The sequence below is a fragment of the Malania oleifera genome, chromosome 11 (genome assembly GCF_029873635.1).
Source record: "Malania oleifera isolate guangnan ecotype guangnan chromosome 11, ASM2987363v1, whole genome shotgun sequence".
NCBI lineage: Eukaryota > Viridiplantae > Streptophyta > Magnoliopsida > Santalales > Ximeniaceae > Malania > Malania oleifera.
Genome location: NC_080427.1, coordinates 64,788,260 through 64,932,438, shown reverse-complemented (window position 1 = coordinate 64,932,438; position 144,179 = coordinate 64,788,260). Strand labels below are relative to the sequence as shown.

General features: G+C 35.7%; 1 protein-coding gene across 3 annotated transcripts; it reads left to right on the top strand.

Annotated features, from left to right (window-relative positions):
* Positions 1 to 36,607: 36,607 nt before the first annotated feature.
* On the top strand, positions 36,608 to 98,994 carry LOC131168628 (cell division control protein 48 homolog B). Of its 3 annotated transcripts, none has more exons than XM_058128215.1 (13): positions 36,608 to 36,795; positions 44,750 to 44,894; positions 45,025 to 45,069; positions 45,347 to 45,402; positions 45,560 to 45,709; positions 63,481 to 63,582; positions 64,224 to 64,323; positions 64,487 to 64,771; positions 64,872 to 65,041; positions 66,960 to 67,088; positions 88,506 to 88,593; positions 88,718 to 88,795; positions 98,310 to 98,994. In XM_058128215.1, the coding sequence occupies exons 2-13, from the start codon at positions 44,775 to 44,777 to the stop codon at positions 98,805 to 98,807; spliced, it is 1,821 nt and encodes a 606-aa protein (XP_057984198.1). In that variant the 5' UTR covers positions 36,608 to 36,795; positions 44,750 to 44,774; the 3' UTR covers positions 98,808 to 98,994. The 3 variants fall into 3 exon arrangements, with proteins under 3 accessions (XP_057984198.1, XP_057984200.1, XP_057984199.1); XM_058128217.1 differs by lacking the exon at positions 98,310 to 98,994 and adding an exon at positions 91,900 to 92,194; XM_058128216.1 differs by lacking the exons at positions 36,608 to 36,795; positions 44,750 to 44,894; positions 45,025 to 45,069 and having other exon boundaries at positions 45,347 to 45,445.
* The last annotated feature ends 45,185 nt before the right edge of the window (positions 98,995 to 144,179 follow it).

The following is a 144,179-nucleotide window of genomic DNA, read 5'->3' as shown; positions in this document are numbered from 1 at the left end:
TATGATTTAATTTGAGGCTCAAATCATAAACTAGAATTACCTTAGGACTCATGCATCTCATGAACATCATTAGGGGACATTCATGGACTTAGAAATATTTTTAAAACCCCAGAAAATATTTTTATAAAAGAGCCAAGAAAGAGAGGAAAGTAGTTTTTCAAAGTATAAATAAAAAATTTAGGAAAAAGGTACTTCAGAAAACCGAACTCAGCGGTCAGTCTCCTGAAGTTGCCACTTCATAAGATTGAAGATAACCTTAGTCATCTGAAGAATTTCTTCAGAAGACCAAGATTAAGTTCAGTCACCTAAAGAATTTATGGTGAAACACAGAACCTAGTAGAAGCATCTCAAAAGACTGAGTTCAGACTTTAATCGTCTGAACCCGACACTTCAGTCATCTGAACCCCAAACTTCAGTCGTCTGACCCTGTGTCCAAGTTAATTTTTTGAAGCTTTAAGGAATTTTAGTCGTCTAGGCCTTTGACCTTGGTCATCTGAACTTGCGGGAAAACTTAAAATTTTAATTTTTAATAAGAGAACTCACGAGATATTTTTTGATCCAACGGTCAAGATTGATTCTAAGGGTAAGACACCTATATATTGAACATCTAAACCCTAGTACGCAAGCTGAGATCATTGAAAGAGAAGAGAACAAACCTTTGGCATTCTCTTAAGGAGATTGCACGTTTAGCTCAACTTGAACACACTGCTGAAACTTTAGATTGGGATTTCAAGTTCTTACATCGAATCTGAGCTAAGGCTGCCTCGTTTTTCAAAAGACAATCTAGCAATCATTGTGCACTCCTTTTTGGTATTGAGGTTTGGTATATAAATTTGCACATTCATGTTTATTCTCATAAGAGTTTTTCGTATATACTAATTTGCTTATTGATATATATATATATATTTCAAAGAACTTTTCATCTCTAAATCGGTTATTGTATATAAGCTGAATGATTGATCTTGAGTGTATTTATTTATATGTTATTTTAAATAAGATCACTACTCAAGAAAGGTTTTTGCCATAGGTTAACCAGTTTTGATTCAAGTGTGTGTTCAGTTTAAGATTTATTTTTTAGATATATTAAAACACTTGATTGAATATCCTTAGTGTTCAAAATTGTTTATTTTATTGAAGGATATCTTTTGGAAAACATTATATTCAGTTTGTGAGTTTTGGAAATCATATTTTATATATATATATATATATATATATATATATATGTATTGGCATATTACAAAGATCATTGTGTGATTGAATATTTGAAAGAAAGTTGTTGATTTTGATTGATCTATTATTCAAGAGAAAGTTTTTGAATAAGTTCACATTAGATATATTCATGCATTTCGCAAAGTGAACTAGAACCCAAATTTTCTCCAAAGCGTTTACAATATATCTTTATTTTTGGGAGATTTGATAAAAGGGTTAGTTAGTGAATCATATTTTTGCATATAACAATTATATCGTTACATTCATTTTGAGCTTCAAATTTCATCATATGATTATGTATTAGGAATTTGAATTGTACTCATTAGCTTTGTTGGAAGCAACTTTGAGTGGTTTATAGATTTTATTGTATTCACGGTTCGGGTTGTGAATAGGGTGTGAGAAGAGAGTTGTATCTCTTGTAACCAGCGGAGTAGGGGGAAGCTGTACCTCTTGTAAGTAGCGGATTGTAAGGAAAGCTCCATTCCAATTTAAGGAGTAGAGATTATAGTGGAATCCTTGAGTGGGGTGCTCAAGGCAAGGACGTTGGCCGGGTTGGCTAAACCTTGTAAAAACTGTGTTTGCATTCTCTCTTCCCTTATCTTTTTATTTTCCACATTGCATTTCAATATTTAGCTTGCTTATGTATGTTGAATAACTTCACACACACGTAAATGGGTAAAATGGAAGTCATTGATATAGTAATTTAAATCAGCTTCAAATCCCTGCCATTAATTAGTTAAATATACTAATAGAGATTAATTGGTTAATAAGGTTTAAAGAATTTTTAAAATACCCAATTCACCCCCCCCCCCCCCTCTTCTTGGGATTACACCTAAATCAACATAAGACTTCAAGAATAAAGACCCTAAAGATTCATTCATTGTAATTAATATTATGTTCAATTCGGGTATGTAATAGTAAAATAGGGAAGGTTTGTAATAATTATTGCATATCATGCGTGTAGTAAAATTAATAAGCTCAATGACCTTAGGTCCTTGCACCTACACATAAAATAGTCCCCAAGATCATATATAATATCAGGGGAATCAATTGAATTAAATAAGGACTTAAAGGACTAAATCACAAGGTTTTCAAGCGACCGAACTAGGCAAGTTAAATTGCCTCAGGCTACCAAACTGTTGAGAGGTCAAATAGTTGATCAGATTTCGAGCGACTGAATCGAAAAGGGCATCCCCGTCCTCGGTCAACCGAACGTCCATTCTTACTTTTTTCACCAACTCGGCAGCCCAAACTCTCACGTTCAAAACTGCCTTGGGCTGCCAAATGTTCAAGTTTGGTAAACCGAACTTGATATCAGGCCACCAAACCGCAGTCTTTTGGAAAATCACCTTGCCTCAGCAAATCGAACACTTATTCAGGCACCCGAACCTTGAAAGTCACTTTTCCTATTGTGTTTGTTTGAGCAACTGAATTAAGGGTCAGGTGCCCGAAACACTCGTGTTGTCCTAATTTTTACTATAGTTATTTTAACTTAAACAAGGTTAAAATTGTTAGACGTTTTTAAAACAAATTTAATAATTCCCTGTACATCCACAACAGTTATAATTTTAAACTTCTCTATATATAGGGATTCATTTGCTTAGATTAACACATTGATTAAGCGAAAAATCTTCTGAAATTTCCTAAGCCCAATCTTCTTATACAAGCCCTATAACCTCATATATTACCATTCCTTTGAGAAATCTAGTTTTGTGAGTGTTTTAGTCATTGTATGCTATTGCTAGAAACCCTCATTTGTTCATTGCATGTTGATTTTTAGATTGAGGGTTGAGCTTAATTTTTCCTCTAGATTTAATTTAATAAATCTTTTGAGTGGGGAAACTTAAGGCTTGTGGGTCTTTGCACTCACAATGCAAGACACCTTAGCTCATATTTTTGTGTGTGCAAAAATCATTTTACAAGCTTAGATTTGAATATCTCTTTATGCATTGATATTGAGAAAATATTTGTGAGATATTCATATTACTCCTAGTACAAATCTTTGAGACCCTAAAACTGTGATTAAGATTTTTGTCTAGACATAGTTTTGAAAATTAGCTTGTAGATACACTCTTGTGCTTAAATTTGAGATAATCTTTACTTTGCGTGTTGATTGCACATATACACCATTGAGATTATTATTCATACATTATTGGTGTGCTTAGATTATTATTGGTGCAAATCTGCTTGATTGAGAAGTATAATATTTGTACACAAATTGTATTGTGATTCTGTTGTGTTCCAGGTGCGGCCTGAGGGGGCGGTAATCCAACCCTTGAAGTGAGCCTTAGTGTAATCCTTGTGCTTGTGAGCAAAGGCGGGGACGTAGGCAGTTTGCCAAACCTTGATAACATATATGGTGTTATCTCTCCTTACAGCTTTATTGTGCATGCTTAATTAGATTATTTGTGCAGTTTAATTTCCGTTGAATATACATTGATTTATTTTATCTGCACTTAATTGACCTTACGTTTGTATAATACTGCTGCTGGCTGATTGACCTAGGGGATTAATTTTTAAAATACCAATTCACCTCCCCCCTATTGGAATTACAGTAAAGCTAACAGTATCACACTTAATATCTCCGGACATGTCCATGTGTAGGGAATACATTCATGGGTTGTAATACTGCGTTGTGTTTGTTAGCAAGACCATAAAGTACTTTTACAAAAATGAAAACCCTAATTAATATCTTGGCCTCGACGGTGGTCAGCTTGTCTCCTTTATGCTAATTTTCCATTTAAATTTTCTTTTCAATTAATTAATAGAAAAGACAAAGCTATATCAAAGGCATAATATTTCAAAGTTTAACAAGCAAAACTACACTTAACATGTTATTTATTAGGTTCATGAGGGTTACTTTGGGACAATGAATACTTCCTAAGTTGTACATGCACTTCGATACCAGCTTGTATTTGGCCCCTCTTCTTGATACAAATTAAAGCTTAAATATTAATATTATGCACATGGTGGCCAACACGCACATATTTGGGTTTATTAGGGCATATGGGCTAACTCAATGCATAGGATAAAAATTATAGGGAAAAATACACTTACACTCCCTCAATTGTACTATCTACTACAATGATCCCCTTAATATCTTATGTGACACTTACACCCATCAGATTGAATTCATGGCTGAAAAAAACAGTTAACAAATAATGTTAAATCTAACTTTGTAATTTACATGCTGCATAAATAGTTCATAATTTTTTTTAGAGAAAAATTACCCTTATTAGTCTAAAGAATAATAGAAATGATAAATTTTCCCAGGATCTAAGGAAAAAATAAGACAAAATTACTTTATGCTCAAATGAAACAAAAATCTAAAAACATAGAAAAAAAATTAATTTAATTGTAAAGAAATTTTTTTGAGGAATTAAACAATTAATTAAATGGTTATACATTAATAAAATAATATATGCTATATATTGCAATCTTTACCTCTTCACATAATGCATATCTTATAAAAATTATAGCTTACCTTCCAAAAAACTAATTATTAGAATAAATAATTTAAACATAATAGAATAAATATATATATATAACTATTTTTTTCACTATTAAATAAAAATATATAATAAATTAATAATAAATTTTTATTTAATGTGTTATTCATTGCTAATTTGGTTGATGTAAATTTATTTTTTTTAAATAAAAGTTAACGTGAACATTGAGAAGTGCAAATATATTAATATACCTAGATTAGTAATGGATAAAATAAAAAATTAATAACACATGATCTATCAAATTCATCCTTTCTATCCTATAACAAATTTTGCACAACATAGCGAAAAATATATATCAATAGGATACCATTTGAAAATTCAAAAATTTTAAATATATATATATACAATTCATTTTGTTCCTATTAAATAAAAATATATAATAAATTAATAATAAATTTTTATTTAATGTTTTATTCATTGTTTATATTAAAAAAATTATTTATAGTATTTGTAGCAAATTTTCATTCCTAAAGGATTTGACAAAATATATATATATATATATATATATATATATATATATAATAATCATTAGTTTCTTTTTATGTAATGTTTTTTTTGTCAGTCCATGAATCTCAATGCTTAGAGAAATATTTTATAGAAGGCACATAATTTTTTATCATTATTTTTAAACTATATATCATGAAAAACATAAATTTTACCACAAAATGGATGATTAAATTGTACAAAAATTACATTTAAACCATGAAATGTGGTGAGAATTCTACTTATGAGTTTGACCCATATTGGAATAATTTAGTGGACAATTAGTTCTTGTATACATGGTTGTGCTTAGGATCCAATAGGCTTAAGCTTTTGGATCAAGTTGGTGCTCATCCATGTGTATTAAGTCTACTGTGAGCTCCTTTAGCACCAACAAAATGGAGTGATCAAACAAAATGTTGATAGATTGCAATTCAGCATTTGCCCCCTCAAATGGATAATTCATATGAAATCTAAGTTCTTGCCAACAAAACTACAACTCGGTTGTAGGAAAATGAAAAGAACTTGCAAGGAGATAAAGGGAGGCGAAACAATAGTTGGGGTGCTTGTTATGGATATAACATTCATTAATCATAATTGTCTGCCAAAACAAACACATTGATTTTTTTTATTTTGCACTGAATAAAAATGACAAAAGGCCATCGATTTTGTCCGAAACCAAAACCTCAAATGCAAAAATGAAAGACAAATAAATAAATTAAGCAAGCAAGCTCCTCTTTATTAACTTCTATCAATATTTATGACTTATTATTATCAAAATATAATCCCATGTACGATCCACGGATTTATGGATTAGGCATAGTAGCCATGATTGTCGCTACCGGTGGCCCCCCGCCGCGACATCGATCGATGGGTAAGCAAGGACGTTCATGTGTATCGATCGCACTATAAGGGGTTGTGGGATTAGGAATGCAACTAGGTGGAAGCGGTGGGGGCCCCTTGCAAGGGTCCAAGTTAATCATCCGCCCACCTACACCATGACTTTGCACCACCAAGGCCATCATCATCGCCACTGCCACTAAACATGCCGCCCACCATGCCTTCATCATCATCTTCATTTTCATCTTCTTCCTCTTCTCCTTTTTTTTCTCTTGATTTACTATGTTATTGGATCCTTCAGTCTAATATCTATATATAGCTTTAAACTTTTTATAGTAGGGCCACACCACTCAAAATTTGGTATTCACATTATATTAATATATAGGCTCACAAAATATTATGGGTCCCACATCATTGGCCCACACTAACTCGTATCACTCATTTGTATAGATCCAAGTGCTAGTATGACATTCTAGAGTTTCTGATTCCAAATTCTACGTGAAGCAACTATTACTTGTAACTATTTTTCAACAAATTATATAGGAAACATGTATGCTTCTCCAAATGTCTACGTGTTTGTTTCTTTAACATAAACAACGTGCAGGGGCAGATTTCCTATATAATTTCTTATATTTTTCTTTGATTAAATCATAACTTGGATATTGAATCATCATCAATTAATGATTATGGGTCTAAATCAAACTTCCCATTACTTGATATTTAGGATCTGTTTGAATCAAGAATTTTGTTTTGGAAAGAGAAAAGGAAAGGAAAATAAGGAGAAAACTCATTTTCCATTGTGTTTTCCTTGTATATTAATTAAAGGCTAAAGTTATGTATTTTAATATGGCCAAAAATTAAGAAAAATAAAATATTAATGATGTATAAAGTTGAAATTTTTCACGGATTTCATATATTGTTTTATTTTATTTTCTTTCTCACTTGATAACCAAATATAAAAATGCGGATTCCTCAATATTTTCCTTTTTCCCATAATATTTTCCGTGTTCCAAATGAGGTCCTAAGGATTTAATTGAATCGCTATCCTACGAATTTTTTCAATTATTAAGTGCATTAAAATAAATATATAATAACAAAATAAAATATAAGATATATTAAAATATTTTTTTAAAAAATAAATAGTTAAATTAATGCAGATGCATGAATTCATATTCATTACTAAGTATAGTAATTTCATGTAACATTTATTTACAAAAGAAGCCAAAAGAACCAACATAAATATTATTATTTTTAATTAATGATATTAAATACCAAGGATTTATTTCAATGGTAGTCCAGCAAATTTTCTCAACTAAGTGGACGTAAATAAATATATATAAATAATAATATAAGTAATTTTTAAAAAGTTTTCAAAACAATTGGTTAAATTTAAGGCAAAAGCATGCATTGGCATTTAGAGCTAATTGTAATTATTTTGTGAAACATTTAAGAAGCCAAAAGAACCAACATAAATAATAGCATTTAATACTACGAATTTAATTCAATGGTTGCCCCGTAGCTTTCTTAATTACGTAAGAGTAAATAAATGTATAAATAATAAAATAAATTAACTTTAAAATAATTATAGAATTAATTATAAAATCTAACAACACATCTTAAGTATTCCGAATATGAAAAACCTGAAGGGACTTGCCGAATAGCCCTAAGATTTGGCTGTAGTGCATAGGAAGAACAAAAAAAAAAATCTGATAATGTAAATGATTAGGATTATACCTATGAGATCTGTCTGGTTTGATCCAGAATCTGCAAGTACGAAAATGAGCTCTTGAAGACGACCAAGAATATTCTACTATATTCCTTGAACATGCTTTACTCCTGAGAGAGTGGGCTTGTAAGCGGCTGCTAGGCTTTTCTTATCTCACGAAAATTATCTGCCTCTGTGAAGGTTCGCTCGTGTCACCCTAGCTGCTAAATGGAGCCCATGAATATAGTGTAACGACCCGATTTTACATGCCATTCTTTTTATATATTACAAAATAAGATACTTCGATACCCCTAATAATGATTGCTATAACATCTCAGGCCCCAAGTGGGCACTAAGAAAATTCCTATTCATGGAATAACATACCTATGCAGCGGAAAACATAAAGTCATACATCTATATATACAATACCAAAATCTTGTATTCCCAAAATACATACATAGAACGTGTACATCCCCAAAAATCTTCTAGTTGTTCTCCTAGAGGCCGCTCGAAATACATCCCTCTAAAAAAAAAAAAAAACTCACCCTACAGATAGGGCAGTACTGCAATCCCCTCTACCTGCGAGCCTGATCTACTCACCTATCTGTTTCACTTGAAAAATAATAGATTATTAGGATGAGACAACTCTCGGTAAGAGGAAATATGTTATTACTATTGTATGCCGGATGAGTTTACATAATTGTAAAATCTAATTTAAAAGTACTGTAAACAACTGAGTCTGAGCAAATACGTATAAATAGTACACAGTATAGTCACACCTATGTTGCCTAACGTAAAATGTTTTTCTGAATATTCTATTAATAATACTTCTAATATTTATAGGTATGTCTACGATTTCTATAAATATGGACATATTTAATAACGGAGAAAACTTCCTTGGATGGATAACTGAAAGCTATGATTTAACCTTTTGTGACAGGGTTGTGCGGCCCACAGGCGAGACTTTCTCTAGTTAGCCGACCAGGATAAGTCGACTAAACTCCGATAGTCAGATTGACCACCTCAACCTCTAACTGACAAGGAGCCTGTCCATAACCAAGGCACGATCGACTGCTAAAAATTCACATACTATAGAAGATATGTGGTTGCACCTTGAACCTGAAATAGCTATGGTATCGTACTTTGAAAACTGAACTAGTCCATTAGGGTTTGCTACTATATTACACTAATATATAATTATCTTGTTGTTTTATCATGATTCCAATATAACCATAACACTAAAAATCTGATCTAAAAATACTGAAATATCTAACTAAAATAACTAAAATATCTCACTAAATAAATTGAGATATATGTCTGAATAAACTGAAATATCTGACTGTTATGGTTTTGAAATTTGAGAAAATCATGGTATTTTACAAATACTGTAAATCATCTGTTTGTAAAATATCTATCTTGTGAAATATTTATCTGCAAAATATCTGACGAAAAATACATTGTAATTCATAATTCTGTAAAATTTGGAAAAACATATTCTTGAGCAAAAATAATGTAAATCATGATAAAGACTGTTATAAATTCTAAATTGTTCTAAGATTAACTCATGCCACACAACTAAATAAATAGAAGCCTCTATACTGAAATCTGTATTTTCTGATAATGAAGATAATCTATACTCCATAAATACTTACCCCAAAATACATACATACATATATATATATATATATATGTATATATATATATATGTATATATATATATATATATATATATATTATAGATAAAATTTCTAAGATTCCTAGCATAGCATATTTCCCTTACCTAACTGACTGGGAGGCTTGCCTCCAACTCTACCTATTCACAATTTCTTAAACTTTAATATACCTGGGTTCCTGGAAAAATACCTGCTGGGGACCTCAACACATGCCTGTAGGGTCCCAAAAATACCCTACCCCTGAAAATATAACACTCCTAATTTTATTCCACAAAACAAAAGTATATACCCTTACAACACAAAATCTGAGCTCAAATAAAACTGGTAACACTGGAAATACCCAAAATCCCCTTACCCTGATTTTGGGATGGTTCCCAAGCATCCCAAATCGAATTTCAGCTCCTGTTAGGTTGTAGAGAATCTTCCCAGGATCACCGCAGTAGCTTGTGACGTCAAACTAGGAAAAGATGGAGCCGGATTTGTAGCGAGAAGTGAGAGAAACCGAGTTAGAGAGAGAAAGACGAGTGATAAAATGAATTCCTTGCTGAAATCGGTTTTGAGGCTATATATAGAGTGTTGTCCACGTGACCTCGTCAATGAGCCACAACACCTCATTGACGAGTCCAAGATGGGAGTTCGTCAACGAACACTTATCTCTCGTCAACGAATTTTAGGCCTTGGAAATACCCCTCTTGGTATCTCTTCATCAACGAGACACGGGTCCCCGTCGACGTCACCAAGAAGCCACTCGTTGACAGCTCTCTACATTCGTCGACAAGACCCTATTGAACCCCCTTGAAAAAATTCTCTTCTCTCTCTTTTCTTAATTATTTAATTCCTATAATAATCCAAGTTACTACATTCTCCCCTCCTTATAAAATTTCGTCCTTGAAATTTGCTATCTGTATTGATCTCCATCCACTGAGGAAAATGGGCTACTTATTTTATTAATTACCCTCACTTATGGCAAAGGAATACTGTGGTTACATAAGAATTTCTGGGAGACTACAAATATACCCATAAAAGAAAACTCTACCAAAACCAAAACACTACCTATCCTATGATTTAAAATACAATTATACATTCATCACTCTGTATTGCATAAATCAAAATTAACTTTATTTTAATAATACTGGCTAATATTGTACTCCATTAAATATGTGTGGGTATTTCTATCTGATTTCCTCCTCAAGCTCCCATGAAGTTTCCTCTATTCATGATTCCTCCTCAGGACTTTTACTAACTGAATTTTCTTGGTACGCAATTCCTGTTCCTTTCCGTCTAAGATTTGTATTGGTGTCTCCTCATACGCCAGTGAATCTTTAAGCTATATCTCTGCATAACTGATCATGTGAGATGGATCTAGAATGTATTTCTTCAGTACGAAAATATGAAATGCATCGTGTATTCTAGATAGAGCTAGTTGTAAAGCCAGCCTGTAGGCAGCTGGCCCCACTCTCTCAAGTATCTCGAATGGGCCAATGTACCTAGAGCTCAGCTTACCTTTCTTCTCAAACCTCATAACTCCTCTTAGTGGAGCTACCCTCAAGAAAACCCAATCTCCCACATCAAACTCTAACTCTCGGCAGCGAGTATCTGCGTAACTTTTTCTTCTGACTATGAGTTGTGCTGATTCTTTCTTTAATTAGTCAGACTTTATCGTACTCCTACTATACCGATTCCGCTCCCAAAACTCGCCTCTCACCTACTTCATCCTAGTATAGTGGAGAATGACACCTCCTACCATAGATTGCTTCGAAAGGTGCCATGCCGATGTTGGCCTGATAGCTGTTATTATACGCGAACTCAACCAGCGGCATATACTGGGTCTAGCTACCCCCAAAATCTAGCACACAAGCTCGCATCATATCCTCAAGTATCTGAATCGTCCTCTCTGTCTGCCCATCAATCTGAGGATAAAAAGTTGTGTTGAATGCTAACTGTGACCCCATAGCCTCTTGAAAACTCTTCCAAAATCATAACATAAATTGGGGGTCACGGTCTGAGACTATGGATACCGGCACACCATGGGAGCGAACTATCTCTTGAATATACAACTCTGCTAGCGTGTCCATAGAATAGTTGACTTTGATAGGAATGAAGTGTGTGGTCTTCGTTAGTCGATCTATGAAAACCCAAATAGTGCTTTGTCCCTGTCCTACTGGTGTAGCCTTGTTACAAAATAAATAGAGATGTTATCCCATTTCCACTCAGGGATATAGAGTGGTTGCAACTATCCCATGGATCTCTGGTGCTTAGCCTTTATCTACTGGTACGTCAAGCACTACTTTACGAATTCAGCAATCTCTTTCTTCATGCCTCTCCACCAAAAAGGATTTCTGTAGATCCCGATATATTTTAGTACTACCTGGATGCACTGTGTATAGGGATCTATGAGCCTCCTCCAAAATAACTCTTCTGATATGAGTATCTGCAGGAACACATAATCTGTTACGAAATCGTAGGGTTCCGTCATCTGATATATTGAACTCTTCTTCCTACCCATCTTGCACTTTATCTATCAATTCTGTTAGTCCTAGATCAGTTCTCTGAGCAACTTTAATCCTTTCTTGCAATGTAGGCTGTAACACTAGGTTAGTAGTAATTTCTTGGTGATCACCCTCTATCTGTTATACGCCTAAACTCTCCAAATCCATCTGGATAGGGCACTGAATCTCTGCTACTGACACCGCTGCTCCTACTGTTTTCCTACTCAATGCATTAGTCACCACATTTGTTTTCCCTATATGGTAGCTGATAGTACAATCATAATCCTTAATAAGCTACAATCATCTTCTATGCCGCATATTCAAATCTTTTTGGGTGAAAAAATACTTTAAGTTTTTATAATCAGTGAAAATATTGCATTTCCCAGCATAAAGATAGTGCCTCCAAATCTTCAGAGCATATACTACTGCAGCTAATTCCAAATTATGCATAGAATAGTTTTTCTCATCTTCTTTAAGTTGTCTAGAAGCATATGCAATAACTCTGCCGTGCTGCATCAACACGCACCCAAGTCCCTTCTGGGACGCATCACTGTATATAACGAATCCATCCTCTCCTGATGGAATAACTAACATTGGGGCGATGACCAATCATTGCTTTAACTCCTGAAAGCTCTGCTCGCAGTCATCGATCCAATTAAAACTCACATTTTTCCTCATGAGCCATGTTAACGGACCCGAAAATCTAGAAAAACCATCCACAAAGTGCCGATAGTAGCTTGCCAAACCCAGAAAACTCCTGACCTCCTTGACATTTCCTAGCCTCACCCAACTCACCATTGCCTCTATCTTACTCGAGTCAACGTATATGTTGTCCCCATAAATCACATGCCCGAGGAAAGTAACTTGTCTCAACCAAAATTCACATTTCTTGAATTTGGCATATAATTTCCTTTCTCTTAACACCTGTAACACCAGCCTCAGATGATCCTCGCACTCCTCAAAACTCTTCGAGTAGACTAGTATATCATCAATGAATACCACAACAAACTGGTCCAGATACTAATGAAACACCCGATTCATTAAATCCATAAATACTGTCAATGCATTAATCAATCCGAATGGCATTACCAGAAACTCATAGTGCCCGTATCTGGTTTGGAAGGCCGTTTTTGATATGTCCTCTGCCTTCACTTTCACCTGGTGATAACCTGGCCGAAGGTCAATTATGAAGTAGACCTAGGTCCCCTAGAGCTGATCAAATAAATCATCGATTCTGGGTAGAGGATATCTATTCTTGAATGTCAATTTGTTTATTTCTCTATAATTTATGCACATTCTCATGGTCCCATCTTTCTTATTTCACGAATAGGACTGGTGCTCCCCAAGGCGACACATTGGGTCTGATAAATCCTTTATCCAGCAATTCCGGCAATTGATCCTTCAATTCCTTCAATTCGGCTGGAACCATTCAGTACAGTACTTTAGATATTGGTGCCGACCCTGATAGTAGATCCATGGTATAATCAATCTCTCGATCTGGTGGTAAGCCAGGTAATTCTTCTAGAAAAACATCTGGAAATTCTCTAACCATTGGAATATTAGCTTATTTTAGTTCATCCTTTGGCAACTCTTTTATGTAAGCAACATATCCCTGGCAACCACCCTGAAGTAACCTCCTCACCGGAATAGTTGACACCAACTATGGTGAGGCGCGCACATGTGTACCCTCAAATCTGTATTCTTGCTCACTTAGGGGTTTGAAAATTACTTGTTTCTGATGGCAATCTATGCTGGCGTGATTAGTTGTCAGCCAATCTATACCCAATATTACATTAAACCCCTACATATCTACTATCACGAGATCGGCTGGTAGCACTTTCCCCCGAATGGCCACTGGAAAATTCCTAAGTTCCTTTCTATACCTCACAGTAGATCCAGTCGACGTAGTTACAAAAAACTCAACATCTAACAACTGTGCTTCCACCATAGCTACTTTAACATACCTCGACGATACAAAGGAATGAGTGGCACCTATGTCAAACAAAACAACAACTTTATACGAAAAAGCAGTAAAGATACCTGTAACAATGTATCTAGTAGCCTCATCGTCTCCCGATGTTAAAGCATACACCCTCGCTGGTGCTATGTTCCTCTGCTGACCCCCACGGAGTGCCTGATATCCACCCCGATATGGTCTAGGAGTTGGTGCATTGACCAAAAGTCCTAGACATGCTTGTGCTATATGACTGGGTCTCCCACAATGGTATCAGATGTCTTTCCCTCCTTGGCACTCTCCCAAATGCTTCTTCCCACAACCCTAACACACAGAGTAAGTTTGCACACCTTGAAAACCACTACGCCTCATCATCTATCCCTGACCTCCTCCATATCGGTCTCCTCTCCATGGGCCCCGGCTGGAACCCTCCTAGAAACCCTGAGGTGTAGGCCTCTTTCTCTGACTCTGAGCGGCGGTGCTACTCTGCATGCCACTCTCGGTTACTGCTGCTCTGTCCACAACCTCCGCAAATTTCTGAGCCCAAAAATCGATAACCTGCTTAAAAAAATTCTGCCTTAGACCTTCCTCAAACTTCCTTGCCTTCTTCTCCTCATCTGGTGCCAAGTGTGGGGCAAACCGAGACAACTCTATGAAACGGGCTGCATATTGCTATATTGTCAACTATTCCTAAGTCAGGTGTAGAAATTTTACTGCCTTTGCTCCTGTGACGGTGGTAGGGAAGTACCGGTTGAAAAACAACTTCAGAAATTGGCTCCACGTCACCGCTACCAGATCAGACCTCTATTCCTCAATCAACCTTGTTGATCACCACTAGCGTTTTGCCTCCCTAGTTAGCTTAAATGTTGCAAACAATACCTTTTACTTGTCACTACATGGAAGAACCGTCATTATATCCTCAATATCTTGAATCCAGTTCTTAGCCACTAAAGGGTCTGCTCCTCTAGAAAATGACGTAGGTCTCATCTGCGTAAATTGCCCGATCGTGCAACTACACTTCCCCAAGCGTCTGACCATCTCAGTCATCACCTTCTAGGTGACGCTGTGCAATACCGCATCAAAATTTCTACCCCCCATACTGGAAGGTCCTGCTCCATCACCCCCAGCATCCGTACCACTGCTCCCTAGGTCTATCCTAAAAATACAATTAACATAATTTAAGGACCCTATCTCCTATACAAATCTAATTTATTTCATTTAACAGAAATCTCATCTTCACAATTAACTACCCTCCTTGATCTTAATCCAAAATTCAATCATGTAACCTAGACACACGACTCCACAATAGTTTACTATGACTTTCCTAAAATCGTCACCCCACGAAAGACATAGAAACCACCACGGAAATCCTATACCCAGACCACAGAACAAAACCTCAAATCCTTTTCCTATATCCTGGTATTGTTTCCACTACACTCTAGAGTCTACAGAACCTAGCAACCTAGGCTCTAATACCAAACTATAACGACCCGATTTTACATGCCATTTTTTTTTTATATTACAAAATAAGATACTCTGATACCCCTGATAATAAATGTTATAACATCTCAAGCCTCGGGTGGGCACTGAGGAAATTCCAGTTCATGGAATAACATACCTATGCAGCGGAAAACATAAAGTCATACATCCATATATACAATACCAGAATCCAGTATTCCCAAAATACATACATATAACATGAACATCCCCAAAAACCTTATAGTTGTTCTCCTAGAGACCACTCGAAACATATCCCTCTAAAAAAAACTCACCCTAAAGATAGGGCAGTACTGCATTCCCCTCTACCTTCGAGCCTGATCTGCTCGCCTATTTGATTCACCTGAAAAATAATAGATTACTAGGATGTGACAACTCTCAATAAGAGGAAATATGCTATTACTAGTGTGTGGCAGTTGAGTTTACATAATTGTAAAATCTCATTTAAAATGTTCAAAAGGGTGAGTTAACATTGAGAGTGGAAAAGGAAGAGGTTATGTTCAACATCTACCAAGACATGAGATTCCCAAAAGATCCAAGCACTTGCTTTCGGGTAGATGTCATTCAGCAAGGTGTAGAAAAAGCCTTTCAAGAAGATGTACCAGCTGATCACCTAGAACGACCCTTGCAGCAGATTACAACACAGAAGCGTGTGGGGAAGCTAGAACCTATTGTAGAAAATATGGATTCTATAATCTCTAAAGAAAAGATACAACAACCTATGTTGATTAAGGTGTAATTCCAAGAGGGGGGGTGAATTGGGTATTTTAAAAATTCTTTGAAACCTGTTTACCAATCAATCCCTATTTCTAAGTTTAACTAATTAATGATAGGAACTTATGTCTGAATTAAAGTTATTTTATCAATGAATTCCTTTTTACTCAATTAAGTGCGTATAAAGTTATTCAACATACACAAGCAAGAAGGAAATTAAATGTGATGCTGAAAATAAATAGTGAAGGGAAGAGAGAAGGCAAACACAGTTTTACGAGGTTCAGCCTACTTGGCCTACGTCCTCGCCTTGAGCAACCACTCAAGGATTCACTAAAACCCTGCTCCTTAAAGTGGGACGGAGCTTCCCTTACAATCCGCTGCTTACAAGAGGCACAATTTCCTCCTACTCCGCTGCTTACAAGAGATACAGTTCTCTCCTCTCACACCGGTTCACACACCGAACCGTGTATACAATAGAATATGGAAAATACACTAAAAAACAATGCTTCTAACAAAAGCTGGTGAGTACAATTCAAATTCCTAAAACATTGACATATGATATAACTTGAAGTTCGTGAATGAATGAAAACAATAAAATCATTTTATGTATGATATGCCTCAACACACAAATCCCTTTTTAACCAAAACTTTCAAGTAAAGATAAATTCAAACTGTTTTGGAATAAACTAATGTTCTTGGTTCACTTTGCAAAATTGCACACTTATATAATTGAAGTGAACTAGTTAGCAAAAACTTTGTCTTGAATATACACTCAATCAAAATCACAAAATTTTATTTCATGTACTCAATCACAAAACTGAGTATAATAATTTGCAGAAAATATCCCTCAATTAAAATTATAGTTCTACGTACCAAGGATATTAAATCAAGCTCTAATGTATCTAAAGATAGATCCTTTTAGAAACCACACACTTGAATCAAACCTTTCAATCAATCACACACCATGAGTCAAATAATGATCTTGTTTAAAATAGCTTTGTAAATATATAGATACTTTCAAGATCACCCTTTTAATCAAAACTAGGTTTTTCAATAATAAGCTCTTTGAGAAAATATATGTATATTTATATTCTCTTGAATCAAAATTTAATCTACCAAGTTAGATAAACTTTCTTAAGTAATGATCTCTTAGAAAATTAATTTTTGTACGAATAGGCACACTCAAGATCAATACTTTTCAATACTGGTCAAGGACAAGCAATGAATGAGATGTAAAGTTCACAAGACTAATAACTTGAAAGATCAAACCTTAATACTAAATTGAAGTACAGTAGAGTAAACAAGTTCCCTTTGAAAAACTGATTTGATTTGCCCAAGCTTGAAGATTTGAGATTGATGTATATGCAATCGAATAGCACTAAGAGTAGGTAATCAACAATCTTGCAACAAGGTATGTTCTTCTTTTTCTTGTGTGTCTAACTTCTGTTCTAGGGTTTAGATATTCATAATATATAGTATATTACCCTTAGGATTGATCTCAGCCGTTGGATCAATAAGATACCTCGCGTGTCTTTTTAATAAAGAACTGATTTTTAGGCTTTCCCACGAGTTCAGGCAACTGAACTCGACTTCAGACTCTTGAAGTGGCAACTTCAGGAGCTTGAGGTTCCAAGGTCAGGCGACCGAGGTACCTCTACCAGGTTCTGTCTTTCCCATTTAATTTTTCAGGCTACCAAACTTAATCTTCAGGCTACCGAAGAAATTATTCAGGCGCCTGAGGATAACTTCAGGCAACCAAAGTCCTCTTTTTCACACATATTCATTTCCAGTTTAAAATTCTACTTTGATTCTTTGCTTGGGTCTTTTATAAACCAAGTTTTCCATGATTTTAAAAACATTTCTAAGCCCATGTATGTACTCTAACGATCTACATGAAATGCATGAATCCTAAAATCATTCTAAGTTGTATTAAGCCTCAAGAAAAATCATACGAAAATGTAAGTACATGAATTCTAAATACCCATTCCCAAAACATTCTTGACCTTTGCCACTTGCATCTTGATTCACATACTCTTTGAGTTCCATGGTGCTTTCTAAAATGTATAATCTTTACTTTATGAAGTCCATGACTCATTATCTTTCCGTGCATGCTCAGTGTAAGTCATGTTCACAAACTCAATGCACAGATCAAATATCAAGTGATTTGTCATTATCAAAAACCGCATTGGACTCATAGAGTCAAAAAACCTATATCTCTAGAGTTGAAACCATTCCTTGAGCATCTTCGCTATGCGTTCTCAGATGATGCGTATGAAAATGCAAAAATCTACAAAGAGCAGACAAAGAAGTGGCATGAAAAACAAATTCTTAGGCGTGAGTTTGCTCCAAGATAACAAGTTCTACTCTTCAACTCACAATTAAAACTATTCCCAGGTAAGTTAAGGTCAAGATGGACAGGTCCTTATACAATTGACAAAGTTTTCCTTTTTGGAGCAATAGACTTGAAGGACAAGACAGGGAATATATTCAGAGCGAATGGTCAGAGATTGAAGCACTATTATGGAAAAAAAATGGAGAGGAACTGTGCATTTATTCCTCTTGGAGATCCTGGTTGATGAAGATTGAAACGTCTGGCTGGAGACGTTAAAACAAGCGCTTATGGGAGGCAACCCAAAGAGTTTTTCTTTTGTTTATTTCTTTTATCTTTATTACTTTATTTATTTATTTATCTATGCACTTTTGAATAAATTAAATTTTTTATGCAAGTTTATTTGGCATGAGTACAGAGCTGAAAATTTAATTCCTCAACGGATTCACCAATAAGTCGGGGAAGTTTCTTTCTTTTCTTCAATCTTTCTCATTTTTGAATAACATTGAAAAAAAAATGTGTGAATATGGATGGTTAGGCTATGCGTGACACTACTTATGCCCCTCATATACTTGCATATAACCTAGGAGTACACACTTGGGTCATTTATGTGTAGTTTCTATTTATATGGCTAAACTTGGAATTGTAAATCATTGAAAGTTGATTGGTAGTTCAATTGTGTTAATCTAGCTATATAAACTCTTGTATCTACATGGTATCTCATGAGGCTAAAAAAAATACACGTTCACGTGACTTGTAGCACTGAGAGTTCCTTGTGAATACTGAGAGAGCGCCCGTGGCGACTTTGACACCTGGCGAGTAGGTGAGAAGATGTTAGGGTGAAGGACCTGACACATCATAAATAAGCTGGATCCTTTTCAAACTAGTCCACTCTATACATTTAGCGTTTGTTCCTTGTAGTATGTGATATGTTTGATCATGACACTATTCCTCACATACGATGAGTGAACCCATCCTTTTTGAGTGTTTTTTAGGGTATACCAGTTAGGTCGAGTCAAAGCAACAATTCTTTAGGTGTCCACGGATATCCTAGGTGTAATGAGTCACACACATTACACATGCTTCAAGATTTTACCTATTTATACTCAAATTTATATGACTATATTAACTTTGAATTGTGCTCGCTGGTTAATTTTACTTGTGTTTACTGTTCCTAATGGTGATATAATGATGAGACTTGCATGAATGACTTACTTCGAAGTTGCATGCATTGTGTATGAATGAGCTTGTGTGTAATTTGTGATATTCTTGTATGTGAAATGGTATGTTTGTGTTGCATGTGCGTTCATTCATTGAAATTTGTGGGTACCACCCTGAATTGCATTCACGTTATTTGCTAGGGACTAGCAAAACTTTAGTTGGGGGGCGTGATTACGCGCTTTAATTGCATAATTAGGTGCTTTAATTCATGCATTATGAATTATATTTTTTATTAAAATGCCTAATTACTCTCAATACTCTAACATTGTGTTCTATTTATAAAATTTGGGTTTTATTGAGTAATGTATGAAATTTTGGTATTTTTTATTGTAGGGCAACTATTGGAAGCTAAAAACCGATGGTACTTTGTAATCTGTGCGTAACTCTCTCATTCGACCTTCGATTCAAATGATTCAAGATGCCATAAAAATATGAGAAACAATTCTACAATTTTCATATTTCACATTTTTCAAAACACTGGCTGCATCAAGGTCGAAATTAGACGTGAAGTTACCATACGCTATTTTATGGACTATTTCGACAATTCTACGTAATCTAGGTGTAACTATTTCGACAATTCTACGTAATCTAGGTGTAACTTTCACGTCTAAACTCCAATCAAGACGATTCAAACTTATGGGGAAAGTTGAGAAAGAGTTCTACAACTTTAGTTTTTTGCATTTTGAGAGTTACGGGTTGTAGGAGGGTTGAAATTAGTCTTGAAGGTAGAGGGCAAACCGTGTGCCTTTGAAAAAATAAAAGAAAAGAAAATAAATAAATAAAATATAAAAAAAGTGTGATGTGACCTGGTTATGCAGCCGGGTCATCTTGTGTTGACCTTATAGGTCGCACCCGATTTTGGTAATAACAAATACTGACATTTGATTATTGTCAAGTGCTTGTGCAGGTTCAAATAAATATCCCAAGGAAGGACACTTGAAGAAACAAGAAGACTTGCAAAGACTTGTAATTTATAATTGTAATTCATATTGGTCTGTAATAATTTATATGGGCCTATAATAGTAACCTAGGCTGTGATTGTTGCCTATCACCTGCACATCATGTATACAGGATGTAGTGTAAGCTCAATTAGACCATAGCAAGACCCTAGGCTCCAACACTCATACACTTAGCATTAAATATATGAGTGTGTTATAATTGTGCTCAATAATTGAACAAATCTAAATAAGTTAAGAGGTCTCGGGCGACTGAACCTTTGGAGTACAAAACTCCTTGGGCGCTCGAACTTTGAAAGTCAAAATGTTGACCAGCCCTCAGGTGACCGAACTTTTAATGTACACATCTTCCCTTGGTGGCCGAACCTCTCGAAAGGGACTGTTCACCAACTCGGGCGACCGATGGTTTTAGTTCAAATATACCCTCGGGCTACCGAACACCTCTGTTCAGGCCACGGAACATTGGACTGGGCACCCGAAGTTACGTAGCTTGGCTACTGATTTTGATTCGGTCTGCCAAACCTCTGTCCGGGCAACCAAACTTAATTGAAAAAATTTTTAAACTGTGTCTGATAGGGTGACCGAACCCACCCGAACCTTGCCTGGTTAAACTTAGTTTAACCATGGTAAAACATGGTTATTTCAGGCTAATTGGATTTTAATCTTTTGAGACATTTTGAATATTGCCCATTATATCCTGAATGGTTATAATTTTTCACCTGCCTATATATATGGTTTCATTTGCATGAATAGATTGAGATTAGCCAAAAAGTGATTAAGCCAAAAATTCTCTCTACTGAAAAATCACCCTTTACCCAAATACTTTCAAGCTTACATCCACTTGATAAAATCTAAGTTTGTAAGAGCTTCTCTTGTGTTTATGTGATTATTGTTCCTTGCTAATACTCCCATTTGTGTGTATGCTTGAGATTATTTCTTTGGGAGCTTAGCTTAGGTTTATCACACGGATTTCTTTATTATAAATCTAGTGTGGGATTAAACTAAGAAGCTTAGGATATTTTGCATTCCATTGCAAGTGTCCAATAGCTTTGTTTTGGTGTGCAAAGAATATTTCAAACAAGCAAGAAATTTTTCAAACTAGTACTGGGCTTATTTAATTGAGGAAAACCATTTTGGAATTAGTTTGATTATCTGTTTAGTATACTTGGAATATTGATGTGCTACTGAAATATCCTGTTTAGATTCCAAGACTTTGCTTGTGTTGAATACGATTTACTGTGTAGAGGATTGATTAAACAAATCTTGCATCACTGAGCTTACACTATATTCATGCTATTAATGTGTATGTGATTGTGTGAATTTGGGTACAAATTTGCTTTATGTGAAAGCACTGCTTCTGTACCATTTGATTGTAAAATCTGAGTGTTTCTAGGCGTGGCCTGAGGGGGCGGTAATCCATCCCGGTAAGGATTGTTGTAAAGGTTGAGGTCAGCCCTATGCTAATTGACCTGGTTTGTATAGGTGCCACTCCACCCGTTTAAGTGAGCAAGTGATAGTGGTAATCCTTGTGCTTGTTAGCTAAGGCGGGGACGTAGGCAATTGGCCGAATCTCGATAACATCTCTGTGTGTCAACTTTACTTTACTGCTTTCTGGTGCATGTGTGTTTGATTAAGTTGGTTTATTGACTTTCTTGTATACATTTACATTCTTGCACTAGATTGACCCTAGGGTTGTGAATATACTGGTATTAGGAGATTAACCTAGGGCTTAAACTTTAAAAATACTAATTCACCCCCCCTTGGGATCACGGTAAAGCTAACAATTGGTATTAAAGCCACGTTGCATAGACTAGTTTTTATTTTGCAAAAAGATCACATATGGCTTATAGCTCCGTGACCCCTTTTCCTGAGGGACCATCTTCCACACGGCCTTCTATTTCCAGTGGTGTTAATTACACCTTCTGGAAACAAAGAATGCACATCTACCTTTAGAATACTGATTGGAAGGTGTAGGGGATTGTCTCTAAGGGAAACTATGTCCCTATGAAAATTGAGGGTGCAGCTAGGGTTTCTAAGACTGAGGAGGAGTATCATGATGATGATATGAAAATTGTTAGTCTTAATGCCACTGCCATGAATATTTTATACTGTAGTCTTGATATGAATGAATTTAACAGAATTATGGCACGTTCTACTGCAAAAGAAATATAGGATGAGTTAGAGGTCACATATGAGGGTACCAGGGATGTGAAGGGCAGTAGGATAGATATGTTGACCATTGAGTATGAGGCATTTAGGATGAATGTAGGTGATCCATTCAGAGCATGTACACCAGATTCACACACATCATAAACTCACTGCATGCATTAGGAAAGACCTATCCCATATATGAGATATGAAATTAGGAATAGCTTCCCAAGAGGTGGGGGGGGGTGAATTGGACTTTTAAAAATTTTCTTTTAATTCCTTTTTAGGATACCTTACACTTGTTTTATTCTTTTAACCAATTTGTGACTTGTTTGTTTAATTTGTTAAGCACTCAAGAACTTAGTTTCTTTATTTAATCCTTAACCATACAAACATCCAATCATTCAACCAAACAAATCAACTATAATTAGAAAGCAAACAACCAAGCCAATACATAGCACTAATGTAATATAAAAACTCAAGATGGTTGTTTGTTGATATTAGCCAAATTTGAACCAAGCCCTGTACTGAATGAAAATTTATGCTTGCTGATGTAAAGCTCTGTATAGATTTTCTTCTTCAATATGTTTTTCAACAACACATTCACACTCTTCTCAATATTCAGAACTCAACTAAACTCTCAGTTAATTTATCCTTGGGCTATTAACTAAGTAACGTACTCTCGTATGGTTTCCCTAAGATATGATATAACCAACGTACTCCCTTTCGGTTTTCGCAACCCAAATCAAAATTAAACTTTAAGTTTACTTGATTTCTATATTACGTAGTATATATGATTATCAAATAAACCATCCACGCAATTTAAATATGTTAAAAATAAAGAGTAAGGGAAAGAGAGAGTGAGACAAAGATTTTTACGAGGTTTGGCTTATACCGAGCCTACGTCCTCGCCTTTGGCAAACCACCAAAGGTTCACTAGTTCAGCTCCATTGACAGGTAGAACAATACCAATTACAACACTCCTTGGTTAAGGCTAGAGCCCGGCTTCTCCAAACGATATCCCCTCGTTCGGTCACTCCTTAACTAGGCTAGAGCCCGCCTCTTTAAGCAATATCCCCTTGCTTAGCCAACGATCCAAACAACCCTTGGAATCGTCAATCTTCAAGAATAAAGATATAGAAGAGTCTGCGTATAAGAAAACACTCTCACAGCAGAGTAGGTTAGTACAACATTCAGCACAATTATACTTCAAAGTAAGTCAAATATAAAAGAATTTGAAGCTCAATACTCAATATAAATCACCAAGTATTTTCCAAAACTTGAAAGATTCTGACTTTGAAAGCTTTGCTTCGGAGTTTGAATTTGTAGTAATTCAGTAGTTGAACACAAGAGAGTTTGAGAGCCTTTGAAAACTTTGATTGCTTGAAAATTGCTTAGGTGTCTCAAACTTTTGAAGATTGGGGCTATTTATAGATGTTTTGAAGCAATTCCTTACCCCAAAGTTTCCTTAAAATAGTTTCCAAGTTTTTTAAAATAATAGTGTCTAAAAACTTTGTTTAAAAAATCTTCCCGTTAAGAGTTTTTGAGCTAACGTTCGAGTGGCAATCGCCTGCCATGACTTGGCAGTCGCCTGTCATAGAACAAACTCACAACACAGAACACTGTCAGTCGCCTGCCAGAACCAAGGTAGTCGCCTGGCATAACCACTCAGCTGCATGGCATGTTCAGGCAGTCGCCTGTCTTACTACTATCTCTTTGAAAAATCATTCACTTAATTTTGGCAGTCACCTGCCACAATAAGACAGTCGCCTGGCCTTTTTGTTTTTCAAAAACTTTTCTTTTTCAAAACCCTTTCTTTTCATTGATTATAAAAGCATTCTTTAGAGTTTTCTTAAAATATATTTCTGAATTTCTTGACAGCTTCAAATTAATTTATACTTAAAATTAACTTGAAGTACTTACATTCAGAACATCCTTAAAAATTTAATCCTTTGATCCTCAATCTTGTTCTTCCATCATCCTTGAGCTTCTGATCATCTTTCTTTCTTGATCTTTACATGTTGTTCACTTGAGCTTTCATTCTTGAAGCTTTTTCTTCAATATCAATGTTCTTATGATCTTCAGGCTTTAAACTTTAAATTCATGCTTCAAGTTTAATATAATCATCCTTATCTGAGGTACAAGCTCTCATGAACTCTTTAACCTTGCATTCTTCATTTATTCCTAAAAATACATCACTTAACATAGTATGTGGCCGCCGGTGGCCCCCCGCCGCGACATCGTTCGATGGTAAGCAAGGACGTATATATGGATCGATCATGCTATAAGGGGTTGTGGGATTAGGAATGCAACTAGGTGGAAGCGGTGGGAGCCCCTTGCAAGGGTCCAAGTTAATCATCCACCCACCTACACCATGACTTTGCACCACCAAGGCCATCATCATCGCCGCTACCACTAAACATGCCGCCCACCATGCCTTCATCATCATCTTCATTTTCATCTTCTTCCTCTTTTTTTTTTTTTTTTCTTGATCTACTATGTTATTGGATCCTTCAGTCTATTATCTATATATAACTTTAAAATTTTTAATATAGGCTCACAAAATATTATGGGTCCCACATCATTGGCCCACACTAACTTGTATCACTCATTTGTATAGATCCAAGTGCTAGTATGACATTCTAGAGTTTTCGGTTCCAAATTCTACATGAAGCAACAATTACTTGTAACTATTTTTCAAGAAATTATATAGGAAACAAGTATGCTTCTCCACATGTCTATGTGTTTGTTTCTTTGGGCGTGAAACATTTGGTGTTGGTTTCCATGTTTTTTAGCAATGAGTGTATGAAAAGAAGGATTCACTTGCCACATGTTTCACATATAAAAGCAAGAACATAAACAACGTGCAGGGGGAGATTTCCTTTATAATTTCTCATATTTCTCGTTGATAAAATCATAACTTGGATATTGAATCATAATCAAGTAATGATTATGGGTTTAAATCAAACTTTCCATTACTTGATATTTAGGGTATGTTTGAATCAAGAATTTTGTTTTGGAAAGAGAAAAGGAAAGGAAAAAAAGGAGAAACTCATTTTCAATTGTTTTTTCCTTGTATATTAATTAAATGCTAAAGTTATTTCTTTTATAATGGCCAAAAATTAAGAAAAATAAAATATTAATGATGTATAAAGTTGAAATTTTTCATGGATTTCATATATTGTTTTATTTTATTTTCTTTCTCACTTGATAACCAAATATAAAAATGCAGATTCCTCAATATTTTCCTTTTTCCCATAATATTTTCTGTGTTCCAAATGAGGCCCTGAGGATTTAATTGAATCGCTATCCTATGAATTTTTTCAATTATTAAGTGCAAATAAATAAATATATAAATAAAAATAAAATATAAGATATATTCAAATATTTTTTAAAAAATAAATAGTTAAATTAATGTATAGTAATTTCATGTAACATTAATTTACAAAAGAAGCCAAAAGAACCAACATAAATATTATTATTTTTAACTAATAATATTAAATACCAAGGATTTAATTCAATGGTAGTCCGGCAAATTTTCTCAACTAAGTGGAGGTAAATCAATATATATAAATAATAATATATAAGTAATTTAAAAATAGTTTTCAAAACAATTGGTTAAATTTAAGGCAAAAGCATGCATTGGCATTTAAAGCTAATTATAATTAAGAAGTCAAAAGAACCAACATAAATATTTATTATTTATAAATAATAACATTTAATACTAAGAATTTAATTCAATGGTTGCCCTACAGCTTTCTTACTTACGTATGAGTAAATAAATGTATAAATAATAAAATAAATTAATTTTAAAATATTTTTTAAAACACTTATTGAATTAACTATAAAATCTAACAACACATCTTAAGTATTTTGAATATGACATTCCTAAAGGGACTTGCGGAATAGCCCTAAGATTCGGCGGTAGATAACAAAAAAAAAAAAATCTAATCATGCAAACCCTGATTACGTGATTAGGATTATACATACAAGATCTGTTTGGTTTGATCCAAAATATGCACATTCAAATTTTCCAATGGGTGTAATTGACACCACAAAATACAGGAGTACTGGAAGGTGATTGTCACTTGCCGAATGGGGATACACTAATGTGAGCCATCCCGATTTTTAGCAAAAATGTTTAAGTCAATGTTACGAGACTCTGATACCAATTGTTGGAATTTGTGTATTCCCAAGAGAGGGTGAATTGGGTATTTAAAATTTCTCTCTAGGTTTGACTAGCATTTGCAGTATTACACAACCTAGAGTCTGTCTATGTAATCTCAAATGTGCAGATAAGTATAATATGCGAAAATTTAAATCATGTGCATCATTCACACAACAACATACACGTGCAAGAATATAAATAGTAGAAATATAAGTAGACACACGATATGTTATCGAGGTTCGGCCAACTGTGCCTGTGACCCCGCCTCTAGCTCGCAAGCCTGAGAATTCCACTAATGCTCACTCAATGGGTGAAGCGGCATCAGTTACAATCAGGTCAATTAGCGGGGCTGTTGACCTGATAGGTCACACCCAGTTTTGATTATGACAAATACTCTTAGTACTGATGGTTGTACTAAGACTTGCATGCAAGTTCACTGTGCACGTGTGTTTGGACTAAAAGACATACTATGATGGCGTGCGGTGTTTGTGCTGATGAATGAAGAATTTTGTGTTGTATTTGTATTTATTATTCAGTTTCTTCATTCTGGAATGCAATTTTATTATGGATTGTACACTCATATGGCTTGTAATAATTTGCATAATGCATGATAGGTAGATATGCTCAAATCGACCTTAGTTGGACTTTAGGTACCTACACAGACCATAGAAAGACCTTAGGGAACACCCTTCGGTTGACCGACACCGAATTTTTTCAGTGTGCTCAAAAAGACCTAAAATGACCTTAAGACACTCACTCATACACTTATATGTGTTAGTCATTTGAATGGGGTGATTGTTGGCTGAAACAAGACTGAAATACACAAAATGTGCACACTCGGTCGACTGAACTTACCTATAAAAGAATTTCTGGTCGACCGAACCGATGCTGGGTCAACAAGTTGACCATAGCCCGGTCGACCGAACTCTTATAGTTCATTTGACCTCGGTCAACTGAACTCCCCAGGAATCAACGTTTTGACCACCTAGTTGATCGAGCCTAAAATACATACCAACTACCTGGTCGACCGACCAGTTTAGTTCATTCTAGCCCTAGTCGACCGAACCTCGCAAAATAGGAAAAATCGCCTCAAACATACTTGTCTGGTCAACCAAACCTGCAGTTCATTTATGGCTCGGTCGACCGAGCCTCAAGAACTTCGATCGATCGAACCTGCCCTAGTCGACCGGTGCTCTCGGGTTACCCCTTATTTTTTACCTTAGTTAACTTTTTTAAATGAGGTTAATTTAATTAAATAATATTAAAACTTTTCTAATTATTCCACCTGTATCCCTACGATTATATTTTTGGAGAAGTCTATAAATATCCCCTCATTTGGAATAATTAGCAAGAGATTAGAAAGATTATTAAGGCCAATATTCTCTCAAATCCAAAAATCATTTTATAGCCAATACTACTTCTAAACACTCATATAGTCCTCATTCTTGATCTCTTTAAGCATTGTGAGTATCTCTAAGGCTATTGCGCTCACTCTCTTTAACTAGAACTCTCATTTGTATTATTGCTTGATTTATTTTCTTTGAGAGTTTAGCATTAAAGTTCTTCCACTGATTTTATTTGATAAATCTAGTGTGGAAAGACTTTGAGGGTTGTGGTTCTTGCATTGTCATTGCAAGATACCTAAACCTAGATTTTGGTGTTAAAAATACTTTTCAAAAAGCTATTCTTTCAAACAACTTCATTGTACATTACATATTGAAATATTCTATTGAATTTGTTTGATTTAACTTGCTTAACATATTTGAAATCCTGATCTAATTTTGAGTTATTCACATAGTGTGTTTCAAATCTTGCTTGGATATACACTCTAAATTTGGACTAAAAATCTATACGTGATTGAGTGTTTAACATACATTAGAGCACTGAGCATATTTACATATCATTCATGCTTGCAATATTGATTGAGCTGTATTGGCTGCTTGTCTAGAAGTGAATTTCTGTGTACACATTTTATTCACATTAGTTGTATTCCAGGCGCGCGCCTGAAGAGGGAGACTAGCCCTATGGAATAGTTCCAGATTGGCTTAAACCCGGTTAGAAAAGTTAGGTGCGCCATCCTGTTAAGGCGTGTTGGTTGAGGTCAACCCCTTGAATTGACCTGGTTTGTATAGGTGCCGCTCCACCCATTTAAGTGAGCATTATAATGGTAATCCTTGTGCTGGTGTGGCCAAGGTGGGGACGTAGGCAATTTGGCCGAACCTCATAACATATTGCGTGTACTGTTTACTTTCCGCACTTTACATTTACTACACGTGTATGTTTGTTTGATGATTGCGTAGACTGTCCCTAGGTCGAATTACATAGTTGATAAAACTAATTAACCTAGGCGATAAATTTTAAATACCCAATTCACCCCCACTCATGGGGTTGCACCAAAGCTAACAGGGGCTGACCTCAACCTACAACCACACCTTACCAGGATGGTGCACCTAACTTTCCTAATAGGATCTAAGTCAATCCGGGACTATTCAATAGGGTTAGTCTCCCTCTTCAGGCCCACACTTGGAATACAACGAATATAAAATTTACATACACGAAAATGCTTCTTACACAAGCATATTTGTACCACTAAGCATAAACACTAATCAATGCACAACAAACATGTAAGAACTATAAGCTCGGTGCTCTACGTGTGTAATCAATACTCAGTCTAATGATTATTCTCAAGCAAGCACTAGAGTGTTTAAACAGACTATTCTTTGAAAAGCAAGTATACCAAATCTCAATGTCAAATTAGTGTTTCAAAGATGCTAGCAATAATATTTAGACAAACTCAAAAATATTTTCTTCAATGTAGCAAGCACAAGAGTTGTTTGAAAATGAGCTTATAAAATATTTTTGCACACAAAATATAAGCCTAAGGAATCTTACAATATCAATGCAAAGACCCTCAAGCTACTGAGTTTTCCCACACAAGATTTATTTGTTAAAATCAGTGGGAACAACTCTAGCCTATTTCTCAAGATAAAAATCAAATAATAGAAACTTCAAATGAGAGTTGTTGGCTTTTTAGAATGGAGGACAAGCAATCCAGAAACTCTCACAATACTTGGATAATCAAGGAATACGTGTATGAGAGTGAATGAGAGTAGTATGAGCCAAATAGGTTTTGGAAATTTTGAGAGAATTTTGGCTTAATGATTTTGCTAATCCATTACTAATTTTTGCAAATGAGAGAGTATATATAGACACCCCTGAATTTTTGACCGTTTGGGACCTGTTTGTCATTTTTGGAAATTTATAAATGAGGTTAATTAAAAAATAACAGCATTTTAATCTCGATAATTTTCGTCAACCTGAGAGCACCGGTCGACCATACTTAAGGTTCGATTGACCGAGTGTTTGGGTTCGGTCGACCGAAAGTATTTTGAACTAGAAAAATGGTCGACCGTACTTGAGGGGTTCAAAGGTGATTTTCCAAATTCGCGCGGTTCGGTCGAATGGATTATTTTGAACTAGGAGGTTCGGTCGACCAGGCGGTTGGGGCTTCTCCCGAGGATGTTTGATCGACCAGAGCATTGAAGTTCATTTTTTGGTCGGTATTGTTGACTCCAAGGAGGTTCGATCGACCAAGGCGTTGGAGTACATTCCTGGTTGGTTGACTAAAGGGTCAAATTGTTGACCTGGTGGGGTTCGATCGACTGAAGATCTCAGTGTAACTGAGTTCGGTTGATCGAATATGCCAATTTGGGCATTTTTGGTCCTTTTCTCTTTAAAATGTTGTCCCTAGTCATATGATTATTAACTTAGTTTTAATAGGGAACACTTTTATGCATTGCATGTGGGACCTAAGGTCAGTTTAGGTCTTTTTGAGGTCTACCGAAAAAATTTGGCGTCGGTCGACCCCTAAGGTCTTTCTATAGTCTTGAGCTTATAGTCCTACATGCATGATATGTAGATTATTACAAATCTTTTTTTAATTAAGATTATAGACCCAAACAGAAATTACAACAAATAAATATGTTGGGGTCTTCATTTTCTTCAAGTTACAGCATGCTATCAATGTGATCCAATTTAGTATGATCTTACACACAAACTTGAATGTCATCAAATACCAGAGTATTTGTCATTATCAAAATAGGGAATGACCCATAGGGTCAACAATATGCATGCATACCTACACTAACTCATGTAGATACCCTAGCATGCATACATTCATGCATGAACACACACATATGTATATAAATTGCATAAATATAGATGCATTCTCACACAAGCATGCAAACACATACACGCACACATGTATGCATTTATACATTCACCCATGCACGAACACCTACATTTACCCATGCCTACATTATCCCATGCATTTATACATGCAAACCTACATTATCCCCTACATGCCTACATATCCTTGCAAAGCTACCTTATCCCATGCATACATGCATACATGCATGAAAACCTACATTATATGTAAATGCATATATACATTTACCCATGCATGTTATATTATCCCATGCATACACATCCATGCACAACTACCTTATCCTGTGCATACATGCATTAAAACCAACATTATCCTATGCATGCATACATACATTTACCCCTCCATGCCTATATTATCCTTTACATGTATACACATCCATGCAAAGCTATCTTATCCCATGTATATGCATTAATCCATATATTCATCAATTCTTTCATCCTTGCACACATGTCTATGCATACTCATGCTTATGCATTAATCCATGCATTCATGCATTTATGCTTCCACATATGCATGCATTCATGCAAACTCACTCATCAAGCATTCCACATATACACAAGCATGCATCACCTATGCATATACATCCATGCAGTAATGCAAGCATGAACACACGCATACACCCTCACAGTTACACACACTTACACACACATTGACATGTAGAGGAGAGAGAGGGAGCCACACACACACACACACACACACACATAGAGAGAGAGAGAGAGAGAGAGAGAGAGGTACTTCTAGGCTTGAGCTAAGAGGAGAGAAGGAAAGAGGGATAATGAGAGAGAAAAAGGGTGCAAAGAAAGAGGAGGGTGTAGAGAGAGAAAGAGGGAGGTGACTAAGATAGAGACAAGGGGGGAGAGAGAGAGTCTAGCCCCTGAGAGCCCCCCACATGCCTTCTGTAGCCCAGGGGTTTTATAGCCCTAAAATAACAAATAAATAAATAAAAAGATGGGAGGAGTTGGGCAAAATCTTGGGATATGCTCAGATTAGGTGGGACTTTTAGGTTTTGAGGGGCTCCAAGTGGACAGGAAGGTGAGGGAGAAGATTTGGAGGTGTCTAGTGGTGTCAAGAAGTTAGAGGAGGAGGAGGAGATGGGGAGGGGGAGAAGGCCGGTAATAGTGGTGGTCTCCTATGTCTAAGACCCGTCAAATTTTCAGGGAAGAAGACCAAGGGAACCCAAAAATGCGTCATTTTTCCCCTTGTTATATTTACTTTTTAAATTTAGAAAATCCTAAAATAGCATCGTTGCACTTAAGTGGTAGGCATGTGCATGCATGCACTAGTGTGTAGTTTCCATGCGCAAGCGCATGCACCTACGTGTCGACCTTTTTAATTAATTTATTTTTTAATTTTAAAAATGAATCAAAATGACACTGTTTTGGGGCAAACGCATGCGTGATTATTATGTTTGTGTGTGGTCCTCCATGCGTTAGCCTAATTTTTTTTAATTTTTGATTATTATTTTAATATCGAATTTTCAAATATTTCAATATTTATTTATTAATTAATAATATAATATTATACTTTTAAAAAAATATTTCATTAAAATAAAGAAATTGATAAGTGGAGCCCACCAAAATAGTCGGAAATTTTAGAATTATCCAAAAATGCCAAAAAATTACAAAAAACCAAGGGTTTTGCCCGCTTTTCGTGCATAACATAATCATTGTCAGATCTCTCCCTATCATTTTGAACTATCTAAGATCACCTAGTGTAGTCAAAATTGATCAAAAGAGAGATGGAAAGCTTGAAATGACAAGGGCTTCATCTCGATTTTGTGCATGAGGTTAATTAAAATCACTGTTAGACTCCTTTTTAACATTTTGGATTGCCCCAAATCAACCAGTTCTATCAAAATTGACAAAAAAAAAAAAAAACTCAAAATGACTAGGGGATTTTGCCTTGATTTCATGCACAAAGTGAAAATTATTGTCAAACCTCTTCTTCCAATTTTGAACTGCCTGAGACCACCTAACATAGTCTAAATTGGTAGGAAAAAAAGCAAAAAACCTAGAATGACAAGGTTTTGCCTTGATTTTGTGCACAAGATCAAAATCATTGTTTGGCCTATTTTTACCATTTTGGATTGTATAGGATCTCTTGGTGTAACCAGAATTGTTGGAAAGAGCAAAAAACCTAAAATGATAGAGTTTTATCTTGATTTTTGTGCACAAGGTCAAAATCACTATTATACCTCTTCTTACCATTTTAGATTGTCTTGATCATTCGACTCTGTCAAAATTTGTAGAAAGAGAGCAAAAAAGCCTAGACTGACAGAGTTTTATCTCAATTTTTGTGCAACACCTTACCATTTTAAACTATCCCAAATCACTTGGTATAGTGAAATGATTAACAAAGGCCAAAGAGAAATAATTAGAACTTATTAGTCTCCATTTCGATCATTCGGTGAAATGACCGTCTATATGGGAGATAAGGTCCCATTGTCTAACACCTTTCTTGCCTTTAGAGAAACTTTCAACATAGCCATTTATCAATAATGAAAACTGACTAGTGATACACTCTTTAATCCCATTAGAAAAATTAGTAAAGACTCCAATACATTTCAATAATTGAATTACAAATCCCCAACCAATTAAATATTCAAAATTATTTATCAAAAATATTTCTTTGTTTAAAAATCATAAAATACAAAACATCGACATGAGATACTATTATACACCATGTAAAGATAGAGACATGAAAAATCTTGAAGAATATAATATATGGTAAGGCACAAATTCTCTAATAAAAATTATGAGAAATATTAAATTTTGATATTTATATAAAATTATAGATAAAAAATTAGTACGTAGATTTTTTTTATTTTATGAAAATCTCAATATATGATTTCTTTCCATGAAAATATTAATAAATTCATTGCAATTTTTGAATTGTGATTTCCACCTAAAATCTTAACTATTATTATTTTTTGTTTGCTTAACGATCAATTAATGTGTTTTTTTTTAATTTTAAAAATTAAAATTTATTATTTTGAGGGTGTACTTTTAGGCTTACAATTTTATTTTAAATTTAAAAATTATATTATTATTTATTTATATGATATTAGACACTTTACAATACTTTTAAAAAAATCAGACAAATTTTACCTATTTTATTTATTACATATCATTTAACATTTATAATACCATCGCATTTATTTTTATTTTTGAGTGAAATTGATTTTTTAGGTTCTAATCTTGAACTATCCAAAATAGAATTTTTAAATATAGATTTGTCTAATGTTATTGAATTTAATTTTTAAAAATTACTTGTCTTGATTTTAAAAGATAATAATATTTTGATTTACAAAATTATTTATACTCTTTGTACTTTTATATATAATATATGTATACACTATTTTTTTTTGTTAAATAGATTTTCTTTTTAAGGTTCAAAATTTAACATATCCCAAATAGATTTTATACATGTAATTTTCTTTAATTGTGATTGAATTTATTTCTCTTATGGATAAAATATAGGGATATTTTTGTACAAAATGATTTACTTTATTCCTATTTTTATTAATTTATTATCAATATAATTATAATGTAGATATATGTGTAGATATCAATATATAATGTTAGTTTATTTTATTTTTTAACTAAATGAAATTTTTTCTTCAAATTCAAGTATTAGCTTTTAGACATTCTACATATAGTTTTATTTAATTTTGATTGAAGTTACTTTCTATTTATGTATATATATGTATATTTATTATAAAATTTTACTTTTTTTTTAAGGATATTTGAACTTACTTTCAAAAAGTAAGAATATTTTTGTTAATAAAATGATTTACATTTACCACACTTCTATACATAGTATAAAAATTATTTTTATTTTTAGAATGGTTAATATTATAGAAATTTGTTTTTAAAAAATAAGGATACTATTGTCGACAAATTGATTTATAATTATATGTTTTAGGAGTTTTTAATAATTTTATTTTAAACATAAATATATTTTTGTCAATAAAATGATTTATACTATTCATATTTTTATATTGTATGAATTGTAGAAATTTACTTATTTTAGAAATGTTGGTTTATAAATCTTTATTTTAAAAAATAAGGATACTTTTGTGCATAAATTGATTTACAATTAAAATTTTTAAAAGACTTTCTTTTGAAAGATAAGAATACTTCTGTTCATAAAATGATTTACATTATTCGTACTTATATATATATATATATATTATAATGTATATAGTATAAAATTATTTCATAATATTTATATTTAAAGAAAATATTTTAACTACTTTTTTTTATGTTTATTTATTTATTATTTTTGCTATAATAAAAAAATTATTTTGATTTTTAAAAAATGTATCTTACTCTTAACAAGTAGTTTTACCCTTGATGGTTTAATGTTAAAGCTAAAAAAATACGTTTATTCAGGAGTTCGTTGTCAAATACTATAGTATTTAGATTCAAAAACTAGTTCAATTATATTTAAAACTCAATTTAAAATTTAACATTAAGCATTAAATGTTAATTTCATCAAACATAAAAATTCAAAACTAGCAATATAAATAAAACACTTTTGTACATAAAATGATTTGCAGTATTCCTACTTATACTTATACTTATATATATATATATATATATATATTGTAGAGTATAGAGTATAAAATTATTATATAACATTTATATTTAAAGAAAATACTTAACTACTTTTTTTTATGATTATTTATTTATTATTTTTTCTATAACAAAAAAATATTTTGATTTCTAAAAATGTGTGTTATTCTTAACAAATAGTTTTGACCTTGATAGTTTAATGTTAAGAGTAAAAAATATATGTTTATTAAGATGTTAGTTGTATTATAATAGTGTTTAGATTCAAAAACTATCTCAATTATATTTAAAATTCAATTTACAAATTCAACATTAAACACTTAATGTCAAATTTCCTCAAGCATCCTTAAATTATGATCTTTAAATTATTTTAAAGGTGGTTGAAAGCGAACAACACAAATAAGTGCAAACATAAATAAAATAATTATACTGTAATTTTTAATTTTTTAAAAATAATGAAAATAGAACATACAGATTTAAAACTAACAATATAACCGTTTATGTCTTTTCATTTAAAGTAGAGGAATGAAAAAAGGGGGAAAAAAAAGAACTTGAAAATATACCTCCGCCTAGGCCTGATAAAATGGATAAGAATCCGTTAATCCGACTCGTTTTAATCGACATATAATCAACTGCTTGCTAAATGAGTCGAACATGATTTTCCATTTTCATATTTGCCTCCTTAGCGGGTTGGGTCGGATTTATCCGGTAGATATCTCCCAACCCGCTTAAAAGCCTATTACTATTTAACCCATAAAAGCCCAACAGCCCACAGCCCAAGTACCTAGAGCCTAGTGCGGCAGTACCCAAACGGCCCACACGCCACACAGACAGCCCACACGGCTACAGTCCGTCAGTCCCACTCCCAGGCTAGCCCAATCCCAATTCCCAATTCCCAAATTTCAAATCTCAGTTTAGGCTATTAGGTTTCATTGTTTCAAACTTTTAACTGCCACTCAGGCCTCAGCCACGATTTCAGCTGCGCGCCACCTCCCAGGATCCAGACTGAGACTCCCACTCCCAGCATCCCACGAGCCACGACGACGAAGATTCCCACTGCCGTCGCCGACTGCCACCCACGAGCCACGATTCCCTTGCCCAGTTGAGTACCTAGTTCGTTTGAGTTTTGTTGTATTTAAAATATTTAAAATTTTGTGCTGGTCTTTGTTCTTGTTGCTGCGCCCTGCAGCATCCTTTGTAATTTTGAAATTATAATGATTGTTGGTTCTTATTCTGGTTGCTGATTGATGCATTTGATTGTGTTGATTCTTTTCCTTCCCTCTTGTTTTCCTTTTGGCTGTTTGGGTTGTTTCTTTGGCATATTTGGATGCTACTGTGGACTGGTATATGTTGTCAATTCATGGCATATACATGCTCTTTGCAATGCTTAGTCATTGGCATGCTATGCTTAGTTGTTGTTAAAGAAGGCTATGTGTTTAGTTGGAGTTCGTGAATATTTTCTGTGCTTTACTGTTTGGAGAGTTGCTGTTTGGTTGTCATAAATATTGGTTGTTTACTGTCAGTTTCTGGTTGGTTACTGTAACGTTCTTTTGAGGTACTGAGTGTAGTGTTTCGCTAATTTTTTTTAATTTTCTGCTGCTGTTAAGTGTGTGTTCGTGTGTGACAATAAGTTTAGCAAGTGAGTCTGGGTTAACTAGCTCTAAAAGTGTTGTGATGACCTCTGTAGAGTGTAATCTGTTTCATAAGAATTATATTAAATTAAATAAAGGGAATTTTATAATCGCAAGTTGTCATATACAACTTAAATTATTATGACACAAAATAAATTATTAATAAAATTATATTTGAGAATGGCGGATTATCCACCACGAATTATCCGACTCGAAACCTCCTAATCCGGCCACTTAAACGAGTTGAATATGGATTATGATTTCTTCACCCAATAATCTGCCTTATCTGTCATGGATTATCCGACCTGATTCGCTTTGCTAGGTCTACCTCCGCCATCATACCCCACCCCACCCAAAAAAAAAACAACAAAAGCCCCCAACCTCCATCTGCTCATCACTTCCCTTGCACCGCCCCAGCTGCTAAGCCTGCCACTGCTGCTGCGGCCTCTCGGGTGCTGCTTACTTCAGTAATTCCTCTCTCTCTCTCTCTCTCTCTCTCTCGTATGCCTGGGTAGCCATGGCTGCCGTGGGGCGATACTGCCACTGCAGGCGTCCATGGTGCCGCCTCTCCTCATCTGCTTTACCTCAAGTCTGCAAATATGTGTATGCACACACATATGTATATATAAACATATATAGATAATATATACGCATATATTGTGTGTATATATACACACACACAAACATACATATATCTATTTTTCCTTATCCTATTTTCAAATTCCTGGGAACCAAACAAACGCACTTCAGGCTGTCGTCTCCTCCCTATCCTTTCTTTTTCACTTCACAGCGCACACAGCCAACACTGATTTTTTTTTTTTTTTGGATACCAAAAGAAGAAATCTCATTGATAAATGGAGACTTTACAAAAAAGAGAAAAAGGCTTCACCTGTCAAAATTATGGATAAATCCAGAAAATGATAAACTAACAAGACAAAAAAAACTGGAAAAAAAATAATATTCAGAGGAGAAGATTGCTTCATTCTCTCTGAACCTCTGAAAAACTAACTCACTTAAAGCAATGGAAACCAACACACCATAAAGATGCCAGATAATGAACCTTCTCCCACACCAGCTGCCAATTCAATTTTTTCTCTGAAAATACCCATGCATTATGCTCCAATCTATCAAAAGAAATGGACAAAAATTCCTCCACCAGGTGACATTGTGTCGGTTTCTTGGGTTTTTGAAAAGCACTGCATTTCCAAAGTGCAACCCTCTCCTTCCTCCTACTGAACCCCTCAAAAGAAATAGACAAAAATTCCTCCACTGTCTCACCCAACACTGATTTTTGAAAAAAATTCGGCACTTGAAGGAGAAACACTCACACACTACCACAACAATTTTCTAAAGCATTCAATCATATTTGTTTCTTTTTTTTAAAATGCTGATTTTCTGAAAGCATAGCATGAATATTGGGTTTTCAAAACACACACATTCACTAATTCTCTTAAATGCTCACGCTTCTTGGAAACACACAACAATAGTTTTTGAGGCACCAGGACTAATTTCATAAGGCCTTCAATAGTCATTCACATAGCACTCTGATCTTTAAACACATTTCTTTAAGCAGATAACACCCAGTGTGACGATTTTATGAACAAACACAGCGGACATTCTGATTTTTGCATATTTTGAATCTTATACAAACTCAACAAATTCCATATTTTCAGTGTATAGAAAAGGAAACAAATGTATGCATGAGACTAATCATTGAAGATGCACAATGCAAAGTATAAGAGCATTCATAAAATAGTGCATAATATGACCCTCTAGCATGCATTAACCACAATAAATAAACACTCACACATATGGTAGTAGATATTTACCTACACTTATCCCTTCAAAAGAACAGAGTTTTTGCGACGAAGAAGAGTATACGGAGATTTTGAGAGCATGGAGAATAGGAGAGACTAAAGAGCATATGTGTGTGTCTCGGGAATTGTGTGAGAAGCCTCCTTTGCCCTAATCCAAAGATTATAGGGCACAAAAAGGGCTTTTGTCTTGGGCCATGCCCATTGGTTGGGCAATGGGGAGAGATAAATGTCTCTTAGAGAACAAGGTAAGAAAGAAAAAGAAAAAATGTGCATTTTAGATCAATAGGGAGGAAGCAAGACAAAATTGTATTGAACCATAGGATTGTAAGAGGCACATGGCGAGAATGAGGGGAGTTTAAGGTTAAGGTTATGGGGAAAATATGATTAAGGGCGTGGAAATGGATTAGTGTGGGTGGACATGTCATTGGGGAATGTGCATGTTTTTTGTAGTTTCATATGGCAATTTGTGAGGTTTCTAGACAATGCGGTGGGATTAGACGTTAACATAGTTACTAGAAAATGCTAACATTCTAGTGAACCACGAATTGGCACAAACGTTCTAAAACGTGGTACATTTTTGTTCTGAAACGTTAAATCTAATGATCCAAAGTTTTAATTTATATTTCACATAACTTTTTATTAGTTAAAAATGAGGAATCATCGCATTTTAATTCTATTTCTATAATTATTAATCTATTCCATAGGAAAAAATCTTCTTTAGATTTAAGAACACCTCAATGTCTTCTCCAAAATATACAAGTGCCGTTACACTTTTTTTTTTTACCAATATATCTATTTAAATATGCCCCTAAGATTCCACATTTTAGAGTATATGCCGTATTGTGACCCCGTTCTGGTTCCATGAACTGGAACCTTCAACGTTCTAGGAAACATTGGGAATTAGGTGATGGGAAGGGGTTGGGTATGGAATTAAAAGTCAACATAGGAGATTAAGGTTCAATTGGGCCCTAATCCTAAAATTGAGATCCAATTGCACCTTATTTTTGAAGAATTAAGGCTGAATTGGGCTTCAATTAGAGGTTTGACATGCAATTGGCCCAATTATTTAGGCCTCAATTCAAGAATTAAGACATAATTGAGCTTCAAGCAAAAAGTTGGAATGCATTTGGGCTCCAATTTGGATTTTGAAGCTCAATTGGGCCTCAATTTGAGAGTTTAAATACAATTGGGTTCCAATTTGAGATCTTGAAGCTCAGTTAGGCCTTAATCAAGGAGTTGGAAGGTTCAAAGGGTGCAGTTGGGTTGGATTTGCAGATTAAGGCCTAATTGGGCCTCATTTTGGAGGTTGATGAGTTATGAAGGTGTCTTGTAGGGGCTTAAAGGGAGATGCAGTTCAATTTTGTAGGATTGGATTAAATTGGGCTCGATCTTGTGAATTGAGGCCCAAATTAGGACATAGAGGCCTAATTAGGCCTTCATTTGGAGATTTGGCCTCAAATGGGCCTCAAATGTGGGATTCAGTTGATTTTTGGAAATGGAAACCAAGCTGAGTCTCTATTGGGAGTGAGGTGAGTGTTTGGGCTAGGTTCATGGGATAGAGGCCCAATTGGGTCTCCTTGGGGTTTAGGCGAGATTTAGTTTTGGAAGTTGATGGGTTACATTTGACGAAGTGGATGTTCAATGGGCTCAGTGTAAAGGCTTCAAGGGAGCTGAGGTTCAATCTTGGAGGGTTGGGCTTCAATCAGGCTTGGTCTTGTGAATTAATGCCCAAATTAGGACATAGAGGTCCAATTAGGCCTCCATTTGGAGATTTGGGCTCAAGTAGGCCTCAAATGCAGGATTGGGCTGGTTTTTTGGAAATGAAAGTTGCATTGGGTCTCCATTTGGAGTAAGTGTTTGGGTTAGGCTCATTGGATAAAGGTCCAATTGGGCCTCCATTGGGGTTTAGGTGGAATTTGGGCCTCTGTGTATGTTTCAAGAGGTTTTGATGACTTGTGAAATTGACTTTGTGTTTATGTGCTTGCATAGGAGTTTTGGGGGGGGGGGGGGGTGTAATCAGTTTGAATCGTTTGGTTTTGATCAAAATCGATAATCGAATCAAATTTATCGGTTTTAAAATTCTCAAACCAAAATCAATGGTTTAGTTTAACTGAAAACTGACTCCCTCCTGTTCAGTTTTTCTTTTTTTTCTCAGTTTTTATTAACTACTATACAAATTTTAAAAATTCTTGGCCAAATTGAAACAAGGCCAGCTTAATAAAGAAATGGTTATGCTAATGGACAGTGGGCTTTAGAACTTGAAATGGCCCACCTTAATTTTAGATTAGCCCAACCTGCTTTTGTTGGAAGCTGTGAGAGCATAACCAGGGTGTTGTATGGGATGAATTTCTGAAGGAGGGAAAGGCCTTGCCTTTTTCCTCCCGGTCAATGTGGGACAATTTGTTCCCAACACCTAGGGCAGCATAAATCAACAGGCTTTCAGAGTTCAGGCCCTTTACTCCTCTGTTGTCCTGCATCGAAAAGAAGGAATTTGGGGGGATTTCTGTTTTTCTATTAGAATCATCCCTTCTGTATTCTTATCCTTACAAGTGCTGTAAATCCAAAATAACAATCAAAGCTTGAATTTAGAAAATCAATAATGTAAAATACTAGAAAATGTATATATCATAAAAAACAAGTATTTTCCTATTAGGTTGTTTTTCCTTATGGTTCTAAATCCAAAACCAATAATCAGTTTTTTATAAAATTAAGAACTGAAACTGAGACTCGAAATCGGAACACAGGACCGAAATATCAAATGATTTGCGTTTGGTCTGGTTTTTGATTTTTTCAATAAATCTTGTACACCCTAATATGGTTTGATGAAGATTTTGTTATTTGTATTTAAGTTTGTTCTTCTTCTTTTTGTTTTTATGACCTTGATTGCCAATTTTTGTTTTGGTTTGGGCATAGAGAAGTGATGTTTTTAAAAAAAAAGGCAGTTCGGTTCACAAGCTCTTGTGTATGCAGGGTTTGGGGAAGGGGTGGACCATGATGGGTCTATAGTATGCAGCCTTATCTTGCAATTTTTGCAGGAGGTTGTTTCCACATGTAAAAAAGAGAAAAACACTGTAAAATTTTTATTTTAAATTTTTTTTGGTGAGATGGGAGGAAAGAGGGATTGAGTGCAAGGCTATGGAAGAGAGAATAATCAAACTTGAGAGCAAGTGCCCTTTTTTTTTTTTTTTGTGCTTTTTGACGACTTGAGAGAAAGGACCCATATAAGGTTGTCCCGTTGACCGATACAAAAGATTTTAGATGGCTCATTCTGCAATTCATAAGGGAAAACTCTAACTTGAACCCTCTAAGATAAGTATTTCCTAAACCAAGAGACTTCACAACCTTTTAAACTCAATATTTGAGGTTCTTGAGAACTCTAAAAATCAAACCATGTCTTGAAAACACCTAGTTTTTCTATATGATGCCTAGACAAAAAAGGGTGTCTACTGTCTACACATATGATTCATTTTCTAGGTGTACTCCCTCTCTTTCTCTCTCTCTCTCTGCGCACATCCTGTGAACAGAGCAAACACAACCCCCTCCCCTTGCACTGCTTGTCTTCCCCTTGATGAACTTCTAGCCTTTTAAATGACCAAGTTGCCAGTTACATAATCTTAACTGGCCTATGACCAACCATACCCTTCTTGTGTCTCTGGAGGTATGCTACCTATGTTTGCACAAAGTAGAGAAGTTTGCTCTGTTCCTTTGTGCATCTCTGTATGGTAAGTTTACTAATAAATTATATCATGAAATTCCAACAGAAGATGTTTCTTATACAATCAATCAATGTAGACAAGCCAAATCTTGAAAAGGAAGGGAAGCAATTGTTTTGAAGGCCCTGTTCCTTCGGCTGAGAAGCCTGAAGCTTCAAGTGTGTAATAAGATGGGGAGAGAGGGGCTCTTTATCTTTTAATCATGAACAATTATGACTCCCTGCCAAAAGAAGATGCTTAATCTGGTACTTTTATCATATACACATTGAAATTGCTTTTGATGTAATGACATATATTGATAGTGGGTTATGAAAAGTGCCATATTTACAACCATTACAATTTTGGAAATCATGATTATAACTTCATAATTGTACTTGATGAAAATTTCATGATAATGCACTATATGTTCGTTGAAATTTCTCAACCAAAATTTCTCACTCGCCTTTGGTTTCAGCGAATAGTTTCTTTCAGTATTTACTCTGGTGGATCTACAGTGAGACTGGGTTACTTCTAGTTTTGTTCTGTTTTTTCCGTTGTGCAGGGAGGATATCCCTGGTTTCCTTCTATTATTTTTTTCTTATTGTGATCTTTTCCTCTATTTAAAAAATTTCATTGTTGACCAAAAAAAAAAAAAATTATAGTAGGACAAGTTTTGCTTCTTTTTTTATAGCTAGTACTAGAAAGCCATGTTAAACCTTTTGATTTATGTTTTTGTTTATGTCTTATGTGTTCATTCATTGTTTCGTTGTTTTATTGATTGTTTTAATCTTGAAGTTTTTGGTGTGATATTTTTCAAATGTGTTGTCAATAGACTGTGTATCGATAAAACAAATACTATTAACACTACAAGTAACAATAAATACGGAAACCATAAGTATATTTGCTACCCAATATTCTTTTAGAAAAAAAAAAAGTAAACCAATGTCTCTAACCTAGGATTACCCTCTGACAAGCCATGAAAGCAATAAGGACCATGCAATCAACATGAAAATACAGAAGTGTACCGCACTTACCCCAAAAAAGGGAAAATGAAAGAAAATGAGCAATTTCCATGGAACATAGCACCTGTAATGTTGCAGGATAATGATATAGATGAATTTGTCTCAGTAATTTATGTATTTCTATAATGTTTTAGCTTTTAGTATTCATATGGCTAGTAGGCTAGTAGCTCTTGGCCACTTGGTATGTGGTATGGTGTCTCCGTCTGTCATTTGGTAATGCATCTTATTCTAATTAATTCATCCTGTTGTGATAGCTTCTAAACTTTATGTTTTAACACAGGTTTTAGATCTTTATTCAAGCATATTAAATTTTCAACAATCTTTCGCTAAGCTGAATTTCTTAATTCTTTTTTGTTTGTCTCAAGATCAATCAATAACTAATTTATGTTGTACACTGGTTTTGACTTGAATCTGTGGCTACGAAGTATTGTACCATAAAATAACTAAATTTGTCTCCACCTGAAAGTAATTTTCATCTTTACCTTTTACAAACTGAAAATTGAATAATATTTTCAATTTGGACCCTCCATCAATGCTAGTTGATAATGCGAATTTGATGACCTTGTTTTCCTTGTAACTTAATCTTCTATTCAATCTCAAGGAATCTTTGTGGGCTTGTGCCTATGGTTTTTCTTTCCCATTTTGGCAACTCCTATTACATTTTAAAGATAAAATAAAATGGCTCAAAATGGTGAATCCTTGACATCATGGTGTAGTAAATTGAACATTATGCATGCAAAATTGATTTTGTTGGAGTGAGAAATTGGTCACATCAATGATTTTTCATTGGTCAAAAGCAAAACCCTTCTCTCTCTCTCTCTCTCTCTCTCTCTCTATACTTCTTAGTAATGGATACACATTCTCAAAGTTTCAATGTGTCTCCTGGAAAGTAGTAGTTTGAACAACTGCAACGGTAGCATGAGCCAGTGGAGAGCAGAGGAGGCCATTGCTGGCAATGCAGAAGCACTTGAGGCTCTTAGAGAACTGACCACATTTCCACACTTATATTCTCGTGAAGCTCGAAAGCTCGGTCTCAAGGTAAGACCCTGTTTGATGTTTTGTTTTGTTTATTGATTTTTTTTTTCTAATTTCTTTTGATCTGTCATCCTTTTGATTATCACAGTAGTTTTGGCTATGATTTATGCTATAACATTTTTTATTGTTTCAGTGGCCTCGAAGCTTGTTGCTATATGGTCCACCAGGCACTGGGAAGGTTTGTATATGCTACATATAGAAATTTTTTTTTTTTGTTTGAATTTTATACTTTGTGTTGATATTATTCAACTGTGGCTAAATTGTTTCTTTCTACCTATTCAATTCTTTGGATTATACAAGTTTTTTAATATTTTATTTGACATGGATAAGTTTGTGAACCTGAATTCTCAGTGTGCATGAAGAGAAAAATTCTCTCGAACTAGTCTTGCTATAGTTCTAAACAAAGCCTTTTGTGTGTATTAATCGACTTTTCCTCCTTTTTCTTGCAATGCTAGACAAGCTTGGTACGTGCTGTTGTTCGAGAATGTGGTGCACATTTAACTGTTTATGGGTATCATATTTATTCCTACAAATTTTTGTTGCATTGATATGTTGTAAGCTCTTCTTGGATGGATTATCTTCTTTTGGTTATATTTTATTAATTCAGTAGTCCTATTGTATCATGTTTTAATTCTTTCCTATTTTTGGTGCCTGGGAATGTACTGCAGTTCTCATTTGGTTCATAAAGCACATGCTGGAGAAAGTGAGAGACTTCTGCGGGAGGCTTTTTCTGAAGCGTTGTCCCATGCAAAGTTGGGCAAGCCATCTGTTATCTTTATAGATGAAATAGATGCACTTTGTCCTCATCGTGCTCCAGGGTATGCAACAATTGATATTATCTGAGATAAATTTGTTTAAATTTATGTCACAACTTAATTTATTGATTCATAATTTTTGTTGCTATTAGAGTGCAGTTAATAATGCAGACAATTATGTTCTATGTATAGAAACTTAGATATTATATCTTTTTGGTTACAAACTAAAATGTGTGAATAGATTCATGATATATAGCTAAATAGTAAAAATGGTTCCATTGATATGCATTTATTGTCGTGTGAATGTAGGAAGATTTGAACCGTGTGCTTGATGAGCTCCCTCCTTGAACATGTCCATGCCTTGTGCTTGCCAGTTGGTAGTTGTACCAATGCTATGATAGCCATTAAGGTGCCATTTGTTTGCACTAGTCTATGAAGTTATGTTCATTCTTAATGGGTTCAATAATAAGTGGACTGGTGGTGCCTCTTAGGTCCTGTTTGGTAAAGCTAAAAAGTACTGTCAAGAAATTGCTTTGGGGAAGTTGTGTTGTGGGAAGAAAGAAGAAGGTTTGAGATTTATTTTATTTTAATTAACAATTTTATTTATTCGGAAATATTAGGTTTTGTTTTATAATGCTTTAAAATAAAGACGAAGATTACTCCTTGTCTTCCTTGAATTGTTTCTTGTAAACCCTAATTTCAATTCCTGATTTGACTTCCGGTTTGCCTTCAAACTGCACCATTGTTTGAGTCCTCTCAGTGTAAAATCTGTTCATTGGAAAATTGGATGAGTCATGAGTACGGGAGATCTTCTCAACATTCAACCTACAAAACTCAACTTACCCTATCGCGATTAAATCTGGAAGAATCTGGTGAAGAAATTATGAAGTATGCTGGTATTGCTGATAAAGACTTAATATATGCTCCTAAAGAAGATTTTAAAGAGTTCTCTTTGTTTACAATAACAACAAAAAGCCTTAAGTCCCACTAAATGGGGTCAGCTATATGAATCCTTCTTTGCCAATTTATACAATCAAGGACATTCTCCTCGTCTAATTTAGAGCTATGAAATCCTTTCTCACTAACTCATTCCGAGTTATTTTAAGTCTATCTCTACCCCTTCTACTACCAATAATAGTAACTAACTCATTCCTCCTAATTGGTGCATTACTTGGCCTGCTTTCAAATGACCAAACCATCTAAGCTGCCCCTCTCTTATCTTCTACTGATGTTATGCCTAACTTATTCTGAATATGTTCATTCCTTTATTTATCCGTTAATGTTATACCACTCATCCACCTTTGATTCGCTTTCAACAACTTTTACTTTTTGGATATGTTGTTTCTTAGTTGCTCAACATTCTGATCCATATAAAATAGGTGGTCTTATGGCCGTCCCATAGAACTTTTCTTTAAATTTTAAGTGTACTCTATGATCACACAGCATGTTTGAAGCAGTCCTCCATTTGATCCAACCTGCTTTAACTCTCTGTATAACATCCTAAAAAAATTGTTTGATTGGAACACAGCTCTTGATTCAAATTTGCAATATTTCAAACCAAATTGTATGAATTGTGGGGTTGTCGTTGATCCTCGGAGGATAATTTCAAATTGGGTTTGGACAAATGGAAAGATATTTTAGTTGGAAATTTCCTTGTTAAATCTTCTCCTTGTTTCTAATTTTGATCAATTATTGACAAAATTTGGAAGAAGACTGCAGATGTGGACATTTTCTCTTTGGCTGTTGGAGGATATATCTTCAAATTTGAAGAGCAGGATGGTAAATCATGGGTGCTAGAAAATGAATTGTGTTTCATAGGTCATAAACCTTTATTCATTAACCCTGCAGAAGAAGGTGAGAAATTTCAGCTTAGTAAGATCCCAATTTGGGTGAAATTTTTTGTTATTTCTTCTGTTGACTGGACATCTTTGGGGCTGAGCTATATTGCAAGTGCAGTCAGTGTTCCTCTTTTCTTTGATTCTCAAACAAAACAAATGGAGAATCTATCTTATGCCAGAATTTGAGTAGAGATAGAGTTTAATGATTTCTTGCTAGATTTTGCAGTGATTAGATCTCCTTCTGGAGATCTTATTAAAATAGACATTGAATATGCCTGGTAACTGGAAAAATGTCATAGCTGCTTAAGCTTTGGCCACTCCTCCAAGAACTGTAAGACAAAGAATATTTGGGTCAAGAAGGGCAGTGTTAAGGGATTGTTTGGAACCACTTATTCAGAAGTGCTTTTTAAAAAAAATTGCTGAATTTAATAAGTGCTGATAATAAGTACTGAACTGGAAAAGTGTTAAAAGTTATAAGTGTTGTTTGATTATTTAAAATAAGTAGTATTTGGATACTTACTTTTATTATCGGGTACTATATGACTACTTTTAAGCATATTTTAAATTAAAAATAGTAATATTTTTTAATTAACAGTTTCATTGATAATTACTTAATTATTTATAATTAAAATTTAAATATTTTCTATAAAAAATAATATAAGATTATTATTTTTAATTAATAATAATCTTATTATTAATGTATATTTATAACATATTACTACTATATTAAAATATGATAAAAATGATATCATTTATTAAATTGGAAAATTTAATATATTTAATGTTAATTTAAATTAATATATAGTTCTTGTTTAGTCCAAAATTGAATTATAATAACTAGTATGTCTTAGCTAAAATAATATAATATTATTTATTAATTAACAATAATCTTGTTATTAGTATATATTATAACTTATAATTATCACATTAATTTATGTTAAAAGAGTATTAATAAAAAAATTATATTTTTAATTTTATTGAATATTAATTTAAATTTATAGATGGTTCTTTCTATTAATTCCAAAATTTAATTATATTTTATAATGATTAATCGATTATAATGCATAATAAAATCATATATGATTCATTTTTAAGTAACAATTTAATTAATAATTATGTTAGCCGTTATTTTAATTAATATTAAAAAACAATTAACAATTTAATTAATAATTATGTTAACTGTTATTTTTAATTAATATCTAAATATTTTTATTAAGCAAAAATTATATAATATTTTTTTTGATTAAAAATAATCTTTTTCTTAATTTATATTTTTAACATATGATCATCATATTAATTTATGCTAAAATAATAATATTTTAAAATTTAATATTAATTTAAATTAATGGCTGGCTTATCTTCTTCATTTCATAATTGAATTATGTTTCATTAGTAATTAGTATATTATAATACATATTAAAATAAAATATGATTATCTTCTAATGTATTTTTTGAATTATACAATAACTACTAAATTTTCTTATATCTACAAAATTGACCCCACCTATGAACAGTGTCACTTATAAGTGGCCAAAAAGTTATCTTATATTGCTTCTCAAAAAGTGGTTCTAGAAAAACACTTTTTGCAATAAGTTTTGTAGTATAAGTGAGAAATGCTATAAGCACTCTTTTTCAAGTACTCCCGAATGGGGGCTAATTCTTCGGAGGCCCCTAAGAGGAATGCTAACAAAGAGTTGTTAGCAAATGCTGAGATATTAGTTTTGAAGAAACTGAAGATGCTGGGAAGGAAGTAGTAGTGCTGGGAAAGATTGTTAGCGAAAGAAAGGATGTTAGATAAAGAAACCAAAGAAGCTGGGAAGAAAATAGAGGTAAACCGCTTCTAAAGTTAGTACTGTTCGTGTTTCTATAAATGACTTGTCTTTCCCACTTCAGAGATCCATTTGGAAGGCTAAAAACCCCTCTAAGATTAAGGCTTGTATTTGTTGTTCTTAATATAGTTACACTAACAGTCTGTTGCAGATTAGGAGGCCTTTCAAGTCTTTATCTTCAGATTTGTGTTCTTTGTTTTCAAAATTCAGGATCTGCTTCTGACCTATTTCCTCATTCCTCCTTTTCTTGGAGGGTGTGGATTAGTCTTTTTGGCTTACTTGGAGAAAATTGGGTACGTTAGGAGTCGGTGGAGGATTTGTTGGGTATCTATGTTACAAGTTCAGGAAGCAGTAAAGATGCTTCAGCGCAATGGAGCTGTGCAATTTTTGCATTTTTTCTGGAGGATTTTGTTGGAAAGGAATGCTCTGATTTTATGGGGAAGAGGATGTCTCTGATTATGCTTTGGGATAGAATTCAGTATTTGGCTTCCTTGTGGACTTTCGTAGCTGGTTCAAAAGGGATTTTCATTTTCTGACCTGCAGCATGATTGGTTGCCTTATCTGTTTTGATTTATTTATTTTTTTCCTTTTTTTTGGCGGTGAATCTTTTAAGGAGGATTTCTTATGATCCTTCTTGTACTCCTTTTTCTTAATAAAATTTTCTTTTTCTATAAAAAAGGGCTAGCATTAACTTGGCACATCCAGGCCCAAAGTATTTGTTGCCATGGTTTTAAATCACGGTAGCGGGTAGCGTAACATAAAGGTAACGGGTGTGATAGGAAGCGGGTGTAGCGGATGTTACATAATGGGTGTAACGGCTATGAATTTTTTTCAAGCACGCACAACCTTGTGCATATTAGCATACTTGCTTGTTTTAAGTTTTTAACTCTTAGAAAGAGTTTGTGTATTTTGGATCCTTTAGTTCAACTAAGTTATTTGGTGAAGGCAAGAAGTTTACATTTGTTTTAAACTACCATTGATAGAAAAATTACGTGTGTGTGCGTATTTATACTTCTCATTTTTCTTATGTGTGATAAATTATTATATGTGCTAAATTAATTAATAAAACAAAATACACTCCATTAATCTATTAGACACATAAGACATACGAATAATACAAATATAAAATAGTTAGAAAAGAAAGAAGGTTGAAGTTGAAAAATATAGAACATAAATATCAAATTATGAATATTATCAAAATAAAATATTTTTCTAACAAGTTAGTATTTTCAAATTGTTAATTAATGAATCTCTTGTGAGTATTTTAAAAAATAGTAAATTTTGCATCATTATCATCCTTATTATTATCTTTTCCCCCTTTTTCCATATAGTATATTGAGAATGATTTATGAAAGAGGGGGAAAAAGTGAGAAGTAAAAAATAAAATATTTTTTTTTGGCATAATAGACCTATAGTGATTATGTAACAGCCATAGCGGCCTTTACGTAAAGGTCGTGGTCCGTAATAGTCGCTATGACCATGATTTTTCTTCCTACCGATTTTGCAGTGTGTAACAGTATTAATAACCAAAAAAACCATTACGGTAATGGTTGCGGCTGTTATTTAAAACCATGTTTGTTGTCCATTATGTATAATAATGATCAGGCCCAAAATATGAGTAAACCACTAAATTAGGTGAAAAAAAAAAGCAACTGAATCAAAACTTGTTGATAAATTAAAGATTAAATCCCTTTAGTAGGGTGGTTACTCCAGCTTTGCACACAAATGGCACATTAAATCTTCTAAAGGAGGTCCTAATTGGAGGAGTCGACTACATATTCTTCACAAGCAAGGATAATTGATTCGTGGGTTTTGGTAGGTGTGGTTGGGAAAAGATAGGTGTGGCTGGGTAAATCTAAATATGAGAATTGAGCTAATGTTTTAGCTTAATTAGGGGGGTGAGAAAATGTGGTCATGATGAGAGACTGGCCAATGAGCTTCCTTCGATATCTATTGATGGGAGTAGGGATATGAAGGCTTAGGGAGTTTATGGGGATAATGTTAAGGTCATTGGAGTTACGGGGGATGAGTGATCATGAGGAAAATAGCTGTTGTGAGCACATATATTTGTCTGGGCTAACTTCTTTCCCAATCGCCTATCTCAAGGAACTTCTCCGCATTTTGTCCATAGGACAAGTTTACCAAAAAACACTGTATTGTGGGCCCCATGCACGTCATGGGGCCTAACCTGGTGAGCTGTGTCCATATTCATCCCCTGTAAACATGCACTAAATCAAAGGCAGAGCTAGAGGAAAGGAAAATTGAGTTTGAAACCATATCTTGCATATGGAGAAATATATTTAGTCAAATTTCATGGAAGAAATAACTCACCCATAAAGGATTATCATGCATATTTGCTTCAGAGGAGAAGGCCATGTAAGGCTGTCAGTCTTGATATCATGTGTCAGGAAAGCAATGAAATGAATTCCCATCTCTTTGTGCATTACAAGGTGGCATCAGAGCTTTGGAATGCCCTTTCTTGGTGGGGGAAGAGTGGGTGGCTCTGGGAAAGGTGGGAGTTTCTATTGGTTAATTAATGGGTTTTGGAAGGAGTAGAAATGGCAGGGCTTCTTGAAGCGTGACTGTTTTCACCATCCTTTGGCCTTTGGGATTGGGAGGAATGCTAGGATTTTTCAAGGTCAATCAATCAACCTGCTCACGACCAAGGACTTAAATTTCAGTCGAAATGTTGAAGATTTGAATTTCGAGGGGTCTTGAAACGGAATTGAGATAAAGATTTGATTTTGCAGAAATTCGACCAAAATTTTGAAAGTTCGATAAATTTTGATCGAAAATTTCGGCTGTTCTCCCGAATTTTTCTGGAAATCATGGGATAAATAAAAGAAAATTGGTGGGGGAAATTTTAGTGCTGCTCTCTGCCTTTGTTTTGTTTTTCCCACTTGATTTGTTGGCTCTTTTTGTGCAACCCGTGAGTGTATAATGGAGACTGGAGAGATTTGATTCAAATCTCAGTTCACTACTTCATTTACTAGATGAGTCATGACAAAGAAAAAAGAGATCTTGCTGAGATGCTCTGCAGATGCAAGCCAGCTATTCCACAAATTCATCAAGACACTGAAGACCCTACTGGCTATCAATGAAAATATCTACACAATAATGCGAACAAAAGGAAATTTTTTTCTATAAATTAGCTTGCAGCTTGCATTAGGGTACCTCAATGCCCTTGACAAAAGGCTTCTTCTTCTTTCATCTTCCACCTTCAAACCTTTAAAAAAAACCCCTGGATTTCAGCTGGCTCCTGCCTCCACCTTCTAACTCTGAAAAGCCCTAGCCTTCGGCTCCCCTCTAGCCCTTCGACCCTCTCCCTCTAGCCTTCGGCTTCACCCTCCACCTCCATCTCCTGAGTCGCAGCCAGCAGCAGCATCTCCTCCCATCGCTGCAATCTCGCTCTCGCAGAGCTGTGAACACGATCAAGTCGAGACTCGAGTCCACAAGTAGCAGCACAAAAAAGAAAGGCAAAGCTGGTTGCCGGGTTTTAACTTTTAAGTTTTAAGTTACTTATATTATTTTTATTTACTTTAAAATCTCCCTCCCCAATATATTTACGAGATTGCCCCTCCTCGGATACATTTTCCCTATTAACCTCTTCCATTTACCCCCTTAATCCTAGATTGCTAGTAAATAGTAAACAGTAAGTTTAGTAACTAAATAAAATTAAAGTAATTTGCTATTTATTAGCTTGTTGTAGTATAAATTATTTCATTTATTTGAATAATTTAATTTCCAAAATTTATTACTAAATAGTAATTTTATAAAAATTATCATTAATTTTGTAATTTTAATTTAATAATTTAGTATTTCTCTTAGTTATTAATTTATTTTGATTTAGCATCTAAATAATTTTCTTTTAAAATTGTAGAGTAACATCTACATAATTTTATTATAAAATGTTAGAGTAATTTAACACCTAATTATTATAGCCTAGTAATTAAATAAATTAATGTAGTTTACTACTTATTAGCTTATTATAGTTTAAATTATTTCATTTATTTGACTAATTTAATTTCCATAATTTATTAGTAATTTAGTAAATAATCATTGAATTTCGTAAATTTAATTTAATATTTTAATGCTTCTCTTAGTTATTAATTTTATATTGATAAAAAATCTTAAATAATTTCCTTTTAAAATTGTTGACTAATTTAATATTTAATCATTGATTCATTGTAACCTTGTAGGAAAGTAAAATTATCTGCAAAAATGTCTAAAGGAAGAAAGCAAGATCTAGCATGGGAACATGGGTACCTATTGCCCAACGTAAAGAATGGATTTATTTGCAAATACTGCGGAACACGAATGAAGAGTGGTGGTGCAACAAGATTAAAAAAGCACGTAGCAAATTATGACCCATGACATAATATAAAATTCTGCGACAAAGTACCTCCAAAAGGTAAGTAGGAAACAAAAATTGTTTTAGAAAGAAAAACAACAGTTAAGGCAAAGAAAATAGAAAAAATGGAGGAAATAAAAAATGAATTGCGTGAGAACTTGATGCAACCACAAGAAATTGATGAAGAGGACGATGCTGATGATATTGCATAGCTGTCTGACATTTCTCCCTATGAATGGTGTACATGCCGTCAAGCATTCTATGCTTCAAAATAAACGGAATGGGAAAATACAAATCAATTAGGTTTGCAGGTAGCCAACAATGAGACATTTCTGGGGCTGGTAGCAATGGAGGGCGACCTCCAATGACGCAATCTCAAAATGTGAGAGCTAGAAACAGAGCCATATATTTCAAGGCCTTCTCAATATTATAAGTCAGATGCAACAAAACAAAAAAGCTTGAAAAATTTATTCAAAGGAGGTAAAATAAAAGAAGAAATGAATAGGTTGATTTCCAAGTTTTTTATATATGATGATGTTCCACTTGAGAAGGCAAAATCACTTCATTTTAAAAACATGGTGTGGGGTTGCCAAGTTGCTAGAATGGGAGTCGATCCACTGACACCCTATGAAATTAGAACAAAATATCTTGATTTAGAGGTAAAAGAAATGGAAGACTGTGTAGAAGAAGTGAAGAAAAAGTAGGCCACGTATGGCTGCACTGTAATGTGTGATGGATGGATAGGCTCTACAAAATTATCCATCATAAATTTCATGGTTTACTCGACAGGGAGCACAATTTTTCTAAAGTCAGTAGATGCTTCTGACAAAATAAAAGACCATGAATACATGTATTCCTTATTAAAACATGTGCAAGAGGTAGGAAAGCAATATGTTGTCTAGGTGATGGATGATAATGGCAGCACCTACAAGAAAGCGGGTCTAAAATTAATGAAAATATTCAACTTGTGTTGGACTCCTTGTGCTGCCCATTGTATTGATCTCATTTTTGAGGAGATCATAAATAGAGAGGCAATATGCACATTGATCTTGCAGGGGAGACAAATCAATTTTATATATAACCATGGATGGTTGCTTGCTAAAATGAGGGAGCACTGTGAAGGGGTTATTGTGCGTCTAGGAGCCACATGAGTTGCTACAAACTACATCCTCTTAGTCAAACAAAATTGGGTAGAGAAATTGAAAGCACAGTTTTTAACCATCAATTTTGGGATAGAGTGGCAAGAGTTTGTAACATTTATGACAATAAATCGAGTATTGTGTATAGTCGATAGTGAAGTGTGGTCAACATTAGGAGTTTTGTTTGAAGCAATAAGGGTGATGAAAGTGGTAGGCGCAAGAAGTGCAAGATGGGTTCTCAAAGTAATCAATGACCGGTGGGAGAGAACCCTTGAACATCCTCTTCATGCAGCAGGTATAAAATATTTATAAATTTCAAAAAATTCATATATCAAATTACTCATTACATATTTATATTTTACTTTAATTTATTGACAACTTATTTATTAAATCCAAAATGCAAATACAAAGAAGGTGTTGGGAAAGATCCTTATTTGCTTAAAGCAGTTCATAAAGTTTTTGACACCTTTGAGCATCATTCCTATGGCCTGGATCAAATTGGAAATGGGGTATATTTTTAAAATAAAAATTAAATAAACTAAGTCTTAATCCATGCTTAATTATTTAATAACAATTTTTTTTTTTTTAGATTTTTCTATTTAGAGATGCAAAAAGAAGCTTCGGAGAAGCAGCTGCTAAAGTAGCTAGGATAACCATAGCACCTGGTAAGTATTTATATATAAATGTACAATACAAAGTTACAAAATTCAAGTACAATCTATTAAGTACTAACTTATGTTCTTAAAATATCTTGCACAGTTGATTGGTGGATGATGTATGGATCAAGTGCTCCAATCCTATGGATGCTAGCATTGTGCATTTTGTCACAAATTGTATCTTCATCAGCTTGTGAATGAAATTGGAGCATATTTGCACTCATTCTCACAAATTAAAGAAATAGACTAGCCTACTCCATTCTTCAACAACTTCTTTTTTCTTATTATAGCATGAAGTTTCGAATAAGAGATATGGAGGCCGAAATTGACAAAGTTGCTGAACAAGATCCCTTGGACCTTCTTGACATATCAGTTGAATTGGGTGACAAGGATGAGTATCCACTTTTCCAGTGGATTTGACCATCCCATCTTGATGAACGGGACGAAAGTCCCCACTTACAAATGGCCAAGCATGCATGAGTTGACTTTGACATTGATGTTAATCAGGTAATGATAGAAGAAGTAATATCTAGCAGTGATGATTCACTAATGAATCTTGGATCTAGATATGAAACTTCATCCATTGTGCCCTTGGGTGGTGGTGATGATAATTACGATGACGATGCTGGTGGTGAAGGATCTAACCCCGGCTGTAGTAGTGGGCAAGGTGATGATGGTGGGGACTATGGAGGAAATGGGGGATGGCAAGATTATAGACCAGAAGTAGAATATACACATCCTCCCCAACTAGAAGTTGAGGGTCCACAAAGAGAAACACGTCTAGTTGATAGGCGGTACAGTCATAAAAAGGGAAAAGGGAAGATGCATCAAATAGAAGAGGAGACATTTTCCCTTAGTTAAGAATCTATGAGTATAAGAAAAAAGTATGACTCTAATAGTTATAGTGGTTATGAATCTACACTAACAATTCCGCACAATTTACATATGGCCAACCATTCCTGTATGCATATGAGTAGGCACAACAATATGGAACTTGGCAATCACATGCCTATGGGTATGGAAAAACAAGCCAAGAATATGAGTATGACCAGTATGCAAATGCAGAACAATCCTATAGACATACGCAACAAGTAGATATTGCAAGAAGATATCCTAATACAGGAAGATCTTCTGGCCGAGTAGAAATTGCCATGAATTAGATGACTATGGAGGATTATGAACAACACATGTACACCCATACTCAATATTTTGGAAATTATATGACATGGGGTGATTATTGTAAACAATATATGTCATCTCGAAATCCTAGTGATAGAGATAAGAGAGATGACTTTGAGCCACCAAGAAACTTCATGTTGTATTAGATCATTAAATGTATGATATTTATTGAAAATGTAGTTGTTTAAAATGATAATTTGTTGTCTTAAATCATCAAAGGAATAATAAACTTTATAATCATTTGAATGTTCTTTACTTCATAGCTCGTTTCGCGATATGCAGTTTAATATCCTACACGCTAAAAACTTGTCATATATACATTTTTTTAATGTATTTTGATACTATATTAAGCTTAATCATCTATTTTAATATTTCCTAAAGTTTTATTGTAAATTTCCATATTTAACTATAAATTTTCATAATTTCTTTAAATCGAAATCCAAATTTCCATCGAAATTTCTGTAAATTGAGACCATCGAATTCGAAATTTAAGTCCTCGCTCATGACTTTTATTGGATAGAGTAACTTTCCTCGTTTCCTTATGGGTGCACTTTTTTGGATTTTTTTTTTGGCGATTATCACTGTCCGACCTCATAAAAGACTGGAGGACAGTGCTTTTGAAATAATTGATTGTATTGTGTGTGTGTGTGTGTGTGTTTTTTTTTTGTTGTTGCTGTTTTATAACTTCTCTGCTTATCTAGTGCTTATTGGGTAACAAAAGGTGGTGGGGGGGGGGGGGGGTGGGGAGCTATTAGATATTTTCTAAAGGAGATTCTGGAGACCATTTATGGAAGATTACTTGAGTGACTTGTGCCTTACTTTGTTGCCACTGCTGCCTCTGCACCATTGGTGCCACATCCTGTTGCTGCACCCATGCTAGACCCTCTCTGGTTTAGATGCTGTGGTTGAGCTCTCTCTCCATTTCTCTCATTTTTGCAGGATAAGGGAGTCTGTTACTATGTGTATGTGAATGTCTGTGCAGGATAGCTGGTGAGATGGCAGGAAGAAGATGAATAGTGTTTTTTTCCCTCATCCGTGATTTCTTTTTTCCTTTTTTATTATTTAATGTTTATTTTATTTCATTGTGATATTTATTTTCTTATGCTCATAGTGTTAGTATAAATAAAAAAAATTTTAAGTCTGCCCAAATAAATATAAGCAAAAATCAAAAGAGACAATGGTTAAAACTTAAAAGTATGGGACAAGAATAATAAATTTTCTCCAGTCATGGTTAATGAGAGAAGAGTTAAGTCTCAAATCAGATTACCGCTATCATTACTGATATTAAACAAGTTTTCTGGGAAGCTTTCCCTAGTAAAACTGTTGATATGGAGGAGATCCAAGCTGCTATTTTCTCTTTTAGTAATGACAAAGCTCCAGGTCCTGATGGTTAAGTGCAAACTTTTACAAGAGCTGCTGGCACATTGTGGGAAATGATGTGATTAATGCTGTTCTTTCTTTTTTTGAAGATTCAAAATTATTGAAACAGGTAAACACTGCACTAATAACGTTAGTTCCTAAGGTTAAAAAATCCATCTCACCCAAAAGATTATAGGTCTATTGCCTGCTGCAATCTAGTCTACAAGTTTACCACAAAAATAATAGGCAATGGGCTAAATCATTGTCTAAATTCCTTCACCAATCCAAATCAGACTGCCTATCTAAAAGGCAGACATTCAGGAATATGCTACTGGCCCAGGAATTGCTTCATGATTATCATAAAGGTGGAAATCCTCCCATATTATGCTGATTCTGCCTAAAGGTGATGCAGATTCTGCTGTTAGTATGAGAAATTCTCTCTCAATTCTCTACAATCTGATTGGTTTGAAGTGTAGCTCCGATAAATCAGAGACATGTGGTGCTGGTATATCTGAAGAGAATATGGCCACCATCATGCTAATATTAAAAAGAACACCTCCCTGTCAAGTACTTGGGCTTACCTTTAAGCTGTGTTTGGGGGCATAGATTTCGGACGTTGGATTTGGATTTGAGTGGATTTAGATAATTTTCAATACAATTTTATATTACATTTTACTCAAATCCAATACAAATCCAAATCCAAATCCAAAGGCTACCCAAACATAGGGTTAGTCACTAAATGACTATCAAGGCCAATTGTGAAATATTAGTGGAGTCTCAGCTAGGCTATATTCTTGGTCTTGTAGATTCTTACCCGATGCTGGTAGACTCCAGCTCATAAACTCTGTTTTGGAAAGTGTTTATGGTTATTAGATAATTCTGTTAATTTCCTCTCTAAGGCAATTATTGTTGATGTGGAAAGGAAGTTTAAAATTTTTCTTTGGAGAGAGGAGGAGTGGAATTGTCATGATCAAAGGTTGGGAATAAAATCTCCTGAGAAATTGAGAACAGTTTCAGTGATGAAAATGATATGGCATATTTACAGCGCAAAAGCATTTTTATGGGTGATATGGATACATACTTATAAACTGAAAGGTAGAAGTGTTTGGGATACTAAGGCTACAGCTTGAAGTCTTGGACTAGGAAACAAGTTTTGAAAGCTAGGCCTTTAATATGTTATATATCCACATAGAAATGGCAGGTGTTCATCTTTACTTTTTGATAACTGGCCCTCTTTCAGCCCTCCCATTCAGCATTATGGTGAACATTTACCAGTTGAACTTGGTATGTCAATTAAAGCCACTGTCAACTCTATAGTATCTCAGAATTCATGGAAATGGCTGAGAAGACCTTCAGTAAATGTTGCAGATCTCACGTTGAACACCGACTTTATACCAGTCTTGAGAATTGAGGACAAAATTTGTTGGACTCTCACATCTAATGGGAATTTTATTTCTGCATCTGCTTGGGAAATCATAAGGAAAAGAGCAAACACAGTAAGATGGTCTAAAGCTGTGTCGTTTAGATACCATGTGCTCGGCTTCTCATTTGTCATCTGGTTGGCAGTTCTTAACAGGCTTAACACTCTTGATAGAGTTGCAAAATGGGGTGGAACTAATAATTCAAATTGCAGGGCTTGTGCAGCTGGTATTGAAACAAGCACCGTATTTTTTTCAGATGTCAATGCTTTGGAAAAAATTATCTAGCTGTTATTTCTGAATTTAATATCAGTGGGGCTTTACAAATGCTGGGAGGAGAATCTTAATTGGATTTCATCCTTGGGTTCCTCTTGTTTTGATGATCTTTGTAGACTAGTCCGGGATACCTCCATGTACTACAGTTAGAAAGCAAGGAACTTACTCATTTTTGAAGGTGAAGACATTAACTCAGACAGAGTTGCTGCCCAGATAATCTCTGACATCTGGAAGAGATGCGCAGATTTAAAGGATTTTAATTTCTCAGCCTCTGATTTTTGCTTTCATGGGATCTGTTGTCTTGTTTTTTCTTGACTTGAATTGTTTTTGCTATTTCGCCTCTCTCAATATAATGGTGCTTAATTCTTTCTGAAAAAACCAAAAAATAGGCAAATAAAAAGTAAGAAATCAGATTTTAAAAAAAAAAAACAGAAAACAGTTTTCTTTGTGCGAGGAAAAGGGTTTTTTTTGCATCTTATTATTGCTATTATAGTTATTATTATGGGAAAGCAAAAAATACTTTAGTTTCATTTTCACTTGTAATTACTATTGTTGTTTTTCATTCATTATTACTGTTATATAAAAATAAAAAACAATACAAAGTCTTTGTCATTATTGTCAAAATTAAAAAAAAAAAAGGAGAAAAAAAGAAAAAAGTGTTTTTTATGTTATATTATTATTATTATTATTATTATTATTATTATTTCATTTACATTTATTTTCATTATTAAAAAGCTCAAAATAATCTAAAAATGAATTCAGTTAGTTCATTTTATTTTCTTTCCTATCACTAGGCTACTTTCGTTATTTTTATTTTTTTACATATATCCTAATTAATAAAAATAAAAAAATATTGCAAAAAGGTTAAAAAGTAAAAGGAGTTGATGATGGGTTAATTTTCTTGCAATTTGGGTTTTTAAATTAATTTAATTTTTTGTATTATTTTGTAACCAAAAGGCACAAAAAGTTGACAAAAAATATGAAAAATTCTAAAAAAATAAAAAATATTGATTTCTGGAAATTATAGGAATCTTACATTTCTGTGATTATGTAATATTTATTCATCTTGCATGTTTAAGTATTCTAAAAATTTAGAATTTGAAAAAATTGGAAAAAAAATATTACTTTTTGTGCTTAAACATTGCTTTTTGAAAGACTTTGACTTTTTTTTTTTTGGTTACTTAGAATCATTGAATGATAGGAAGTTGGTTGAGTTATCTTCCTTGCTAGTCTTGTCAAATAGCCGTCGATTTTCTTTGGAGGAGGACTGTAGGTCTTGGTGTTTGGATCCCTTTGAGGTTTATTTTGTAAATATTTTTATGAATTTCTGACTAGATCTAATTCTTATTTTCTTCTCTATAAATCCATATGGAAGGCCAAAGTTCCTCCAAAATCAAGGCTTTTATATGGTTGGCTGCGCTTGATAGAATTAGTACAAATAACTTGTTCAGATCAGGAGACCTTTGAAGCCTCTCTCTCCAAATGTTTGTGTTTGTTTTAACTCTTCAGAGTCTGCATGACATATTTTTATACGTTGTGATTATGCTTGGAGTGTATGGAACAAGTTATTTGGTTGTTAGGCGAATATTGTGTGAGTTTCAAAGACAGTTTTGTAGGAAAAAGAAAAGGCAGCGCTCTGGAAATGTGCTTTCTTTGCACTATTTTGGGGGCGTGGATGGAGCATAATGCATGTATTTTTTCAGGGAAGAAGTCATCCTATTTGCTGGTTTGGGAGAAGATACATTATTTGACTTCTCTTTGGTGTGTTGGTCAAGGGAATTTTAAGGGGATCTTTTAGATTCAACGCGACTGGCGTTATTTGTTGGATTATTAGATTGCTGATTTTATTTGTTCTTATTAGTTTTTGGCTCTCTCTCTCTCTCTCTCTCTCTCTCTCTCTCTCTCTCTCTCTCTCTCTCTCTCTCTCTTTTGGATTTTTCCAGCCTTTGGTGAGGAGATTGTCTTGGCTGTACATTCTTAATCTTTGAATAAAATTATTCTTTTGCTATAAAAAATGTGCTTTGTGGTACTGTATGGAGGTGATGGGGGCACTAGTATCTTCCCCACGTTTAACTCTACTTTTGTGCCTGATCTAGTTTCACATGGCAAGATATTCTAGTTATGTGATCTAGTTATGACTTTAGGATTTTCTATATGGTAGTTAATTTGGGGACCTAACCAAACCTAGGCTACATAAGATGTTAGTGTTGGCTCCGTTGAATTTAAAGGGATAAAGCCTTAATTGTACACATATTTATCTTGCTAACCATTGAGTGTTGGATCTTCATATTCACACAAGATGACTCTTGTGATAGGGTTAGGGGCAATAAAGTTTATTCCTGGTTCGCAAGGGTGTAGTTCGATGTTAACAGTCAAAAGAGGGATTCAGATGATAAGTATGAGGAGAAAATGCATTGTGGAGGTATGTTAGAGGATGAGAGTGATGTCGCCACTTACTTTGCTTGAGATGACGGTTAGTTGTTGGATGAGTTTCGGGAATAGTGCTGTATGTGTCCGAGCCATGTGATTTACTTAGGGACCTGCCATAGATTTGACAATAGAAACAGAAAATTAACCATGTATAGAAACATGTTGTCATACCCTAGAAAAAAGCATCGTTGAGCCACAAGAGTCCTTGCTTTGCAAGGGTAGAAGGATGGTCATCACAGTGTACGCAGCCTTATCCTTGCTTTTTCTGCAAAGAGGCTGTTTCCTTGGACTTGAACCAATGACTAACTGGTCACAAAGGGGCAACCTTACCTTTGATCCAAGGCCCATCCTCACATGTTGTCATAACCTGGAAACGGAAAATAGAAGACATAAATGATATTAAATAGGAACAACTCCAAAATTATTTTCAAATGGGAAGAAAAGGGCATAGATATTTAAATTAAAACAAGTCCAAATTTCCACAAATCATCTGAAATTTTCCATGAATCATTAACTTTATAATGCTCTTAAATTTCCATGAAATTGTTGAAATTTCTATCAAAATTTCACAAATCACCTGAAAATTTATTGAGATCTCGAATTTCCAGTGAAATCTGTCAAAATTTTAACTATCAGATTCAAAACCCTAATTGAAATTTCTCTTATCAAAATTTTCTTATTTTATTGAAACTAAATAGTATTACATGAAGGATATGAATGATAGCTTTCACACATTTGAAATTCCATGAAAAATTACGCTTAGATTTTAGCTACAGCATTTATTTGACAGTTCATCTAAATTTTCTGTATTTGTATGATAAATAATATTCAACTAATTTATGATTTTTGTTTATATTAATTGAGTATGTTTAATATGATTCATATTTGCAGATTGCATCTTTTATACTGTCATTTATATATAATATTTTAGTTTTAAATCTAGGATTATTATGTTTGTTTACAAATTCTAGAATTTCATAAAAGAACTCCATGCTTTACTAATAATTTCCATCATTTTTTAAAATTACATTGAAATTGAAATGTTCATAGAAATATCCATATTTTTCATCCTCAAAATTGTAGTCAAAATCGACATTTAAGATCTTGGTGTATTTTTACAAGAAAACTGGGGGTGCAGTGTTTTCAGAAACTCTTGGGGCCGCCGGGGGTTGGGGGGGGGGGGGGGGCGCGGTGGTAATGGAATTTTACAATTTTATAATATGTGAGGTTTCTATATCATCTCCTAGGAATTTTCCATAGCATGAATCAGTCCAAATTGCAGGAAAAAGAACAAGGGAAGTGTACTATACCTTGCTTATGCTTTCTACTGATATGCATAATATTTTGCCTCAAATGCAGAAAGGAGCAAGCTGTACGAGCAACCTCTCAGCTCTGTGTGCTGATGGATGCAAATTCATCATCATGTGGGCCTCAAGTTGTTGTGGTTGCATCAACTAACAGGTTATTTCTATGCTTATAATTTTTTAATCTTCGGCTTTGTCTCTTTGGATGTTTGATCAATGTTTTATGTTTTTTTTTTTTTTTAATTTTCTAATTTTTTTTTTACCTCCTGAAGATTTTTGTATAAGTATATAACTGGGAAATTTTTATGGGCTGTTAGGACTCTGCATCTATTTCCAAGATCAAGTACATTTCTAGCTCAATTGCTGCAGTAATACTTTTAATGATGGTCCAACAGAGCTTCTAGTTTTGTAGGTTCCATCACTAAGGATTATCTATCCCTTGCATAGTTACTTTCTGATTAGATCTAATATTATTCCTTTAGCTGTTTTTTTTTTTTTTAATAATAATATTAGCTGCATGCATGCTCTGCAGCTTTTGGTTGTTATGAACATTTTTTTTTGAAAGTCATGGGCAGGTTTTTGAAGTTATGGGTAGGAACATCTGCAAAAAAATAAGGAGAATATGTACTTGCACACTTAGTTGTAAATTTATCAATTTTGTAATCAACCCATCAGTCAAAAATGTTGTTTCAACAATGAATAGGACTTTTTTGGAACAATATTGGAAAAGAAATGGCTGAATGAAAACTGCATTTTCTTCCTTATATTAATAGTAGAAATATGTTTGCATTTGTGTAGAGTTGATGCAATTGACCCTGCATTAAGAAGGCCAGGGCGTTTTGATTCTGAAATTGAAGTCACCACACCTACAGAGGAGGAACGCTATCAAATCCTCAAGGTAATCTCTTTAAACTTGACATTTTTTTCAGCCACTTTAGCCAATTAACGAGTCAAACTATTGCTCAACTATAAAAATAGAAATTGGAGCAGGGAAAGTGGTTATGTGTGATTAAAACCATCATGCATTATTTTTTTAATACGAACTTTTCAATATTGTGCAGCTGTATTCAAAAAAACTTCCATTGAATCCCAATGTTGATTTGCGATCCATAGCTGCATCCTGCAATGGATATGTTGGATGTGATTTGGAAGCTTTATGCCGTGAGGCTGCTATATCTGCAAAGAGAAGGTCTAAAATTGCAAATGGAGATGCTAATGATTTTATCTTAACAATGGATGACTGGAAGCTGTCAAAATCTGTGAGTGGTCCCAGCATAACAAGAGGCATTACAGTGGAAATTCCTAGGGTGTCGTGGGAAGATATTGGAGGATTAAAAGATTTGAAGGTCAGCAATCTTTGTGCTTTGGTCTCATGCTGTGACTTTTAATGACTTGTAGCCATGCTTTGAGTCATTGCTGATAAAAAAACATTTCTGATACTGGCAGAGAAAGCTTCAACAAGTGGTTGAGTGGCCAATCAAGCATTCTGATGCTTTTGCAAGGCTAGGGATATCACCTGTGCGGGGGATTCTTCTGCATGGACCTCCAGGATGCTCAAAAACCAGCCTTGCTAAAGCTGCAGCTCATGCGGCCAAAGCTTCTTTTTTTTCGTTGAGGTTTGAAAATCTTCTCTGCTCAATTGTTGACATGTGTACTTACAGAAATTTGAGTTTTATTATAGCATGTTGTTATCCACTTCATTCTTCAGCTTTAAATCAACCACCATACGGGCATTTGATTCTAAAAGCTGTCCAATGTTGAATGATTCAGAGTAATTCTCTGAGGTGGGTGGCATTCTGGATTTTGGATTCAGATGGTAGTAGAAAGAATGTGCAACTAGAGTAAAGGGATCATAGAATTAGGCTGCATTGACTAGTCCATTTTGCTTTGTGGGTTGATAAGATCCATCAATTAGTGGGCCATTCCTGGGTGCAGCTGCTGTGCTGGTGGTATGGTCTGGCTGTGGCTATCTTGAACCATTTAATCTTTAAACACTGATTTCTCTGGTGGTTGATATAGTATTATTATCATCACAATTGTTAAAGCTTGATATACATTGTTAGCCCACAACCTAATAGTTTAAGCTTTAGGTAAAGTGGTAATCTAACAACAATCATTGTGGTGCCTGGAAGGGTTGTCAGTCAAGGAAAATACTCTGTGTTCATCCAACTTGATGATTGATCTTTGACACTTATAAATTGGTAGCTTGAGTGTGTTTGGTAAATGTATTTGCTCTGGTCAACATTTTTTAGAATCTGTTCTTGGACCTGTAAGCCCATGCTCACTTATATCAAATGATCAGTAACTAGGCGATTTGCTGTTGAGTCTCCTCTGTTGCCATATCTGGCTGCTTCTTGCCTCTCCTCTCCTTTATTACCTTTCCTACTACTGTTACTGCAAAACAATTTCTGGTTATTGAATAACATAAGTTCCTATAGATGAATTTTTTACTTTCTAATGAATTATGTGTAGGTTTCTTATCAATTTTTATTATTTACTTTATGATGGAACTGGACTGGTCTTCCAAGCCCTTTTAGTTTCCCCTAATGATTTGTGTGTTGATAACCATCAATTGTGAACTTCTTCTTCGTTCTGGCCTATGTCTATGAGCAGAGGCTGGTTAGTATTCCAATTGGCACCTATCACAATCAATTTAGAGTTGGATATAATATATCCACTAAGCTATAAGCATAACTGTAAACTGCTAATAAATCTTGTAGGCTATTAAGATAATGGTTGTTTTACGTTGATGAGTTTATGATCATATTTCCGAGGAGAAAGTGACTAGTGGCCAGGATATGTTGTGGTTGTTATTTGTTAAAGCCTCCTAGACCTAGATTCTATTTCAATATTGGTCATATGTTGGATGACTAAAGGATTCACCAAGTTGTCTCTTAGTCATGGTTGGGTGCTGTGACTGCATTTTACCATGCCCTTTAAATGCTTGCTGGACATGTTCCAGTGCAAGTATTGATAGGTAACATGTCATTGTATATCTGAAATGGAATTCCCATGCTCGTCTTCAGTTGGAATTTTAACATTCTTGTTGATGTTCTTGTTGACTATTTAGAAAGGATGGAGGATCATAACAAGTTAATTATCCTTTGTTTGTGCAAATAATTTAGAGTTCTATCCTTGTGATTGATTTTTCTTACAGTGCTTAGACAGAAATAGATGCTAATTAAATACTAATTCAATTAAGTCTTAAACTTGACCCCTTCGGGATTAGTTATATGAATTGTTTGTTTCTGTCTTTGCCATACTTCCACATAAATGCTAATCAAATCTCAATTCAATTAAGTCTTAAGCCTGGCCCTTTCGCTATTATCTATGTGGATTGTTTTGATTCTATTCAATTAATGTTTGGCATTTTCTTTCATCAATCATTGATGACATGCTTGTTAATTGTTTCTATTTTTAAAAATGAAATTGAGAAAGATTTTCTTTTTGGCAGAAGTTTCTGTTTTGTCTGTATGAAGTCTGATTATAACACAATTGAGTTGCATGTCTGGGAGTTCTTAACCTATCTTACAGTGGTGCAGAAGTATATTCGATGTATGTTGGAGAGGGCGAAGCTTTGTTGCGTAATACATTTCAGAGAGCTCGCCTTGCTGCGCCAAGCATAATATTTTTTGATGAGGCTGATAATATAGCTGCCAAACGGTCAGTATACCACATTTTTTTTTGTTTTCAAAATAGAATCCTTGGGGTATTATCAATAGACTCGATGCATTCTAAACATGACCTGTTTTTGTTTGCTCCTAGCTTTGCTGATCTTAGTTGATTTCCCCCTCCCCTTTTACTTGCATACTTTTCATTATTTGTTTCTTTTTCTGAGCTTGATATCAAATTTTTTATATGTCTATTCTTTCTCATATTTTTACAGCATAGGTTAGCTTTCATATTTGTATTCTCTATCTTCCAATATTTCTCCTTCTATTTGCTTCTGTATCTCTCTTTTATTGATCTCCTGGCTGTCCTACATTTCTACATCCATTTTATATCCAAGCAAACACTGAACGACCACATAGAAGTTATGCATTTCCATAGAATCATCCTGCGTCTGCCTTTCATCATTTCCCACAGCAACCTTTTTTTTCTTGAGCCACCAGAAACATGAACATCAGATTGAATTGCAGATCTGTTATTGTTCAGCATCCTCTCCAGAACTGCAACCCCAACTATGAAAATAGGGGAAAAGAACCAGTGTTGGGGTTGTAGCAACATGGTCATCGCCAGAAATTAACCACTGCTGTATCCCTAGGAAGCACCCAAAATATGTCAGAATCTATGCTTACTACCATCTCTCTGCCATGACAGCAGTTACCTAATTCTCCTTTTTAACAATTAATCAGATCAAGTTAAAATAAAAGAACTTTGCCAGCCTCTTTGCATTGCAGTAGCTGTTGGACCAATTGTTTGTTCGTAGTGAATCATATCATTGCTCCCACCCAAGGTTTTGTTGCAGAGGTGAAAGATGGTTGTAGTCTTATTTGTGAAGAAATTGAACGAATGAGCCTTAGATCTTAATATCTAGTAGTATTCAAAATATTGTGAGAAGACAAGTCGTCATGGTTTTAAATAACGGCCGTTACGTAGCGTAACGGCCGTTACGTAATGGAAATTGAAGGCTCCAAAACTGATACGGGCTGATATTGCGGAGCAGAAAAAATTCACAGCCATAACAGCCATTATGTCTCCGTAACAGCCGTTACCCAACATTGCACTTCGTAATGGTCCATTACGGACCGTTACATGGCCAGCAGCTTGCCAGTATTCCTTAATCCCTAAAGCAGGCTTTCCACTGCTTTCCCCCTCTCCCTTTCCCCCTCACCCAACCACCCATTTGCCATTCAATCTAACATTCAAAGAGGAAAGTAAAAATCTTACCTTGAACTTTTGTTGGACGAAGCTGAATAAGAAGGCTTCACTTCTTCGAAGCCTGAGAGTGAGATCAGATCTACTCATCTACGCCCTCAAGTAGTCGCATTCGCAGCCTTGCCGGAGTTGCAGGCTTGCAACAGCTTGGCGAGTCACCGGTGACAGCCCTGCAGCAGCTCTGCCGCCTCTGCGAGTCGTCAATAGCCCTTCAGCAGCTCCCTCCGCCAGTCGTTGCCACTCGCCACCAGCCAGCGCTTCGATTTCGGCTTCGGAGCTTGGAGTCATAGGCCGTTCGTGCTTCGACTCCTTCGAGGATCCTCTCTCGGTCTCAGACTCTCTGCACTCTCAAGACTCGACTTCTCCTCCACTCTCCAACGTATGAGATAAGTTTTAGAGTCAATCAGTCAACACCCACTGCCACTTAAACTTTTCATTATACTTTCTTTTTTAAAAAATATATTTTGTTGTAATTGTAACTTGTATTATGCATGTTAAATTGAATTGAAAAAAGTAAGTTAATAGAGTAAAAAATTAGAAATCAATAATAATCATATGTAAAATAAAATTTTCTTAATTTATGAATATTTTAATTGTCTTATTTTTTTTTGAAAAGTAATTATGAAAATCTAGTTCCATTACATATTTCTTTTTTCTTAATATTTTTTAAGTTTTAAAACATCATTTTGACCTTACATTTAAAATTAGGTAAAATAAATCTTTACATGATCTATTTTTTGTTTTTAGTTATCAAATAAAGGAAAAATTGATAATTTAATAAACAAAATTTTAACTTAATAGTTAATAAAATAATAATTCTGATTTTTACTACTGGAGTTTCTAGAAAAATTTTATTTTAATCCTTATATTGAGAAAATGCTTAAAAAGTTAAATAGTCAATTTGTATTGTATAAATCTCTATTAGTGATGTATATGAAAGTAGAGCAAAAGTAATTTTCACCTTTAACATTACAATGTTAATTTCTTATAGTTATAAATGGAAATTAAATCAAGTTATAAAAAATAATGAAAATATCTTTTTAAAGATGAAGGAATATATATTTTTTTGTAATTATTTACACACTTTAAAGATATGTATTTATTGGAATCCTTTCAATAAGAGAACACATCCCTTAAATATATGCATAAACACTCTTATTTTACTAATAAATAAAATATCTAATATTTATAATTTTGTTTATTTAAATATTTTAAATAAACATTACTTATTTTTTAATCAAATATTATACTTTATTTTTACGTATAATGTATTTAAAATTAGAAGGACTATTTAGTACTTACTATTTAATATTTACTAAATTACTAATTATATTATACCTGTCATTTTTTTTTTTTTTATAAAGGTTGTAACTTTGTTTTTTCTCTATGTTTTGTGTAGAGATCATCAAATCAAGTCTATCTAGATGTCACGTGAGAGAGGAAATGAGAACTTACCTAGTGAGGATATTGGATGACATTTTGGTACTGCGGTGGATGGTAATAGACTTGTTATTATGTGTAAGTTATGAGGGAAGATAATTAAAGGAGGCATTACACGTTTGAAATAACACTTGGCACATAAAAAGGGTCAAGTAGTTGGATGCTCAAATGTGACCACACAAGTAAGAGAACAAATGATGAAACATCTACAACAACATGCTAAGAAGAAAAGAGATAAACAAAAAAGGCAAGATGAAGTAGAAACCCAAATTAGAGGAGATTTTGAGAATTTGAGCGATGAAGAAGACTTGGAAGAAGAAAGTATGAGATTTGCTCGAGTAGAAAGCATACGATCACAGCAACAATGGGAAGAGAGACAAAGATTTCGAGTAAGAACAACTGAAGGGGTAATATTTATGAAGAGGGAGGTGGCTCCGGCAGTGGCTAGCAGTTGTTTCAGTAGAGTAGGAGCTCGATCTTATAATGGTTGAGAAGCTGGTGGTAGTGGATGACAATGGATCAATCCCGATGCCCCTGAAGCTAGACAAAAGGCAATGGATCCTATTTTGGAAAAAAGGAAGAGTGCAAAACAACCAAAAATCAACACTAAGTTATTGAAAGGTTTAAGAAGTAAATTAGGAAAAGAACTTGAAAAATTCCTAATTTATAATCGGATTCCAGCGAATGTAGCTGACTCTCCATTTATGCAGCCTATGCTTGATGTTGCTACAAAGGTTGGAAAGCTGGTGAATGGTCCATCACCATATGAGGTATATGAAATTTATTTGGAGCAAGAGTATCAAGAAATGAAAAATTATATAACTTCTTTTGCTGGAATTTGGAAGGAAAGAGGTGTAACCATGGTTCGAAATAGCGGTCGCGGATAACGTTGCGTAACGGTTGCGGGTGTCGCGGGTCGAGGGAGACGCGGGTGTTACATAACGAGAAGTGGGCGTAACGGTTGTGAATTTTTTTCACGCAGCACAACCATGCCAAAATCGAAAAATAAGCATGAAATCCATTAATACATGATTTTTAATGAATTTTTAAGGCTTTCATTCAACCTACAAATGCTTTTTAATGGGCATTATGATTTTTATATTAATTTTAATGCGCTGTTTACAAAAAAAAAACATATTTTTTTTATAGTTTACATTACTTTAATGAGTGAAAAGATGTAGAAATGTAATTAAAATGAAGAATCAATTAATTAAACACATAAAGTTACTAAAAATGAGTCAATAGACTCAATACTCAATATATACATTACACATACATGAATTTAAAAAGTGATTGACATCAAATATCAATAAATAGTTGAAAATACATGAATACAATATTACAAATTTATTACACATGTCACCACCAAAAAGAATGACGTGGAGGTTCTTTATAATTTACATTTGTATCTTGAGATTGGGATTGGAAATTATCTCCCCATCCTTGTGGAAATACAAAGCTAAATAAACCCAAGTTTGTGTCATTTCGTTGTTGCTCTTGAAAATGTACTGGTGGTGCAAATCCAACTGATATAGGGGATGCATAATCTCCTCTTTGACCATATTTTGAATAATGTCCATAAGTTGGGGTTAGGGCTGGCTTTGGGTAGTGTGTAGAAGAAGACTCACTAGATCTTGAGATTCCTGATCCACTAGGATAAAAATGTGAGTCACGAGATGCATAATGTGGATATGCTGGATGAGATCCATATGATTGTGATGATGAACCATCTAAACCAAAGTCACCAAAACTACAAACCACACCATATGAATTTTCAACAGTATCACTAGGGTCACCACGAGCATTCCTTCTCCTGGGTTGTGAAGATTGGTTCCCTGGAGGAATACCAAAGTCATAATTTTTAGGTATGTCATGTAGTCCATAAGGATTAGAAGGATGTATATCCCTTACAAATGATGTCCCTGTGTCATATCCATAATTATATTCTACACCGCCGCCTCTACCACCACCACTACCACCCCCCCAACCCTAGCTCCAGCACCACTATTACCATCATCATCACGTGGTGGGCTCAAAATTGTCATCACTTTGTGTACGTTCAGGGCTTGGACTTGAATCATCATGCACGTTTATTGGTGGTTGATCACCTCCTTCTGTAGTACCACCAACTTTTTCATTTAAGCAATTTGAATTGTCCTGACCCTCGAGTAGTGTTGTCTCTCTCTCCTCTAACCATTGACTTAAATGATCATCTTCTTCGAAAATGTAGTCCAAATTGATAGGATTGAAACCCTCTTCAATTTCTCGTTGACTTCTTCTAATTGTACGTCTTAACTTTAACCTCATGTTGTAATGTACAAAAACAAGTTTTTGTAGTCTCATGTACTTTAATCTATTTATTGTTTTCGTATGAATGAGGCTAAAGGTGCTCCAATTACGCTCACAGTTCGAAGTTGATGTGGTCTGGTTAAGAACTCTGATTGCTATTCTTTGGAGCTCAAGAGCACACAAGCCATAATGAATCCACCATTCGGCTGCATGAATACTTAAAAAGAGTTTTATGTCAGTATAGCATATATTTCAAAAGTCAAATTTGAACATAAAGAGAGAAAATAGAGCCATTCATCAATTATTTAGCTATATAGCCTATATTTACTAGGATTTGTTTGTTTCACTGCCCTTTGAGCCAACGGGGTTCCAAAAGTTTCCTGCCTATCTCGATATAGCAACAACTAAAAAAGGATGATTGTGAAATATAATTAATTAATTAGATGCATTAATAATTATTTTTGAAAGTAGTACAGAATAGTAGAACAATTCATTATTTAATTTAATGGAACCAATACTTACTTGATTAATAGCCCGAATTTGAGTATCAATATCGGGTACCAACTTGGTTATCACTTTTTTAACCCCATCCGTGACTTCTCTAGCAACTTCAGGAGAGGGTGGGGCACCATAAAGAAATTGTGGGTTCAAAAATATCCTACAATTAAATCTAGAAACATATTAATCAATAGTTTTGTAATGCAACTATGCATAATTTAAAAGTTAAAATAATAAGAAATTGTATTTGATTTACACTTACTAGCAGCGTGCAAATCTTGGTGCAACTGAAAACTCCACTAGTTGTCAATAATTTTCCAATAGTCTTTGTAAAATCGGCAATCTTTTTGAATGGCCAACTTTGCCTTATCAATTGCCTCGTATATGAAGCCCATGGTTGGTTTTTCATCACCATCAACCAATTGAAGAACTTTCATTAAGGGTTCTTGCACTTTAATTAAATCAGAGGCCTTTTGCCAAAACTCTTTGCCTAAGATAATTTTCTTTGAATCATATGCTGGGTTTGATTTTGCCATCCCAAACCTTGAGTTTTCCCAAGCATTAGATGTAAACATTTCCCTTAATGCTTGTTTTTGCCTGACAATAGTCTCCAAAGCAATGAAGTTTGTGGCAAATCGAGTGATGGTAGGACGAAGTAACTCTTTATTATTTGTGAATTTCTTCATGAAATTCACTGTCCATGTGTGGTTGTAAATAAATGAGGTTATTCTTTTTGCATCTTCTAAGACCTTCTTCACGTTACTTTTCTTACCAATATCTTTAAGAATAAGGTCTATGCAATGAGCTGCACATGCTGTCCAATAGAGATTGAGCCTCTTCTGCATTAATAATTTTCCTCCTGCCTTTATTGCAGCTTCATTATCAGTCACTACTTGGACACCATTCTCCTTTCCAATTTCTTCAACCACCTCGTCCATTAATCTGAAATGAAATTATAGATTCAATAATTACTACTATTTAATTAAAAACATGCAAGTCCATAATACTATTTGAATATTCAATTAAAAAATTACCTGAAATAATATTCAGCTGTTCTGCTTCGCACATCAAAGGCATCAACTGATTTATGAAAGACGGTGCCTCTATCGCAATAAACTAAAAAGTTTATAATATGTTTTCTAGTTGGTCCTAACCAACCATCACACATAAGGGTTATACCTCTCTCCTTCCAAATTCCAATAAAAGAAGCTATATAATTTTTCATTTCTTGATACTGTTGCTCCAAATAAATTTCAGATATCTCATAGGGTGATGGACCCTTCACCCCCTTTCCAACCTTTGCAGCAATATCAAGCATAGGTTGCATAAATGGAGAGTCAGCTACATTTGCTGGAATCCGATTATAAATTAGGAATTTTCCAACTGCTTTTCCTAATTTACTTCTTAAACCTTTCAGTAACTTAGTGTTGATTTTTGGTTGTTTCGCACTCTTGCTTCTTTCAAAAATATGATTCATTGCCTTTAGTTTAGCTTTAGGAGCATCAGGATTGATCCATTGTCGTCCACTACCTCCAGCTTCTTGACCACTATAAGATCGAGCTCTTACTCTATTGAAACCACTGGTAGCACCACTGCCAGAGCCACCTCCCTCTTCATAAATATTACTCCCTCCAGTTGTTCTTGCTCGAAATCTTTGTTTCTCTTCCCATTGTTGCTGCGATCGTATGCTTTTTGTTCAAGCAAATCTCATACTTTCTTCTTTCAAGTCTTCTTCATCGCTCAAATTCTCAAAATCTCCTCTAATTTGGGTTTTTGCTTCTTCTTGCCTTTTTTGTTTATATCTTTTCTTCTCAACATACTGTTGTAGATGTTTCATCATTTGTTCTCTTACTTGTGTGGTCACATTTGAGCATCTAGCTACTTGACATGTCTATTACCGTCCACCGCAGTACCAAAATGCCATCCAATATCCTCACTAGGTAAGTTCTCGTTTCCTCTATCACGTGACATATTGATAGACTTAATTTGATGATCTCTACACAAAACATAGAGAAAATGCAAAGTTATAACCTTCCTACAAAAATGACAAGAATAATATAATTAGTAATTTAGTAAATATTAAATAATAAGTACTAAATAGTCCTTCTAATTTTACATATTTATTACGTAAAAATAAAATATAATATTTGATTAAAAATAATAAGTAATGTTTATTATTTTTATATTTAAATAAACAAAATTATAAAATATTAGATATTTTATTACAAAAAAATATATTCCTTTATCTTTAAACAGATATTTTTATTATTTTTTATAACTTGATTTTATTTTCATTTATAACTATAAGAAATTAACATTATAATTTTAAATGTGAAAAAGACTTTTGCTATAGAGATCCATACCGTACAAATTGATTATTTAACTTTTAAACATTTTCTCAGTATATGGATTAAAATAAAATTTTTCTACAAATTCCAATAGTAATTAGTAAAAATCAGAATTATTAATGTATTAACTATTAGGTTAAAATTTTTTTTATTAAGTTATCAATTTTTACTTTATTTGATAACTAAAAACAAAAAATAGATCATGTAAAGATTTATTTTACCTAATTTTAAATTTAAGGTCAAAATGATGTTTTAAAACTTAAATATTAATAAACAGGAAATATGTGATGGAACTAGATTTTCATAATTACCTTTCAAAAAATTAAGACAATTAAAATATTTATAAATTAAGACAATTTTATCTTACATAATTATTATTGATTTCTAATTTTTTACTCTATTAAATTACCCTTTTTTTTAATTCAATTTAACAAACATAATTTACAACAAAATAGAATTTAAAAAAGAAAAAGCATAATGAAAAGTTTAAGACTTAGTGCTGTGGGTTTTGAGTATTGAGTGAATTTTTAAAGCTTATCTCATACGCTGGGGAGTCTGAGTGAGACCAAGAGAGGGGAGGGGACTCGGAGGAGCCTCGAAGGAGTGAAGGCTGCGAAGCATGAATGGTCGATGAGCGATGACTCCAAGCTTCGAAGCCGAAATTGAAGGGTTGGCTGGTGGCGAGTGCGACGACTGGTGGAGGGAGCTGCCGACGGGCTATCGGGGACTTGCAGAGGTGGCGGAGCTACTGCAGACTTGTCGCCGGTGACTTGCTAAGCTGCTGCAACTGCAAGTTTGCAATTCCTAAGTCCTAGAAGGCTGCGAAGATGAGTAGATCTGCTCACTCTCAAGCTTCGAAGAAGTGAAACCTTCTTATTGCTTCGGCCAACAAAATTTCAAGGTAAGTTTTTTACGTTCCAGTTTGCTCTTTGAATGTTAGACTTAGATTGGATGGCAGATGGGTGATTGGGAGAGGGGGAAAGCAGCGCTGCAGCAGAAAGCCTTTAGGGATTCAGATTTCTGCAAGTTGTCGGCCATGTAACAGTCCGTAACGGACTGTTACAAAGTGTAACGTTGGGGTAACGGCCGCTACGGGCCATTACATATTCGTAACGGCCGTTACGACTATGAATTTTTTCCGAACCGCATTATCGGCCCGTATCAGTTTTGGAGCCTTCGATTTCTGTTACGTATAGGCTGTTACGCTACGTAACGGCCGTTATTTAAAACCATAGGTGTAACCCTTATCTGTGATGGTTGGTCAGGACCAACTAGAAAACATATTATAAACTTTTTAGTTTATTACGATAGAGGCACCGTGTTTTATAAATCAGTTGATGCCTTTGATGTGCCAAGCAGAACAGTTGGATATTATTTTAGGTAATTTTCTAATTTTAATTGTATATGCAAATAGTATTATGAACTTGTATGTTTTTAATTAAATAGTAGTAATTATTGAATCGATACTTTTATTTCAAATTAATGGACGAGGTGGTTGAAGAAATTGGAGAGGAAAATGTTGTCCAAGTAGTGACTGATAATGAAGCTGCAATGAAGGCAGAAAGAAAATTATTAATGAAGAAGAGGCCCAATCACTATTGGATAGCATGTGCAGTTTATTGCATAGACCTTATTCTTGAACATATTGGTAAGAAAAGTTACGTAAAGAATGTCTTAGAAGCTACAAGAACAATAACCTCCTTTATTTACAATCACACATGAACAGTGAATTTCATGATGAAATTCACAAATAATAGAGAGTTACTTCGCCCTGCCATCACTCGATTTGTCACCAACTTCATTGTTTTGGAGACTATTTTTAAGCATAAACAAGCATTAAGGGAAATGTTTACATCTAATGCTTGGAAAAACTCAAGGTTTGGGATGGCAAAATCAGGCCCAGCTTATGATTCGAAGAAGATTATCTTAGGCAAAGAGTTTTGGCAAAAGGCCTCCGATATAATTAAAGTGCAGGAACCCTTAGTGAAAGTTCTTAAATTGGTTGATGGTGATGAAAAACCAACCGTGGGTTTCATGTACAAGACAATTGATAGGGTGAAGTTGGCCATTCAAAAAGATTGTCGGTTTTACAAAGACTTGGAAAATTATTGACAACCGGTGGAGTTTTTGATTGCACCAAGATTTGCACGCTGCTGATAAGTGTAAATCAAGTACAATTTCTTATTATTTTAACTTTTAAATTATGCATAGTTGCATTAAAAAACTATTGATTAATATGTTTCTAAATTTAATTGTAGGATATTTTTTAAACCCACAATTTCTTTATGGTGCCACACCCTCTCCTGAAGATGTTAGAGAAGTCACGGATGGGATTAAAAAAGTGATAACCAAGTTGGTACCCGATATAGATACTCAAATTCGGGCTATTAATCAAGTAAGTATTGGTTTTATTAAATTGAATAATGAATTGTTTAAGTATTCTGTAATACTTTTTAGAATAATTATTAATACATCTAATTAATTAATTATATTTCACAATCATCATTTTTTAGTTGTTGCTATATCGAGATAGGCAGGAGACGTTTGGAACCCCGTTGGCTCAAAGGGTAGTGAAACAAATAAATCCTAGTAAATATAGGCTATATAGCTAAATAATGGATGAATGACTCTATTTTCTCTCTTTATGTTCAAATTTGACTTTTGAAATGTACGTTATAGTGACATAAAACTCTCTTTAATTATTCATGCAGCCGAATGGTGGATTCATTGTGGCTTGTGTGCTCCTGAGCTCCAAAGAATAGCAATCAGAGTTTTTTGCCATACCACATTAGCTTCGAACTATGAGCATAATTGGAGTACCTTTAGCCTCTTCCATATGAAAACAATAAATAGATTAAAGTACATGAGACTACAAGAACTTGTTTTCGTACATTACAACATGAGGTTAAAGTTAAGACGTACAATGAGAAGAAGCCAACGGGAAATTGAAGATGGTTTCAATCCTATATCAATTTGGATTACATTTTCGAAGAAGATGATCCTTTGAGTCAATGGTTAGAAGAGAGAGAGAGAGACCACTACTCGACGGTCAGGACAATTCAAATCGATTAAATGAAGAAGTTGGTGGTATTGCAGAAAGAGGTGATCAACCACCAATAAACGTGCATGATGATTCAAGCTCAAGCCCTGAACATACACAAAGTGATGACAAATCTTGGTTTGAGTCCACCAAGTGATGATGATGGTAATAGTGGTACTGGAGTTGGGGTTTGGGGGGGGGGGGGTTGGTAGTGGTGGTGGCTGCGGTGGCGGCATAGAATATAATTATGGATATGACACAGGGACATCATTTGTAAGAGATATATATCCTTCTAAACGTTTTGGACTACATGATATACCTAAAAATTATGACTTGGGTATTCCTCCAGGGAACCAATCTTCACAACCCAAGAGAAGGAGTGCTCGTGGTGACCCTAGTGATTCTCCTGAAGATTCATATAGTGTGGTTCGTAGTTTTGATGACTTTGGATTAGATGGTTCATTATCACAATCATATGGATCTCATCCAGCATATCCACATTATGCATCTCGTGACTCACATTTTTATCCTAGTGGATCAGGAATCTCAAGATCTAGTGAGTCTTCTTCTACACACTACTCAGAGCTAGCCCTAGCCCCAACTTATGGACATTATTTAGGATATGGTCAAAGAGGAGATTATGCACCCCCTATATCAGTTGGATTTTCACCACCAGTACATTTTCAAGAGCAACATCGAAATGACACAAACTTGGGTTTATATAGCTTTGTATTTCCACAAGGATGGGGAGATAATTTCCAATCCCACTATCAAGATACAGATGCAAATTTTGAAGATTCTTTTTGGTGGTGACATGTGTTATATTATAAATTTGTAATATTGTATTCATGTATTTTCAACTATTTATTGATATTTGATGTCAATCACTTTTTAAATTCATGAATGTGTAATGTATATATTGAGTATTGAGTCTATTGACTCATTTTTAGTAACTTCATGTGTTTAATTAATTGATTCTTCATTTTAATTACATTTCTACATCTTTTCACTCATTAAAGTAATGTAAACTATAAAAAAATATGTTTTTTTTTGTAAACAACACACTAAAATTAATATAAAAATCATAATGCTGATTAAAAGGCATTTGTAGGTTGAATGAAAGCCTTAAAAATTCATTAAAAATCATATATTAATGGATTTCATTCTTATTTTTCGATTTTGACATGGATGTGCATGCGTGAAAAAAATTCACGATCGTTACGTCCGCTTCCCGCTACGTAACACCCTCGTCTCCCGCGTCTCGCGATGCCCGCAACCATTACACGACGTTACCCACGACCGCGATTTTGAACCATGCAAGATGACGTAAAAATTGTGAGAAATTAAAGAGTTAACTTGAACTAGACTTGTGCTACCTTCATCCTTCCAGTGAGAGATTGATAGTCTCTCAAGAAATTGAAGAAAGATTGCGGCAAACTGGATGAGTCTCATGAGATTTTTTCTGCTTGTCTTCACAAACATGGTTGTGATATTTTTACCATACCATTTGAGAAATTGGATACAGTGCAAATTTCATAATTCTGAGAAGATATTGGTTCTGCCTGAGACAAATTTAATGTTCAGTTGATAGTTTGATGTTTTCTTGTGAGAAATTGAAGGATTTTAGCAAGACATGCATGATCAGCTGTGACTAGTGAGGTATTGGATTAATTCCAAGAACTTTAGAGTTTTCAAAAATTGAAGTATAGAATGCACAGAGTCTGCTTGAGAACCCCATGGTGAGTCTACATGCACTTAGGTATGGATTTGGACTCCTATGAAATTGATTTAATGAATCGTATCTAATTATTACATGAGTGAATTTGTGTGGATCCATATATTTGTGCTCTTTATATCTGCTTTTCTGTTGAAGAAGAGGAGCCATTTTAATAGATATGGTACCTAACTAGTTGACATTTCCTGAAAATAATTTAAACAGATCCTGGCTGCTGATTTTGTTTTGTTTTATCTTTTTGGATAAAATAGCCGACCCATCCTAGTGGGACTAAGGCTTGGTTTTGTTGTTGTTATTTTTTTGGATGAAAATTGAAAAAATATTATTGAGGAATGGTCAAATGTACAAAAGGACGATAAGGTTTGCTCTTAAGCAAAAAAAAAGTGCAAAAAATACATACAAAAGATACACACTAGCAAAACCACCTATTCATGTTGAAACAAAGGCCATGATGACACAGATAAGATGATAATGGAAAGAGATGTAATGAAAAAAGCAAGTATTTCACTCCAACCACCCTAGAAAACAAAAAATGTGGCGCTTGGTTTGTAGGATATAAGATGCCCTCTAGCACTTGATTGTTTCCAAAATATCTTTAAATTGAATAAGAGATGCTTCGACCAAAAAAAAAAAAGAACGAGAAATGATTGTGCATAGTATTTTAGCACAAAATTAAACAAGTAAAATAAATCCTAAGAAATCAGTTAACTCATTAAAAGCACAATAAAAAACAACAATTAAATAAGAAGATGAGAGAGAAGTAGTTGTAGAGAGGGGGGAGGCGCAAGTGTGAGATTGGAAATGAAATAGCTTATAAACATTTGATGTTATTTTTGGAATAAAGTAGGTTATTTTTGGTTTACCAAGGATTGTTTTTAGATGTGGTTCTAATTGCTAATGAAGTGGTGGAGGATGTGAAGAGGAGGGGAAAGAGGGGTGTTTTATTTAAATTAGATTTTGAAAAAGGTTATGACATAGTGAGTTGGGATTTCTTGGATCATGTGATGGCTAGGAAGGGGTTTGGAGAAGTGTGGAGGAGATGGAATAAGGGGTGTTTATCCTTGATGTCAATGTTTGTCATTGTGAATGGTCAGTGGAGGGAGTGGTTTAATGTTTTGAGGGAGGTGCAACAATGGGATCCTTTATCCCCATTTCTTTTCACTCTAGTTGTTGATGTGTTTAGTCATATGTTGAAGGCATGCTTAAAGCATTGATGTGATTCAGGGCCTTTAAAAGTGGGTAGGGAACTGGTTATGGTTTCCCATATTCAATTTGCTGATGATACCCTTACCTTTTTTGAGGACAATCTTATGGAATTTTGGAATCTTTTAAACAGTCTTGGCATTTTTTAGAAAATTTTAGGTTAAAGATCAACATGTCTAAAAGTGCGGTTAAGTGTTTGAACAGTAGAATGGGTGACATTGGGGTTTTCGCTAATTTAGCTAATTATGCTACTCTTGAGTGATCGTTTACTTATTTGGGTCTTCCTTTAGGTGCTAATCCCAATTCTTTTACTTTTTGGATTCAGTGGTGAAGAGATTGGGGGAACATACTAGAAAATTGGAAGAGAGCATATTTATCTTTAAGGGGTCACATCCCTTTTATTAGTGCTATTTTTTTTTGTTGTCTAATATCCCCATTTATTTTCTTTCTCTTTTTCGGATTCTAGTGGGGATGGTTGATGCCATGGAGAGGAATAGAGGATTATGAGAAACTTCTTGTGGTTGAGTATTGAGGAATAGAGGAGTGATAATCTTGGTAGGTGGGAGAAGGTTAGAATACCAAGTCTGAAGGGGGTTTGGGCTAGTTTGGGCCTTTGGAACTTGGTTGCCAAAAACATCTCTCTAGTTGGAGAGTGGTTGTGGAGGTTCCCTTTGGAGGTTGGATCCTTATGGCACATGATTATTAAAAGTAACAATGGGTTGTGTCTGAATGGTGTGATACTAAAAGGAGTGGTAATGTTTCTCATGCAACCCCTTGGAAATTTATTTCTGAATTGCTCACATCTTTTATCCTTTTACCCGTTTTCATGTTGGGAATGGGGGTCCTATTCGTTTCTGAGAGGATGTTTAGGTTGGTGAGGTTTCATTTGTATCTTTGGTCCCTTGCCTTTTAAGATTGTCTACCATGCATAATGCACTGATTAATGCTCTCTATTCTCTTTTTTTTTTTTGTTAGGGGGGCTATCTTGGGATTTTCATTGTTGGGAATCTCAATGAGAGAGAGAGAGAGAGAGAGAGAATGATGATTTAACTATTCTGTTAAGAGTGTTGGAATCCTTTGTACCTCGAGTGGAGAGTGACTCAAGGTTCTGCTCCGGGGATTCATATGGCTCTTTCTCCAAAAAAACTTTTGTTTCCCTGTTGTTGAAAATTCATAATCCTTCTTATTTCCCCTAAACCTTTTTTTTTTTTTTGGTTGGAAGGCTAAGGCTCCTCAGCAGGGTGCTTATGTGGACTGAGGTTCTTAATAGGCTTAATATCAATGATTTGATACAAGTGAAAAGGCATTTTGAGGCTATCAGTCCCAATATTCGTGTGATGTGTTCGTAGAAACTAGTGAACATTTATTTTTTCATTGTCGAGTGGCTAAGCAACTTTGGGTTAATCTTTTTCTTGATTTTTTTGAGGAAAATTTGGTGATGCCGCTGGTTTTGAGAGGAGTAAGAAAGTAATAGCCTTTTGGAGATGTGCGGTTTTTGCACTGTTTTGTACAGTGTGGATTGAAAGGAACGCATGGATCTTTAAGGACAAAACAAATTCCTTACCTGTTTTTTGGGATAGAGTTATTTTTTGCCTTCCTTTTGGGCTCATTCTTGAGTTTCTTTCAGGGATTGTTTTAATTAAACATCCAGCTGTATTGGGAAGTGGCTCATGTAATTGAGTCCATTTTTTATTTTTTTAATTTTAATTTTTTGTTTTTATGACAATTACTTATCCTTCACGTCTTGTATTCTTATTTCCTTTCTCTTAATAAACTTCATATATATATATATATATATATATATAGATATAGATATAGACATGGGGCTTTTTTTTGTATGTGTATACTTTTTTACTCCTCTCCTTAGTCATGTAGAATTAATCAACAATGTCTATCAAAGAACTAGGGCACACATAGCACTTGGCAAAGAAACCAAAAGCTTATGCCATATTTTAAGCCATAGAGCAATGAAGAAACATCTAAGCATGGGATTCATCACTAACATAACACATCACATATAGATTATGAGAGAGAAGGCTTTATTTTAGTGCATTGTATGTTGACTCTATTTAGGCATGTCGATCCACACAAAAAGCCTTAACCTAAGAGTATCTTAGCTTTCCACAAATGATTAGGTAGAGGAGAAAATTTGAGAAGCAAATTGAATGAGAAAAATAAACCAAGACTACTAGTTCATTGGCCTTAGGATTAGTCTAGAGACCAATCAACGAGTAGTAATTAGGTGAACTAACTGCACCTAGGAAAATAACTTGTTGGTGGTGACTATCGAACCATTATTATTACCTCTCGCTATTCCAGACCCTTTTCTGGGATGTTGTGACAACATTTGTGTAAAATAAATGAATATCATTGAAAGTTTTGGCACTATTTTCTTGTGGAAATAGTTTTATTTTCCATTTCTAATTTTTCGAATAAATACAAAAATGCCACCTTGTTTTCCAATTTTCCAAATTTATATAGAGAAATTGCAAAACATCATTTAATTATTTTCTAGATTTCTGATATCTTACTTTGCGTATTGGAGCATTGAACTCAGATCTTGGATTTTAATTTGTGTGAATTATGCATTAGGTTTCTTCCTAATCCACACAAATCCAAAACCAAGCTTCAAAATCCATGATACAATACACCGCCTTCTATGATTTTTGAAAAATTGAAAAAAAAAAAAAAAAGTTGTCTTTTTTGTAACTATTTTGAAATCTAGAAGTAAAAAAATGAAAAAAAAATGTTTTTCACAATTAAACAAACTCTTTATATTTTATTTTTTTAATGTGAATCTTGGAAAACTAAAAAATATATTGAAAATTTTATATTTTTTTTGGAGAACTTAAAAATGGGCAATGGAAGATGTTTTTCACAACTAAATGGGCCCTAAAGTTCCCTAAAAAAATTGAAGTTCTTTTTATTTGGACTACGACACTTGAGAAAATCAATACCATTGATATGCTTCAGAGGAGAAGACCTAATAAGGCTGCATCATCTAATACTTATATCGTTTGTTTGAGGAGTGGAGAGATATGCTCGCATCTGTTTCTTCATTGCCCTTTCACTTTGGCCATTTGGAATAACTTTTTTGGTTTGGTGAGAACTGGGTTTATCCCATCACATTGAAGGATTTTTGTATTATTGTCTTTAGAGGATTTGGCAAAGGAAAGGACGAAAAGCTTTGTGGAGTGCACTATTATTGTTATTATTTTTATGTTTTATGTTGGAGAGGAAATGCTAAAATCTTCAAAGGTGTGGCTGTTATTGACAATTTGCTTTGGAGTAGAGTTGTTTGTCTTGCATTGCTTTAGGTTTCATTAGAAGACTTACCACGGGATTAGTTGGCTTTGCTTATTGAGTTATTTTCTATTTTTTCTTGTGGTCTTGTAGCTGGTTTCGTCTAGTAAAAGGAGGATTCCTTATGCTCTTTTATTATTCCTTCTCTTGTTGTTGTGTTTTCTGTCCTCTTCTAATACAATTCTATGTTTATATAAAACGATACACAGAAAAAGGACATATTATTAGGCACAAAAAAAATTATGTCGTCTATAAACTGAAAATGTGAAAAGAGGCGCGTCATCTCTCCTTATTGAAAGGGCTTAAACAAAATTTGTATCAGCAACCCTATTAGCCATCCTATTAAAAACATTAGCAAGTAAAATAAAGTGAAGGGAGACAATGGATGCAACTTTCCCCCGTTCTTTGGCATTGAAGTGAATAGATAGTCGCATTATCTTATTTAGAAACTAGGAGCGTACCTTTTCTTAAATTAGAGTGAGTTTAGAGAACTAGGAAATAGAGAAGAGGGAGAGAGAGGATATTAGATAAAGAAAACATGGAAGAGGAGAGGATAGAGAGAGGAAGAGAAGAAGGAGAAACAAACTTAAGAGAGGGAAATATGGGTTCAATTTCTAATTGCATTTGATTGTATAATACTCATAGACAAATTACTTATGCAGCCAACATTTGAAGTAAAACAAATAATATAGAGTACACATCAAAAGTATACGCAACAACAAAAAAAAGAAACCAAGCCTTAAGTCATTGTAGATGGGGCTGACTATTATAGGATTGAGAGCAATTTCCTTTCAGAATTTTATACCTATTAAATCATTATTAATATTTCATTCCAATTTATTTTAGCCCTACCCTTACACCTTTTGCTACCATTAATAATAATTAGCTTACTCCTTGGCTTGCGTTGTGTATGGACAAACCATCTAAGATGCCCCTCCCTCATCTTAGCTTCTACAAGTGCTATGTCTAACTCATAATGAATATGTTCATTGAAGATTTAGGACTGAAACTTGTGGATCCCTTAGGTAAGGAGTTGAGTGTGGGTCTAAGTCCCAAAAACTATAAGAGAGAAAAATAAAGCTTACGAAGAATTAAAAAATTTGGTCTCTTGTATTCATTATGGGGGTGGTAAGGGGATTAATTCTACTTTTATTACCCTCGTGCCTAAGAAATCTAGATTTGTTAAGGTAGAGGACTTCAGACCTATTAGTTTAGTCTCTAGTGTCTAGAAGATCATCACCAGAGTTCTAGCCAATAGGTTGAGCATATTGCTAGATAAGACTGTTTCTATAGCTTAGAGTGCTTTTGTGGGGGGTGGGGGAAAGAAATTTTGGATGCTATCTTGGTGGCTAATGAGGCAGTGGAGGATACTTGTAGGAGGAAGAAAAGGGGTTTTATTTTCAAATTGGACTTTGAGAAGACCTACTATAGAATTAGTTGGAGTTTTTTGAATAATTTTTTTGTGAGAAAGGGTTTTGGTGAGCAATGGTGCAGGTGGATATGGGGTTGTTTGTCTAATGTGTTGTTTTCGGTAGTAATGAATGGGGAACCCAAGTCCTGGTTTAGGGCGTCGAGAGGCATTAGAAAGGGGGATCCTCTTAGCCAATGTGTTGAGTAGAATAGTGGATAGGGGGATGGTGAGAGGGTTGGAAATGGGGAGAAAGGGAGTTGTGGTCTCTCATCTTCATATTGCAGATGATACCATTTTCTTTTTAGAAGATTGCAATCCTTCTTTTAACTGTGTTCTGGGTATCCTCAAAGTTTTGGAGAGAATTTCAAGGCTTAGAATAAATATAAGGAAAAGTGGTGTAGCGAATATTAATGTGTCTGATGATCGAGTTAGGAAGCAGTCTTCTATTGTGGGGTGTGGTATATTAGAGAGGGCTTTGACTTATCTAGGGGTCTTGTTAGGGGGGCAATCCTAGATGTTCAAAGTTTTGGAATTTGGTAGTGGAGAGAGTTGCTAAGAGGCTTGACGGTTCGAAGGGGCTCTTTTTCCCTTAAAGGGTAGAATCATCGTCATCCACGTCTCTAGTATCTCATTTTGTTATTTGTCTGTTTTTAGAATGCAATGGGGATTGCTCAGAAGATTATGAAAATCATAAGGGATTTCTTGTAGTCTGGGTCAAGGGTTTTAGGGATCATTTAGTAAGATGAGATGAGGTTTGTAGGACTGAATTGGAGGGAGCATTGGGTCTTGGTAATTTGGTGTCTAAAAACATCACCCTTTTAGCTAGGTGGTCATAGCATTTTCCTTTAGAAGATTACTCCCTTTGGCATAGCATGACTAGAAGCAAGTATGGGGTAGGTGTGGGGCACCGATGGTAGTTTTAGATGATCATCAAAGAGCCCTTGGAGATGTATTTTTCAAATTTATCCCTTGTTTACGCCTCACATTAAATTTGTGGTGGGGATGGGTTCTTGGATTTGTTTTTGGAAAAATCGTGGTTGGGGAATGACATTCTAGCCACATATTTTCCATGTCTGTTTTGCTTGAGCTCAAGGCAAAGTAGTATGATTTCTTTCTTTGTGGTTGATTTGAGTAGCCTTTTGGTTTCTTGGAATTTTTATTTTAGAAGACCTTTTAGTGATAGAGAACTGTTGGAACTTTCATTATTGTTATCGTTATTGAACAACTGCTATCTTTCTTCAGCTAGGAATACTTGGTCTTGGATTTTGGATTATTCGGGGGTATATTCTTTTAAATTTTTTTAAAGCTTTTGACCTGTTCTAATTCTTGTTTTCCCCTATATTCATCTCTTTGGAAGGCAAAAGATCCCCCAAAAGTTATTGCTTTCATATGGCTGATTATGCTTAATAAAATCAACAGTAATATCCTGTTGCAGGTGCGTGTGATATGCTATTTGAATTCTGAAACAGTCTTCATTTATTTTTACATTTTGCCAATGCTTGGAGAATTTGGAGTAATTTATTTGGTGTGATGGAAGAATCTTGTGTCTCTCCTGCATTGGTGGAGGATTGTTGTCTATTTCTTTTCAGGGATTTTGTAGAAGGAAGGAGAGGATGACATTATAGAAATGAGGTATTTTTCCAGTGTTGTGAGGATTCTGTTTGGAGCATAAATGCATGTATTTGTTCAGGTAGAAAATTGAATTGATAGCTAGTTTGAGAGAAGATCTATTGCCTGACTTCTTTATGGTCTGTTGGGTTCGCTTGCTTTAAGGGAGTTAGTTTTTAGGATATTCAGCCAGATTGGAGAAATATTCTGCTATGAATTTTATGTTTTGTTTTTGCCCAGTTTTTCTTTTATTAATTTGTTTTTCTGGATTTTTCCTGAATTTTAGTGGAACTGATATATTTATCCTTTTTTGTAAATTCGCCTCTTACCATTGAAATCTCGTCTTTTGTTAAAAAAAAAAAGTTTTTGGAATGCTGAGCATTTTGCTATTTTGTGGACACTTTGGCTTGAAAGGAACGCCAGAATTTTTATAGACCAGAAGACGCCTGTCAGCTTTATTTGGGAGAGAGCTACAATTTTGGCTTCCTTTTGGGCTCACTCTTTTGAGGTTTTTGAGGGTTGTTTACTGTCTGATATAGATAGGGAGTGGAAGGCAGCGTTGATCTAAATCTTTTGTGTTTTCTCTTTTCTTGTTTTTGATTTGTTTTGGACGACGCCTTATCCTCTTTCTCTGTAATTGTCTTCTTCTTGCTTAATGAAAAATTTGTTCTAAAAAAAGGGATCTTCTGCTTTGTGTAGTCTTCCTGTTTTGATGGCTGTTTGGATCCTCAATGTTTCTTAAATTTGTTTATCGATACAGGAAATTATTTTTATTGGTAAGCATTGTGTCATAATGGGTAAATCTACTTTGGTAAATCAAAGCTTCTTGGGGGTAGAAAGAGAGTGTTTAACACTTTAACTCATAGCTGCACTTTAAATGTAAAATATAATTTGAAATTGTGAAATTGAAATCAAACACTCTCTTTCTCTATCCGCCCCCCCCCCCCCCCCAATGTTCTCCTTTCTCTTCCTTCTTCTCTTCTTCTGTTCATTTCTGTGTTCTTTTTTCTCTTCCCTATTTTATCTCTCTTGTCCATGTCCCTGTAGTCTTATTATTACATGTTCTTTGTATTTTAACTAATATAGCCATTTATGAGTAAATTGACTTGGAATCTATGGTCTTTGCATTCATCTAAAAGCTAATTTGGTGTTCTGGAGAGCAGTTGTCTATTGGTAATTGTAGTGTGGAGTGCTGTTGATGATTTAGTGCTATGGAATATAGGCAATGAAATTATTGTGCTTTCCATGCCTGATTCCTCTGTCACCCAGAATCTTTATGGAGGTTTCCTCTCCTTTTGCCCCATTGTTTCTTTCCTTTTAATGGCAGAGGTGGGAGTTCAAGTGACAGCTCTGCAGTTGGAGAGAGGCTTCTATCCACGCTGCTGACTGAAATAGATGGTTTGGAAGAGGCTAAAGTAAATATTGAATTTTTAAAATTATGTTATGGCCTATTTTTTAGTGAACTATATGTACAAGAGACTGGATATTACAATCGTTTTCCCTATGTTATGGGTTTCTGCTTATTCTTTCCTTTTGTAGGGGATCCTTGTTTTGGCTGCTACAAATCGCCCTCATTTAATTGATCCTGCACTTATGCGTCCTGGACGCTTTGATCTGGTAAGATTTCAGTCTTGAATTATCTTTGAGTATAATGCATTTGGGAATTTTAAACTTCTGATTTTTAAGTGGGTGGTTCTGTAGCCAGGTCATTTTATGTTAGGTATTAAATAGTTGGAGTGATGCTTTGGTGGCATACCAGATGTAGGAAAAGGGTTGAGAATATGGAGAACAAGAACAATATGTTGTCGAACATTGCTGTTTTCATACCTACTTTGGAGACTAAGAGTTTTTTTTTTTTGGACCCTGAAAAAAGAATATATTAAAGGGCATCAAGGGGATGCCAAACCGTAGTACAAGAAATCAAGTTGAGTAAGTCTTGAACCATTCACCTACTTTGGAGATCGTACCAAATTGATTATCTTTACTTTATTATAAAAATGAGTAATTATGGGTTAGGCAGCTATGAATATCTGTTCATCATGATATTTGGTTTTTACAACACATGAGATGGTTATTCAACCCAACTGCCAAATTGATAGCAAGTCTCTTGTGAAGTTGAGTGGTGTCAAAGTTGCATTGTTTCACACTAAGGCTTGTTTGGTTGGCTGGAAAATATTCTCTACCCTGAATATATATTCCATTGTTTGGTTGACAGTAATATGCTTGTGTGAAATTTGTTATTTTCCTTTTCAAGTCAAAATAAATTCCATTACATGAAAAAGAAATAATTTTTATTATAATCTTAAGCTTCCAATTGTTTTGCGCAAGACGAAACATGTCTTTGTCTATCCTAAATATGATTTTAAAATTTAAATAGTTAGATTAAAATTTTTATAATTAGAGCATAACAACAACAACAACAACAACTAAGCCTTATGTCCCACTAGGTGGGGTCGGCTACATGAATCCTTCTTCACCAATTTTCCTTCGATAGATTTAGGGCTATTAAATCCTTATCATCTCATTCAAAATTATTTTAGGTATACCCCTACCCCTTCTATTGCCCCTCATAATAACGAATTCACTCTTCCTCATTGATGCACTATTTAGCCTATGTTATAGGTGCTCAAACCACTGGAGCTGTCCCTCCCTTATCTTCTACAAGAGTTACACCTAACTTACTGTGAATATGCCCATTCCTTAATTTATCTTTTAATGTTATACCCACTCATCCATCTTAGCATTCTCATATTACCAACTTTAACTTTTTGAATATGTTGTTTCTTAGTTGCTCAACATTTTGATCCATATAGCATAGCTGGTCTTATAGCCATCCTATAGAATATCCATGTTAATTTTAAGGGTATTCTCCAATTACACAACACACTTGAAGCACTTCTTTATTTTACCCAACCTAATTTAGCTCTATGCATTAAATCTTCTTAAATTTCTTCTTCAACTTGCATACTAGATTCAAGGCATCGAAATCTACTAATGTTACTGTTTTCTACATGGTTAAGTTTAACTTTGTCTACAATATTCCACCCATTATGACTGAAATTAAATTTCATATATTATGTCTTATTTATACTTATCCCAAAGCCTCTAGATTTTAAATTTTCTCTCCATAATTTTGACTAGATCCTACTTCACTCCTAATTTTATCAATCAAGACAATATTATCTGCAAGTGAAATACACCATGGAACTTCATTTTGAATACCCCTAGTAATTCCATCCATCACTAAAACAAAAAGAAAAGGACTCAGAGGAAATCCTTGATGTACACTTATTGTGATTGGAAATCCCCTAGTCTTTCCACCTGTACTTCTAATGCTAGTCATTACTACATCATACACATCCTTAATGACATCAATATACCTAGTACTTGCACCCTTTTTTTCTAAAACCAACCATAAAACTTCCCTAGGTATCCTATCATATGCTTTCTCTAAGTCAATAAATAGTAATACTATATGCAAGCTCCTTTTCTTTTTTCTAAACTTTTCCATGTAATTAGAATATATATTACAAAAAAAAATTCAATTGTTACATTTTATCTATACTGTATGTGTTGAGAATAATTAATAAAAAAGGATACGCTTTCTCGATTTTTGAGTATCTTTAGTAGATGTCTAATTTTACTTAGTCGCATATTTATCATGTTTTAAAGAATTTTTTAAATGCTAACCAAACAGCAGAAAATCTTTTTCCAAGGAAAATAATTTCTGATAAATATCATCCATGGAAATTATTTTTGTCTATCCAACCAAAATGAACCCTAATGTAAATATTACGATCCAACAAAAATCAAGTTAAAAAAATTCTAAAAATGTAGTTTAATCGACAAAGGTATTAGCTCTATGTATATAGGTTGGTCTAGTCTAGGATGAGTCCTACACTAGAAATGAATGATGTTAACCTTGGCAGGCATATAATTTGTGGTGCTTATAGATATCCTACTAAAGGCTCTATCCACGATCACAATAGTGAACTTAGCTTCTATATGATATAGGAAGGTGCTTGGAGATGATTATAGATTCCTAGATGAGTAATCTATACATTAAATGTGATCCTTCCTTGGCAGAACAAATTATTTTCTAGGTTCCAATGTTTTCTTAGGTTTTCTTCCTGGCAAGGTGACAAACTTGGCACCTCATCAATAAGATTTTTCAAAACTCGGTAGAGCTTGCTTTGCTGGCATTGTTGCTTGTTCAGTTTAGGATGAATCCTGTATTCTACCTTAAACCTTATCTGGGATATAATTAGGGAGTGCTAATTGATATCCATATCCAATGAAGGCTCTATTAGGGAACTGAGCTTGTATATTCTAGAGAAAGGTGCTTGGTGATGGTTCTAGATTCCTAAATGAGTAATCCATACTTTGAGTGTGGTCTTTTTTTTTTTGGTAGAACAAATCATCTTTTAGATGCCAATGTTTTTTTGATAAGTTTCCTTCCTAGCGAAGTGACAAACTTAGCCCTTCATCTATTGGAGTTTCCCAAACTTGTTATAGCCATTGTTGTTTGTTTGCTTCTGTCTACCTCATTCTGACTTCTCACAAATTTAACTATCGTGTCTCTTCTACTTCTCCCTAGCAAGTCATATCTCTCTCTTTCAATTGACGCTGCCTCGTTCTCTCTCTTCTGTAGCAATCTCTCTCTCTCTCTCTCTCTCTTGATGTTGTCTCCAATGACCAGTGATGTGATATCATTCGTGCAGGCTGTGGGATGAGGCTTTCTTGACCACTGCAACAAGAAGAGTGCTTGCATCCCGGTGATCTATCTCCTGTTGAAGCAGTCAACAACAATCACTAGCAGCAAATGACAGGCTTTAGTGTGATCTCTGCAACCCCGACTAGGTTTCCGGAAACCTTAGCTTGTATTTTTCCCCCCATTATCCCTTGACAATTAACTTGTTAATCAACAGAAATCTATAGTGGGTTTGTTTTCCTTTTTATGAAGTTGACAATGAATATTTGGGTTCTAATTGGTATTGAGAATTTTTTTACCAGCTTCAAGTTGTTTGTTCATTGGCAGGGGAATTAGCTGTATGTGTAAGACAACTATTTTTTCCCTTTAGGGTGGAGGGATGGATGACCATGGTTTGGGTGCCAGATTGGTTCAGGGGTTGTACACTTCCATGTGTTTGGAGCATGAAATTCAGACATTGGATTTGTATTTGTGCGGATTTAGAAAAAAAAGAGTAGGTAATCGTATTGAGATTCTTTCAAATCCATACAAATCCAAATCCAAGCCCCTAAATCCATGCTCCCCAAACACATCTTTCTTTTATCCTTTTTGGGGTCAATTGGAAGCTCTCACTGAGCCTAGGCCTGGGCTAGATAAGGATTTATTGAAGATGCATATATAAGGATGAGAAATCTGGATTCAAGAAGATACCAAAATGATTGAAGTTGGGGTTGATACAATGATGATGAACTAATAGGGTTTGTTTTCTGTAAAATTGTCATGCCAAATTTTGTCCACGTTGTCTGTTAATTTGAACATCTTTTCATATTTACTTAATATCTTTGCATAACTTTTACCTTGTCAGAGATGTATAATGAGATCGCAACATTTAAAGGGTTAAAAATACAAACCAATTCACTGATTCAGGGATTAAAGCAGTATTCAAAACTTTACGCTCGCTAGGTGTTTGATTTGGAGAATCACATGCCTAGATATCCTATGCTCCTGCGAATAGGATGTCATTCCTATGGGAATTTGCATTCCCATCAAGAGATGAGAATGTTTTTTTGGCAGAAAAGATTCCCAGAAGTCCCAGGTGCCCACTTTGTAGTATTTATGGGATAAACAAAATGTAGGCATCAACCAGGAATCCTAAGATTCCTCTAAACAAATGACTGGTTAGTTTTACCAAAAGACACTAAAGTCACAGAATCAAATGAAATTAGCCACCAATGCTTCTAGCAATTCACCAACCAAATAACCACATCACAGGAAAAATCACTGTTATAGTCCAACCCTTTGCCTGAAAATTGTCTACTAACAACCAACTTTTGCTAAGGTAATCTCCACCTTCTAAAAACCCGCAGAATCAAGCACCTAAACCAGAGAGTTGAGTACCTACAGAAAATGTTGCGACTACTAAAAGAAGCAAAAGAAAACAATCCAGAATTGACACAAGCAGTTAAACAGACCATTACTCATGGAGAGAAGTGATATTCGCCAATAGAATACAATATATAGTGCGATCAGTGTCCAAAAAACCTATATAAGCACCTGGAACTCTTTATTGCACTGAATTGCATCCAGGAATGCTAAATAAGAACAGGCCACCAGGACTGAGATCAGCGTAAATACAAACCAATAATCTTTGCAGCATCACATGAGAAAGTGGGTTTCTGCTTAGTGTCATGGACCCCCAAATTAGACTTAATTAAGGGGCCACGCGGCACTTGTCGAGACTCTCCATCGACAGAGTCGGCCAATAATTACATGTTCAAACCTGCAAACATGAGCACCAGATAAGTTTCGAAAGCCACACGTAATCATGAAAGTATTAGTACAAACAATAATGAATCATGAAGGCAAGAGATGTTCATACTCAATGATAAATAGAACTATTTATTTTATTGAATTAATAGGACAACCATACAAGTCATAATGCAAGTAATTTGATATCCATTATAAATCCCTGGAGAATACATGTAAAGCCATCTCTCCTCCCCATTTAACCCACATCACATTTTCACCCCCTAACACTCTCCCACTCATTTTATCGACGCCCTCATCGATTTGCTGTAAGAAGTCTTCAATCTTCGGGTTCTGTTGTTGTTGTCTCGAAGTTCATGAAATCTTGAATCTTCTGTGTGGCATGCTAGAAGTTTTCTATCATCTCCTTACTGTTGTTGTTGGCAACCTTCGTCATTTACTACTTGTCTGCAAGGATCTCCTTTTACATCTTTGGTCTCTTTCCTCTATACATCCACTGTGCAAGGTAACTATGGCTTTTGGATTGTAATGAGCTGAAAAGGTCTCTTGTTGGTTGTTGAGTTCTTTTGGGCAATGAAACAAAATATAGCCATATCAAGTAGTTGCACCTAATTCTTCCAATTGACATTGACAAAATGGCGTAACTACTATTCTAGTAGTTCATGAAATATCTTCGTTTGTCCATCTATTGGTGGATGATAGCTTGAAGAGATGTGAAACTGCGAACCGCAGATTCTAAAAAATTCTATGCAAAAGTTGCCGGTGAATCTTTAGTCTCAGTCACTAACAATATCTTTGGAAACTCCCTAATACTTCCCAACATTCTTGAAGAATAGTTATGTCATCTCCTCTGTCGAACACTATTTCGGTGTGGGTATATACGTACCATATTTCAAAACCCTGTCTATAACCACAAGTATAAATCTTACATCTCAAAGGGTTCAGGAAGAGCTAGTATTTGATCTCTTATAATAGCATCCTTCAAGTCATCAAAGGCTTCCTAGCACTTCTCCATCTAGTTCTTCCCTTGACCCTTTGTTTTGTCAAAGGAGCAATTCTCCTCAAGATTAACTTGCCAGAACGTGCAGCGTTCACCCTACTTACCCTTTAGCGCTTGGCGTGATACCCCGCCTACCCTTCTCAGGCTGGTGTGGCACCTTGCCTATTTTCCTGGGTGCTTGGTGTGAACCATTACCCTTTCTCTACAATGTTTAACTAGCTAGAGCATGCAGTGTTCACCTTGCCTACCCATTAGCGCTTGGCGTGACACCCTTCCTACCCCTCTTTGGCACTTGGCATGGCACCCTGCCTATTTTCCTGGGTGCTTGGCGTGAAACATTACCCTTTCTCTGCCATGTTAACTTACCAAAGCGTGTAGCGTTCACCCTACCTACCCTTTAACACTTGGCGTGACACCCTGCCTACTCTCCCGGACGCTTGGCGTGAACCATTACCCTCTCTTTGCAGTCTAGTGGAAGTCCTCCGATCACTTCACCATCAAATTGTCTTTGTTTGTTTGTGAATTGGTAGGTTTTTGGTTGATTTCCACCATGTGGCCGTCAAAAGTGAGCGAGAGCGTTGGTTGTTAACCTGCCCCCTTATTGGTATCGGTTATCAACCTTCAAGACTTCTGTGCCATCGCATTTAACATAGTACTCATCTCCTGCGAGTTGTTCTAAAACTGGTTCGTTATGTTTCGAAGCTCGACCACCTATTTGAACTTCTCATTCAAGGTGTCAATGGATTCTTTGACATTCTCTGCACGCAATAAAAATAAACTAGAATTTCAGTTTACTCTCGTAGGGAGGCCTCAAACTCGATTGGCTCTTCCCGTTGGGATGCAAGGGATGGCGTCACACCCTCAATGTGTTTCAGCCGATTCTGAAGGCTTCCAACTGCTCACTACTCCTCTGTAAGATCTCAAGCTCTATTGGTCTTTTCTCCAGGGATTTTATATGTGGAATGAATTTCTCAAGTTCCACAATTCTATTCTTAAGATTAGATACACTATAGAGGTTTCCTCTAGTGTTTTCTCTAGTGGCCTCAAACTCTATTGGCATGCCTTTCTCTTTTGTCAATTATGTCCCAAACCCTTGGAGTTCAAAGAACTTTGTCTTCAAAGTTTCAAGTTTTGTCACTCTTGCCTCAAGCGCTTCAAAGCACGCACTCTGTCTTTACAGACTTTTATGTACCACTCATGGTGCTCACACACACACTGTGCTCTGATACCAACTGTCACAGACCCCCAAATTAGACTCAATTAAGGGGCTGCGCGGCACTCGTCAAGTCTCTCCCTCAACAGAGTGAGCCAATAATTGCACGTTCAAACCCTCAAACATGAGCACCAAATAAGTTTCGAAAGCCACTCGACCATGAAAGTATTTGTACAAACAATAATGAATCATGAAGGCAAGAGACATTCATACTCAATGATAAATAGAACTATTTATTTTGTTGAATTAGTAGGACAACCATACAAGTCATAATACAAGTAATTTGATATCCATTATAAATCCCCGGAAAATACATGTAAGGTCATCTCTTCTCCTTACTTAACCCACATTACATTGTCACCCCCTAACACTTAGCCTAGGTGTAAGGCTTCAAACCTTAAAAAAAAAATTTTGCCCCCTTGTTTGCAAATAGGATAAATTGGGTTAATGACGCTGTCATTTGGAACATAAATATTTATGCACGGCAAGAAGAATTGGGAATTAGGGCACTCCAATGATTCTTTTAAGGGCATATTGTGTGGGGTATTTGTAAGTTACTTTCTAAAATAAAGGGCTTTTGAATTTCAATTTTACAAAACACATAAATATAAATATCTTGTTCGGGTACTTTATTAAGAAGTTTAAGTCCAATTTCTTGAATAATAATTAAATACATTGTTAAAAAAGTTGATGGAAAATGACAATTCAGTGAGGCTACCCCAACATCCATCTCAAGGGTGGAGCAACTTGGTGATGTTCAGTGGATGTAGTTGGAACTCAGGGGAGCGAGGGAAGTAGACATTAGGGGTTTCCTTGAATGAGAACCAATGGTGTTATTTGGGAAGGGAAATTGGGTTATTGTAAATACCCTCTAAAAATCTCCTGGATTTTGAAAATCCTCAATGAGGTAAACAAGAAATTTTAATGATGACATATTTTTCATACCTATAGTGAATGAAATACCCTTGTAAAAGGGAGAAATGCTTTCTGTTGAGATTGTTAAATTTACTTTCGTATGGAGGATTTAGCTAAGTAGAAACTAACAGGGGGAGGTAAATTAAAGTTTGAGATCTTTTATAGAGGAACCTCAAAGCGGAATGATGAAGACTGCCAAACCAGCTTTCCCTGGAAAGGTGCACGGAAAGTGTGAGATCCTACGAAAGTAACCTTATTTTCTTGGGAAGCAGTCCGGGAGAGAATACTGTTGACTATTTATGGTGAAAAGGGTGGGGATGGGGAAGGTGCAAGTTAGAGAATACGTCCAACATCTCCTACTTCAGTCTTTGAGCAAGGGATTTTTGGGAGGCTGCTCTCTCAATGGTGGGTCTCTCTTGGGTGAGGGTTGATTTTCTATTGCCCAAAAATTATGGGTTTGGTTGGGCATCAAAATCTGTATAGAACAGAAAATAAAAATAAAAACAGCGACAACAACAACAAAACTACTCCATTCACTTTTTGTCTTTTGTTTTTTGTTTTTTTTCCAATTGTGCAAAGGGAAGGAGAGAGATATGAGAGCGCGAAGCATCTCTTTAATAGCTAAATGAGGATGGCTCAAACCTAGACCTTTTGGTACTACATGCTTTTCTTAATCTTGTTGACTTTTCAATTAGTGACTTGTGCTTGCGTTGGCATTCCCTTAGTGACCTTTAACTATGCTTGCTCCCTTTCTATTGGTTTTTTTTTTTTTTAAGTGAAAAAAAATACTTCACGCCCACATTCAGTAGAATGACAAACAGGTCACTAGGGATTTACATATAAACTAAAAAAAACCATCTCAGGCATCAAAACCAATAAAAAAGCCAGAACAATAATTCAAATAAATCAATCTAAACATGCTGTATGGTGAATTGATGGTGATATCACAACTCTGGCTTGCTGACATGAGCATTTTTCTCCTTGTTATATTTATGCCCCATCATGAAGAAGATGAAAAAAGAAAAGGGAAGATGGAAATTCATTTTTTCATTGTATTTTCTCTCTATTTCAAATGTTATTAAAAAAGTTTGTTTTAATATGATTGGAAATTAAGAAAATTCAAATGTTAATGATATATAAAATCAAAATTTTGTTCATGAATTTGTTATATATTTTGTTTTTTCTCACTCAATTACCAAACATGAAATAATAGATTTCTTCATGTTTTACTTTCTCTAATAATTTCCTAGTTCCAAACAGGATCTTAATGTTTTATCAGTCTACTGTTCTGATATGTTTACTGGAAAAAAAATTATTAGAAGAGTAGGGGGAATAAATCCTTATTCTTTAAGTAATTTATGACAACTCTGATACCATGTACAGCATCAACACTATTCTGTTTTGCTTGCCACTACTTCTATTTGATATTAAAACAGATAAAAGTTACAAAAATTCCCTCGGAACTTATATATTCTAACTCAGTTTCTAATTCAATTTTAGGTGCTTATCTTATGTATTCTGACCCAGTTTTTATTTCAATTGGTAGGTGCTTTATGTTCCGCCACCTGATTTAGAAGCTCGATATGAGATTCTTCGTGTACATACACGCAACATGTCAATAGCAAGTGATGTTGATCTCAGAAGGATAGCAATCGATACTGAGCTCTTCACGGGATCTGAATTAGAATTCCTGTGTAAGGAAGCTGGTATTGTAGCTTTAAGGGAAGACAAATCTGCCACTGAAGTGCGAGATCGCCATTTCCAGATGGTGAGAGGTTCACTAAGGCCGAGATTGACTAGAGAAGAAATTGATTCGTATTCATCATTTATGAAAAACCCGTCTTTGGAGTCTGCTGGCCGGTTTGATTGTAGAGCCAAAAAGGATAGCAAGTGTGTAAGGAATCAATTAGGCCTTTTTGGTCCAGTTACAATTAGTATCATCAGCTTCATATTGTATGTTGCAGCTAGGTATTTATTCATGCATACAGACGTGCACCATATGGAATTGCAACAACCTGAAGAATATAGCCAGAAGTGTCCTTGAACGTGGAAGCTTACCCCGTCTTGTGTATTCTTTCATCCTCATCGGCTTTCGGTTAAGAGTCATATACGTTTGTTCTATTAGAAGATAAATGAAAGTGGTTGTGCTGAAGAATGTGACATTTGTTCTATCATGAGCATTTATTTGGAACTAGACATTTTTTATACCACGATATTGGTTTGGATCTAAATTGCTAGCATCCCAGGTTTCCTCCAACTATTGATCAGTACCATTCAAATTTCTAGAAATCAGAGGCTAAACAATATTACTAACTGGAAGCTGATTAGAAATTCCAATACCAGATGGAGTACCTTCCTCCTTCCACTTGTATTTTGAGCTGGAGGAATTTAGGCTTGCCCTTTTTCATTACCAAAATCGCATTATTTGAGCCCCTAATTATCTAATCAGGAATCTAGTTACCACCCAAATCAACCTTATGTTGGAAGACCATAAGAGGAGATCCACCCTTTGGATCCAAACTGAAGCCCAAATCAATCTTTTCTGAAAAATGGGCTTGTTCAACTAAGTGGCTCAATTTAGTCAATAAAAAAAAACCTCTTTTTTCAAATACTTGAGCTAGGTCCAGAATGAGAAGTATGCATCCCCACCCAATTCTCTTTGTAGCCTCATCGCAAAATGTTGTTCTCGCTCCCTTTATATGCTGGGAAAGTAACAAAACAGTTAGCACAATGAATAAATTTTTTTTTAAAAATTAAATCTGTGACGAGTAAAAATAATCAACCAACAATAATAATAAATCACACACCACAATAGAAAAATCACGATTTTTAACGTGAAAAACTCCTCCAATGTGAAGGGTAAAAATCATGGGACCTATGAGATCCAATAAAATTTTCATTATAATAGAGGCAAAAATTATATCAGTATAATTACAAAAAATGCTCACAAACTTAGAGAAAAAAAAAATTCCCAAAAGAATCGCAATAAAAAAAAAAAGAATAAGCGAAAAGAAGTCACCCGAATGTAGTTAATATCAGTACTATAAAATCAGGGCCTCCAAAGTTCTAAAACAGATATCCACGATCCAAATCAAAGGTTGACAAATCCCGAACGTGCTCTCCAAATTTTAGCAAAATTGGACCACAAAAGACCTTTGATCGTCGAGTTGATGAAGACTACGCACCACACTACTGCTGCCTCACACATTGCCACACAATTTTTTTTCTTTACTGTTGTGGCGCTTCACACACTGCCGCCTGCTTTAAATTTGCCCTAATGGGCTTCCACGCACATGGGTCATTTTTTTCTTTTTTTAATGTTTGCTAGACCCAACAAATCTCCCCCTCTAGCCCATAAGTGGAAGGAGACATTCATTAAGATTATCAAATAATTTTGATACCGGTTGCCTCGGCACACAACTCAAGCTTCGCAGGAGGCACCACCTTTGTCATCATATCATCAACATTTTTATCAATGTGGATCTTCTCAAGTTCAAGCAAATTAGAATCCAAAACATCTCAAATCCAATGATATCTCACATCAATATGCTTTGATTTATCATGAAAGGTTGAATTCTTACTGAGATAAATAATACTTTGATTATCACAAAATAACACATACCTTTTTTAAGTAAATCCAAGTTCACGAACCAATTTCTTCATCTACAATAACTCTTTACATGTCTCAGTAGCTGCAATGAACTCAGCTTTTGTAGTGGATAAAGCAACACATTTCTGCAAGCTGGATTGTCAAGACACAGCTCCCCCTGCAAAGGTAATCAAATAACTTAAAGTAGATTTTCTCGAGTCCGAATCTCTAGCCATGTCAAAATCTGTATAGCTAACTAGAACAAGTTTTTTAGAACCTAAACAGAGTTTCAAATCAGTCGTACCACGAAGATACCTCATAATCCATTTCACAACATTCCAATGCTCTTTACCTGGATTAGAGAGAAATCTACTAACTACACCAACTGCATGAGTTAAATCTGGCATTGTGCAAACCATGACATACATTAAGCTACCAACTAAAGATGCATATGAAACACTTTCCATGTCTCTCTTTTCTTCATCATTAGAAGGAGAATGTTTACTACTTAACTTGAAATATTTAGCAAGAGGAGTACTTACCACTTTGGCTTTCTCCATGTGAAACTGTTGAAGTACCTTCTCAATATACTTTTCTTGAGATAATCATAACTTCTTAACACTTCTGTCACGTGAGATTCTCATGCCAAGAATCTGTTTCGCTGGTCCCAAGTCTTTCATGGCAAAAGACTTGCTCAAAACCTATCAATTCTAGAAGCATTGTGACCAATAATGAGCATGTCATCAACATAAATCAATAAAATAATGAAATCATCATTAGAGAATTTTTGAACAAATACACAATGGTCTGAAGTCATCTTCCTGTAGCCTTGTTGAACCATGACGGACTTGAACTTCTTATACCATTGTCTAGGAGCTTGTTTCAGGCCATACAAGCTCTTCTTCAATCTGCAAACATAATTCTCCTTACCTTTCACCACAAAACCCTCAAGTTGGTTCATATAAATTTCTTCCTCGAGATTGCCATGGAGGAAAGTAGTTTTCACATCCATCTGCTCAACCTTCAAATCAAGACTAGTAGCCAAACCCAAAACAACACGGATTAATGACATTTTCACTACCGGTGAGAAAATCTCCCTAAAATCAATCCCTTTTTTCTGACTGAAGCCTTTGACAAATAATCTAATTTTGTACCATGAGAGTGAAGAATTTTCTTCTTGTTTTAATCTATAGACCCACCAATTTTTCAAAGCTCTCTTACCTTCAGGTAATTTTACCAGCTCAAAAGTATGGTTGTCATGCAAAGATTTCATTTCATCTTACATTGCACTTAACCATTGTTGCTTCTGCTCATTTTCAATGGCTTCTTCATAACACTCATCAGTTAGAAAAATATACTTGTAGAGACCCGAAAAATATAATAATAAAAGAAATAAGGAAAAATGGATTTTGGCTATAGCAGGAGAAAACTAACGACGGTTTTTTGGGGAAGAAAGAAAACCAGTGCCGGTTTTGGCAAATTACCGCGCCGGGTAAAGGGTAAATGGTATAATCTGGGCAGGTTAAAAAGAAAGCCGGCGACTATTTTCTGAGAGTCCGAGAAAATCAGCGACAGTTTTCTCAACAGAACTGAAAACTATAAAGGAACCCGAGAGCTTCATTTTTAAATTAACATTAAACAATCTCTCTCCTCTCTCTCTCTCAAACCCTTCGGCCATACCACCTTCTACCTTTGATTCTTGCTCCGTTAAGCCTTGTTTTGATGATAAGAAACCATCACGAGGTTCGTGGGAAGTTTCTCTACAAGTTTATCGGAATAGAATTTTGATTTGAGGAGTTCAGACACCACCCCGAAACTGAGGTAAGGGTGTTATTTGGGTATTTATGGTTAGCTTATTAATTTATTGAAGGTATAGGCTTAAATGTAAATGTAATTCTGGGGTCGAATTGAGAAATTAGGATTTTGTAAAATACAGGGTTGGTGCATACACCGCAGGCGGGCTAAGGATTTTAGTGGGTGTTTTCCTCAGGAACGCAGGTAAATGATAGATAGTTTATAGTTTAAGAAATTGTGAGTATGATAATTATTTTGGATATTCAGTTGATTGACAGGGATATATTCATACATGTATAATTTCAGGGTTTGAAATCATGAATGTCGTAGAGGTGTGAATTAGAAATTAGTGAACGAGTTCAGTTAGCCAGGTAAGGGAAATATGCTACGCCAACTAAATTAGAAAATTTTTTGCCAGTGAAATATATAGTATATGTATAGGGATTTTTCAGAGTAAGAATTTAACAGTTTTACAGACTACAACACATGGGTTTTATTTATTTAATTGTGTGGTTTGAATTAATATCAGTTCAGTACAAAATATATACAATTTTTAGAGTATCATGATTTTCAGCATATATAGAGAGAAAGGTATTTTACAGAATTACGATATGCAGATTATACAATTTTATTTATAGAGCTATGGCTATACAATATTTTACAGAATTATAGTTTACACGTTTATACAGAATTATGATATATAGTTTGCACAGTACCATTAAATTCATATTACATAATCATGAATATATAGTATTTTACCGAATTATGAATATATATTGTTTTACAGAATCATGATTATAAAGAGTTTTATAGAACCATGATTATACAAAGTTTTCAAAATTATGATATACATAGCATAGAACCATGACATACAGAATTATAGATGATACAGATATATAGTTATTATAGCGTCAAGGTTAATACAGTTGATACATAATCATGGTAAAACAGATAGATATTATATAAAAATAGTATCATATAGTATCGGACCCTGATGGAACAAAGCAGTTTACAGAGCACGATACCGTAGCTATACAGTATAGACAGTGCAACCATACGTCTCAGATAGAGTATGGTATTGGAAGCCAATTGTGCCACAAGTAAGGAAGAGGGCTCCCTGGCGTCTAGACCAAGTGGAGCAGGCCTTTTGTGCTACAGACATATAGATAAATACAGTTAGACTAGCACTGGTAGACTAATCAGTGTTTAGTCCTGCCTGCGGTCTGCACAACCCTGTCATGAGGGGTTAAATCATGACATATAACCATCTAAGTAAGTTTTCACAGTTATGTATATATATAGATTTACAGAAGAACAACATATATATTTATAATTACTAAATGTATGATCAAATATAAAGTTCAGAAACAGTTGTATTTTAAGTCACATAAGTGTGAATTATACTGTATATTATTTTTCATGCTATCTTAGTTTTAGTTATTTACCAGTATATTGTTCATATAAACTCAGTTGCCACACACTAGTAATAGCATATTTCGTCTTACTGAGAGTTGTCGCATCCCAGTAATTTAACATATTTCAGGTAATCCAACTAGACGAGCAAATCAAGCTCGGAGATAGAGAGGACTTTTGTACTACCCTGTCCGAAGGGTAAGTGTTTTTGGGGATATATTTGTTAGTAGTTTCTAGGAGTTCAGGTGGAGGATTTTTGGGAAGATGTGTATGTATAAATGCTTTAGGGAAAATACTGAATTTTGGTATTGTAATTTATGGTTATATGATTTTATGTTCTTTGCTGCATAGGTGTGTTTTCTTAAGAGCAGGAATTCTTTGGTATCCACTTTGGGACCAAGATGTTATAGTAGATGTTATCAGGAGTATCAGTGTGATATGTTTACACAGTCTAAAAAAAATGGCATGAATTTTTGGGTTGTTACAATTTGGTATTAGAGCCTAGGTTGTTAGGTTCTGTAAACTCTAGTATACAACAGAAAACAATACTAAAATATAGGAATGAAATTTTGAGAATGATAGGAATTAGGATAGAACCGAATTTTTAGTAAGTTAATGTTAGGAAAATTAAGATGAGAATTTAGGGTTTTGTTTTGTAGTTTGAAAGCTGGAACTTCAAGGTAGTCTCTGTGATTTTCCTGGGGTGATAATTTCAAGAAAGTCATAGTAAACTACTGTCGGGTTGTGTTTCTAGACCGCTGGACTGAATCTTGAATGGAGAATAAGGACGTTAGATTGAATGATGATATGAGATTTCAATTAGATAAATGTATTAGTTGTATTATGAAGATAGGTTCCTCAGACTATGCTTATTTTCTTTTCAAAATTGGCCCTGGGAGTAGTAACATGAATGCTGGAAATAGTGGCAATGTAGGAGGTTTTAGCATAGGTGGCAGTGACTCTGAACAAATGCTACGTGGTGCAGGGCAACAGGTCATGGCAGGTATTGTGCGGAACTTTAGGGGACAGAACTGCCCACCAACTGACCCAGGCTACTCTATCGAGTAATTTACTGGTATGAATCCCCCGACTTTTATTGGAGGAGCCAATGCAATTGTTGTGAAGGAATGGATCCAAGAGATGGAGGGTATATTGGAAAGTCTCTATTGTGCAGAAGAACAAAAGGGTTTGTATGTTGTTTTTAAAATAACTGGGGAGGCCAAGCTTTGGTGGATTTCGGTGAAGCTATTTGAGGAACAAAGGCCAGATTCAGCAACCCTGACATGAACCATTTTAAAGAAATTTTCTATGAACGATACATTCACTCTCCCATTAGAGATGCCCAGGCAGAGGAGTTTATGAACTTGAACCAGAGGAAGAGGCCTACGCCTCCTCGATTTCAGGCGGGCTCTGGCTGGGGCCCATGGAGGAGAAATGGACATAGCGGTGGATAGAGGTAGGAGACTGGGAGTCGTGAGGTGTGAGGTGAGCAAACCTATCTTGTTTTCCTAACATGTGGGAGAAGACACAGGGAAGAATGTCTGCTACCGATGTGGTAGATCGGGTCATGTAGCATGAGTCTCTCGTGTGCAGTATATTATAGCTCCCAGACAATTTCAGGGTAATACCTAAGCGCCCCGTGGAGGCCAGTAGAGGAACATAGCCCCGACGAGGGATTATGCATTGACACCGAGAGACGTTAAGGCTGCTAGAGACGTGGTGACATGTATTCTTATTGTTTTACCATATAAAGTTGTTGATTTAACTTGACTCATGTGCCACCCACCCGTCTGTATCAATGGGATATGTCAAATTATCTGGGGTTGAGATATAGTGGTTAGATGTTGGGTTGTCTGTAGACATGCCGACTAGATCAGTAGTAAGGTATAGAAGGGTGTTTAAAATTATCCAGTGGGCATTTAGGAGAAAGTATTATCAGTCGATCTCGTGGTATTAGACATGCAGGGGTACGATGTGATATTGGGTATGGACTGGTTGGCAGCTAATTACGCTAGTATTGATTACCATCAAAAAGAGGTGATCTTCGAATCACCGGGAGAGCTGGAATTCAGATTCATGAGATCACGTGTGCGCACCTCGCCACAGTTAATGTCAGCTATTTAGGCGAGGAGACTGCTTCAGAGTGGTAGCTAGGGGTATGATGCTTATATAAAGGAGATGCTGAAGGAAGAATTGAAACAAGTTGATATTCCAGTAATCAGAGAATTTCTAGATGTTTTTCTGGAGGAATTACCTGGTTTACCACTAGAACGAGAGATTAATTTTTCCGTGGATTTATTACCAAGGTTAGCACCAAAATCTAAAGCGCCCAACAAAATGGCTCCAGATGAACTAAAAGAATTGAAAGATCAATTGCATGAGTTGTTGGATAAAGAATTTATCAGGCCTAGCGTGTCACCTTGGGGAGTACCAGTCCTGTTTGTGAAGAAGAAAAGCGAGACTATGAGATTGTGCATTGATTATAAAGAGATAAATAAAGTGACAGTTAAGAATAAATATCCTCTTCCCAGAATTGATGATTTATTTGATCAACTCCAGGGGACTCAAGTTTACTCCAATATTGACCTTCGATCGGGATATCACCAGGTGAAAGTTAAGAAGAGGATGTTTTGAAGATAGCTTTTTGAACTAAGTATGGGCACTACAAGTTCTTGGTAATGCCGTTCAAATTTACTAATGCACCGGCAGCATTTATGGACCTAATGAATCAAGTGTTTCATTAGTATTTAGACTAGTTTGTTATGGTATTTATTGATGATATATTGGTCTACTCGAGGAGTTTTGAGGAGCATTAGGATCATCTGAGGCTGGTATTGTAGGTATTAAAGGAAAAGAAGCTATATGCTAAATTTAAGAAATATCAATTCTGGTGTAGGTAGGTTGTTTTCCTCGAGTATGTGATCTCCAGGGACAGCATAACAGTAGATCCGAGCAAGATAGAATCAGTGGTGAATTAGGTGAGATCGAGGAATATATAGATGATCAGAAGCTTTCTAGGTCTGGCAGGGTACTGCATGATTTTTGTGGATGGCTTTATCACATTATCAGGTCCACTGACACGACTCACAAGGGAAAATGTAAGTTTTAAATGGACAAACAAGTGTGAGCAGAACTTCCAAGAGTTGAAGCAGTGGCCGGTCACTGCACCGATATTATCTATTCCATCAGGAAAGGATGGATTTGTTATATACAGAGACGCATCCCATAAGGGACTTGGGTGTGTGTTGACACAACACGCGAGGGTTATTGCTTACGCTTCTCAGCAGCTTAAGGAGTATGAAAAGAACTACCCGGAACATGATTTAGAGTTAGCTACAGTGGTGTATGCTCTAAAGATCTGGAGACACTATTTTAATGGTGGGAGATGTGAGATCTTCACTAACCATAAAAGTTTGAAATATTTCTTCACCCCAAAAAGAATTGAATATGAGGTAGAGAAGATGGTTGGAGCTCATTAAAGATTATGATTGCACTAACAGCTATCACCCAAGGAAAGCAAACGTGATGGCTGATGCGCTGAGCCGAAAATCTATGGATGCAACATTGTCAGTAGTGAAGATTCAACATTCAATTCAGATGGATCTGGAGAGGCTCGGTGTGGAGCTAGTAAAGAATGATCACCAAATATTTATTACTAACCTAGTGTTATAGCCTACTCTGTAATACCTGTAGATGTCGAGATTAGGAAAACTATCCTAGAGGAGGCACATAAATCTCTTTACATAGTGCATTTTGGCAGCACTAAAATGTATCGAGAATCCTTCTAGTGAAGTAGCATGAAGAGGGAGATAGCTGAGTTTGTGGAGCAGTGTTTGGCGTGCCAGAAGGTAAAGGTTGAGCACCAAAGATCGGCAAGACAGTTGCAGCCACTCCACATCCCTGAGTGGAAATGGGATCACATATCCATGAATTTCGTTACAGGGTTATAGCCGACGTTGCATGGATATAATGTTATTTGGGTGGTTGTAGACTTGCTGACCAAGATTGCCCACTTTCTCCCTATTAAAGTTAACTACTTTTTGAACAGACTGGCAGAGTTATACATTCTGGAGATAGTTCGATCCTATGGTGTGCCAGTATCTATAGTTTCAAGTTGAGACCTACGTTTCGCGTTACGGTTTTGGAAGAGTTTGCAGGAAGTTTTAGGGTCTCAGTTATCATTCAACACAACCTTTCATCCTCATACTGATGGGCAGATAGAGAGAACGATCCAGATACTTGAGGTTATGCTACGAGCATGTGTGCTGAATTTCGAGGGTAGTTGGACCCAGTATTTGCTGCTGGTAGAGTTTGTGTATGATAATAGCTATCAAACCAGTATTGCAATGGCACTTTACGAGGCATTATATGGTAGGAGGTGCCGTTTTTCACTATACTGGGATGAAATGGGTGAAAGGCGATTTTTGGGACCAGAGTTGGTGCAGCAGGCCTATGATAAGTCTGACTTATTAAAGACAGGATCAGTGCAGCTTAGAGTCGGTAGAAAAGCTACATAGACACTCGTCGCCAAACATTGGAGTTTGATGTGGGAGATTAGGTATTTTTTAGAGTAGCACCGCTGAGAGGAGCTATGAGGTTTGGAAAGAAGGGTAAGCTGGGCTTTAGGTTTATAGGCCCACTCGAGATACTTAAAAGAGTGGGTTTAGTCGCCTATAGGCTAGCTCTATCACTAACTCTATTCAGGATTCATGACGTATTCCATGTTTCCATGTTGAGGGAATACGTTGAGGAAATACATTCCTGATCCCTTCCATGTGATCAGCTACGAGGAGATAGAGCTTAGAGATACTTTAGCATATGAGGAAACACCAGTGCATATTATAGATAGAAAAGAACAAGAGTTGTGCACCAAGGAAAAATTCCACTAGTAAAAGTCATGTGGAGGAATCACGCAATGCAGGGGGTCTTGTGGGAACTAGAGGACGAGATACGACAGAGACACCCACATCTGTTTAATGGGGACTAGTATTAGACAGAAAGAGGAATGGTAATTAATAAAATAAGTAGAAAATTTTCCTTAAAGGATGGTGTACAACACAGATAGCAAATTTCGAGGATGAAATTTTTAAAAAAGGGGATAATGTAGAGACCCGGAAAATATAATAATAAAAGAAATAAGGAAAAATGGATTTTGGCTATAGTAGGAGAAAATCGGTGATGGTTTTCTGGGGAAGGAAGAAAACCAATGACAGTTTTGAAAAATTATCGCAGCCAGGTAAAGGGTAAACGGTAATTTCTAGGCCGGTTAAAGAGAAAATCGATGACTGTTTTCTGAGAATTCAAGAAAATCGGCAATGGTTTTCTCAGCAGAATTGAAAACTATAAAGGAACCCAAGAGCTTCATTTGTAAATTAACATTAAACACTCTCTCTCTTCTATCTCTCAAACCCTTCAGCCATACCACCTTCTACCTTTGATTCTTTCTCCGTTAAGCCTCGTTTTGATGATCAGGAACCACAACGAGGTTCGTGGGAAGTTTCTCTACAAGTTTACCGGAACAGAATTTTGATTTGAGGAGTTCAAGCACCATCCCAAAACTGAGGTAAAGGTGTTATTTGGGTATTTATGGTTAGCTTATTAATTTATTGAAGGTATAGGCTTAAATGTAAATGTAATTCTAGGGTTGAATTGAGAAATTAGGATTTTGTAAAATATAGGGTTGGTGTATACACTGCAGGCAGGCTAAGGATTTTAGTGGGTATTTTCCTCAAGAACTCAGGTAAATGATAGATAGTGTATAGTTTAGGAAATTGTGAGCATAATAATTATTCTGGATATTTAGTTGATTGATAGGGATATATTCATACATGTACAATTTCAGGGCTTGAAATCATGAATGCCGTAGAGGCGTGAATTAGAAATTAGTGAATGAGTTTAGTTAGCCAGGTAAGGGAAATATGCTATGCCAACTAAATTAGTAATTTTTTTGCCAATGAAATATATAGTATATGTATAAGGATTTTTGGATTAAGAATTTAACAGTTTTACATACTACAACACATAGGTTTTATTTATTTAATTGTGTGGCTTGAGTTAATATTAGTTCAGTATAGAATATATACAGTTTTCAGAGTATCATGATTTTCAGCATATATATACAGAAAGGTATTTTACAGAATTATGATATGCAGATTATACAGTTTTATTTACAGAGCTATGGCTATACAATATTTTACAGAATTATATTTTACACATTTATACAAAATTATGATATACAGTTTGCACAGTACCATGAAATTCATATTACAGAATCATGAATATACAGTATTTTACCGAATTATGAATATACATTGTTTTACATAATCATGATTATAAAGAGTTTTATAGAACCATGATTATATAGAGTTTTCAAAACCATGATATACAGAGCATAGAACCATGACATACATAACTACAGATGATACAGATATACAGTTATTATAGCGTTAAGGTTAATACAGTTGATACAGAATAATGGTGAAACAGATAGATATTATATAAAAATAGTATCATATAGTATCGTACCCTGATGGAATAGAGCAGTTTACAGAGCACGGTACCGTAACTATACAGTATAGACAGTGCAACCATACGTCTCAGATAGAGTGTGGTATTGGAAGCCAATTGTGCCACAAGTAGGGAAGAGGGCTCCCTGGCATCTAGACCAAGTGGAGTAGGCCTTTTGTGCTACAGACATATATATAAATACAGTTAGACTAGCACTGGTAGGCTAGCCAGTGTTTAGTCCTTCCTGCAGGCTACATAACCCTATCATGAGAGGTTAAACCATGACATACAACTATTCAGGGAAGTTTTCACAATTATATATATATATATATATATATATATATATATATATTTATTTATTTATAGAAGAACAAATAAGTCACATATATGAATATACATTGTTTTACATAATCATGATTATAAAGAGTTTTATAGAACCATGATTATATAGAGTTTTCAAAACCATGATATACAGAGCATAGAACCATGACATACATAATTATAGATGATACAGATATACAGTTATTATAGCATCAAGGTCAATACAATTGATACAGAATCATGGTAAAACATATAGTTATTATATAAAAATAGTATCATATAGTATCGTACCCTGATGGAATAGAGCAGTTTACAGAGCACGGTACCGTAGCTATACAGTATAGACAGTGCAACCATACGTCTTAGATAGAGTGTGGTATTGGAAGCCAATTGTGCCACAAGTAGGGAAGAGGGCTCCCTGGCGTCTAGACCAAGTGGAGCAGGCCTTTTATGCTATAGACATATATATAAATACAGTTAGACTAGCACTGGTAGGCTAACCAGTGTTTAGTCCCGCTTGCAGGCTACACAACCCTATCATAAGGGGTTAAATCATGACATAGAACCATCCAGGGAAGTTTTCACAATTATATATATATATATATATATATATATATTTATAGAAGAACAAATAAGTCACATAAGTATGAATTATACTATATATTATTTTACATGCTATCTCAGTTTTAGTTATTTTTCCAGTATATTGTTTATGTAAACTTGGTTGCTACACACTGGTAATAGCATATTTCATCTTACTGAGAGTTGTTTCATCCTAGTAATTTAACAAATTTCAGTTAATCCAACTAGACGAGCATATCGGGCTTAGAGATAGAGGAGACTTTTGTACTGCCTTGTTTGAAGGGTAAGTATTTTTGGGGATGTATTTGTTAGTTGTTTCTAGGAGTTCAGGTGGAGGATTTTTAGGAAGATGTGTATGTATAAATGCTTTGGGGAAAATACTGAATTCTGGTATTGTAATTATGGTTATATGATTTTATATTCTTCGCTGCGTAGGTGTTTTATCTTAAGAGCATGAATTCTTTGGTATCCACTTTGGGATCGAGATGTTATAGTAGATGTCATCAGGAGTATTAGTGTGATATGTTTATATAGTCTAAAAAAATGGCATGAATTTTTGGGTTATTACAATACTCATTTATAGGATATCTCATGAAGGGCTATCGGTCACTGGTAGACTTCCTGAGTGAAGCTGTAGGTGGTTCAATAGTCAAAGTACCTTTCTCATCAACAGTTTCATGATCTTCTACCACATGATCATTCTAAACATTTGTCTTTGTATCATACTGATTGTCAATCTCAACTGTAACAGGAAAATTTTTAGAAGGAATCGGATCCAAGTCAACTAAGCCATCACTACCCTGAAACTGAGAATTTTATGTCTTACCAATATTTTCAATGGTTTGATCCTCCATGAAGACTACATCATGGCTTCTCACAAGTTTCTTTTCCACTAGATCATAAAACCTGTAGCCAAACTCATCTTGACCATAGCCTATAAAAATGCACTACCTTGCCTTGCCTTGACATCTAACTTGGAACTTTCATCTTTAAGCACATGAACAAACGTTTTGTTGCCAAACACATGTAGATGGTCATTGGAAACATCCTTCCCATACTAGATGCTATTAGGGACATTAGTCTGTAGCGTAACAGTAGGAGACAAGTTAATTAAATGAACAACAGTATATAATGGCTCACCCCAAAATGATTTAGGTAGTTTTGCTTCTAAAAGCAAACATCTAACTCTCTCTACCAGTGTTTTGTTCATCATTTCTGCCAAACCATTCAACTAAGGAGTCTTAGGAGGTGTCTTTTGATGTTGGATGCCCTATTGTCTACAGTACATGTTGGAATTGGTGTATTCCCAAGAGGGGGGTGAATTGGGTATTTAAAACTTCCTAAGTTGATTTCAGTTCCACAAATAGTATTTCCCAACCTAGGGTCTGTCTATGCAATCCCAAATGTGCAGATAAATATAAAGTGCGGAAATTAAGTCATGCGCAGCATTTACAGACTATTAAAAGTAACACACATGATATGTTATTGGAGTTTGGCTAATACTGCCTACGTCCTTGCCTCAGCTCGCAAGCCCAAGGATTCCACTAATGCTCACTTAACGGGTGGAGCGGCACCGGTTACAACCAGGTCAAATTTTCAGGGCTGACCTTAATCTTTACAAATTCTCCTTACGGGGCAAAGAGGGCCCTACCGATCCTTACGGTCTAGATCAACACCCCTCATGCCACACCTGGAAAACAACAAACAATTTAAATTTGCGTACAATTTTAATGCTTCTCAACATAAGCAGATTTGTACCGATATAACATAGTATAATCAATGCACATTAATAAGATAAGGACTATAAGCTCAGTGCAATATGTGTGATAACACTCAATCTAATGTCTATAGCTAATCAAGAACAAGAGTGTATTATCAAACTATCTTTAAAACAATATAGATGTATATCTCAATCATAGTTTAGGGTTTCAAAGATTTTCACCAAGTGTAATCAAAATATCTCAAAAATATTTTCTCAATATTCAAACACAAAGAGATATTCAAAAGTAAACTTGTGAAAATGATTTTTGCTCAAACAAAAAACACAAGCTAAGGTGTCTTTCAATTTGAATGCCTAGATCCACAAGCTTTAAGTTTTCCCACACAAAAGATTTATTAAATTAAATCTTGGGGGGGGGGGGGAGGGGGGAGGGGGGGAACTATGTTCAACTCTTAATCTCAAAATCAAGCAAACAATAAAGGCAATAAGAGTTTTTAGCGACAACAAACAATGAATAATCACTCAAAGATATTCTCACAAGGCTTGATATCTCACAAGAATAGTAGTATGTGAGTGTATAGGCTTTGTATGAAAGAATGGACTTTGAAAAATTTCAAAGGATTTTATTGCTAATCAAAATGTTAATCCCCTTACTAATATTAGCAAATGAACTCATATATATTGGCAGGGCCAAAATTATAACCATTGGGGATACATAGGAAATTATTAAATTTATTTTAAAGGAGTTTAAGAAAATTAACCCAGTTTAACCCCATTTAATTGCGGTAAAATTTTGGCCAACCTGAGAGTCTCAGTCGACCGAGCCATAGGTTCAGTCGCTCGAATAGAAACATGAGAAAAAATCAATTTTGAAGTTTGGGTGCCTGATCAAGGGTTCAGTCTGCTGACTAAGGCGATTTTCCAATATGTCCAAGATTCGGTCGCCTAGTCTCAAGTTCGATTTGCCAAACTTGCATGTTCAATCGCCCGAAGTCAGGTCAACACTGTAATGACCCAAAAATTATTTCATTTATTTTAAAACCAATAAAATACTCTAATAATCCTACTATAATCTCTCAGGCTTCATATAGGCACTGAAATATATTTGTATGTAATGGGCACACCTATGCTGCGGAAATACATAAATCACATAACCATATATATACATACAATGCCAGAATTTAGTGTTTTCCCATATCATAATTACATATACTAGTATTGTCTCCCCAAAAACCCAACTTCCCTACACAAACTTACCCTATATACAGGACAATCGAAGGGGTCTCTCTATCTGCGAGTCTGATCTGCTCGCCTAGTTGGTTCACATGAAAAATATTAAAATAATGGGATGTGTCGACGCTCAGTAAGTGGAAATATGCCATTACTAGTGTGTGGCAACCAAGTTGCATAACTATAGTAATAACATTTGAAACTGTATAAGCTAGTAAATCAGTAAAAATATATTTTACATTTATCGTAGCTTAAAATATAACTATATCATCTTAACTTTCTAATTTTTATACTGCTAATATCATACTATATTTAACAAATGCTGTAAAATTGTATACATATACATATTTGTGCTTTTCCCTGAAAATCTGTATGTCATGATTTGACCCCTCATGACAGGGTTGTGCGGCCCGTAGGTAGGACTTAACTCTGGTTGGCCTCCCAGGTAAGTCATTGTACTCTACACTACTTCAGTTTGGCCAAACTGCATCCACTCCTAAGCACGAAACTGGACTACTGCCTCGTCAAACCGACCCCCTTGACCCAAAACTAGAGAGTTGCACCCACTCTGAGCATGGTTTGACGGTGCCCACACATTATCTGAGATATGTGGTTGCACTCTATTTTGTAAATAGAAATAGTACTGTGCTCTTTAAACTGTATCTGTCTGTAATATTTTCTCAGGGATCTGATACTGCATAAGTATATATACTATAATTATCTTTGTTGTTTTCATGATGTTTTCAAAATAACCATAACACTATAATTCTGTATTGAATATACTATAATATCTGAATATAACTGTAGCATCTGGATGCTATAACTGTATAAACTATCTGTATAATCTGTTTATATAATCTGAGTGTTATGGCATTAGGAAAATATGACATTCTTTAAATACTGTAATATAATGAACTGAATAAAATCTGTCTATATATGTCTATATAAAAATATCTGTGTTTATCTGTCTATGTCTATACATACTGTAAAACATAATACATTGGAAAAAAAACTGTATAAATTATATATCAATTAAATATCTACTTAGGCTACACAAACATTAAAAACTCTTATTCTATAATAACTGGATAATAAACTAGTATACATGTATATACATAAAATCTCTGGTAATATAATGAAAAACTCTTAGTATAGCATATTTCCCTTACTTGGCTTCTGCAGAAGCCCCCCTACTTTGACTGGTCCTACACTCGCAGAGTTTCCCGCTCAACACCCTACATACAACATTTTATATAACTATGGGAAAGGCAAATTCTAAATAAAATGTCTTACCCTGAAATTGGGATGGAATTCGAACCACTCCCACCAACGATCTGCTTCGGTAGACTTGCAGAGAACTTTCCTAAGAGCATCGTGGTGGCCTCAGATCGTCGATCTGGTGAAAAACGGAGCCAGGATCGAAGAAAGAAGGAGAGAGAGACGTTTAGAGAGAGAGAGAGAGAGAGAGAGGGAGGATTTTGTGCCAAGATTTGATGAAAAATCTAGGTTTTTTCTATTTATAGCTCCGGATTCATTGACGAGACACGTCATCTTGTCGACGAGTCCCTAAAGAAGTTCGTCGATGAACCTTCACCCTTCGTCGATGAATTTCAGACTACCACAAACCCCCTCTCGGTATCTTCTTGTCGACGAGATGGGACCTCATCGACGAGACCCTCATGTATTCTCATCAACAAAATTCCTTGGGTTATTACATTCTCCCTTCCTTACAAAATTTTGTCCTCGAAATTTACTATCTGCGTTGAACCCCATCCTTACAATCTACCATCCTAAGAGGCAAATGGTCTACTTATTTTATTACTTACCCTCATTTATGGCGGAAGAATACCATGTTTACATTCTAAATTTTGGAGATTACATATACAAAACTAAAAGACTACCTACTAACTAAATAGATACATGTACTTGCAAAAGAAACATTACCTAACTATTTACATTTTACTTGATTACCATTAATTCTCTTGGAACAAATGCGGTTATTTCTGTCTATTTCATCTTCAAGTTCTCATGAAACTTCTTCTATAACATGGTTCCTCCACAAAACTTTCACTAACTGAATTTCTTTAGTGCGCAATTCTTGTGTCTTCTTATCTAAGATCTGTATTGGTGCTTCCTCATAGGCTAGTGAATCTTTAAGCTCTATCCCTGCATAGCTGATTATGTGGGATGTGTCTGGGACGTATTTCCTTAACATAGTAATATGAAACACGTCATATATTCTAGACAGAGTTGGCGGCAAAGCTAGCCTATAGGCAACTGACCCTACTCTCTCTAGTATCTCAAAAGGGCCAATATGCCTAGGGCTCAACTTGCCCTTCTTCCTAAACCACACAATTCCTTTCAAGGGAGCTATCTTCAAGAATACTCGATCCCCCACATCAAATTCTAATCCCGGCAGAAAGTGTCTGCATAGCTTTTCTGCCAACTCTGTGTGGTACTGATTCTTTCTTTAATTAGTCAGACCTTATTATAAGCCTGTTGTACTATCTCTGGACCCAAAACTCGTCTTTCCCCTACTTCGTCCCATAAGAGAGGAGATCGACATCTTCTACCATACAGTGCCTCGTAAGGTGTCGTGCCGATGTTAGCGTGATAGCTGTTATTATAAGCAAACTCGACTAATAGCATAAACTGGGTTCAACTACCCCCAAAATAAGCACGTAAGCATGAAGCATATCCTCTAATGTATGGATCGTCCTCTCAGTCTGACCATATGTCTGGGGGTGGAAAGTAGTGTTGAATGCTAACTTTGTACCCATAGCCTTCTGAAAACTTTTTCAAAATCGTGAGGTAAACCGAGGATCTCGATCTAAAACTATGGATATTGGTACTCCATGGACACGAACTATCTCCTAAACATATATTTTTGCCAACCTGTCCATGGAATAACCGAATTTAATAGGGATGAAATGGGCAGTCTTTGTCAGACAGTCAACAACCACCCAAATTGCATTCAATCCCTATCGCACTGATGGTAATCCAGTCACGAAATACATAGAGACGTGATCCCATTTCCACTCTGGGATAAATAATGGCTGCAACTACCCTCCTGGTCTCTAGTGCTCAACCTTAACCTGCTGGCACACCAAGCACTGCTGTACAAACTCGGCTATCTCCATCTTCATTCCACTCCACCAAAAATACTGTCGCAGATCCTTGTACATTTTAGTACTATCAGGATGAATCGTGTATAGTTGTTCTTTTAATTTCGTCATCTGCCGGCACACACAGTCTAGTGTAAAACCTCAGAGCTCCATCATCAGAGGTACTGAATTCCTCTCCCTGACCATCCTGCACTTTTGCCATCACCTCTGCCAATTTTGCATCATCACCCTGAGTTGTCTTAATCTTCTCATATAGTATAGGTTGTACCACCAGGCTGGCAACAAATGCCTAAGGACTATCCTCTACTAACTCTATGTCGAGTTTCTCCAAGTCCATCAAAATTGAGTGCTGAATCTCCATGGCTTCCAGTGCTGGTCCCACTGATTTTCTACTTATAGCATCAGCTACCACATTCGCTTTCCCTGGGTGGTAACTAATAGTGCAGTCATGGTCCCTAATAAGTTCTAGCCACCTTCTTTGCCTCATATTCATTTCTTTCTGAGTAAATAAATATTTCAGGCTCTTGTGATCCGTGAAAATCTCACACTTCCCACCATATAAATAATGCCTCCAAATCTTTAAAGCATAAATCACTGCAGCTAACTCCAAATCATGCACAGGGTAGTTCTTTTCATATTCTTTAAGCTGTCTAGATGCATAGGCGATGACTCTTCCATGCTGCATTCACACACATCCAAGACCCTTTAAAGAGACATCACTATATATCACATATTTATCCCCTCCTGATGGAATAGCCAGAACCGGTGCTGAAACTAACTGCTGCTTTAATTCTAGAAAACTCTGCTCACACTCACTAGTCTAATCAAACTTTACATTTTTCCTCGTAAGTCATGTTAATGGACCTGATAACCTGGAGATACCATCTACGAAACGTTGGTAATAGCCTACTAATCCCAGAAAACTCCTGACCTTTTGAATACTTCCCTGCCTTTCCCAACTCACCACTGCCTCTATTTTACTCGGATTAACTAATATACCAGCTTTAGAGATCACATGGCTAAGAAAGGTAACTTGTCTTAACCAGAACTCACATTTCTTAAATTTTGCATACAATTTTCTTTCTCTCAATATCTGCAACACCAACCTCATATAATGTTCATCAATGAACACAACCACAAACTGATCCAAATATTGATGGAACACCCGATTCATTAAATCCATAAATACTGCTGTTGCATTAGTCAACCCAAATGGCATCACTAAGAATTCATAATGCCCATATCTGGTTCAGAATGCAGTTTTCGAAATGTCTTCTGCTATAACTTTCACCTGATGGTAACCCGACCACAAGTCAATTTTAGAGTAAACCTAGGTCCCCTGGAGCTGATTAAATGAATCATCAATCCTAGAGAAAGGGTATTTATTCTTGACTATCAATTTATTTATCTCCTTATAATCAATACATAACCTCATGGTCCCATCTTTCTTTTTCACGAACAGAACTAGTGCTCCCTAGGGCGACACACTGGGCCTGATAAACCCCTTGTCCAGCAATTCCTGTAACTAATCTTTCAATTCTTTTAATTCAACTTGAGCCATACAGTATGGTACTTTAGATACCGGTGCTAACCCCGGCGGAAGATCTACAGTAAACTCAATCTCTCGATCTGGTGGTAAGCCAAACAATTCCTCTAGAAGGACATCTGGAAATTCTCTCACCACTTGTATATCAACTTGTTTTAATTCTTATTTTGGCAATTATTTTATATATGCGACATATCCCTGGCAACCATCTCGTAGCAGTATCCTCACCTGAATAGCCAACACTAGTTGTGGTGAGGCACGTATGCGTGATCCTACAAATCTGTATTCTTGCTCACTCGGGGGTCTAAAAATCACTTCTTTTTTATGGCAATCTATGTTAGCGTGATGAGTAGCTAGCTAGTCCATACCCAGTATCACATCAAACCCCTGCATATCTAGGACCACGAGATCAGCTGGTAGTACTCTCTCCTGAATACGTACTAGGAAATTCTGAAGCGCCTTCATGCATCTTACCACAAATCCCATCGGCGTACCCACAGACAGTTCTACATCTAATAGTTGTGTCCCTACCCCAGTTATTCTTACATATCCCATCAATATAAAGGAATGAGTGGCACCTGTATCAAATAAAATAATAACTTTATATGGTAAAGCAATAAGGGTACCTGTGACTACATCTCTGGCCGTCTCAGCATCAACTGGCGTCAACGCAAAAACCCTCGTCGGTGCAGTATTCCTTTGCTGACCTCCATGAGGCACCTAGTATCCACCCTGAAATGGTATGAGAGCTGGTGCATAGTTCAATAATATCTGACATGGTCGAGCCATATGGTCAGGCTTCCCACAGCAATAACAAACATTCTTCCCCAGCCGGCACTCACTTGGGTGTCTCCGTCCACACCAGGGACAAGTGGCAAGAGGCTGTCCACCCTGAAATCCACCGTGGTCTAACATATGTTTCTAACCTCTGCCAGATCTACCTCCTCTCCAAGGGCCTCGACTAGGACCCACCTAAAAACTTGAGGGTGCGGTCCTCTTCTTCTAGCTCAGTATCTCAGTCTCCCTCAACAAACTCTCCTTTGCTATAATAGCTCGATGAACCAGTTCTGAAAAATCTAGTATCCTCAATACCACCACCTATCTGTAGATATCACGCCTTAGGTTTCTCTCGAACATTCTAGCCTTTTTAACTTCATCTGGAACGATATAAGGGCATAAAAGTGAAAGCTCGATGAATTTCACCACGTATTGCTGAACAATCAATGATCCCTAGGACAAGCTCAGGAACTCTTATACTCGAGCCTCTCTAACTAAGGTAGGATAGTATCTGTTGAAGAAAACATCCCTGAATTAGGCCCAGGTCGCCGGCACTGTAATCGTCCTCTACTCCTCCAACAACCTAGTGGTTGTCCACCATCTCTCGGCCTCCCCTGCCAATCTATACATAGCGTATAGAACCTTCTGCTCATCTGTGTAGTGAAGTACCTTCAGAATCTTCTCTACCTTCTAGTGTAGGCAGCGGGAATTCAGATGCTATGCTATGCAGTGTGGCTTAGCAAGTTATGGCTGAGATAGCTCGAAGCTCTAAAGAGCAAGGAGTAAAGAGCAAGGAGGTCCATCTCCAACTCAGGGATATACCATTGAGAAATTTATGAAGATAAAGTCACCGGCATTTTCAGGACTGCACCTTGACCTAGGGTGCGGTCCTCTTCTTCTGGCTCTGTATCTCAGTCTCCCTCGACAAACTGTCCTTTGCTATAATAGCTCGATCAACCAGTTTTGAAAAATCCTGTATCCTTAATACCGCCACCTATCTATAGATATCATGCCTTAGGTTTCTCTCAAACATTCTAGCCTTTTTAACTTCATCTGGAACGATATAAGGGTAGAAACGCGAAAGTTCGATGAATTTCACCACGTATTGTTGAACAATCAATGATCCCTAGGACAAGCTTAGGAACTCCTGTACTCGAGCCTCTCTGACCGAGGCAGGATAGTATTTGTCGAAGAACATGTCCCTGAATTGGGCCCAGGTCATCGGGACTATAATCGTCCTCTACTCCTCCAGCAACCTAGTGGCTATCCACCATTCTTGGCCTCCCTTGCTAGTCTATACGTAGTGTACAGAACCCTCTGCTCATCTGTGCAGTGAAGTACCATCAGAATCTTCTCTACCTCCTGCATCCAATTCTCTACAACTGTAGGGTCAACTGCTTCTGAAAATGCCGGCTATTTTATCTTCATAAATTTCTCGATGGTACATCCCTGAGTTGGAGATAGACTTCTCGGCTCTCTAGAGCTCCAAGCTATCTCAGTCATAACTTGCTAAGCCACACTATGTAGCACAGCATTTGAATCCCCGCCACCTGCGCTAGAAGGCCCAGCTCCATCATCAGCACTAGTGTGCGTGCTACTACCTCCTGGGTCCATCCTGCAATATTACCAAATTGTCTAAATATTTGAATCCTACAATACTATACCATCTAAAATTCTCCTATCCTCTCATTACTAATTTAAGATCGAGCTCTACTGCATGAAAATAGAATCATCAATAGTTACTATGGCTTTCCTAAAATCGTCATCCCGAGAAAATAAAAAAAAAACCACCCCGGAACTCTACCTCCAAACTGCAGAACAAAACCCTAAATTCTCATCCTAATTCCCCAACATTACTTTCACTAACTCACTATGCTTCTCATCTTAAAATTCCATTTTTAAATTCTGGTATTGTTTTCCGCTATACTCTAGAATCTACAGAACCTAACAACCTAGGCTCTGATACCACAATGTAACGACTCAAAAATTATTTCACTTTTTTTAAATCAATAAATTACTCTGATAATCCTGCTATAATCTTTCAGGCCTAAAATAGGCACTGAAATATATCTTTATGTAATGGGCACACCTATGCAGTGGAAAGACATAAATCACATAACCATATATATACATACAATACAAGAATTCAGTGTTTTCCCACATCATAATTACATATACTAGTACTGTCTCCCCAAAAACTCAACTTCCCTACACAAACTTACCCTATATACAGGGCAATCAAAGGGGTCTCTCTATCTGCGAGCCTGTTCTGCTCGCCTAACTGGTTTACCTGAAAAATATTAAAATAATGGGATGAGTCGACGCTCAGTGAGTGGAAATATGCTATTACTAGTGTGTGGCAACCAAGTTGCATAACTATAGTAATAACATTTGAAACTGTATAAGCTAGTAAATCAGTAAAAATATATTTTACATTTATCATAGCTTAAATCATACTATATTTAACAAATGCTATAAAACTGTATTCATATACATATTTGTGTTTTTCCTTGAAAATTTATGTGTCATGGTTTGACCCCTCATGATAGGGTTGTGCAACCCGTAGGCGGGACTTAAACTCTGGTTGGCCTACCAGGTAAGTTACTATACTCTACACTACCTCAGTTCGGCCAAACTGCATCCACTCCTAAGCACGAAATTAGATTGCTGTCTCGTCAAACCGCCCCCTTAACCCAAAACTGGGGAGCTGCATCCACCCCGAGCATAGTTTGACGGTTCCCACACATTATTTGAGATATGTGGTTGCACTCTATTCTATAAATAGCAACAATACCGTGCTTTGTAAACTGTATCTGTCTGTAATATTTTCTCAAAGATCTAATACTGTATAAGTATATATACTATAATTATCTTTGCTGTTTTCATCGTGTTTCCAAAATAACCATAACACTATAATTCTGTACTGAATATACTGTAATATCTAAATATAACTGTATCATTTGGATGCTATAACTATATAATGTGTTTGTATAAACCGTATGTATAATCTGTGTATATAATCTGAGAGTCATGGCATTAGGAAAACATGACATTCTGTAAATACTATAATATAATGAATTGAATAGAATCTGTCTATATATAAATATTCGTGATTATCTGTCTATGTCTATGCATACTATAAATCATGATATACTGGGAAAAAATTGTATAAATTCTATATCAAGTAAATATCTACTCAGGCCACACAAACATTAAAAACTCTTACTCTATAATAACTGGATAATAAACTGGTATACATGTATATACATAAAATCTCTGGTAATATAATTAAAAACTCCTAACATAGCATATTTCCCTTACCTGACTTCTGCAAAAACCCCCCTACTTTGACTTGTCCTATACCCGCAAACTTTTTCCGCTTAACACCCTGAAAACAACACCTCCCAGAATAAAATATCATTATTTTCCTATGTACAACATTTTATATAACTATGGGAAGGGCAAATTCTAAATAAAATGTCTTACCTTGAAATTAGGATGGACTTCGAAACACTCCCACCAACGATCCGCTCCAGTAAACTTGTAGAGAACTTTCCCAGGAGCGTCGTGGTGGCCTCAGATCGTCGATTCGGCGAAAAACGGAGCCGGGATCGAAGAGAGAAGGAGAGAGAGACATTTAGAGAGAGAGAGAGGGAGGATTTTGTGCCAAGCTTGGATGAAAAATTTGGGTTTTTGCTACTTATAGCTTCGGGTTCGTCGATGAGACACGTCATCTCGTCAACGAGTCCCTGAAGAAGTTCGTCGATGAACCTTCACCCTTTGTCAACGAATTTCAGACTACCACAAAACCCCCTCTTTGTATCTTCTCGTCGATGAGACGGGACCTCGTCAACAAGACCCTCATGTATTCTCGTCCATGAATCCCCTGTGTTCGTCGACAAGACCTTGATTAATTCCTTGGGTTATTACAAACACATTGACTATTCAATGGTTTGGTCGACCGAAACCTCACTATTTTTATACCTTAAGTCCTGTTTTGATTCAAAAGTCTCCCCTAATAGCATATGTGATAACGGAGACTTATTCTAAGTGCAAGTGCAAGGTTCTAGGGTCTTTTTAAGGACTTTTTACTTAGTCCCAAAAATCCGGTGTCGGTTGACCTTGGTAATCCCTAAGGTCATTCTACGGTCTTGAACTTATAGTTCCTACCATGCATGACATGCACGAATTATTACAGACCTTGGAATATAATTACAGACCCGGAATGAAATATAAAATATAGAAATACAACTTAAAATACACAAAGGCTTCATGCTCTGCTCCTTGGTAGTTCCATGGATTACACCGAAAAATGTATGCATTCAAATGCTTTTCGGCCTCCATTGCTCATCTGTCAACCGTACTTAGAAAAGTAAACTTGTTTATACACTTAGCACACAAATGAGATACTGTGGTTTGTCATAATCAAAACAGGAGACAGACTCAAAAAGTCAATAGTACACATCAAATGGACCACAATACTCGCCACCATTATCAATGCGAATAAATTTTATCTTCTTTCCTATTTCTCTCTCAACTAAAGCCTGAAAATCTTTAAACATATAAAACACCTGATCTTTGGATTTCAAAGCATAAACCCAAAACTTTCTTGAATGATCATCAATAAAAGTAACAAAATAAAGTGCACCACAAAGTGTCCTTACCTTTATTGGGCCACAAACATTTGAATGAATCAACTCAAGCAACTCTATTTTTCTGAAAGGATGATGACTCTTAAATGAAAACCTTTTCTGCTTCCTGACCAAATAGTGAACGCATCTTTTTATTTTTCACCATTTATGCCTGAAAGTAAAATTCTTCTTGGCCAAGCAATCGAGTCCTTTCTCACTTATTTGATTGAGTCGCTTGTGTCATAATTCTAATGTGATATCACTATTAATTGCATTCACAAAATTCGAGAAAATAGAAGCATTCATAAAATATAAATTAGAAAATTTGTTACCTTGGGCCACATTTAAATTTCCTCTGGTAAGTCTCCATTGTCCATTACCAAATAAGTTGCAATAGCCATCATCATCAAGTCTTCCAGCAGAGATCAGATGCAGACTAACACTAGGAGCATGCCTGACATTATTGAGTACCAATTCTGTTCCATTGTTAGTACTTAAGAAAACAGTTCTAGTGCTAACTATCGGTACCACAACATCGTTTCCCATCTTCAAAAATCCAAAGTCAGTGGAAGTATATGAACTGAAGAAATCCTTCCTTGATGTCACGTGAAAAGAGGCACCGCTATCAACCACCCAACTAATTTCATTATAGGCAACACTAATTACATTATCATCATAAGCAAGAACCAAATCATCTCCAAAAGTGGTGGAAACACAATCATTATTATCCTGATCCTTCTTTTCTTGCTTGTCACTATTACTTTTATTTTCTCTCTTCCACTTGTAACAGTACTTCTTGGTATGACCATTTTTACCACAATAATGACACTCGAGATTTTTAAATCTTGACCTTGACTTGCTTCTACTTTTACTTCTACCCCTTTCATTTTTGTATTGGTTTCTCCCCTTATCTTCTGTAACAAGTACCTAGGTATGATCTATGCTAATTTCTTTCCTTCTAGTCTCTTCATTAAACAAGTTATCTTTAACAAACGATAGGGTCAACACACCATTTGGGGCTGTGTTGCTAAGAGATACTACAAGAGTCTCCCAACTATCTGTCCAAGAACTTAATAGTAACAAAGCTTATAGTTCATCATCTAAAATTATCTTCATGTTGGTTAACTAGTTTACCAAATTCTGGAAATCGTTCAAATGCTCAGTAACAAATTTTCCTTCTTTAAGCTTCAATTTTACAAGCTTTTTAATTGCAAAAGCTTTGTTGTGAGCATTATTTCTCTCATAAAGACTCTCCAACTTCTTCCAAAGTATTTGGCCATCTATCTCTTTAGCCACATGATGAAAAATACTATTATCCACTCACTGTCTGATTTTGCCAACTACTTTCCTATGCATTTTCTTCCAATCAGCTTTAGTTTGTTTTTTCGGCTTATGGCTAGGATCAAATAAATCCTTACAATAAAGAATATCCTCCATCTTTGGTTTCCAAATTGAATAATTTGAAGCTGTTAACTTACACATAGTACGACGTTGTCTTCCATATTTTATATGAACCAAGCTCTAATACCACTTGTTGGGAAAGTAATAAGACAATTAGCACAATGGATAAATCTTTCCCAAAAATTAAATTTGTGACTAGCAAAAATAACCAACCAATAATAATAATAAATAACACACCACAATAGGAACACCACGATTTTTAACGTGGAAAACCCCTCCAATGTGAAGGGTAAAAATCACACGGTCTATGAGACCCAATAAAATTTTCACTATAATAGAGGCAAAATTACAGCAGTACAATCACAAAAAATGCTCACAAACTTAGATAAAAAAAAAGGTTATCAAAAGAATAGCAATAAAATAATAATGAGTGGAAAGAAGTCACCTGAACGAAATTACTGTCAGTACTACAAAATTAGGTCCTCCAAAGCTCTGAAACAGATCTCCACCGTCCAAATCGAAGGTCGACAAATCCCGAACATGCGCTCCAAATTTTAGTAAAATCAAATCACAAAATATTTTCTAATTGTCGAGTTGATGAGGACTGCACACCACACTACTATTGCCTCACACACTGCCACGATTTTTTTTCTTCACTGTTGCGGCGCCTCACACACTGCTGCCTCCTTTAAATTTGCCCTAATGGGCTTCCACGCACATGGGCCTCTTTTTTTTTTTTCATATATATATGGGTTGGAACCAACATTATAATGGTTTATGCACCATTCAAAAACCTAGCTTCCTTCTTGCTTTAGTCAATTGAATCCGAGCAATTTGCCTTGGTCCTAGGTTCAATCAGCTCCATCACATCTCCACATTGATGAAAAAACCTAACTTTTCATATCAACTTTGATTGCATTGACCAATACCTTTGCGATTCTTGCCTACCACCAACACTTGACTCCATGATGGTGCATAGCTAATTGTTTCGACACTCTTAGTTTCCTCGTAAAAAACCCTTGACTATCTCGCAAAATGCACTCATGAAGCTTCACGAACCTTCACCATTTCTAACTCCAAAAATGAAAACTAAGAAACCCTTTGGTTTCCATGTTGAAATATTTTTTAAAATATACGATTTTATGGGGTTTTCCAAAGTCTTCCTTTGATGAATTTTCTAAAGCGTTTAATGTTATGTGGGTTTGTCCCACACTGGAAAAAGTGGAAAAGGAAAGGTCATTAATAAATTACAAGGTGGAATAATCTCTTAAAATTAGTTAAGAGAAAGTGCTAGTGTGTACTTTAGTGCACCCTAGGACGGTGCGACACACCGTCTACACGCGCGTGCGTGCGTGCCATGGGCTGTAGAGCGCATTTTAGTTGGCGCATAAGCACTTTGCATCGTTGCGAAATCATAAGCATATGGTTTAAAATTAATCTTATATTTTTTAAGATCAAGTGGTGCAACCAAGTGAGGAGACCAGGTGTGACCTGGTCGACGGTACCATCGATTGAACATGAAATCTCGAGAGTCTCAACCAGGTCGACGTTGAGTGCGACTAGGTTGAATCTGCGTTGCGATTTGAACAGATGCAACATTTCAGAAAAGATATAATTTTGTCTATATAAAGACAAAGTTAAATCCACGAAAAACGCAGAAAGTTCATCATTTTCTCATTCTCTTTCTTACAAAAAGCTTCCATAAATTATATCTTTTTCAAATCTGGATTATATTATCTGCAGAAATAAAATTCTAGAAAATTTGTTCATCTTATTCTAAGGGTGTTGTGATCAGTTTTCATTTGTATATAATGCAAACTGATGTCAGATTATATTTTGAGTTTCGTTGTATCTTAGAAACGTATTTGCTAACTCAATACACACCAATATGGTGGGGGCAAATAACATTTTAAGGAAAATGACATTATAACGTGCCTTGAAACATTTTTCAGTATTGTAGCATTTTCCTATCTTATTCCTACAATCCACCCTAACCCTAAATCCAAATACTTACCCACTTTCATCTATTTAATCGACATCCAAAGCTTCGTGATATCCAATCGAACATATCTAAAGTCTTTTTGCAAATGACTGAAAGCAAACAATCCTTTGGTGAACTAAACAGCAACCTATTTTGGAAAATCTAACTCACATATTGCAGGAGACATATTCTCAACCACGAGCAAGCACAAGATCTCCCTCACCTTGTCTATTCATAGATCAAAGGATTTTCCTTTGATCTAAAAGAATCAATTCAGCATTGGCTTGCACAAGAAAAACCTTACTCCGAAAGCATGGGGAAGAGAAAGGGCAATTTTGCAAGAGGGTGAAAGAGAGGGAGAGGGATCTTATGTGAGCCATAGAAGAAGAGATTCTTTTCCTGGAATCAATAATGTGAAGCGCTCAAGTTTAATTTGGATCAATTTGAATACATGTTACAAATGTAATAATTATATTAAAACTATTAAAAGTTTGGTTGCTAGCTACATTTATCTAACATGCATCATTCAATGGCTTATGCGCCATAAATTTAATGTTGTAATAAAGAAATCGATAGTTATGTTTCTTAATTAAAGCATGAAATGAAAAATGCTTAATTATACGTGGTCGAATGTAAAAAAAAAAAAAATACTTGATCTCATGTCCAAAAGTTTGGGATTGGCACAATATAAATGGATTTGTTTGTATTTAGATAAGGCATTATACAAAATAGTATTGGGTTTTATCTATATTCGTACAAATTTAATTAAGTTCAAATTTTAAATTCTTTGCTCGCAAACATAAATTGAATGTATCCTTTAAAAATATAGTAAAAACTATTAAAAGTGTGCGGAGACAAATATGCTTTAGATAAACCATTCGCATCTATATCTCAATTATCCAAACTTTTAAGTTTTATTGTCTAATTTATTGAGTGAAAATCAAATTTTGATGAAAAAAAAAATTTTTCTTTTTTTTTTTTAAATTCCAATAAATGAATTTCTTTGAATTTTGTTTTTATTCCTTCATTTATCTTTTAATTGTTGCATGTGAGCCTAGTTTTTTTAGAAAAATAATTAGTAGATCTATGTAAATGTTTTGTATAAATTATAATTGAGTAGTTGTAAATAAATTAAGATGTGGATAATAATAACAATAATAAAATCACATCGTCTCCCATGAGTTCTTTAACAATTACAAAAATCTTTCATTATTATTTAAGGAAAATATATAGATGAAATTTCTTAAGGTTTGGTGATATTATTAGACAACATTTTACTTTCTTTATTTATCATCAACAAAAGTCTCAATAGCTCCACATAATGGGAAAGATGACGTTTTTCTTATTGAGAAATGGGAAGATTTGTAGTGTTTATATCTTTGGCTAATCCTATGCCACTAAAACCCATGCAAGAATCTTCTATATTTTACTTCAAGATGTGGTGATGTATCAATATAAGAAAGAGAATAGTGCGACTGATTTTCTTACTAAAGAAGGAGAAATGAGAAATAATGTAATTTATGAAGAATAACACCTTCTACCACATGCATTCTTTGAATTGATAGGTGGGGTCTCATTTCCGTTCGTCGTTAGTTTAACTCTAGAGTTTCGTTTGGTGTATTTTGATTTGATTTTGTTTGTATTTATATTTTTATCTTCTTTGTTAGTTATGTTTTGTAACAACCTGAGTAATAATGGTATTTAAATAATAAAGAGTGAGGGAAATGGAATCAATAACAGAAGGAGGCAGCCGACTTTATCGACGAACGCTTTGCATTCGTCGACAACATTGCATTTTGGATAGAATAACCCGAAAAATTTTCATAGGGCCTCATCGACGAACACAAGGAGTTCGTCAACAGGTGCATAAGGGGACCTCGTCGACGAGAAGATACCGAGAAGGGTTTTTGGGACAGACTGAAATTCATCGACAAGGGAGGAAATTCGTCGATGAAATTATTGAAGGACTCATGGACGAGGTGACGTGGGTCGTCGACGAATCCCGCAGTATAAATAGTACTTAAACTCAATTTTACGCAATTTCAATGCCGCTCTCTTCTCTCTCTCTCTCTCTCTCCTACAGCCTCTCCCTCTTCTCTCTTCGATTTTGGCCCCTTCAGTAGCCGGATCGATGATCTGAGGCCACCACGACATTTCTGGCAGAGTTCTCTTCAAGTCTGCTGGAGCGGATCGTTGGTAGAACAAAGTCGAAATTCATCCCAAATCCAAGGTAAGGTTTTTTATTCGGAATTTGAGTTTCCAATAGTTGTAAGAAATGTAATATACGTAGAAATAATAATGTTTTGTTTTGAGATTTATGGTTTTCAGGGTGTTGAGTGGAGAACCCTGCGGGTGTTGGACCCGTTATAGTAGGGAATTTTTAGTAGAAAATAGGTAAGGGAAATATGCTATGCTAGGTTATTTGAGTATGATTTCAGTATAAAATTATAAATGTTCTACTAGAGTGTTATTCAAAGTAGAGATTTATACAGTTATCAAGTATGATTAATATGTTTTAGAATTACTGTGTGGCTTGAGAATATAGATATAACATAGAAACATGTTTTACAATATTTTTCAGAGATGTGTTTTATAGAATATACAGATAGTGAATGTATTTTATAGCAATTACAGAAATACCATGATTATACAATTTTACAGTACCATGACATACAGATTTACAGTTAATTACAGAAACACAGTTGATATAGATACAGTTTTCTATAGCGTCATGGTTTATACAGTCATTACAGAATCATGGTAAAACAGATAGTTGTATATAGAGATGTATTATATAGTATCAGACCCTGTTGGACCATATAATAATAGAGCACGGTACCGTAGCTATATACAGTTTATAGAGTGCAACCACCTATTCAGATAATACGTAGTATAAAGGTCGATCGCATAAAGTCCACGAGTGGACAGGCTCCCCATCAGATATCGGTAGAGGAGGGCTGATCAGACTATGGAGTATAATGATTTATTCCTAGTTGGTCAGCCAAGGTAAATCCCACCTACGGGCCACACAACCTTGTCATGAGGGGTTAAATAATGACACACAGTTATTCACAGGAAAGTTTACAGTTATTACTATGTTTATACAAGTTTATAGAAACAGAAAATATATGTATATATATTAGCAGTATGTTGAGTAGAAACCTAAAGCACAGAAATGTTAAGCAACAGGTAAAAGATGAAGATTATATTACTGGTATTGTACTTTACAGATTCAGTGATACATGACTATATAGTAATAGATTTTCACAGTATTGTAACTCATCTGTCATACACTAGCAATAACATATTTCGTCTCACTGAGCGTTGGCTCATCCCAATTACTTTAACATTTTTCAGGTGATCTAGGTAGGCGAACTAATCAGGCTCGCAGATAGAGGGGCCTTGGTATTGCCCTGACAGTAATATGAGTATTTTTGGGAGTATTTATGTATAGCCCTAGCTAGTTGAGGGTATTCTGGAAAACAGATATATATGTATATTTTGGGAAACACTTTAGCAATTTGGTATTGTATATAACTACGTATGGTTATGTTTATTTGATTTCTGCTTCTTACTACTTAGGTTGATGATTGGGTTTAATCCATTTTGGTATTAGAGCATTTTAAATGTTATAATATAAATAAATAAATAAACCCAGTTTAATAGCAAGTCGTGGCATGTTTAGTTTTATTGTCCTAATTTGGTTGGTTGCTGGTGTTGTTTTTTTTTTTTTTTTTTTAGGGTTTTTCTGTAATCTCCCTTTTGCTTATCTTGTAACCACGGTATTCCTCCACTAAAAGTGAGGGTATATTAATAAATAAATGGAGGTGTCGCCCTCTTTTAGTAAAAAAAAAAAAAATAAAAAAACAAAAACAAAAAAACAAAAAAAAAAAAAAGATGTCTTTGAGGAAGATAACCTCGTAGACATATGAAGCTAATTGTCTGTCGCCATTTTTGATAAGTGAGAAGAGTTGTTGATGATAAAAATGCACATATTCAGTAAACCACAATCCACTAGCAAATTAAGAGGGTATTAACTTTTCATTTGACAGATAACACGTGCAGATCTTTCCTATCAAGCCTTTGGACATCCAACGACAACATAGAAGTAATATATGAAAATTTATCAATAATTTTTTGTTGCAGATACATCTATCGTCCATTAGGTTACGAAAGAAAAAAAAATGTAATTTCTTGAGAAGAACTCAAATTTGATGCAAATGGGTCAACAAAGTTAATGAGGATTACAGTGGAGAGGCATTAAGAGATGCATGTAGAAGAGGTATATATAGGAGTGATATAGGGAGGTTGAGAAATGGAAGAGGAAAAACTTTGAGGGGGAAATAATGTTGGTATTTTGTGTAAAATGTTTTTGAAAAGTCTTTATTGCTTCTCTCTTCTAACGGTTGTTTCAAAAATTTATTCTGTGTTATTAGTTGTCATAAAAATGGGCATGACTATTTGTGCAAACGTTGTTATTCAATGTTTTGTAACTGTTGTTATTGATCATTTTGTGACTCGTATTGTTAATTGTCTTGTGACCATTATTTTTAACCATTTTATGATCATTTTTGTGTCTATGTTATAATACTTGTTTATATATATATATATATATATATATATATATATATATATATATATATTTGAATGTTATTTCAAGTGCTTGCTTCTTCCTTGCAAATTCTTATATCTAAACATTGTTTTAGTATTGGTTTGACGGTGGTTTCTTTCTATGGTCATTGTTGCAATATATCTATTTGGGTTGCCAAGCTGTGTTGCTCCTATCTCTAGATTTGTGAGTGTATTATGCCAATCGAATAGGTTGTTATATCCTGGGGGCGTACACAACGGGCCTTCTGCACCGTATTAGAGGGACAAAAGCTTCTCTAAGGATAGTGCTACGGACACCTCAACATTTAAATTTTCTTAATTTTATTTTTCACATCCCATTTTCAAACTCCGATTTTTTAAACAATTTTAGGGGAGAATAATTTATTAATTCATTTTATTATTATTATTATGGATGCTGCACTACTCACTACCAAGTTTTCTTTCTAATGCATTTAAAATTGAGATGTCCAATTACACATATTTAAACATTGGCAAAAAATAACTTGTTTCGAGAAGATTTTGTAATTAAAAATAATAATAATAATAATAATAATAGTAATAATAATAATAATAATAATAATAATAATAATTATTATTATTATTATTATTATTATTATTATTATTATTATTATGGGTTTAGTGCATGCTTGAATTTAGTTGTATTAATTGAATTGAATGTGTTGTATTGTTTTGTTCTTCATAGTTGCACAACTAAAATTGCACAACTTTAGTTATACCCATGGTTACCCATCTATATATATTTAATTGAGTATTGATTTTTCTGTTATGTGTTCATATAAGAGTTGTAGATTTTCTAGCTTTCAATTAATTAAGGATGTTATGTTGACTTTCAATCAACGTAACTATTTCTAATTCCTCGAATTTCTTTACTAGACTAGATTCTCAATTATTTATTAGGAAGAATTTGACATACCTTGGCAATGTTAAAGTAATAATTGTGTTGAATTAAATTTGTGATAGTATAAATCTATTGCTATTTTTTTTATAACATATTTAATGAAGATTAAAGCTCCATTATGCTTTATCATAGGAATAGAAGAGAACTAAAATCTTTAATATTTTATTTTACTATTGGCAGTACAAAAAGAGAAAAAAAAAAAAAGACCAATGCTTTATTTAATCTTCAATAATTTTGTTGATGGTGGTTTCAAATTCAATATTACTAAGTCTCGAATTAAAAGTTCATGGGTTTTGAAAGCTTAGTGCATATAAATTTGCATTATTAAAATTGTTTGCTAGAAATTGATGTACATTCCTACAATTGCAATACTGTAAATGATTAATGTAAATGATTAATGCATATTTGAGCATATGAAAGTTACCATGCTATAATATGCCGTTGCGTAAGATACGTGCAATGTAAATGGAATAAGATAATTTTTTTGAGAAAATAACTATTAAGATATTTTTTGATTGTGAAGATTTATAAATCTTCATAATATTCTTTTATTTAAGAGTGAATGTCTAGTCTAGGTTTAAGACTATTTTCATCCGTTAGTATTGAGATTTATCGTGTTAGTTCTCTTTCCTTCTTTTAATGAATATATTGATGACATGAATGTGTATTGTTGCTAGATGACGCGTTGAAAAATCACTAGAATCTTGAATTAGTTGTACGTAGCATTTGATATACAAAAGAAAACATATGACATCAGAGGATGTCATGGTGCACCTTGTTATAGAGGAAAACATGTTTCCATGCCTTTCATTTGATGCGAATTTACAATTAAAGAAGAATAGAGGTGGAAATGTATCAAAGTCTAAACATGCTTAGATAATTGTAAGTTGGTTGCTTTTAATGAATTATACTCATCTTAATATAGCATATGTAATTTGTAGATTGTATGGACATAACCAAAATCCTAACTAGGACCATTAAAAGAATTAAAAAGATTATTAAAATATCTATGAGGTACCATTGGTAGTATATCGTGTGTAATGGATTTCCCATTACGTTAGCGGATTACAATGAGGTAATTGGATCTCTAGTTCAGATGAGACAAAATACACTAGTGGTTATGTCTTTACCCTATAAGGAGGCATTGTCTTGGAAATCATCTATACAAACTTTTATAACTCGGTCCATAACGAAGTTCGAGCTTATTGCCTTAGAGATGGCAGGAATTGAATTTGAGTGGTTAAGAACTATCTTAGCAGATATCCCTTTATGGATGAAACTAATTCCATCTGTAAAGATTAATGCAAATTTTATTAATCTTTTTTTGTACCCAAACAACTGTACAAGACCATCCTTTTATAGGAGAAGGAGGGCATACAAGGGTAAGGGAGATATACTAACATAGGTACAATGGTATTTTAGGGAGATATATTAACATCCCCCCTCAAACTCAAGGTGGTATCGAAAATGACATCTGGAGTTTGCAGACTAAAGCACGATGACGACCTGGTGGATGAGGTTTCATGAAGATATTAGCCAACTGATCAGCCGAAGGAACCGACAAGAGGCGAAGTGTCTCGTCTTGAAGATGATGATGCACAAAATGACAGTCGATCTCGATATGTTTGGTGCGTTTATGAAAAACATCGTTGTGAGCGATCTGGACAGCACTATGACTGTCACAATAAAGTGGAGTTCTCGAGGGCTGAGGAACTCCCATATCTTGGAGAAGCCAAAGAAGCTCAGAAGTAGTATCAGCGAGAGCCCGATACTCAGCCTCAGTGCTAGAGCGAGCAACAATAGTCTGCTTTTTGCTCTACCAAGAGATAAGAGAGTCACCAAGTAAAAAAACAAAACCAGTCATAGATCGATGATCAGTAGGGTCCCCTGCCCAATCAGCATTTGAATAAACTTGTAACGTCAAGGATGAGTGAGAAGAAAAAAAGAGGCCATGAAATAAGGTGCCCTTCACATATCGTAAGATGCGAAGAATAGCTGCATAATGAACAGACCGAGGAGCCGACATAAACTGACTAATAAGGTGCACCGCATAGGCAATGTCCGGTCTAGTGACAGTGAGATCAATCAAGCTCCCAACAAGCTGTAGGTAACGAGTGGCATCGGGAAGGAGCTCCCCATCAGTAGGACGGAGTTTGATGTTGGGCTCCAGCGGACTATCAGTTATCTTACAATCGGCGAGGTCAGCACATGTGAGAAGATCAGAGGCATATTTGGCTTGGGTCAAGGAGTAGCCATCAGAGGTAAGAGACACTTCTAAGCCAAGAAAGTAGCAAAGAGAACCGAGGTCTTTCATCTCAAACTACCGACACAGAAACTGCTAAGCTCATGAATACCAGAAGTATCATCACTAGTAATGATCATATCGTCAACATAAAGTAGTAGAAGAGTGATGCCAAATGCAGTGTGACGGGTAAAAAGAGCTGAATCATAGGGGCTAGAGGCAAACCCAAGTTGGGCAATAGTGGAGCTGAACTTGGAAAACCAAGCACGAGGTGCTAGCTTAAGCCCATATAAAGCACAGCAGAGACGACAAACCTAACAAAGAGAATGAGGACACCTAAGAGGGGGACTGCATATAGACCTCCTCAGCCAAATCGCCATGTAAGAAGATATTCTTGACATCCATCTGAAATAAAGGCCACCACCGAGCAGAGGCAGCAGCCAAAAGGGAGCGAACAGAGGTAATACGAGCAACATGAGCAAATGTCTCCTCATAATCAATGTCATATTCCTGAGTAAAGCCTTTTGCCACTAAACGAGCTTTTAACGTACCTTAGAACTGTCAGAATTTGTTTTTCGTTTATACACCCATTTGTTCCCAACTACAGTCTTACCAAAAGGCAGGTCAACCAGGTTCCAAGTATGAGTTTTGTGAAGGGTGTCAAGTTCTTCAGACATAGCTTGCTGCCAAACAGGAACAGAACAAGTTTCACGATAACTGCGAGGCTCGTGAACTGAGTCAAAAGTAGAAAAACAGTGAAAGTCACTAAGATAGGTAGGAGGTGCCCTTACCCGACTAGAACAACGAACATCCAAATCAGTGGACTCAGACGGTGTGGAAGCGACGGCAGGATCATCAGATGGTCCAGGGTCAGGAGCGGCAGACGTAGAGGGATTACCTGATGATTTGGTAGGACCTGCATTAGAAGAGAAAGTGGGAGAGGGATCGAGGGCAGGATCAGTGAAAATGGGGGAGTATAAGAGACAATCGGAAGAAAATGGAGAGATACTAGCGAACATTTTGTGTTCCCAAAACTGAACATGTCGAGAGACGCGAAGACGCTTGGCTATGGGGTCATAGCACCGATAACCCTTGTGTTCAATGCCATAACCAAGAAAGCAACAGAAATGAGAGCGAGGTTCAAGTTTTGTATATTGAGGTGGAAGCAAAACAAAGCAAGCACAACCAGAGACTTTGAGAAGAGAATAATCAAATACCATTCCATATAGAGCCTCATATGGAGATTTATTGGAAAGAATAGGGGTGGGAACCCGATTAATAGTGTAAACAGTGGTAAGAGAAGATCAAAGGCAAGAGCTTTTCCGAGAAATCGAAGTTTCCCTCGCCGACGACAGGCGGGTTTGGCGTGATGATGAAGAAACCCGGAGCCCAAACCACCCCACCAGTAACTGATGCACTGGGTGAGGCTCAGCAGCATGTGCACGAATGACGGAGACAAGCGGCAGAGCACGGCGGCGAACTCGCGTCGTGGAAGATAGACAGGGAGAACGCACCGGTTTGCTGGTGGGCCGGTTACTGCGTCAACAGCGAGTTCACAAACGACGGAGACAAGGGCAGAGCACAACGGCGAACTCGCGTCGTGGAAGACAGAGATGGGGAGAACAGAGACTCTCTGCCCCAGGGGGTTGTGCACCAAACAGAGACCGGTGAGGATGATGGCCATGGATGCTGGACGCAGAGGGATGACCGGCAGCGGTGTGGCAAGAGGATGACGACGTCGTCCAAAATGGCTACCAATGAGGACGACGACGTCATCTCGAACGGCGGCCGAGTGGAGGAGAGACGATGACGATGATGGCGTCCGGAACGACAGTGAGCAGGAGGTTGAGAAAAAAAAAATTAGGATTAACTTGGCTCTGATACCATGTAAAGATTAATGCAAATTTTATTAATCTTTTTTTGTACCTAAACAACTGTACAAGACCATCCTTTTATAGGAGAAGGAGGGCATACAAGGGTAAGGGAGATATACTAACATAGGTACAAGGGTATTTTAGGGAGATATATTAACACCATCAATATATATATATATATATATATATATATATATATATATATATATATATGCAATGTGATTACCTAAGTGAAATAACTCGTGTAAAGAATAAAATATATAATGAAAAAAACAAGCATATATGCTTAAGAGATGTTGTAAAGCGGCTGTAGAATAAGGAAGTAATATCCTCAATTTATGTTAGATTATAAATGAATATAGTAGATCCTCAAATTAAATCACTAGGGGGAAAGCTAGTGTGTGACTCATTAAGCAGAATGGGGTTTGTGCCTACAACCTAAGGTCAAAGGTGATGGTAACGTAATCTATGTGACTAGAAATCTCATGAAGTAGGATCATGCAGGTAATAAAAAGTCATCAATTGACCTAGTAATATATACTATCACCGAATTTATAAATGTCCATTCCTATAGTGAGGATGGTATAAGATAGCAATGTATGAGCTTGAGCACTTGCTCTTAATGAATTCTATTGCCCCTGTGGATGTGCTTACTTGCAGTGCACACGTGATGGTTTCACCTATGTGAGTGTGGAGCGCGGCCGCTCTTGTGTTATTTTAGGTAGGATTGTTAAAGTACTAGTGAAATTCAAGTAAGGCACATGGCTTATTTGAGCCAATCTGCATTGAAAAGCTAACTTAAAATTGTAGAGTGGATGGTAAGCTTGTTTGGCTTGCTATAGGAATTACGGTTCATAGAGACTTAATGTCTCATTATACTTTCATAAGTCACAACTTATCTTCTTAGGTCTAGTTCATAGCTAGAAGAGAACCATATATGATATATTACATTTTAGTTTATTAACCCAGATGTCAACATTAGATTTTGTTTTGGGGGTGCTGGGGAAGAGAATGTTGCATGATGATTTCCCTAAATAAGAAATTTAAACAAGGGTGGAATCGGTGGATAAGACTCTAAGAAAATACAATGGATCAAAAATGTAAGAACCCAAATCGTAGTGTACGAGTTAATTATGTAAAAGAGAGATGGAAATGGAATTCTATAGACTTCGTCGATGAGGCCATAATTTGTCGACGAAGGCAGAAGACTTTTCGTCGATGAAATTCAGAGGTTCATCGACGAGGAAAAGCCGAAGGGTTCAGGAAATTGAAAATATCATGCTTCGTCGATGAAGCCTCTGATTGCTCGACGAAATGCTGGACTTTTCGTCGACGAAGACACCATTTCGTCGATGAAATACCTCAGGTCAAAGGTCTATAAAAGGATATTTTGGGGGTTGCTTAGCTCCTAAGTTTGGTTTCTCTCTCTCTCTCTTCGATTACTTCGTCGTTGATCGCCGGATTCACAAATCCAAAGTTACTGCGAGGATCAGTGAAGGATTCTCTACGTTTCTACTGGATCAGAATCTTGTTTCGAAGGATTTCGGGTTTCAGGCCAAAATCGAGGTAAGGCTTGGTTTTCATTTCTAATTCGGTTTATGTATAGTAGCATGGATTGTAAGTATGTTTTATACTATGGTTTGTAGGTTTTGGAGTTTAGGTTCGTAGTTTAGAGGATCGTAAAGTTCGTAGTTGGAATTTGGGTTTAGGTAAGGGGATTCTGTTTATATCAGTTCATTTTTTGAAATTGGGATCGGTAAGCCTGTAGGCTACGATCGTATGTACGTTTTAGCTACTTATTTGGGGAAATCTTTTGGGTAAAAACAAAGGATTTTCAGGTTATAGTTTTTGGGAAAATTGGGGATTTCGGGTATCATCTCTTGTTTGATTGGAAAACCGTTTGTGTTGTTTAAACTGTATTATTAAGGTGACCGTAATCCATATTTGCATAAACTGTATTGAAATTGTAAACGATATGATTTTCCGTAAACCAAATACGTGTGGTATGTGTGTATGTATGTATTTTGTTCCAGATATTTGTGAAAATGGCTATGTGGCAGCTTATTACCGTACACTGAAATGTATAGGGACATGAGTTCCAAAGTGATTCCAGGTTTTGTGAAAATCGGCTAGGGGTGGCTAACTACTGTATGCCGAAATGGCTAGGGGCGGCTAACTACTATACGCCGTAATAGCTAGGGGCGGCTAACTACCGTACGCTGTATCAGTTAGGGGCGGCTAACTACCGTACGCTGCGCCATGTATCGATTAACTACCATGGGCGAGAGTGGCCGGCTCTATATCCGGGGTGTGAAATATCACCAGTATGTTCGGCTGGTCATCGAAGGTGTGATCTACACCATTTGTAGCAACGGACCACAGTGGGTTTAGGTTGACGCAGCGCAGTTTGCACGTGGTAATGTAATCAGGATTAGACTAGGTGACCTTATGTAGTTGCGTTTGTAGCCATGGATTCACTATTGGGCCTGAGTCGAAAATCTTCGTAGTTTCATGTGTTGGAACGTAACCGCTGTGAGACCAGGTGACCTTGTGTAGTTGCGTATAGTGTGACGACACTGACTGTATGTATGTATGTATGTATTTGGGTATCGTATGAACTAGAATAGTTTTGTGAAAATACTGGAACTGTATGGAAATGTATGGAAATTATTTTGAAACTGTACGTATTGTGTCAAATTGTATCGTATGTATATGTTATGAAGTATGAAAATGACACTGGTATGCCACACACTGATATAACTTTTTTTCTCCCTTACTGAGAGGTGTCTCACTCCGAATATATACAAATGTTTTTCAGGTCCTTCAGGTAGCTGAAACTAGCATCCTAGCATCCGGAAGTGGGGGGTGTGTTTAGCTACCACTAGTACCTAATAGGTACGAGTTTTGTAATCAGGTTGTCGTGATGGATTTTGTAGACACCCGTAGTATGTATGGTATTGTAGGAATATATAACCTTGTATGGTATAGACTCTGATATGGTACAGTATATGTATAAGAAAGACCGTATTCCGCTGCGTATATTGATAAGTATAGACATGTGGTATGTATGTATATAGGGCATCCATTCACCCCACAGGATCGGACCCTCTTTGTATGTGGTATCATGAATGTTTTAATTGATACAAAGACAGGTTAGGTTACTAAATTTACCCCTGGGTCCCATTTTTGGGTTCGGGGCGTGACAGCTTGGTATGAGAGCTAACTAGGTTGTTAGGTCTTGTAGACTTCGTTAGGAGTATTGATGTGTACATACCAGAGTATAGGATGTAGGAAATGGGTAGTGTTGGTCGAGGGTTGTTCTGTTGCTAGATCGGGATGTGTCAGCAGTATTCTGTGTTTTTCCTAGAATGACAATTCCAGTAAAGGCAAGGCAAACCCTTGATGGATTCGTGTCAGTGTGACGGGAGAGGCTTAGAACTGTGAGAGTGATAGTTGACATGATTAGGACTATGATTGTGTTAACTGCATACGATATAGGAATTCTAACCGATTCCTATTTTGATTTCAGTATGGAGCCCAAGGATAATAACTTGGAGAGTGGCTCCAAGGATATGGCGAGCGGTGAGTCTCCTTCTATGTCTCGTGGTTTGGCGAGACAGGTGATTCAAGAGATTGGACGGAGTGTGAGGAGACGCGAGAGTTCTCCTATTGATGCAGGGTGTACCATCAAGAGGTTCACACACATTCACCCTCCGACATTTACGGGAGGACCGGATCCGATAGTGGCGGAGGACTGGATAGAGAAGCAGAAGGTCTTGTATGCTACCTTCCAACTAACTGGGGAGGCAGGGTGATGGCGGATGGTGGTGAGTCTGCTTGAGAGGTAGAGAGCTGGTTCATCTGATATGACGTGGGGCTGCTTCAAGGAGGTATTCTTCGAAAGATACTTTCCGGTCTCCACTCGGGATGCGAAGGCTGATAAGTTTTCAGGCCTGACACAAGGGACTTTGTCAGTGTAGAGATATGCTTTCAAATATATCGAGTTATCTCGATTTGCACCATACTTAGTTCTGAATGAGCACGAAAAGGCTCGGAGGTTCAAGAAGGGTCTGAGGAAAGACATCCGTCGTCTTGTGGGGATGCTGCAGATCCATGAGTTTTCTGTCCTGGTGGATAAAGTCACCATAGTTGAGATCGACCTTCGAGGAGACGAGATAGTACAGGTACAGGGGAAGAGGCCAGTATCTTCTGGTCCTCATAGTGGTCTTCAGTAGGGACCGTGGAAGAAGAAGAAGAACTACAGCTCTAGGTATCGGTAGAACACCGAGCGGCAGAGTTCTCAGGGGGATCCATCCTCCGCATCGTGCGCTAAATGCCGTAAATGGCACGATGGCAAGTGTCAGCTATTCAGGGGTTTTTGCTTCAACTGTGGTCAGTCAGGCCACATGGCAAAGTACTGTCCGGAACAGAGGAGGATTGTGCCTGCACAGATTCAGAACCGTGGGAGTAATCAGGTGCCTCGGGGGAATTACCAGGCAGCAACGGCTCTGGCGAGAGTATATTCACTTACTCCAGTAGATGCGGAACACGCTGGGAATATGGTGATAGGTACCATGTTATTGCTTTCGAATAGAGCTGTTGTTTTATTTGATTCGGGGGCAACTCATTCGTTCATATCTGCTAGTTTTGTGAAATTGTGTGGGGCAGAAACTTGTGTGATGAATGAGATGTTGTCTGTGATTACGCCGACTGGGAGTGTAACGGTTTGTAGTAAGATGTTGGGAAACTGCCCAATTGAGATTCAGGGTAGACTGTTACCGGCAAATCTTGTAGTATACGACATGTTAGGTTTTGATGTCATACTGGGAATGGATTGGTTATTCTCCAGTTATGCGGTGATAGATTTTCGGAAGAAGGTAGTAGTGTTCAGACCTCCTAGGAAGCAGGAGTATGAGTTCATGGGATCGTGTGTGCGTCTAGAGCCACAGATCTTATCGGCACTATAGGCGAGGAGGTTACTCTTGGACGGATGTCAGGGGTACTTAACTTGTGTGCAGGAACAGCCGCGGAATGAGTTGAGACTCGAGGACATTCGAGTGGTCAATGAGTTTCTAGATGTGTTTCCAGATGATTTACCCTGCTTACCTCCCGATCGTGAAGTGGAGTTTACGATTGAGTTGCTGCCTGGTAAGGCACTGATCTCTAAAGCTCCGTATCGGATGGCTCCAGCAGAACTACGGGAGTTGAAGGAGCAGTTGTAGGAATTACTGGACAGGGGATTTGTTCGACCTAGTGTTTCACCCTGGGGAGCTCTAGTACTATTTGTGAAGAAGAAGGACGGGTCGATGCGGATGTGCATTGATTACCATGAGATCAACAAAGTGACGGTAAAGAACCATTACCCTTTGCCTCGTATTGATGATCTTTTTGACCAGCTGTAGGGAACACAGGTCTTTTTGAAGATTGACTTGCGGTCAAGATATCATCAGGTGAGGGTTAGAGCAGAGGATGTAGCGAAAACTACTTTTCGAACCAGATATGGCCACTACGAGTTCTTAATCATGCCTTTTGGGTTGACGAATGCGCCGGCGGTGTTCATGGATCTGATGAACAAAGTGTTCCATGAGTACTTGGATCGGTTCGTGGTGGTGTTCATTGATGACATTCTGGTATACTTGAGGAATACGGAAGAGCATGTGGGTCATTTAAGGTTAGTACTACAAATTCTGCGAGAGAAGAGGTTGTATGCTAAGTTGAAGAAGTGCAAGTTCTGGTTGAGTCAGATTGCATTCTTAGGCCATGTGGTTATTGGGAAGGGTATATCAGTAGATCCTAGCAAGATCAAAGCTGTGGTTGACTGGGTTAGACCAAAGAGTGTGTAGGAGGTTCGGAGTTTTCTGGGACTGGCGGGTTATTATTGTCAGTTCGTAGAGGGTTTCTCTAAACTTTCTGGACCTCTGACACGATTAACCAGGAAGGGAGTTCAGTTTGAGTGGACTAGTGATTGCAAGCAGTGCTTTCACGAGTTGAAGCATCAGCTGGTTACTGCTCCAGTGTTGACCATCCCTTCAGGGGATGGGAGTTTTGTGATTTATAGCGACGCGTCCTTGAAGGGTTTGGGATGTGTGCTTATGCAACAGGGTAAGGTGGTAGCTTATGCTTCTTGACAACTTAAGGAGTATGAGAAGAATTACCCTACGCATGATTTAGAATTAGCTGCTGTAGTTTATGCCTTAAAAGTCTGGCGACACTACCTGTACGGTGTTTAGTGTGAGATTTTCACTGACCACAAAAGTCTCAGGTACTTTTTCACACAGAAGGAGCTGAATATGAGGCAGAGGTTGTGGCTAAAGTTAATTAAGGACTACGACTGCACGATCAGTTATCACCTAGGAAAGGCTACTGTGGTAGCAGATGCGCTGAGTCGGAGTCAGAGCATACAGCAATAACTGCAGTTGTAGCTCAGCATCATGTCAGACGAGATTAGGAAAGCCTTGGAATAAAGTTGGTGTTTGGTGATCATCAGGCTTTCATTGCTAGTTTGGTGATTCAACCGACCTTGTTTGAGCATATTAAAGCTGCGCAAGCTAGTGATGCGGAGTTAGCTGAGATTGTGGAGAAAGTGCAGTAGGGTTTGGCTGCGGATTTTAACATCTCGAATAGAGGTGTGTTGAGGTTTGGGACCAAGCTGTGTGTTCCAAATGAGGATGTGATCAGAAGTACGATTCTGGAAGAAGCGCATCGTTCTTTATATACGGTACATCCGGGTAGTACAAAGATGTATCAGGATTTGCGCAAGTCCTTCTGGTGGAGTGGTATGAAGAGGGATATTGCCTGGTTCGTGGAGCAGTGTCTGACGTGTCAGTGGGTAAAGGCTGAACATGAGAGACCGGCAGGGCCGTTGTAGCCTTTGCCTATTCTGGTGTGGAAGTGGGAGCATATTTCCATGGACTTTGTTACCGGATTACCGACAGCGCTTCACGGGAAGAATGCTATTTTGGTAATTGTGGACAGCTTGACGAAATCGACTCACTTTGTACCAATGAAGGTTAGCTACCCTTTGAGTAGGCTAGCTGATATGTACGTGCATGAGATTGTGAGGTTGCACGGGGTGCCGGTGTCCATTGTTTCAAATCAGGATCCCTGGTTTACTTCTCAATTTTGGAAGAGCTTGTAGGAAGTATTGGGGCGA

Bases quoted from the DNA above. Each gene is read 5' to 3' on its own strand.
- LOC131168628 (XM_058128215.1), top strand. From the start codon at position 44,775: ATGAGCCAGTGGAGAGCAGAGGAGGCCATTGCTGGCAATGCAGAAGCA. The intron at 44,895-45,024 runs GTAAGACCCTGT...TTATTGTTTCAG, and splicing joins CTCGAAAGCTCGGTCTCAAG to TGGCCTCGAAGCTTGTTGCT. The intron at 45,403-45,559 runs GTATCATATTTA...AATGTACTGCAG, and splicing joins GCACATTTAACTGTTTATGG to TTCTCATTTGGTTCATAAAG.